At 40.4% G+C, this 117,632-nt stretch overlaps 1 protein-coding gene across 4 annotated transcripts; it reads right to left on the minus strand.

The window, feature by feature from the left end:
• Positions 1-11,971: 11,971 nt before the first annotated feature.
• LOC126272642 (adenosine deaminase-like protein) lies at positions 11,972-80,308 on the minus strand. Of its 4 annotated transcripts, none has more exons than XM_049975631.1 (7): positions 79,642-80,308; positions 79,411-79,562; positions 50,194-50,385; positions 33,779-34,019; positions 23,196-23,331; positions 19,702-19,802; positions 11,972-12,449 (listed from the first exon to the last, which is right to left on the minus strand). In XM_049975631.1, the coding sequence occupies exons 1-7, from the start codon at positions 79,678-79,680 to the stop codon at positions 12,255-12,257; spliced, it is 1,056 nt and encodes a 351-aa protein (XP_049831588.1). In that variant the 5' UTR covers positions 79,681-80,308; the 3' UTR covers positions 11,972-12,254. The 4 variants fall into 4 exon arrangements, with proteins under 4 accessions (XP_049831588.1, XP_049831587.1, XP_049831590.1 ...); XM_049975630.1 differs by having other exon boundaries at positions 80,151-80,224; XM_049975633.1 differs by lacking the exon at positions 79,411-79,562 and having other exon boundaries at positions 50,194-50,375; positions 80,151-80,307.
• Positions 80,309-117,632: the final 37,324 nt, after the last annotated feature.

Here is a 117,632-nt window from a genome sequence, read left to right on the forward strand (position 1 = left end):
CCGATACAGTCAAATAACTCTCTTACTGAATGGCCAATTTCTGTGAACTGGTTCTTACTTTCTTGTTTATGATTTTCAAGTAGGTCATTAATTTTTGGAAACTGGTCATTACTCATTTTTATTAACTGACCCTCATTATCACTGCTCATTTTTATTAACAATGCCAACTTGGTACTTATGTCATTATCATCATATTGTTCTACTAATTTACTTAATTTGTCAGCAACTTTTTTCTGATCTACTGCTTCATCAGTAGAGTTTTGCTGTTCTTGTTTCACAACACTACTTAAGTTTCCCATGTCTGTATTACCCCCATTACTTCAGATTCCTGTTCAGTGACTGTAATTATTGATGATTATTCAGCTAAACACTTCACCAAAAACAGAAAAAAATAAAGAAAATATTTCCAGTGCTTAACTTTATTGTTGGATGTCAGTGTCACTAATTGTTCCTCTCACTTTTTATTTTTGATCCTTTTCTTCTTCTTGGCTGAGAGCTACTCTTGCTGCTATTGTTACTGTTTCATAGCTGTGGTTCTTACTTGGGTGATTATTCGTATGAAATTTTCACAGTATATCTACTTTTAATCTGCAACAAGAAAAATAGTGCAACACAGTATTCACCTTTCACTTTCAGGCAATCCCGGTCGATGCCACAATATTCTGATCATTACCACCCTCTTTTAGCCCAAAGTTGATTTATTAATTTTGAAGTAAGTTGCTAAATTTGGCAGCTGGTCAAATTTCACAGCACTTGTCATGCTTAGACAGTAACATACTGCAATGAGAGATAGCAACAGTAGAGTTTGAATAACCAGTTTTCATAACACTCATCTTTTATTCCTCTTCTTTATTGTAAATTGAAGGCTCATAATCCATTTTTAAGTATGACTTTTTATAGTGGTCTAGAGGGTATTTGGATTCCTTCTACTAAACAATATGAACACTGTTGGACTGTCTGGTGATTAACACTCATATTTTCAGTCATTTCACTTCACAATACAAATCAATGTCATCCAAGATGCTAAAGCAACAAACATAATTTGTACTCTGTCCTCACACTTCCAACTTGTACTAATGACTACTCAAAGATGAAGATTTACCTCTAACAACATGTAGCAAAAGAATTACTATCTTATATCAATCTATTTGCGCAAAAATCATCTTCAGAACATACATTTCATAAGCAAAATACAAATAACTGTTTATCTTTTTAAGAAGTCCATAGTAAAAATGAAATGTTTATATTAGTTGATGTTTAAAGATTTTCATATAGCTGTGTGGTAGTCAATTTCTGGATTTTGAGTCTTCAATTTGGAATTGGTCATTTCATATGATCCAAGATTGGTTAGTACATTTATCTCAATGTAATCAGTTTTATTACAATAGGAAAACGCAGTGTAACAGGACACAAACATGACACACTGAAACACAACAGGGTATGCAACACCAAAACGTGCAAAACCTACATCAACCAGTGACAATGATCTCATACGGTTCACAAACACAAATAACACAGTACACAATATCACAACACATGATGATGAATAACTACAGAACTTGAGGAACAGACGATATTTTAAATCTGGAAGGAAATATATACCTTTTGAGTCTAGGAAGCAGAGACACCTTCCAAACAGCATTGCGACTTGTGACTAGAATTGGCAACTCAAAAGGTGACACAATCTGCTATCTGACAACTGAGCAGACACAAACAGACTTTTGCTGAAATCGCTAATATATCAGCAGACATTAAAGAGTTGACTGTACCACTACACAAAGCCTGCACTAGAAGGGGCAAAAGCTAATTGTAGAAAATGGATACAAAGAGTCTGCAAGGGCCCAAGGACTAGTGTAAATCGATTACAGTGAAGAGGGATCTAAATGTTTTGTGTATACCTGACATCCATGAGTCTCTTACAGCAGAATCCAAACAACCAGACACTAGTTAGTATGGGACTACCTAAGTTAATGGATGAAGTGCAAGTGGACGTGTTCTGCTTGCAGGAACCCTACACCAGAAACGGCCGACTAGTAGGTTTCGACCACAAACAAATCACTGTAACCAGTACATCCAATGCGAAGGCTGCAATCGTTGTCAGAAATCAAAATTTCACAGTTACACAGAGAGCTCATTTATGTACCGGACACTCTGCAACAATGGAAATAGTGCACAAATGCAAGAAGTGTATTATTGCAATGTTATACGTGCAGTATTCGCACGACATTGGACCGTATCTCAGTTACATCAGAGAAATTGTCGAATATGCCAATAACAGAAATTTACTAATAGCTGCAGACATAAATGCTAGGCTGACTATTAGCACACTGACAAAACGGATGACTGGGGCACCAAATCCATGAGGTACTAACTGAACACAACCTCTACATCGTCAACAGTCCAAGTCAGACATCCACCTACATGATGCCATCAGGAGCCAACAGTAGGATTTACATAACAACTGCAAATTCAAATGTGCTGCCACTTGTAACGGGATGGGAGGCCATGGATGCCACTATTCACAGTGACCAAAATGCTATCATCATTAACATAGACACACAGATACACCCACCCACACATAACAGATATTAGCAATTGTTATTTCATAAGGCAGACTGGGAGAAAAACTAAGACAGATGACTGAGGCTTTCCCCTTAGATACAGTTGAGGGTCAGTTGATTATAAAGCACACATTTTGACTGACTTACTACAAAGAGCACAAAGGGCTGCAATTCCAACTGCTGACACAGAGCAAAATCTAAACATACAGTGGACTAGAAGACTAACAGGGTTCCACAAAGAAGCAAGAATTAAACCTAAATGGTATCAAAGAGTGAAAGCAGCAATGGACAGGGATGTCAGACTCATACAGTTCAGGGAATCCAAACAATGCTACAAATAAGAGTTACAAAAACATGAGAACAACATTGCAACACACACATGCAGAAATAGCTCAAAACCAATTTTTGGGGGGAACCCTTTAAAATACAAATGGCATGTCTGAAGATGCCACCAGTCTTCACAACACTGAATGCCACCAGTCTTCACAACACTGAGATGAGATAAGATGAGATGACAGTACCATAACAGAAGGATGGAGAAGTTCTGCAGAATTTGTCCTAAACAAACTCCTTCCCTATGACGAGCAACAATTGAATGAACAGATTCATACTGGACAGTGAAAATGAACTCTTTCTATGAAAATGGTACTGTCATTATTCCCTTTGCATGTGGAGAGGTCATGCTTGTGACTGCCAAACTAAATAACAAAAAGCCCCCGGGCCACATGGTACCCATTCCGAGACATTGAAAATTGTCGTTCCACGGATTGTTCCACACCTGACAGATTTACTCACTGAAGCGCTATGGCTGGGATGGACACCTGCAGTCTGGAAAACAGCAAATGCCATCATAATTTAAAAATCAGTGGATAAGGATCCCTCAGATCCAAAAACTTATAGGCCTATATGCTTAATAGACAACTTGGCCATGGTCCAGGAATAACTTCTGTGCAATCACTTGCAACTGTACAGGGAGCTCCTTGGCCTTAGTCCACACCAATTTGGTTTCAGTGTGGGGCAATCTATAGATGATGCACTAAATAAGGTACTAACCACTGTGAATAACACAGAAAGCAAATATGCAGTTGCTATTCTTATAGATATTTCGGGTGCCTTTGATAATATCTGGTGGCTCACAATTTTTCCAAGCCTCAGACAGATGCAGGTACCTAAGGTTCTCTACAATAGCCTCTCAAGCTTCTGTAGAAACAGGGTAGTTGAATGGCACGCGGGAAGTCAGAAAGTGATTAAAAGAGTCACCAAAGGCTGCCCACAAGTTTGCGAATGGGACAATAGCATATGCAGATGACCACCTGGTGGTGGTCTCTGCGGACTCAAGAGCGCACCTCGAACACCGGTCAACACAGCTACTCAGAAGCATCAGCTACTGGTGCAAACGTAATGAACTTAAGATGCTGTACAGAAAACAGTTTCTATATTACTCAAAGGAACACTAAAAAATAATCCAAGCATAAAACAATAGACATCAGGATATGCAGACAACAGAAACACGATATATTGGTGTGCAACTCAACAAATGACTGTCCTTTGACGAAAACATCAGAACGACGACTGATAGGGCTGCCGAACTTATGCACAGGCTGGCCAGACTCAGTGTAACACACTGAGAACTCACCATTGTGCTCTCTTTCTGAGGTCTGATTTGCAGCCAGTGCACGAGCCCACAAAGTACGTCCAGTGATGAATTGGAACATCGTACGGCAAGAGCAGAGGAGTGCCCTCATAAGGCTGTCAGGAGCTTTCAACACCACGTCAGTGGAATTACTCTGTGTGGTGTTTGGAACCTTCCCTAACAACATAAACATTCAATTTCAAGCTGCAAAGTACTGGCTGAGGAGGAGGAACAGGATAAGGTGATCAAGATTACTGGCCATGACATCACCAGGAAGCGCCAACTCGTTAAATGGTGGGTGAATACCTGGCAAAGGGAATGGGAGTTAAGCAATAGGGGCTATTGGTTATGTCATTTCTTCCTTGGTATCGGGGAATGCCTGAGGCTGAGCCATATCAATCCCACCCAGGGTACGGTTCACTTTCTGACCGGTTACACCCATTACCCTGCGGACTGACACCACATAGGCCCCAGCCAGAGTGCTTCTTGTACATGTGGGTAAGATGGATCCTCAGAACACATACTTCTTCACTGTCACTGATACAGAGCAGCACACCAGACACTAATTCAGTATGACAATTACACAATACAGGCAATAAGAGACAAAGACAAGTGGGAGATAATAAATAAAATTGCTGATGATGTCTCAAGGAAATCACACAACGAATTCCGACAGACAGCCATATAACAGCATACTGCAACACACATGAAGCACAGCAGTTCCAATTTGTACACCAACACAGGCAGCTGTACCAAAATACACACTCACTCAATCAACAAAGACTTTCACCAACACGTACTGCAGACAACCTTACACAACATCTAGAATAATTAAACTGTATTAAAATAAACAATGTAAGGCAATCAACCTTGTAAACCTGTTCTAGCTTAAATGTAAACAGCAGACATATCCATCAAGCAATCATTATATCACTGTTGTGATATAACATTGTAACTCAATACTTAGTGTATAAGCAACATGATAGATAAAATTCAAGACACATAATATAGGAACTGAAGGTTAATTAATAACTCCAAGAAATAACATACTTTACACTCACACACCACTGCACTTTCCACAATGTAGATGATAATTATCGTGTTTTTGTAAATAGTGTTTAGAAATATTAATCCATAAATTAAACTGTAGAGGACTGGGACTGCAAGGCTTGAAGTAGTTCCTAAGCTTTCAGATCATGCTGGCTCAGATAGGATAATATATATATAAATAAAATAGAAAGAAACTTCCCCATGGGAAAAATATATTAAAAACAAAGATTCCAAGACTTACCAAGCGGGAAAGCGCCGGCAGACAGGCACATGAACAAAAGCAGTCTGCTTGTGTCTGTGTATGTGCGGATGGATATGTGTGTGTGTGCGAGTGTACACCTGTCATTTTTTTCCCCTAAGGGAAGTCTTTCCGCTCCCGGGATTGGGATGACTCCTTACCCTCTCCCTTAAAACCCACATCCTTTCATTTTTCCCTCTCCTTCCCTCTTTCCTGACGAAGCAACTGCCAGTTGCGAAAGCTCGTAATTCTGTGTGTGTGTTTGTGTGTTTTGTTCATGTGCCTGTCTGCCGGCTTTCCCGCCGGCTTTCCCGCTTGGTAAGTCTTGGAATCTTTGAATATATATATATATATATATATATATATATATATATATATATATATATATATATATATATATATATATATATATATATCCTATCATCTGTCATTATATCTTTTTAAAATTTTAATATTTTTGTGTGTGTGTTTTTTTTTCTTTCTTTCAATTTCTACAGTATTTTTGATTTATTATTGCTGAGAACAATAACTGCTGTTTGTAATATGGAATATGTTTTGTAACCTAAATGAAAAGCTGTAAAATGAACAATGTGTTATAAAATGTAAGACAACAGGTCTGTAAATAAGCAATAAATCAAATCAAATGAAATCCCTGTATCCTCCCTCCCCCGTAGCCCCCTGACGCTGTCTTGCAGTCCAGTCATGCCTTCGTGTAGCCCCCCCCTTGTATCCTGCTAGCCCTCCCCCTTGCCTGCCTCACTCCGGATTGCTGCTTTCATCCAATGTGACAACTGCAATCGGGCCACAGCAGCCAGAGATGGCGATCGTGTGTGTGTGTGTGTGTGTGTGTGAGAGAGAGAGAGAGAGAGAGAGAGAGAGAGAGGTGTGCCTACTTGTGTGAATATATATGTGTGTCTTTTCTTTTCTGAAGAAGACTTTGGCTGAAAACTCAATGTGTAACAGTCTTTCCATTGTGCCTGTCTGCTACTCAACAAGTCATTTTTACAGTGAGTAGCAATTTGTCCTTCTTATAATACTGTTGGTATTCCAATCTGGACTTTCCATTGTTTGACCTTACATAAATGATCTGATGGAGTGGGTGAGCATCAATCTGTGACTGTTTGCTGATGTTGCTATGTACACAGGAAAGTATTGTGTGACTGTAGGAGGATACAAGATGACTTAGACAGAATTTCTATTCAGCATGACGAATGGCAGCTTGCTGTAAATGTAGAAAAATGTAAGATAACGCATATGAGTAGGAAAAACAATCCTGTAATGTACGAATACAGCATTAGTAGTGTGTTGCTTGACAAAGTCAAGTGGATTAAATATCTAGATATAACATTGCAAAGCAAAATGAAATTGAAGAACAACATACGGTGCTTGGGAAGCCAAATGGTTTACAGCAATTTACTGGGATAGATTCAGGAAAATGTAGTTCATTTACATAAAAGACTGCATACACAACACTTGAACGACCCATTCTTGAATACTGCTCAAGTGTTTAGATCCCCACCAGACTGGATTAAATGAAGACCTCATAACAATTCAAAAGTGTGCAGCTAGATTCATTACTGGTGGATTCAGTCAACCCAAAAGTGTTACATAGATGCTTTGTGAAACCAATTGGGAATTCCTAGAGGGAGAATGATGATCTTTTCACAGAACACTGTTGAGAAAATTCATAGAAGAGACACTTGCAGCTGACTGCAGTACAATTCTACTGCCACCAATGTACATTTTCTGTAAGAATCGTGAAGATGAGATAAAATAAATAGGGACTTTTGCAGAGGTATATAGACAAGCCTTTCTCCCTTGCTCCGTTTGTGAATGGAGTAGGAATGGAAATAACTATTGGTGCTACATGGCACCGTCCATCATTCACCGGGATGCTCCACCATTAACTGTATGATGGTTGTGGACTATGTATGTAGACGTAGATGATGTGCCCAAAAACACTGATGTTTGTAATGTGGATACTTCAGTATTTCATTTATTAAGTCCTTAATAATCTCGTATCAGAAGCATTTCCTAAGTCCTTGTATGAGAATTTTGGAACCATATCATACTACTTTTTCCTTGTGGAGTACTAAAGCTGTATTTTTATCAAAAGAAATTTTGAAGTTTTCGTCCTTGGCTTTTTTGAGAAGTGTTCACTTATTACATATTGCCTGACTGGTCAATTTTGTCATTATGGGCTATTTTCAAGTGCAATAGGCGTCAAGGACCCAGGAGTAGACAACATTCCATTAGAAATACTGACGGCCTTGGGAGAGCCAGTCCTGACAAAACTCTACCATCTGGTGACCAAGATGTATGAGACAGGCGAAATACCCTCAGACTTCAAGAAGAATATAATAATTCCAATCCCAAAGAAAGCAGGTGTTGACAGATGTGAAAATTACCGGACTGTCAGTTTAATAAACCACAACTGCAAAATACTAATGTGAATTCTTTACAGATGAATGGAAAAACAAGTATAGCCAACCTCGGGGAAGATCAGTTTGGATTCCGTAGAAATATTGGAACACGTGAGGCAATACTTACCTTACGTCTTACCTTAGAAGAAAGATTAAGGAAAGGCAAACCTACGTTTCTAGCATTTGTAGACTTAGAGAAAGCTTTTGACAATGTTGACTGGAATATTCTCTTTCAAATTCTAAAGGTAGCAGGGGTAAAATACAGGGAGTGAAAGGCTATTTACAATTTATATAGAAACCAGATGGCAGTTATAAGAATCAAGGGGCATGAAAGGGAAGCAGTTGTTGGGAAGGGAGTGAGACAGGGTTGCAGCCGCTCCCCGATGTTATTCAATTTGTATATTGAGCAAACAGTAAAGGAAACAAAAGAAAAATTCAGAGTAGGTATTAAAATCCATGGAGAAGAAATCAAAACTTTGATGTTCGCCGATGTCAGTGACAGCAAAGGACTTGGAAGAGCAGTTGAACGGAATGGACAGTACCTTGAAAGGAGGATATAAGATGAACATCAACAAGAGCAAAACAAGGATAATGGAATGCAGTCGAATTAAGTCGGGTGGTGCTGAGGGAATTAGATTAGGGAATGAGACACTTAAAAGTAGTAAAGGAGTTTTGCTATTTGGGGAGCAAAATAACTGATGATGGTTGAAGTAGAGAGGATATAAAATGTAGACTGGCAATGGCAAGGAAAATGTTTCTGAAGAAGAGAAATTTATTAATATTGAGTATAGATTTAAGTAACAGGAAATCGTTTCTGAAAGTATTTGTATGGAGTGTAGCCATGTATGGAAGTGAAACGTGGACAATAAATAGTTTGGACAAGAGGAGAATAGAAGCTTTCGAAATGTGGTGCTACAGAAGAATGCTGAAGATTAGATGGGTAGATCACATAACTAATGAGGAGGTATTCAATATAATTGGGGAGAAGAGAAGTTTGTGGCACAACTTGACAAGAAGAAGGGACTGATCGGTAGGACATGATCTGAGGCATCAAGGGATCACAAATTTAGCATTGGAGGGCAGCGTGGAGGATAAAAATCGTAGAGGGAGACCCAGAGATGAATACACTAAGCAGATTCAGAAGGATGTAGGTTGCAGTAAGTACTGGGAGATGAAGAAGCTTGCACAGGACAGGGTAGCATGGAGTGCTGCATAAAACCAGTCTCAGGACTGAAGACCACAACAACAACAACAACAACAGGTGTCAATATATTGATGAGTTATCCAATTATAAAATGGTGGAATAGCCAACCAGAAAGTGAGCACATCATGTGCAGGCACCAGAATTAAAACAAGAAAGCTTACTGTGTGCTACAACAGTCATCTTCACCAACTGTTCAACAACAAAAGAGAGAATGTGTAGTGTCGTATAACGTGGCACCAGTTATGAAACTTACTATTACTGCATGGAGCAAGCTTTCTCATATTAATTCTGACGCATGCATTTTATGTGCTTCTGATCATCTATTCTGCCCTATTAAAATCAGACAATTGTGCAATTTATTGATACATACTGCACTTGAGAAGTGGTTTTTAAAGGATTAAACTAGCCAATTGTGCAAGATGCAGTAAGTGAATACTTCTCAAAAACAGCTGAGGTGGAAGACTTCAAAATGTGCTACTTTTGTCTAGACTGAATGGAGAGTTACTATGTCAAAGATGACAAGACTAAAATATCTCTAAATGCATTTCACACAAAGTAATCTATGTTGGTAGTCACTTATACAATGTCTTATACAATGTTTTAGAGTGTTTCTGGAGCTCTTATGTCTATTTCAGAAGTCAAAAAAGTTAATTCAGAAATTCATCACTCTCTCCTTCATATCTTTAATTTAGCTAAAAGCCAATATGCTGTGGTCAGTTCTAAAAAGTGCTACAGCACACAGGCTGAGGGCCTTCTCAAAAATCCAACAGGCAATCCAGATGATGGCATCCTATCAGTCATGCCAAAGCAACTAGTATCCCCCCTCTCCCTTTCACACAGACACTATCCCCCCCCCACACACACATATACTTCTAAAAATCCAATTCAATCAGCAAAATAAATATGTAAAAATAGGAAAAGTTTGGAATAAATGCCACGATTCTAAAAATAAATAGTATATCCACTCAGGATCCTGGGCCAATGGAAATAGAAAAAAAATATTTATCTTTACTTCAGCATGTACTTGAAAAGTATTAGGTGATTATCCCAGCCACAGATAGCATAGAGTGAGTGAAAATAGTAATGGGGTCACCATCCCTGAGTTCACAACACGAGCTTGCAAGATACAGTAAAAAAATACAGGAAAATAAATTGGGTTTGTACATGTCACTGTTGTACTGAAAATTCTGAAAAGAATGAGCAGAGGCTGTTCCTATATGTCTTAGGTTTCTACTGTTAATGTGGCTGCAGTTTACAGAAAACTATTTAATATGATTACTGTACTCAAAATTCTGAAAATACACTGCCGGAAAAAAAAGGTACACTTGAAAAGACGATGTTAATTTTGATCTGATGACAGCCTATGCCACCTGGGTGATAGAACATGTACTCATAAGGGTTTCAACATCGTCTGTCAGCAGACAGCATAGTGTCATAGCTACCCGAGTTCCATCTGTGCCAACCCTTTAATAGGTAATTCTCACAGCCAGAAGGCTCAGTGTGGTGCAAGCGTATCAAGCAAGCAGACAATCATGCCACGGAGACACACTAGTGCTTTCTACAGCCAACAGAGAGAGCTTGAAAGAGGTCAAATTGTGGCCTTCCAAGTGGCAGGATGGTCCTTTCAGAGAACTGCCACCGAAGTTGTGCTATGTGCTATGTCAGATGTGCAATGGTGCTAGTATCAGTAGTCACATGAACATTCTTACACTCGTAGATGAGGTTCTGGATGTCCACACTGCACAGATGCCCGCGACAATCATCGTATTGTAGGAGCAACAGTGGCAGATCATACAGCTACCAAAGCACAGGTATGAGGGCCTGTGAGCTCAGACGTGCCAACATAAACTGTTGTGAGTCAGTTATTGGAAGTGGGACTATAAGCAAGCACACCTCTAGCCGGTATTTCAGTCATGCCACAGCATCAACGTGCACAGCTTGACTGGTGCTGTCAGAGGATCACTCGGAAGATGGAATGACATGCCATGGTCTTCAGAAATGAAAGCAAATTATGCCTGCATGTAAGTGACGGTTGTTTGCACATATAACATAGATCTGGTGAGCAATGTCTCATAGAGTGCATTCGTCCGAGACACACTGGCCACACCCCAGGCCTTATGGTCTGGGGTGTGATAAGCTATAGCTCTTGTTCACCGTTCATGTTTCTGAGGGTACGCTAACCAGCAATTGACACAAGCAAAATGTCGTTAGATCCGTTCTTTTGCCATTCTTGCAACAGGAAGATGTTTCTTCGTGCAACACAATCTCTGGACTGGTCTCCAATCAAACACATGTGGGAGATGATGGGACAAGAAGTGACTCGTGCAACTTGACAACCACAACAACCAAGAACTAACAGGTCAGGTCGAGCAGGCACGGCATAGTGTATCCCAGGATAGTATTCACCCTTGTATGATCGGCTGGATGCCAGAGTCAGTGCCTGCAGTGCTGCCTGGGAAGGCTACACCGCATACTAATATGGGTGTTTCAGTATGGGTCACTACCTGGTACCTCAGAACTGCTTGCGCTATTGCTCTGCAAATATAATCATTTCATATACCCCATATGAATGTTGCAACAATGAATCTTGAGTGAATTGGAAACTTCTAAAAGGGTGTACTATTTTTTTTCCTGACAGTGTAATTATGCAGAGGCTATTCATAGGATCTAGGCTCTCAGGTTTCATTGGGTATATGGTTGCAACTTGCTGAAAGATGATTCATTACTTACAATGCAACAGTCGTGAAGCTTAGGGAAAATGTGGTCACAACAGCAGTTTTAAGCTGAAATTAATTACAAATGTTCACAAAAACATATAAGTAACAAATTTCAGTGTGTTATGTGATCAAAAAACACACAGGATAAAATTAATCACATTATTTTATAAAAAAAAAAAGGATAAAGATTTACTTCTAATTCACAGTTTTCAGAAGGAAAAAAGATAGAATTAAGTCCACATACAGACCGCCAGTAAAATCAGAGGATATGCAAATACATCTACATATAAAGAAGAATATGACTAATTTACAGCATCCTGCTTTTATTCTCTTATTCACTGTTGCCATGATTAGTTCTTAGAATGACAATGTTGCAGGGAACAGCTGCAAATGAAGATGACTAAAAATACATGAAGAACTAGACATGACTAACTGCATCCTGAACTATTCATAAATTTATGAATTGAATGCACTAATTTGTTTTTCTCATCTTCAGTAGTAAAAGTGTATGACACACTCTGGAGCATGGCCTCACACATCCACATTCTTGTCAGGGAGAAAGTTTCAGCTGCAATTCTACATTCTTCCGACAGAGTTGTTGCAAATACCCCTTTGTCATCAGTCTATAAAACAAAAGCAAAAGCATCGTACCAGTTATACAAAGTGCTAAAGAAACTGACTGTACATGGAGTGGTATTGTAGACCACAATATTAATTTATTAATCATGCCCTTCTTCTTTACACAACTAAAGCATGCATGACTGTTCAGTCATTTTACTTATGTACTTGTTTATCTTTGGTCATAATTTTAAGGATATAATATGCATATTATCAGTATCAAGGGCATTACAGAAAAGAATAATGCCAATACTAATGAAAATATTTCTCAGCTGTGCAGTATGCAAGGTGGTGAATTGTGTGTGTTTTTCTGGTTGGGGAGGGGGGGGGGGGGCATGGGTGTGTTCAGCGAGAGATCATGTTCTGCATATGGAGGATTAGATTAGATTAGATTAGATTAATACTTGTTCCATAGATCATGAATACGACACTTCGTAATGATGTGGAACGTGTCAGGTTAATGAAAGACGTCTGTACAAGATATTACATTACACAAAATATTGCATGACACTAATGCTTAAGTTAGTTTTTTTCCCTCCCTTAATTTATATCTAAAAATTCAGCCAATGAGTAGAAGGAGTTGTCATCTAGAAATTCTTTTAATTTATTTTTAAATGTTGGTTGACTATCTGTCAGGCTTTTGATGCTGTTTGGTAGGTGACCAAAGACTTTTGTGGAAGCATAATTTACCCCCTTCTGTGCCAAAGTCAGATTTAATCGTACATAGTGAAGATCATCCTTTCTCCTGGTGTTATAGCTATGCACACTGCTATTACTTTTGAACTGGGCTGGATTATTAACAACAAATTTCATAAGTGAATATATATACTGTGTGGTTACTGTGAGGATCCCTAGATCCTTAAATAGATGTCTGCAGGATGACCATGGGTGGGCTCCAGCAATTATTCTGATTACACGTTTTTGAGCAATGAATACTTTTCTACTCAACGATGAATTACCCCAGAATAGGATACCATACGAAAGCAGTGAATGAAAGTAGGCATAGTAAGCTAATTTACTGAGATTCTTATCACCAAAATTTGCAATAACCCTAATAGCATACGTAGCCGAACTCAGACGTTTCAGCAGACCATCAATGTGTTGCTTCCAGTGTAACCTCTCATCAATGGACACACCTAAAAATTTTGAAAATTCTACCTTAGCTACAGACTTCTGTTCAGTCTATATTTGTTACTGGAGTTGTGCCATTTACTGTACGGAACTGTATATACTGTGTTTTATCAAAATTTAAAGAGAGTCCGTTTGCTGAGAACCACTTAATAATTTTGTGAAAAACATCATTTACAATTACATCACTTAGTTCTTGGTTTTGGATGTTATTACTATACTTGTATCATCAGCAAAAAGAACTAACTTTGCATCCTCATCAGTATGGAATGGTAAGTCATTAATGTATATCAAGAACAGTAAAGGACCTAAGACCGAACCTTGTGGGACCCCGTGCTTGATCGCCCCCCAGTTTGAGGAATCAGCTGTTGTATTAACATTACATGAACCACTTATTTCAACTCTCTGCATTCTTCCAGTTAAGTATGAATTAAACCAATTGTGCACTGCCCCCCCTCAAACCATAATGATTTAGCTTATCTAAAAGAATTCCATGATTTACACAGTCAAAGGCCTTTGAGAGATCACAAAAAATACCAATGGGTGATGTCCGGTTATTCATAGCATTTAATATTTGATCAGTGAAAGCGTATATAGCATTTTCTGTTGAAAAGCCTTTCTGAAAACCAAACTGACGTTTTGTTAGTACTTTATTTTTACATATTTGGGAGGCTACTCTTGAATACATTACTTTCTCAAAAATTTTTGATAGAGCTGTCAGAAGAGAGATTGGGCGATAGTTGTTGACATCCGACGTATCCCCCTTTTATGCAATGGTTTTACAATGGCATATTTCAGTCTATCGGGAAAAACACCCTGCTCCAAAGAGGTATTACATACGTGGCTGAGAATCCTACTTATCTGTGGGGAACAAGCTTTAAGTATCTTGCTGGAAATGCCATCAATTCCGTAAGAGCTTTTACTTTTCAGTGAGTTTATTATTTTACTGACTTCAGAGGGAGAGGTTCGTGGAAATACAGTTGTTTCAAACTGCACAGGTATGGCCTCTTCTATTAGAAGCCTTGCCTCTTCTAGTGAAGATCTAGATCCTACTTTCTCCACAACATTTAAAAAATGATTATTGAAAATATTTCCAATTTCAGATTGTTTGTTAGTACACTTGTCATTCAGTTTTATGGCACTAAAGTCTTCCTGTGCTCTTGGTTGCTCTGTTTCCCTTTCAATAATATTCCAAATTGCTTTAATTTTATTATCAGAGTTACTGATCTCAGACATGATACACATGCTTCTGGACTTTTTAATAACTTTTCTTAGTACCGCACAATAGTTTTTATAATATTGAACAATTTCGGGGTCAGTACTCCCTCTTGCTGTTAGATACAGTTCTCTTTTACGGTTGCAAGATATTCTTATTCCTTTAGTTAGCCAAGGTTTTTTATATGTTTTCTTGGAATTATGTTTCACTGTTTTCTTGGGAAAACAATTTTCAAATACCCTTAAAAATGTATCGTGAAATAAGTTATATTTCAAGTTTGCATCAGGTTCCGTATACACTTCATCCCAGTCTAGCTCCTTTAGTCTTTCCCTAAAGTTTGCAGTATTTATATTGTTAATTGAACGCACTGCTTTGAAATTCTGATTTGATATACTGCATGGAGCTATGCCATGTACTGTAACTAGCTGTGCACCATGATCTGAAAGACCATTCTCAACAGGATAAGCATTTATGTCCTTAAACTTATCTTGGTCTATAAAAAAGTTATCTATCAATGTCCTGCTGTTCTTTGTTATCCGAGTAGGAAAATCAATGACGGAGCTCAAATTGATAGAACTGAGTAATACTACAAGGTCATTCTTCCTATCACACTCTTTCAGGGAATCAACATTGAAATCCCCACAAATGATAATTTGCTTCCCCATGTCTGACAGATAGCACAACAAAGCATTCAAGTTTTCTAGGAATAGCTGGAAATTCCCTGAGGGGGACCTATACACTGTTACAATTATGAAAGTGCCATCTTTTAGTTTTAGTTCAGTGGCACATGCTTCCATATGTTGCTCTACACAAATTTTTTTTAGTTTCTAAATGTTCTGCGCTGTGGAAGCTTTTGACATATATGGCAACTCCTCCTCTCATCATTTTATCTCTACTTACATGTGCAGCTAATTTGTACCCATTGATGCTAACCTTTTGCATATCAGTGACAATGTGATCCTTAAAGGACATGGAAGAGAGAGTTATTGTAGGGCACAGCATTTCTGTGCTGGTTATGTGGCAAAATGTGCACAGTTAAAGAGTTTTTTTGGTTCCTTAGATTTTGAGTTTTCACAGTCATTTATTTAAGTAAAATAATTATTAGCAAGTGGAAGTCATTGAAAGTCATCACTCTTTTGATATAACAATGACATATGTCAGCAATCTGTTTACAAGGGACAAGAGGGACGATAGACGGAAGGACATAAGAGGAAAAAGGAGTGCAATACCTGTGGGTAGAATTTAGACCAGATGAATTTTGCTGGGGGACGGTATTGAAATTGAAGAAATGGTAGTGGTTTATTAGAACAGCTGTTGAAGTAGGTCATTCATGTAGGATGTGGAAAGACAGTTGATTATTTGTCAAACCCATATACTGCAGAGTGATGTATCAATGTGGCTTTCACACACAGCCCTGTCTTTGACAGAACAAGAAATACTTATGAATCGCTTTCAGTAAGAGTTTGTCATTACGTATACAAGACAAGTCTTGCACCTTCATCATTCACATATGAGTAGGATTTGGAGCAGGGAAGGACTAAAATATTGCACGAGTTGGGCGAACAACAGCATACTAGAAACAAAGTACTACTTTCGATGATGAAGGAAGGATGTTGGGTGGCTAAACTAAGTGCATTTATGTGATGGAGGTGGGAGGGGCAGCAAAATATAGGTAAACTGAAAATGAAAGATACAGAAAACTAAATGCGAGTGAAGAAATGAATAATTACTGTGAAGAAACACTGAGACCGAAGAAATTAACTTAATTTAAGGCCAGGTGGGTGGCAAGGATCAAGGACATGTTATAGCAGCAGTTCCCATCTGTGGAGATCTGAGCAACTGGTGTCTGGTGAAAGAATACAGAGGGCACATATGGTAAAACAGGCACTGATTTACGCAACTGTCATGTTGTAGAGCATGAGTGTTGGCATTACACACCTTCTGCTATGTCCATTCTCCCTAACAGATAACTCGGTGGCAGTCATGACAATGTAAAAGGTTGAAAAGTGTTTACATAATAGCCGGTATATGACATGTGCCAATTCACAGGTGGTTCTCCCTTTGACAGTATATGTTTTGCCAGTTACAGGGCTGATATTGATGGAGGTAGGAGGGTGCATAGAGCAAGTCTTACAGCAGGGACAATCACGGGGGTAGGAGCCATAGTGTAGGGAGATGAGTGCAGAAGGAGCTTACGGTCTGACAAGGATACTGCGGAGATTGGAAGGGCGATGAGTAGCTAACCTGGAGCCATAGTGTAGGGAGACGAGTGCAGAAGTAGCTTCCGGTCTGACAAGGATATTGCGGAGATTGGAAGGGCGATGAGTAGCTAACCTAGACATGGTGGGCAAAATCTAAGACAGAATGGATTTTAGGAAGTCATAGCCATGTTGAAAGTAGCTGATTAATACATTCAAGACCAGTGTAATACTGAGTGACAAGTGTTACACTTCTAAGTTGTGTTTTGGAGGGATCAGTACTAGGATTGGATGTGATGGCCCAAGAAATCTGCTTTCTAACTAGGCTGGCAAAGTAATTATGTCCTGTGACTGGTGTACTGCTGTAAAAGAGTCTGCATCTGAACAAATATGCTTGCCTCAAATGACAAGGCTGTGTGCGAGGGATCGTCTGATGTGGAAAGAAGAGCAACTGTCAAAAAGTGACTATGTTGTTTGTTAGTCAATTTAATGTCAACAGCAGTGTGTAGCTGACCTTCAGTGAGGACGAGACCAATGTCAAGGAAAGTGGCATGGAATTCAGAACAGGACCATGTAAAATTTATTGGGAGAATGTATTTACAAATTCCAAGAATCTATTTGCAGATTCCAAGAATTTTAACTGGGCAGCCTCACCATGAGTCCACACAGGGCAAAGATGTCATCAGTGTATCTAAATCAAAGCAGGGGCTGCAGGCTCGTGGATGCCAGGAAAGCCTCCTCCAAGCAAACCATGAAGAGCTTGGCATGGGAAGGAGCCTTCCTTGTTCCCATGACCATGCACCTGATCTGTCTTTCTGTCTGCCCCTCAAAGGCAAAGTAGTAGTTAGTATATAAAAAGTTGATTAAGACAAGCAGGAAGGATGTCACAGATTTGGAATCAGGTGGGCACTGACTCATGAAATGTTCAGCAGCAGACTGACCATGTGCATGGGAAAAGTTGGTACAGAGGGAGGTGGCATCAATGGTGACAAGCAAGGTATGTGATGGGAGTGGGACAGACACAGGTCTCATATTATCGAGGAAATGGTTGGTGTCTTTAATATAGGAGGGAAGTTTTTGTACTATAGCTTGCAGGTGTTGATTAGCCAAGTAGATATACGTTCGGTGGGTGCTTTGAAGCCAGCAACTACTGAACAGCCAGGGTGATTGGATCTGTGGACCTTAGAAAGAAAGTAAAAGGTGCATAGTTTAGCTGAGGTAAGAAGTTCCATAGATTGAAACATTAGTCCTTTTGAGGGGCCTGATGTTTTAGAGAGGGACTGTATCTCAGTTCAAATCACAGGGATGGGACCTTATGGCAGGTGCCATACATAGAAGTGTCAGACAGCTGACATATGCCTTCACTTACATACTCTCGTTGGTCAAGTATGGCAGTGGTAGATCCCTTATCCGCTGGAAGGATGATGACGAAGTAATCGGCTTTTAGGGAACAAAGAGCATGGAGTTTTGCACAGGACAGGCTAGACTCATGTTGTAGGGTTCTGAGGAAGGGTTCTAAAGCAAGCTGGATGTGAGGCATTATTGAAAACCTGGTAAGGGATGATTATGGGGTAGTGGTGGTGAATCAAGTTGGGATCATGGTCAGAGCCATCCAAGGCAGGTTTCAATGTCATGTCTCCTGGAATGTTTTTGGGATTGGGCTGCAAGATGATATTTCCAGTTGACATGTGAATGAAAGTAGATCCTCCACCAGGGCAACATATTAAATACTGGTTTAAAGCTGAAAGTGAGACCAAAGGATAATACAGATAATTAGGGAGGAGAGGTGCTGCTACTGATCTGTGCACGATGTTTAGGCAGTAATCCCTGTCTTGCAGATTACCCTATCTTCCATCTCTAAGTTCTCAGGTTTTCAAATCTCATGCACTGCAATCCCCAACAATCAGTATTTTGTTCTTATCCTGTCTGTTAAGTTTCCCCTGACCTGAGGTTCTGGACAACTTTTCTGAATGCTACCCCTCTTCCTAAACCTTGCCAGTTCTATTCCTTTGCCCCTCTTCCTTTCTCTTCATCCCTTCTGCCAGAAGAAGGAGCCACTGGCTCCGAAAGTTTGCAAACTATAATACCATCATGTGTGTGTTGTCCTGCCTTCTGTAGAGTTTTTATCTCTCCAATTACACTACCTTTTCAAAAACTGATTACTTCTGTTGACGAAAAAAAATTCAAAAAACCATTGGTTTAATAACTAGTGAAATTGTACTAAATATGTGCCTATGTGAAAAGCTTTGATTAGCTGTACATGAGTGATTACCTTTCTTTTGCATTGACTTCAAAATCTTCTGAAATGATGGCATTATGACAATTAAACTCTGAATCTACCTACAAGCATAGGGGATTATGACAACAATGATAATGATAATAATACTTCAATCATTATAATTAATTTTTATATGTAAATTAAGGGAAAAGCAATTACTTGCCTACAGCAGATCAATGCATGGAGCACAAAAAAACATAATAGAAAACAACATTGACGCTAGCTTTCCAGCACTAGCTCTTCTTGTAACAAAAGCACACACATTAATGGGACCAACTGCTGGAAAGCTAGTGTGAATTATGTTTTCTGTTAAGTGTTTCTATGCTCCACACATCAATCTGCTGTACATGAGTGGTAGCCTTTCCCTCGTTTTACATATTGCTAGAGACACGAATTTCTCAATTGTAATAAATTTTGTTACGTTTCATTATACCTACCGACAGAATGACTGGAATATTCTGTTCCAACAAGGGTCCCAAATGACTTTTCTCGTAACCTTCAATGGTTTTAGTTTTCAGGTTTGAAGTAAGACAAACTTCTGTGAAATAAGTAAAAGAGCTCCTAAGATACAGATGATTGATAATGAATACCTTAAATTTATACATGCACAATACATTCACAGTAAGCAAATAAGCATATCTGTCTCATTCATGTTTGTCTGAAGTATTTTATGACTTTTATTAATCTGAACATTTTCTTTCATGATTTCATACAAATTTCTTTCTACATTATTTATAACATTGTCTAGATATGATAACTGTTCTGTTGGCTTATTATTTACACATTAGCTAATGTGTTGTGTGATGGACATTTAATAAGTATGTGCATGTTGTCGATGCAAGCTCAATCATGGAGGAATAATAAGGGGAGTTGTCACAATGTCATAAACTAGAAGCCGACATCCGCCACGTTAATTTTGATAAAAAGTGCCAGCTTGCATCATTTACTGGTGTACTAGGCGTTCTGATTACAGAGTAAAGTGTAACAGAATCACATTTCATTCATAAGTGGAGTCATTCAAGCAATATTTTCTTTTATACTTATGAATTTTAGTTTTGCTGGATACTTTAGATATAGTGGTTTTATTTCTGTGATTTGACTTTAGATTTCCTATCAATACAACTCAGAGAGCACTCTGACTGAAATACTGTTATACAACTGCTATTGCTAACTGATAAAAGGAGAAAAATTAAGCTTTTCTCAACATGAATGGATGTGTGCCTTAGGGGAAACTCAAATGGAAAGTGCTATTCTGATGCTAATTCAAACTTCAACCAGTGTAAAGTGCACAAAACAGAAGCTTTGGATGGTTTTATGACAATCATCATCTGTAAGTATATTTAAGACTTTTTACTATTGGTATAGGACCATGGGTCACTAAATCATACACCTGGAACCATTAACAAGAAAAACTGGAGTGTTAGTCTGAACATGATATACAAGAGTAATCCTCGCAACTGACAATCTATATGGCAGTTTATGACCTCTTGCTTGCATAAATTTAGTGAATTTCTTTCTGTTATTTTACTTAATAATGTATTTCTTATTTATTGGTTTTATTACTGTCAGCTGTGTCAGCAAATTTTCCTTTTGTACAATGATAAGTCCCAGCCACTTTATGAAGAACTAATAATCTTATCTTTTTTTAGTATAATCAGGGATTACATTTTCAAACAATAGTTTCAGCAACTGTGGATTCCCTCCACTAGAGAACAATTTTGGCAATACAGGTATAACATCAATAATTATCACTGTATGTAGTGGACTAGAGCACCTGTTGGTGTAACTATATGATATTGTAGAAGCATTTTAAAACTTAATTAATCATAGTAGAGTAAAATGTATGGATAATAATGATATACCATGATATTTATTTTGAAGACTAAATGGTGTTTATTTGTAAAATGATCATGTGTATCATACAAGTTGCTTAATACCCAAATTTAATTAAGTTCTGTATGGGCAAGACTGCTGCCTTCAGTGTATAATTGTAGACGAAAGGACGGGTATTCCTTGTTTAGTCATGAGAAAGTGTGAATGCAATGAGATCTTTAGATGGAAAAAAACTGCATTGGACAGTGATTTGATTATTTGTTGCCACATGTCTGCAGGTGGGAAATTATATTTAAGTGCAGTATTTACTTTTAGGACACAATGTCAGTTACGAACTTACAAACTATGATCACTAGAAGACAAAATTACGTTTGAAGCAAGATATTTTCAAACTATGCCAGTGCCAGCATCAAAGTACTGCAGGTTGTGTGATGATGCAACTAGGCAGAGCTAAATATTTCTATCCAATAATCTATTTTGTGTATTGTGTTTTTCTTGTGGTCTGCTCTCCCAAATACTGAAATATAAATAATTATTATAATATTTTAAGTGTCCCTAAATGAATGAACAATGATGTTTTTGCATGTTCTGCTCTTAACTGTCTGGTACTAGTTATGCAGATTTACCGTGTACTTTATTTATGTGTGTTTATTTACTGGGTAAATTTTCTTAGGGACTGTAATAATTTACTTGAAAACCTCAATGTGATGGAGATCTATGAAGAAACAATATATCAAAAAGTTGATTGTCCTGTCGTGACACAGCTGGATGAAGGTAACCCATGATCTTTTATTATTATGAACATGAGAACTCTCATGTTGGATCATTACTCCAATTACAGAAGAGAAGTTGGATAAGTGAGGATTTCAAGACAGATCAGATCTCCTGGACACAAGTGCTGAGGAAGTGAGTGCAGAAAAAAATGTTAAACTGTTTGAGATTATTATTAAATACAAAGTGCTACATTAATATAACAAATAATGGAGATGCTACATCACAGACAGGCATCAGTTTTTAACAAAGGCCTTGTTGGTCAAAAGCTTATTTGTGACAGTCTTTATGTTGTGCCTATCTATGACTCAGCATATCTGCTATATAGTGAGTAGCAACTTTCCTTCCATAATATTGTTACATTCCATCCTGGATTCTGCATTGTTTGATTAATATAAAAAGAAATTTCCAGTAACAAGTGTTTAAAATGTTAATGAATTGTTTTTTTCCCTGTACTATTTTATCATATGTGATGGTATGCTTGTTTAGGGAATAAATACTCTCTTATTATTTTGATAATGGTATAATGTGCACGGATATGTTGAAATTATTAGTCTTGAGGGAAGGTTTACAAACAGGTACACATTTGATTACTCATTCTCTATAAAGGAAACTAAATTTTATAAGACATTTCTGAATTTAGAGTTGTAATTCTAAGTATCTCAGTGGAATGGATTCAGACATAATTGTGATACCGAGTACCCTAATCCACCAATCCATGAAGTAGCAATGTCACAGGGGAAGGGAGGGAAGAAGGAAGGAACATTCTGTTGATGATGAGGTTATTACAGACAGAGCACAAATTCAGATTAAGGAAGGATGAGCAGGGAACTCAGCTTTGCCCAACTCAAAGAAACCGTCTCCTGGTATTTGCCTGAAGAAATTTAAGAGAACAATGGAAAAACTAAAACTGGATGGTGGATGAGATATGAACTGAAACCAATCTGAATGCAAGTCCAATGTCTTACAGCTGTGGTACTTCACTCAGTGAAGTAGCGGAGGAGTCACTCATAGTGTTTACCTAGCTTAATCAGTTAGTGAAGTACACAATAGTTCTAGTAGACACTGGTAAGTTTGGCTCCAAAGGCTTCAGTTAAATAGTTCCTTTATTTCTTCAGGAATTTTCCCCTATTGCGAGATTCTTCTGCTCATATCACAATCACATGATTATTACCAGAACCACTTTAATTCTTTTATTCCTTCTCCTCTTTGTTCTTGATTTGTTATACTCCTAAAATTATGAACATGTTTAAGTGGTGAAAGAGCAGCATAACAGAAATATATTGCTTGTGATACTAGCCAAACTGCTCAAAGCACTCATACTTACCAACAGCGAGACCAGATTTGCTTAACATATTCCATAACTTCTCAGATCCACCAAAATTTGGATGAATGCATGTTCCATGGCCAATGCGATGTGGTTCAAATTTTAGAATTTTTTCAACTTCATCCACATTAGGTACCTTGCATAATAAATAAATACGTAAATGAAACAAGTAAAAAGCAGCTAATTCAGCAACAGCAGTAAAACATTCATAGTTCACATAAAGAAACTGTAATCAAAAACATGAGCAATTTTAATGTAAGTCATCATAAAGCCCGAATAGCTATATATTACATTTTCAGTGTGGTATCACAAACACAGTTTTATACGAAAGAATACATTGCCTATCTTCAAGTCAAATATTTATATCTGTAAATGAACATTTCTTTAGGATATTTCATTGCATCAATGCCTTGACTTTCAAATCATTTCACTGTGGCAACCAAGACACTTTTGAAACTTCCTGGCAGATTAAAACTGTGTGCCGGATCATGACTTGAACCTGGGCAAGTGCTCTGCTGACTGTGATATCCAAGCACAACTCATGACCTGTCCTCACAGCCTCTCTTTCAACAGTACATCACCTCCTACCTTTGGAACTTCACAGAAGTTCAGCTGTATACCTACTGGGACTAGCACTCCTGGAAAAATGGACATAGTGGAAACATGGCTTAGCCACTGCCTGCAGATTGTTTCCAGAATGAATATTCCCTTTGTAGCGGAGTGTGCACTGATTTGAAACGTTGCAGTAGATTAAAACTGTGTGCTGGACCAGGACTCGAAACTGGCATCTTTGCCTCTTGTGGGCAAGTGCAGCTACACATGCCTCGTAATGTCACATTTCTGATACTAGGAAGTTGCAACAGCGTTTTCACAGTTCTTGTAGTGACTCTGAAGGTGTAAGTGTTCAAGAAAATTAGATTTCTTCTGCATACTACTGTTGTGAAAAATATCTGCGCGGACTTCATCCATTGGAGATATGGAATATGCCATAAATTACAACCTTTGACACTAATAGCATTTTTGTTCTGCATGGTGTGAGGGCAAGTGTATTCCCTCTGGAGTTAGATAGTGTGTTGCTGACTTCCATGTTGCGCGAATGTGTTTCCATTGTACTTGTGATATTAATGAAGTACTTATACCTGTATCCTGCAGCATTAGGGTAACATTCAGTACACTTCCTGCATGGAAGACCTACAATGGTGACGCCAAAAAGTGCAGCTAATTTTGTCTCCAATTTAGAAGTGTACTACGCAACACAGCACTAATACCAGCAATGGAACATCTACAAGAACATAATGTTTTCAGACAAATTCTTCAGAACAGTGACTCCCACAGTGAACTGCACACCATATTCGCATCCTATAATCAATATACAATGGAAGTGAAATGTGAAACTTGTGTTCCAACACGTCATGCGCCCAACACCAGTAATGGTGGAAATGGACAATACCTGCAACAACAGGACCTACTTGCAGACTTCACATTCAATGAACACAGAGCTACATATCATCAGGATCTCACTCAAACAACAAGTCTGTACAATGGCCACTTGTATGCGTTTGTGGTTCAACCATGCCAGTCAAATACATTCATTGTGCAATATACAGTCTAGCCGGCTGGGCTTTTCAAGGTGTGTTCTGGTTTTCCACCTACATTGTGATTGTACTTAGAGTGCTTGCCTGCCAAGCTCGGTCTGATTACACCATCATAGTACGAACAAGACTTAGGTGGAGCTCTGTTAAGACCAGACTCCATATCCAAGCTGTCGGTATTTTAACCAGAATATACAGCCACCTGGTTTCAGGTTGCTGAGCTCGAATTACAAAATCACGGCACTGTGGAAGATATACCTAATTTTCTGACTTTACTGTGTAATGCAGCTAACTGTGCTCACATAATGAGTGAATTCATCCATGTACCACAGACTACAGGAAAATTTGATACCACAAAGACAGCACTACTATAACACCCTGCCAAGACATCAGAACAGCAGTAGTGTCAGATCATTTATGAAAAACAGACTGTTAGCACAATACCTTTGCATCTATGGCAGTATCTAAGAGGCTGTTTGTTCTACCATTATGGCAGACAGTACACTTAGTTCCATCTGGTTGCTCAAACTACATCCTCTAATTCAGTCTGCTTTGATTTCGTAGGAGCACAATTCGATGGAGACTCAATTATTTGTTTGGGTGATAAGCTATCTGTAATGCCTCAGCTACAACAGGGATCAGAAGCATGGTACAACTATGCACCCCACTTCGAATCAACTGCCATATTCAGGCCACAGCAACTGTTCAAGGATGCTGAGTCCTGAGCGTTCAAGGACACACCCGACAGCACATGACCAGGGTGTGCTGACCTGCAGCCTGCTCCAGTAACCGTGCCTGAGGTAAACGACTGTCCGTGCACCGGCAAGGAGGCATGACCACAAACGTGCTGCTCCCACACTTGCTTTGGCAAGAAAGCACATAACTGCTTGCAACCACCTGAATTCCAGATGAAGGGACGTGCAGCCAAAACTAGTTTGGCCATACCTACAGGAGTGGATGCGAGACTGTTTGGACTATGCCCCTAACTGATGCTTTCTTGTAGTCACTGGCTCTGCAGTGGGCACTATACCTGGACAGTCATCTACGACAACAGGCAAGATGTCAGAGACACATCTGTTTGCTATCAATGACAGCCCCATCAGGCAATTGGTGACAGCTGAATAGACAGCGGACCTCAGGCTAGAAGCATATGCACTTGGCACTTTGTCACCACTGACTTGTATGAACCAATGATTTGGGCAGAGACGCCGACTGCACCTTCCACCTCTCACTACCTGTCAGACCTAGCAGCAGGGTTATCATGTCAGACTATTACAGGGGAGTCAGTACTCAGGCATCGACCCCTGCCCCATCTAGAATACAAACCGGGTGCTCCATTCAGGACAGTCACCCTCGAACACCCAAGGAACATGACATCCACACAATGACCTAGATATAAGAAGAGACTAAACAGGAAAGGGTAGGAATGCTGAAAGAAAACTCCGACCTCAAACTTTAATTACATCTGATAGAAACGGAGCTGGACAACATGCAAGCTTACCTCGCACCCCTATGACGAGCAACAATACGGGACAACAAGCTCCAACTGACCGACACGCACCACACCATATTCACAGGTCAGTATGGTGAACAACTTTCATACCCCCACATATGCTTCCAAGGCTCCACCCTCACTGCACACAAATTACACAATGGAGGGTGAAGCGCAACCAAATAAGTACCATGCCAGGACCATGGATCCAATTTAAAGTGCGGCACCTGGCACGCAACAGACTGCGTGCAACCAAAAATATCACAGAAGAATTGTTACAGGCAGAAATACTCAGAGAGAAATACAATTAGAGAGTTTTTGGCCACCAATCACTTGGTGCCCAAACAAGACTGATCATACAAATTGTGTGGCGATTACCATTCCTCGAATGCACATACAATAACTGATCGATACCCCAGTCCAAACATCGAGGATTTTATGTGTGGCTTAGCTGATGTTTCTATTTTTAGTCTCATAGACTGTAAAAAAGTGTATCTCCAGATCCCTACGGTGAATGACGATGTACCAAAAACTGCAGTAATAACACTGTTCTGGTTGTGTGAGTTTTTATTTGCACCATACAGCTTAAAAATGCTCTCATTTTACTGACAAAATAATGTTACAATTCTCTTTCTGTTTTTCACATTCAGATGACATTTTGGTTTTTTCACCTTCACAACAAAAACATGAGTAGCACCTCTGCATCATTTTTGAAACACTCAAACACTATGGTGTAGTGACAAATGATGAGTAATGTCAACTTGGCCAAGCATAATTACTTTCCTCAGACACTCCATCAGCCAACCCATGGTTCAACATATGTCAGAATGAACTGAACTCATACAATCACTTGCTTGACTGACCAACTATCAGAAATTACAGAGGTTTCTCAGACCAATAAATTTCTATAGAAGTCCTCTGCCACAAGCTGTGGCAATGCAGGTCCCACTCACAGACATGCTTGCGGGTAAAAACAAATGTGACAAGCAGTCTCTGACATGGACAAAGGAAATGCAACAGGCATTCAATAACATCAAACTGTCCCCGAACACCCCATCATGCTGGCTCACCGCATTTCAAACACCCTCTTGTCTGCCACTGTTGATGCCAGTGACATGGCAATTGGGGCACTCCCCAACAATTTGTCAATGGGGAACAGCAACTATTGTGTATCCTTTTACGAATTACTCTTTCATAATACAAATAGTCCACCTTCGACCGCAACCTGCTAGCCATGTATAAGGCAGTTGTGTAATTTCAAAGCAGATGTAGAAGACAGGGCATTCACAATTTATACTGACCGTCAACGTCTTGCAGAAGCTATACATAACCTGGGTAAAGACTGCCCTCCGAGACGTTTCCACCACCTCGGCTATGTCGGTCAGTTTACCGCCAATGTCCAACACATCGAGAGTACTGACAACATAGTGGTGGATTACCTGTCACACATTAATATGCTACCTATGAGCATTAACTACAAAGAGCTCACCTTGGCAGATCCACAAATCTGCAAGCTTCTGAGAGATGAATTGGCCGGCCTGAAATTTGAAAGCCCCACTCTTTCCGGTTCTGACAAATCTGGTTCAATGTGTTGTAAGGTAGAATCCACCCTTCAGTTCCACTTCTGATGCAGAAATGTGCCTTCAACAGCCTCCACGGCTTGTCACTCCTGGTGGTACAACCTTCTACCAAGCTAGTCACTGAATGTTTTGTCTGGGCAGATGTGAAATGAAATTGCAGACAGTGGACACAGGCTCGCAAAGCATGCCAATGCTGCAAAATGTGCCACCATGCCAATCCCTTGCTCGGACAGTACGACATTCCTGCAGGAAGGCTTCAACATGTGAAATACAGTCACAGTAGGTTTGCTACCGGTGGCCGGCGGCAACAGATACTAGTTTTATGCGACTGACCACATTATCAGGTAGGTCAAGGCCCCATCCCCACTGGATTTTACTCCAGAGATCACAGCAAGGATATTTGTGCAATACGGATTTCGCACTTCACAAGTCTGGCCGCTATCACCTTGGACCGGGGTTGCTAGTCGGCCTCATCCCTGAAGCTTCACAACCTTTGTGGTGTTAAACGTTACCACACCACTGCCTACCTCCCACAGAACAGCAGGCTAGTAGAGTGATGGCACCTCATTGAGTGACCAAAAAGGCACATCTTGCGCATTAGAATACAATTGCGACAGCCTCACGGACATGCTGAGATCTTCACATGTGAGACCCTAGCGAACTGTGAGTTCATCGTGCCACACAATGACACTGCACGGGCATCCCATCAGCCCCTTGAGGTCTTGCAGAGAGGTGAAAACACCTTTGACATACTTCCTTGCAAAAGAACCACAACAGTGCACATACACAAACCCGATCAGGTCCTACACGATGCTACTGATGCTCAGGACGCGCACACTTCATCATCTATTGCTGACACAGGGCAGCAAATTGACATCTGCACCAACCGAAGTTGCTGCAATGACACTTTTTTGCCCATTCTTCCCACATCCCTTTGGACGCCACTTCGCTATCCCACCGACCAGCACCTCACCTCAACGATTACATCCTTGACTATAAGAAAATGATATGCGTCCTCCCCCGACACTATGAATTAGGATGCTACATGGGGACTTAGCCTGTAGGAGATGTGGATTATGTCATAAACTACAATCTTCGACACTACCAACATGTTTGTTCTTCTACAAGGTCCAAGGGCAAGTGTACTCCCCATGGAGTTAGGTGTTATATTAATAAAGCAAAGCACATATAACTGTATCCTACAGTATTAAGAATTCATGCAGTACACTTCCCACATGGAAGACCTACACATCTACATATTCACATTACCTAAAATAAGGGAAAGACAACCTCTCACCTATAGCAGATTAACGCATGGAGCCCAGACATAAGACAGGAAACAACACACACACACACACACACACACACACACACACACACACACACACACACACACTCCCATGACCACAGCAATACTAATGGCTGATGCTTGACTATTGAAAGCATTTGCTTGAGCTGATGGAGGTAGGTAGGGAACAGGGAAAGACGGAAGGAGGGTGTAGCAGAAAAGAGGCAGGTCTTTGGACAGATGACTCCATAGCTGCACAACAAGATGGATAGAGTACAAAGGACAAAGCAAAAAGAGATGTAGGAAGTGGTAGGTAGACAGGGGGATATAGAGGGAGAAAAAGGAAGGGGAGAAAAAGGAAGCAGTGAAAAGGAAAGAAAGATGAAGATAATGAGGGAGAAAGTTGAAAGAGTAGGGGGACGGAAAGGGGGGGAGGGGGAGGAGGAGAGTGAGTAGGGGGATGGATTGAGAGAGGGGGGAGAAAGAGGGAGGGAGGGGAGATGGCCACTTGGGGGGGGGGGGGATTTTAACTTGTAATAACATTGAGACAAATGTCACTAACTAACTGAAAAAGTGCTGGATGTAATTGGCATGGTCTAGAGTTTCAGAAAAAATCCGCTAGATGTCGCTATGAGCGCTGACCTGGAGCGTGCAGCCAGTCTTGCCCAATATGGCGTCTGCGCAACACAAGGAGTATTGTGTTATTAAATTTAGTCATACTCAATCAGTGATTGCAGTTCAGCAGGCATTTCATATTCGATTTTGTACTAAACCACCATCACCAAAGAACATTCAACGACGGTATAAACAGTTTGAAGAAACAGGGTGCCTCTATAAAGGTAAAAGTCCTGGCCGGCCAAGCATTCCTGAACAAACAGTGGAACAAATCCAATGAGCCTTTGAGCGGAGCCCCCGCAAGTCTACACATCATGCTAGCCAAGAACTTGCGTTACTGCGCATGACAGTGTGGCGTGTGTTACGGCTTCGTTTAGCCCTCAAAACCATATTGATTACAACTGGTAAAAGCTCTTCCAGATACTGACAAAGTGAAACGAGTGGACTTTAGCAATGCTATTCTAGAGGACATGGAAGATTATACTTTTATGTCATGGTTGATATTCAGCGATGAGGCAACTTTCCATACTAGTGATAAGGTTCACTGTCATAATGCGCATATATGGGGGCTCAAAAATCCTCATGAAACAATTGAACACAAACGTGATTCACCAAAAGTGAATGTTTTTTGTGCTGTTTCGCAAAGCAAGATTTATTGACCCTACTTTTTTGAGGAAGAAGCTGTAACTGGAATCATATCTTGCAATGTTACGGAACCGGTTATTCCCAACTTGACTCTGACAATTTCATCTATCAGCAAGATGGGAGCACCACCGCACTGGCACAACATGTGCAGTTTCCTCAATGCCCATGTGCCTCAACGTTGGATAGGGCGTACAGGAATGCGTGACCAGGCTTTACAATCTTGGCCTCCTAGGTCCCCTGACTTAACACCATGTGGTTTCTTCCTGTGGGGATATGTTAAACAATGTGTTTACATTCCTCCCTTACCTTGTGACATTGATGAAATAAAAACCAGAATATCAGCTGCTGTAGCTTCAGTGACAGAAGACACCTTACGCTCAGTTTGGGATGAATTCGGCTATCGGCAAGGTGTCATTCGTGCAGCCAATGGAGGACATATTGAACATTTATGATGGAGTTTTATAAACTTCTGTCTTTTCTGAGTAATTTAGTATGCAATTTGTTGGTGTTAAGCCCTACTTCCTAATAAATAATTCTATTTAAAGTCGGGTCATTCTTTTTGGAACACGCTGTAATAGGACACGACAGCGCAGCACAATGTGCAGGGAGTGGAAGCGATGTGAACAAAAGAGAGAAAGGAAAAACTAAGGTGAGGTAATGAGAACAGGTTAGCACAAGTTTAGGCCAAAGGGAATGCGAGAGCACAGGACAAGTTGGAGACACAATGACCATCTGTGTAGTTTAAATAAGCATGTGCTGGAAGGGAGTATCTGAATGGCCCATGTGATGGAGCAGATATTGAAGATGATGATGTTTGGTTTGTGGGGTGCTCAACTGCGCGGTTATCAGCGCCCGTACAGATTTCCAACCTTTGCTCAGCCCAATCTCACCACTTTTTATGAATGATGATGAAATGATGACAACACAAACACCCAGTCATCTCGAGGCAGGTAAAAATCCCTGACCCCTTCAGGAATCGAACCCGGGACCCAGTGCTCAGGAAGCGAGAACGCGACCATGAGACCACGAGTTGCGGACCAGATGCTGCAGTCATATGTGTTCTGGTGTGCTGCATACTTGGCAAACTGGATGGTGAAGTTTCTGGTTTGCCACAGTCTGGTGGTGGCCACCCATGCAAGTACGTAATTGGCTTCTTGTCATGCACATACAGAACATTGCACAGTAATTACAGATTAGCTGACATATAACTTGGCTGCTTTCACATTTGGCCCTGCCATTTATTGGGTGGGAAATGCCTGTGACTGAACTGCAGCAGGAGGTAGTGGTGGGTGTGTGGAACACCGCTGGAATGTATAACCATGAACTCTTGAAGAGCTCAAGGATGCCTTCCACAATCTATACAACACTGAGTTGTGTATGCTTGTGGGTCCGAGTGTGCCAGCCACATTTCAGTGGTGTATCAACAACAAGGAAGACAGTTTGAATATGAAAAGAAGAGATGTATACTGTAATTTGTTGGTAGGCTTGTACCACATTCAGATTATTAAAAATTAATGTAAGTTAAGTAAGTGTGTAATGACTTTTGTACCACCCTTTGTAAGTGGGACTCAATATTTGTAGGTAATTCCTTTGAAAAACACTACTGAAATCAAGTGACTACCTATGCTAAACGATCATCCCAGAATCTGAAGCACAGCACCCAGACCAATTTGCAGGCTGCCATCTGACAGCTTCCAGGGGGGCAACAAAAATTTTATTTTCAATATTTTGCATAATTATTGATGGAATTTAAAATACTTGAAATTCTGTCATAGTACTCATTAAGAGGTATAATCTTATATTAAATGGTTAACACCACAAAGCGGGTTTTACAGTTAGAAACTGTGTGTGTGTGTGTGTGTGTGTGTGTGTGTGTGTGTGTGTGTGATGTTATTTGAGAATGAGAGCATTTAGCGACTTCCAACTGACCTCCTTTTTTTTTTACACACACCATTTCAAACCATTTTGAACCATTTGCTCACTGGCACCTCCCTCTAATGGTGAATGAAAAATAATTTATTGTTTATTACATATTCACTGTTTGTGGCAGCATCAGGTGTGGAATTTTCATTTATTACTTATTTACTGTTAATTGTATTTGCAACACCTATTGCAGACAGTATCCACATATACCATTAATGTACTTGCAAGATTATATCAGCATATGACACATAGTTCACAGGATATCAAGTGATAAACATTTTGTTGCATGAAAAACTAGCAATGGCATGCAGTAACGCTTCAACAACAGGCTTGACATTTTAATTTATTACGTCTTTACTACTTATTCAATTTTCAATACACTTTGCAGAGAGTATATACACATATCACTGAACGTACCTGCAACATTATATCATTGTCGACACGTATGTTAGAAGATATGTTGTCATAAACATTTATATGCGTGAAAAACTAGGTTTTGTTTAAAAGGGAGCACAAATTATACAGTTTATATTCATCCAGTGTTTCATAATGAGAGCACTTAGTGACTTACAACAAACTTTAAGCATAAATTCAAACCTTTCCTAAACTTTTTCTCTCTTACATGCTTAAAAGCAAACATTTAACACAGTAACTCATTTGTAAAGCAGTCAGACATTTGAAACTGTTTCTACATGGGAGGCTGATTCTTTAAACAATCAGGGGTTACCAGTTAACTATTAACAGCAGATAAGCAACAGCTCCACGGCAAAACTGAGGCGGCAGCATCTTTTCTCAGAATAGCAGTGTTCTTACTATGCTACTCAAAATTAAATTTAGAAGGCATAAGAGTGAACAGCACTAAGAAGTACAGTGACAGTTTATTGTTATTACAGTATACAGATGAAGTTTCTTTGAGGTCTTTGTCTTATGTTAATGAACTCTGTAATTCGTTCACCATCCATGAAATTTTTCCTTTTTATGGGATCTACAGAACGTAATGAATGAATGAATGAATGAATCTTCCCAGGCTAGTGGTTATGGAGGGAGGGGAAAGAACTGCAGGAACAGGGGGTGGGAAAGATATGTGGAGCAAGGGGCAGAATGATGAGGTAATGGGAGGTAGAACAACAGACAGTTGACAGTCAGTGGCAGTAGATGACAGGAACTTAATAACGTAAGATCCACAAAGCTGAGGTGTGAAGCTAGAAAGACAGAAAACTTTTAAAAATTTTACATATGTATACATGCTATGCATCAATCAGCTGCAGGTGACTGATTGCCTTTCCACATGTAAATTACATCATCATAATATTCATACAATTTTATTTTTTCTGCCATGTGTGTAATTCAAAATTGGTTGTAATCTGGAAAGAGTTTGCAACAAGTAACAATCACAAAATAACAGAACATAACAAAAGATACATACTGTCTAACTGTTGCATCATTACCTCTGCACAATGAAGGGACAACTTCAACCCAGAAGATCTAGCATTCTCTAACAGAGGCAAAAAGTCTTCAATATTTCCTTTGCATGGATGGCCACTGAGGTCAATTCCCACCACAATGTCTGGATACTTAGAGTGCATATCCACTGCTAACAGAACATTTTCTTCTGCTTCTGTTAATCCTCTCTGGCGATCTACTGACACTATAAGCTTTGTTAATATGTTTCTTGATATATTTGCCTTTCTGAAAATAATACAGTGAGCAGCACTAATTTACTGTTACTCACATAAAGGGCCACAGCAATAAACAACAGAGTATAATATTTGTAGGTAAAGAAAAACCAGAATTAGCAAGAAACTGAAAGAGAAGCAGAGAGGAAGAACAGATTGTTAACCATCACATCAAGTATTTATAAAAGGAAAAAATAGTCCAGAATGAACTTCAACAAGCTAAATATAGGGGAAATAAATATGACAATGACGATGGAAATGAAAGAGTGCAGGAAACCACTCATCTGCACATGAAATCGTGGCTGGCATAAAGACACACTTAAGAGATTAGAAAATCACATTAGCATTCAAGCTTTTGTTCTTTTTCTAGTACTAATATGAAGTTGGTCTCTCTCTCTCTCTCTCTCTCTCTCTCTCTCTCTCTCTCTCTCACACACACACACACACACACACACACACACAGACACAAGTGCAATTCACACACACATGACAACAGTGTATGGCAGCTGAAGAGTGGCTTCAGTTGCACAGACTTCGGTCATGTGTGTGAGTTGCACTTTTGTGTGTGTGTGTTGTCTACTTTAGACAATGTCCTTGTTGGCAGAAAGCTTATTTTGTGACAGTCTTTTTTGTTGAGCCTATCTGTGACTCAGTATCTCCGTCATGGGGTGAGTAGTAACAAACCTTTTCATAATATTGTTACAATCCATCCTGGATTTTCCATTGTTTGAAAATAAAGTTACACAACTATTTTTTGTTTTTGTTTGTTTGTTTGCAGGTACATGTCTGCAGTCATAGTACACATTGAAATCCCCACTAAGCAGTACCATAGCACATTGCTAGAGAAGCCAAAACAAAAACAAAATGGCACAGCCCATGGGTAAAATGGAGTACTGTGCAGTAATTCATTTCCAGCTGCAGTGGAAATGTTTGACAACTCGGCAGTTCAATCCAAATGAGTTCTGTCACTATCTGGTTTGGCCTGACGCAGCTGCAAACATTTCAATTGCAGCTGATAACGTAATTCAGCACAGGACTCCACTTTGCCCATAGGCTGTGCCACTGTTTTTGTTTTGGCTTCTCAAGCAACGGTTCTGCTGCATAGGGTTTTCAAAGTGTACTATGACTGCAGACAAACAAAAAATAGTTGCGTAATTTTTTTTATGTTGTTGTTGTTGTTGTTGTGGTGGTGGTGGTGGTCTTCAGTCCTGAGACTAGTTTGATGCAGCTCTCCATGCTACTCTATCCTGTGCAAGCTTCTTCATCTCACAGTACCTACTGCAGCCTACATCCTTCTGAATCTGCATAGTGCATTCATTTCTTGGTCTCCCTCTACAATTTTTACCCTCCACGCTGCCCTCCAATTCTAAACTGGTGATCCCTCGATGTCTCAGGACATGTCCTACCAACCGATCCCTTCTTCTAGTCAAGTTGTGCCACAAGCTCCTCTTCTCCTCAATTCTATTCAATACCTCCTCATTAGTTATGTGATCTACCCATCTAATCTTCAGCATTCATTTTGAAAGCTTCTATTCTCTTCTTGTCTAAACTATTTATCGTCCACATTTCACTTCCTTACATGGCTACACTCCATACAAATACTTTCAGGAACGACTTCCTGACTTCCTGACATTTAAATCTATACTCGATGTTAACAAATTACTCTTCTTCAGAAATGCTTTCCTTGCCATTGCCAGTCTACATTTTATATCCTCTCTACTTCGACCATCGTCAGTTATTTTGCTCCCCAAATAGCAAAACTCCTTTACTGCTTTAAGTGTCTCATTTCCTAATCTACTTCCCTCAGCATCACCTGACTTAATTCGACTACATTCCGTTATCCTCGTTTTGCTTTTGTTGATGTTAATCTTATATCCTCCTTTCAAGACACTGTCCATTCTGTTCAACTGCTCTTCCAAGTCCTTTGCTGTCTCTGACAGAATTACAATGTTATCTGCGAACCTCAACGTTTTCATTTCTTCTCCATGGATTTTAATACCTACTCCGAACTTTTCTTTTGTTTCCTTTATTTCTTGCTCAATATACAGATTGAATAACATTGGGGATAGGCTACAACCCTGTCTTACTCCCTTCCCAACCACTGCTTCGCTTTCATGCCCCTCGACTCTTATGACTGCCATCTGCTTTCTGTGCAAATTGTAAATAGCCTTTCGCTCCCTGTATTTTACCCCTGCCACCTTCAGAATTTGAAAGAGAGTAATTCAGTCAACATTGTCAAAAGCTTTCTCTAAGTCTACAAATCCTAGAAACGTAGGTTTGCCTTTCCTTAATCTATCTTCTAAGATAAGTCATAGGGTCAGTATTGCCTCAAGTGTTCCAACATTTCTACAGAATCCAAACTGATCTTCCCCGAGGTTGGTTTCTACCAGTTTTTCCATTCGTCTGTAAAGAATTCGCGTTATTATTTTGCAGCTGTGACTTATCAAACTGATACTTCAGTAATTTTCATGTCTGTCAACACCTGTTTTCTTTCGGATTGGAATTATTATATTCTTCTTGAAGTCTGAGGGTATTTCACCTGTTTCATACATCTTGCTCACCAGATGGTGTAGTTTGGTCAGGGCTGGCTCTCCCAAGGCTGTCAGTATTTCAAATGGAATGTTGTCTACTCCCAGGGCCTTGTTTCGACTCAGGTCTTTCAGTGCTCTGTCAAACTCTTCACGCAGTATCATATCTCCCTTTTCATCTTCATCCTCTTCCATTTCCATAATATTGTCCTCAAGTACATCGCCCTTGTATAGACCCTCTATATACTCCTTCCACTTTTCTGCTTTCCTTTCTTTGCTTAGAACTGGGTTTCCATCTGAGCTCTTGATATTCATACAAGTGGTTCTCTTTTCTCCAAAGGTCTCTTTAATTTTCCTGTAGGCAGTATCTATCTTACCCCTAGTGAGATAAGCCTCTACATCCTTACATTTGTTCTCTAGCCATCCCTGCTTAGCCATTTTGCACTTCCTGTCGATATTATTTTTGAGATGTCTGTATTCCTTTTTGTGGTCAGAGTCCACATCTACCCCTGGAAATGTCTTACAATTTAAAACCTGGTTCCTAAATCTCTGTCTTACCATTATATAATCTATCTGATACCTTTTAGTATCTCCAGGGTTCTTCCATGTGTACAACCTTCTTTCATGATTCTTGAACCAAGTGTTAGCTATGTTTAAGTTATGCTCTGCACAAAATTCTACCAGGCGGCTTCCTCTTTCATTTCTTAGCCCCAATCCATATCCACCTACTCCATTTCCTTGTCTCCCTTTTCCTACACTCGAATTCCAGTCACCCATGACAATTAAATTTTCATCTTCCTTCACTATCTGAATAATTTCTTTTATTTCATCATACATTTCTTCAATTTCTTCATCATCTGCAGAGCTAGTTGGCGTATAAACTTGTACTGCTGTAGTCGGTGTGGGATTCATGTCTACCTTGGCTACAATAATGCGTTCACTATGCTGTTTGTAGTAGCTTACCCGTACTCCTATTTGTTTATTCATTATTAAACCTACTCCTGCATTACCCCTATTTGATTTTGTATTTATAACCCTGTATTCACCTGACCAAAAGTCTTGTTCCTCCTGCCACCAAACTTTACTAATTCCCACTATATCTAACTTTAACCCACCCATTTCCCTTTTTAGATTTTCTAACCTACCTGCCCGATTAAGGGATCTGACATTCCACATTCTGATCCGTAGAACACCAGTTTTCTTTCTCCTGATAACGACGTCCCCTTGAGTAGTCCCCACCTGGAGATCCGAATGGGGGGACTATTTTACCTTCCGAACATTTTACCCAAGAGGACGCCATCATCATTTAATCATACAGTAAAGCTGCATGCCCTCAGGAAAAATTACGGCTGTAGTTTCCCCTTGCTTTCAGCCGTTCACAGTACCAGAACAGCAAGGCCATTTTGGTTAGTGTTACAAGGCCAGATTAGTCAAACACCCAGACTGTTGCCCCTGCAACTACTGAAAAGGCTGCTGCCCCTCTTCAGGAACCACATGTTGGTCTGGCCTCTCAACAGATACCCCTCCGCTGTGGTTGCACCTACGGTACGGCTATCTGTGTTGTTGAAGCACGCAAGCCTCCGCACCAACGACAAGATCCATGGTTCATGGATTTTTTATGTGATAATTAAAACTTTATGGCTGCCCCCCATGAGTAATGAGATTACTTTTGAAACAATGTTCGATATAATTAACATAACTGTAACAGAAACATGTTAGTGTATCATCTGTGAGATTGCTGAGCTGGTCAGCTTCATATAGCAGCAGCACATAATACACTGTGTTGAGTTCTGCTTATGAAGAAGATGAGTACATGATGAGTGCCATATTTGTTAAACTAGACCAAAACTCTCAAGGAAGAATGTTTCAACATCATTTATGGAAAAGATTAAGCACAATCTGAAGGACATTTAGTATTGTTAAGTGACTATAGATAAAACATGGATCTATCATTAAGTCCAAGAAGCAAAATTTCATACAACACAGGGAATTTACAAATGTAAAACATCAATTAAGAGAGTGAAGAAAACTGGCTTGCAAGCAGAAAAAAATCTGTTAATTTTTTTGGGGTTCACAGGCTCCCATCATGACTGATTATTTTGGAGACTTTCTTATTATTCATTGTCATCAAACCATTTACACAGTGAGCTGAAGTGGCCATGCAAAAAGTGATTTTGCGCCACAACACTGTGCTTGCCCACATATTACGCACTGCAACAGTACAGTTCTTTAGCTGTGCTTCAAAATAGTTTTCTACCTATCCTATTCTCTAGTTTTTATTTTCATAAAGCAGTAAACTTATCCATCCAAACTCCACTCTGTTCATCTGATGAAGTCTATAGAATAATCAGCAAATAAATGAATGAGTGAATCACTCTATTCAGTCTACATCTACATTACAAATTTACAATTCACACTTAAATTCCTGGCAGTGTGTTCACCATACCACTTTCACACTCTCTTTCCATCATTCCACTCACAAGCAATGCAAGGGAAAAGTGAAAAGTTAAATCTTCCTGTGCAAGCACTAATTTCTCTTATTTTATTGCAGTTATCATTTATCCCACTATAGGTGGCTGTTAACAGAATATTTTTGCATTCCAAGGAGAAAGCTGGGGACTGAAATTTCACAAAAAGCTCCTTGCCACAAACAAAAAGCCTTTGTTTCAATGACTGCCACCCAAAATCATTTATCATATGTGTGACACTCTGTCCCCATTTCGTGATAACACAAATTGAGCAATCTTCTTTGAACCTCTTCATGTCCTCTTGTGACGAAGCAAGCTGGAATAATTTTTACTTCCTATCTTGTTTTGCCTTCTGCCTCCTTAAATTTGTTTCCACTTTTAATTACCATTAACATACATGAGTGTAATTTGCATTTTCATAAAAGAGAAAGGCTGGCCCTCAGTTTTACCAACAGATCTAATTTTGTGCTTAGTTTCATGTATGTAAATAATTTTTGAATTTATTTCGACTATTTCTAGTTAGTATCTTCCATTATACATCGAAATGAGTAATTGTTTCATCACTTAAATTCTATTGTTGACGTATATACAAATATAAATTCTGTACTAATTATAATCATTTGGAAGATGAAATACTAGTAATCTTAAAGTGTTTATTTGGATCTATTCGGAAAAATGTTAGCAAAACTAGCCCATAATTAATTCCAAAGTAATTAACAGTTTTGTCCAACATATTGTTTGTGTACTTATATTTGTTAATTTCATGATTTAAACAAATAATTCAGCTTAACCCTCGTAGTAGAAGAAACTGTTAAAAAGAACCCGTTTTTCGATGTATTCAGTTAATTTAGTGAGTTAAGTTTTAATTGTAATTTCTGTACATTAAACATCGAACAATGTGTAGTTTCAGGGCCCATTATTGTGATGATATATAAGGGCCTTATTTTTGGTCACAAGACAGTCAGCCCACAGCCGAGTTTCAGACAAGGAGCCAGTGTTGGTTAGAACACCATAGAACACCAACAATGCATCAACTTAACAGCAAAATAAGTGTTACACCTGAAGAAACTGCAAAAAGGTGGGAATTTAAGGAGATGGGACCTGGATAAACTGACTAAACCAGAGGTTGTACAGAGTTTCAGGGAGAGCATAAGGGAACAATTGGCAGGTATGAGGGAAAGAAATACAGTAGAAGAGGAATGGGTAGCTTTGAGGGATGAAGTAGTGTAGGCAGCAGAGAATCAAGTAGGTAAAAAGACGAGGGCTAATAGAAATCCTTGGGTAACAGAAGAAATATTAAATTCAATTGATGAAAGGAGAAAATATAAAAATGCAGTAAATGAAGCAGGCAAAAAGGAATAAAAATGTCTCAAAAATGAGATTGACAGGAAGTGCAAAATGGCTTAGCAGGGATGGCTAGAGGACAAATGTAAGGATGTAGAGGCTTATCTCAGTAGGGGCAAGATAGATACTGCCTACAGGAAAATTAAAGAGACCTTTGGAGAAAAGAGAACCACTTGTATGAATATCAAGAGCTCAGATGGAAACCCAATTCTAAGCAGAGAAGGGAAAGCAGAAAGGTGGAAGGAGTATATAGAGGGTCTATACAAGGGCGATGTACTTGAGGACAATATTATGGGAATGGAAGAGGATGTAGATGAAGATGAAATGGGAGATCTGATACTGCGTAAGAGTTTGACAGAGCACTGAAAGACCTGAGTCGAAACAAGGCCCCCGGAGTAGACAACATTCCATTGGAACTACTGGCGGCCTTGGGAGAGCCAGTCCTGACAAAACTACACCATCTGGTGAGCAAGATGTATGAAACAGGTGAAATACCCTCAAACTTCAAGAAGAATATAATAATTCCAATCCCAAAGAAAGCAGGCGTTGACAGATGTGAAAATTACCAAACTATCAGTTTAATAAACCACAGCTGCAAAATACTAACACTAATTCTTTACAGACAAATGGAAAAACTGGTAGAAGCCGACCTCGGGGAAGATCAGTTTGGATTCCATAGAAATACTGGAACATGTGAGGCAATACTGACCTTACGACTTATCTTAGAAGAAAGATTAAGGAAAGGCAAACCTACATTTCTAGCATTTGTAGACTTAGAGAAAGCTTTTGACAATGTTGACTGGAATACTCTCTTTCAAATTCTAAAAGTGGCAGGGGTAAAATACCGGGAGCAAAAGGCTATCTACAATTTGCACAGAAACCAGATGACAGTTATAATAGTCGAGGGACATGAAAGGGAAGCAGTGGTTGGGAAGGGAGTAAGACAGGGTTGTAACCTCTCCCCGATGTTATTCAATCTGTATATTGAGCAAGCAATAAAGGAAACAAAAGAAAAATTCAGAGTAGGTATTAAAATCCATGAAGAAGAAATAAAAACTTTGAGGTTCGCCGATGACATTGTAATTCTGTCAGAGACAGCAAAGGACTTGGAAGAGCAGTTGAATGGAATGGACAGTGTCTTGAAAGGAGGATATAAGATGAATATCAACAAAAGCAAAACGAGGATAACGGAATGTAGTCGAATTAAGTCGGGTGATGCTGAGGGAATTAGATTAGGAAATGAGACACTTAAAGTAGCAAAGGAGTTTTGCTATTTGGGGAGCAAAATAACTGACGATGGTCGAAGTAGAGAGGATATAAAATGTAGACTGGCAATGGCAAGGAAAATGTTTATGAAGACGAGAAATTTATTAACATTGAGTATAGATTTAAGTAACAGGAAATCGTTTCTGAAAGTATTTGTATGGAGTGTAGCCATGTATGGAAGTGAAAGATGGACGATAAATAGTTTGGACAAGAAGAGAATAGAAGCTTTCGAAATGTGGTGCTACAGAAGAACGCTGAAGATTAGATGGGTAGATCACATAACTAATGAGGAAGTATTGAATAGGATTGGGGAGAAGAGAAGTTTGTGGCACAACTTGACCAGAAGAAAGGATCGGTTGGTAGGACATGTTCTGAGGCATCAAGGGATCACCAGTTTAGTATTGGAGGGCAGCGTGGAGGGTAAAAATCGTAGAGGGAGACCAAGAGATGAATACATTAAGCAGATTCAGAAGGATGTAGGTTGCAGTAGGTACTGGGAGATGAAGAAGCTTGCACAGGATAGAGTCGCATGGAGAGCTGCATCAAACCAGTCTCAGGACTGAAGACCACAACAACAACACCAGTAGGCTGTGTGTTAAATCAATGACAGCGTCTGTTCAGTTTATTTGAAAGACTGTGAACTGTGTGGTTAGGGTTTTATTGCTCATAGATGTTCAACAGTAAACTATTGCAGCAGTATGTGGATGTTTGCCTGCTAATTATTAATGAGGCTTATGGGAAGTTAGAACAATAGTGCACTGGCCATATTAAATGTGTATATGGGGGGGGGGGGGGGGGGGGGGTGAAAAGTGAAAGTAAACTGCTGTGAAACACTACTGTGCCTCTGTCAGCTATATCATGTACAGTAGACAGTAATTGCACTTACACCCCCTAATTTTTCAGCCAGTACGTTGACACCGTGGACAATCAACGAAGAAATAAAGCAGGCAAGCATCGTCACATTCTGTCAGTCCTATCTGGTAAGGATCCCACAGCACAGAGAAATATTCTGGCAAGGGATGGACAAGCGTACTACAGGCAGTCTCTTTAGTGAATTTATTGCATCTTATAAGTGATCTACCAAAGAAACACAGTCTTTGGTTCCCTTACTCAAAATATTATCTACCTGGTTATTCCAGTTTAAGCTGTCCATAATTGTAATACCTTGGTATTAAGCTGAATTGACAGCCTTTAAATTTGTGCAATTTATCATGCAACCAAAACTTAACAGATTCCTTTTAGTGCTCATGTGGATGACCTCACGGTTTACATTATTTAGGGTCAACTGGCACATTTTGCACCATATAGACATCTTATCTAAATCAGTCTTTAATTGTTTTTGGTCTTGAGATGACTTTATAGATGGTAAATAACATCATCATCATCTGCAAACAATGTAATTGGGCTGCTCAGATTGTCTCCTAAATCACTTATACAGTTTAGGAACAGCAGAGGGCCTGTAACACATCCTTGCCGAAAGCCAGATATCATTTCTGTTTTACTCAATGACTTTCTATCAATTACTATGAACTGTAACCTTTCTCATAGGAAATCAAGAATCCATTTGAACAACTGAGACAATACTCATAGGCATGCAACTTGATCAGAAGCTGATTGTGAGGAACAGATTTAAAGCCCTTCTGGAAATCTAGAAACATGGAATCAATTTGAGATCAGCTGTGAATAGCATTCATTAATCCATGAGAAATGCCAGTTTTGTTGCACAAAAGCAATATTTTCTGAACCTGTGCTGAGTATGTGGCAACAGATTGTTTTGTTCGAGGTAATTCACAATACTCGAAAACAGTATACATTGTAAAATCTTACTGCAAATTGACATCAGTGATATGGATCTGTAATTCATCAGATTACTTCTATTTCCTTTCTTGAACAATGGTGTGACCTGTGCCACTTTCCAGTCTTTAGGCATGGATCTTTCACTGAGTGAGCAGTTTTATATGATTGCTAAGTAAGAAGCTACAGATGTTTAGCTTGTGAACTTAACATTAATTATTAATACTTTTGCGTGAAAAATTGATGGTATTTATCAGCAAAAGTACAGCTTTAAGATAACATTGAAGCCGCCAACAAAACAGTTATCAAAAGAGCTAATTTTAAGCAGTCAGTTCTGGATGTGTGATTTAGGAGAAACAGAAACTACAACAAATTTATGTATGAGGTTTTATGATGAAAATTAAAGTTTCCAAGACCTTTGACAAATTAGTTTTAATGTTGGTGATGAGATCCAGATGGCAGACATTGTAAGTGAAGGTATTAATCCCTCCCTTTGCATTCATTTATCAATCAAGTACTGGTAGTAAACTAGTCTGATCTAAGCATGATGGAACAACCAGCTATGAGCAAATAAAAGACCTGTAGTCATCATTGGTCATGTTGAAAATACAGTGGAATCAACTGAAATCAGGTGGAAAAGGCAATGTCTATGCAAAATTATCATGTGGAACTGAGATTCTAGACACAAGTATTCCCTACTAGGTTGAATGAGATGTTTAGTATGAGGATGGCACTGTCAAGAAAAAAGTAAAATTTCTGTTTTAGACCACAAGAAAAACAAGAAGAAGACCCTTAATATGAAAGTAATAAATTTATGTGTAGTGTTAAGATATAGTTTTTGGTTAGTATGGATAATTAATTAGGAGAATGGACTGTGATGAGAATTTCCTGACACTGTAATGTTGGTGGCCTTCTGGTTCTGAATAGTTTAACATCTTAAGTGCATAGGTGTTGACAGAGGATGATGAAGAAAATTAAAGAGGTCAGATTTGCATGAGAGCAGATGGGATAATTAGAGAATGTGTGTTGTAGAACTGGAGAGGGGAAACAAAGGACACAGAAAGAAAAAAAAAATCAAATCACCATGAGAAGTGAAGGAGGCAATAGGTTGAACAAGTTAGATGAAAACAAAATACACAGCCAAGGAAGGACATTATCAAATGAAAACCAGGGGGAATCTTGAAACTACAGACCAAAGATGGTGTGACTGCCTACAAAGATTTTGCCTCTGTTTAAACATCCATAAGACTAAGAATCTCAAAATGATTCCACCTCCTGGAACTATACAAATTAATGGAACTCCTCTTACCAGTGTATTCTGATATCTATGTTCTCGACTACAGAGTGATGGCAACATAAATGAGGGAGGTTTGAGTAAGAATCAAAGACACCTAGATCCAATTTAGAGATGTCACTATTATTATTTGTGATAAGAAGCTGCACATCCACCTAAAATTAAAGATATACTGCACAATGGTTAGATCAGTTGCATTACATGGAGCCAAACGTTGGCACACACACAGAAGTGCTGAGCACTTCCTACAAGTCATGGAAATGCAGATACTGAGAAGATCATTAGGTATTTCCCTGCTTGACCATATCAAAATACAATGACCTGACAACTAGCTGGTGTAGTTCCAATCAATGAGAAGATGCAAGAACAGAGAGTTCAGTAGTACGGACACGTAATACGGCCATCACCTACTTCAGTCATCATTCAGCTTATTGTCTCACTTTCAAAGGCCAGAGGCAACATGGAAGACCTAAATTACGGTGGCTGGACACTACAAATGCAGAACTAAGATCAAGGAGACTACATCCACAGGAAGTATTAGACCATAGGAAATGGAGTTCCAAAAGGTGAACCCCACTCCAATGGCAAGGTGCTAAGAATATGTAGGAGAAGGAGATGGAAATTAAAAATGAAGATACACAGAAATAAAAATAGAAAAAAATGACTACTAAATAGAAAATTGAAAAGAGACGCAATATATATGAAAGTTGACAGGCACAATAATTTTTGGAACCTGTAATTCTTCATACAACAACATAAAGAGAAAATAGTAGGAAACAACAGGATTTTGTACAGGTTAGGCATAAAAATAACAGGAAATAAGATCAAGTGCACTTGGTGTGTATTACTTACAGAGATTCAAGAAAAAGCTTTCTCTCCAGTTTTTTTGTTTGTTCTGAAACAACACTGCTCCAGACACAATGCAGCCACACTGTGACTGTTGTCCTTGGGGGATCTTAAGCTACTGGGAATATTTATATCTGTTGCCAAGCAATTTGAAGCTGCTGCAAATAGGTGCAGGGCTTAGGAGGGCTAGGTTTGTACATGTACCAGAGATATCATAGGTACCTCAAGTTCTGTCCTTTCCTAAGGAAGCTGTCTTCTCTAAAGAAAGCACATGGTGTACCAACACTCCTCCTCTTTGCTGTGAGTGGCATGTTAGTGGTAGGTCTAAGAGGCCCTGCACAGGGGAGACACAGAACAGGGAGAGCTCTGGATCTGCCACAACTGACAAGTTCAATGTGCCATCTTTCACCCAAACAGAGTCAGTTGGACTCACTTCACTCATTGGCAAACACGCTTCATCCTATGTCAAGAGGATTCAAACATAAAATGATAGGGTTCTGTTAATTACTGGCAGTTCATACACACGAGAACTAATGGTACCCTTCGGAAAACAGCAGCAAGCGATGGGAAGGATCACCTTGTACGTTCAGCGTGTATACCCAGCAGCCTCATTCAGTGTGTCAAAGAACTGTTTTGGAAACCATTAAGGATACAGGATATAGCCAATTGCAGATTGTGTTTATATTCAAACAAGTGATAGATCATTCCAGTGACGGGCAGAGAAAGTTGAGAAAAACTGCCTTGCACATAGAATTTAAGTGAAGCTCACAACCACAGCATTCTTCCTAGAACTGATTGTGGCCTCCAGGTCTCAGTATAAGAGAACAACGGCTTTTATGTCTCACAGCAGAAGATATGATCGAAGATAACAAGAAACATTGAAGACATACATTTCAATAAAAAATATGTCTCCAATCACAAGATATCATTATTGGCATGTGCTAGAAAAGTATAAGGTTAGTCACATTATAATAATCATGTACACATAAAACACTACTATCCTTACACACTGTAAGTAATGTCTTATAAGAAATGTATGTCTTTTGTAATGCAAGTACCACTGACAACGGGCAACACCCAAAGCTAGTGTGGTAAAGTAAACTAATATCAATAAGCAGCTCACGTTAAAGAGTTGATTATTAATATCACAAATTTAAACAACAGACTGAAAAGCTATGCTGTGACCTCCTAGACTTGCACCATACAGTTGATTCAGTATCCAGTCCACATAGTGAAAGATGCAGGACACTCAATGATGTAGCATTGAAAGATCCACAGAAATGTCCCCCACACATGAAAATATTCAAAACCTAGTGACCAATAGCCAAATCATTTGCAATAAAGTGCCAGAGTTTGAAGCATTCTTAAAAAGTAGTGGAGATCACATAATCGTAGAACAGGAAGCTCTGCTAAAATTTGAAATTGACAGCAATGACACTTAGGGGGTAAGTCTCAGTGTATAGGCTAATGAGAAATGGATATAGTGTACTTGTCATAGCAGACAAGAAACTTAAACCCTTTGAGACAGAAATAATAGCTACAAGCAAGATTTTTGTTTGGGCGCGAGTGTTTGGTATTGTTCGGCAGACGTCTAAGATCTAACTACCCTCCCTACTGCTGCATGTTGCAAGTGGCTGCTCACTACACAGACCCAACGTACACATAAATGTGAGTGATTATGTTCTCCGTCTCCAGCAGTCACTGCGTTTCCCGGAGTCACGAGGCTCACCACATGGGGTGCTGCCAGCGCTGACACTTAACCGTGCCTCGCCAGTGCTGATTCTCATATTCTTCCGTGGCTTGGCTACATAGGTTGTCACTCAGTCAATCTACGCCAATTGCACACTGGTAGTCACACTGTAGCCAAGCACAGATCATCTGGTACCCACATACAGAACTCCCAGTGCCGAGTACAGCAGAATCTCATATGGAGTCGCTCTGTGGCTGAGTGCTGACCATCCTTAGACCCTGAAAATGGAGCTCCCTTTTTGAGCTTGCTTTCAGATTAATGTTCACCTGTATCCAAAGACCGAGGAGCACACCATCTGCTATACAACAGCCCAGTGGTCCATTAACAAGTGCTTCCTCTGCACCAGAGTGCGGAACATCACTTCTGACATCGTTTCTGAGCTACTGAAATGTTTCTACTCTTCCTATTTTCGTGAAAGTGTTGATAAGTAAAACAATTCATTAATGGATGTGTAGTATTTTTGTAGGTTAATTATTCAAAGTACTTGCAATATATTTACCAGTCACAGTGTTCTCTCTGGTGCCAAACTCTGTTATGTTGTTTTTAGCATGTACAATTATGCATAGACACACAGATTTATCACTGTCATTATTTTGGTCTTAGTGAATAAAGGATGACAACGTTCACTTGGACCGACTTTATACATTGGCAGTCCCTAACAATCAGTCTTTCCTTCTCAACCTGTCCGGTAAGTCTCCCCTGACCCGGGGTTCTGGGTAACTTTTCTGGACTTTACCCCATTTTCTAATCTCTACAGTCATTTTTTATCATCCCTCTGTCGTCGCCTTGAGTCCTTCTGCTGGAAGAAGGATCCACTGCATCCAAAAGCTTGAATATGAAAAACCTATTGTTTCGCATGTTCTCTTACTGCTGCTTGGTGAGTAGATTTTTTACCTATCCAATTACTTACATATTATTCATAGCATCTTTTCCTGAATCAGTAATACGTCACTGACATGACATAAGTGACCCATAACAACAACCTGTAAGATTTGAGAGACTGAAAAAGTCCAAAGTAAGCTCTTCTAAGATACTGATTTCTCACTAGATCAGATAATATCCATATGAAATAGGACATGGTTGATTCTTTCTGCAGACATGATTAATATGAAATTATCAATTTAGTTTGGAATCAAATGTACTCCAAGCAGTTTTACAGATTTTCTGTCTATGTCATTAGCTAGTCCCAGCAGCAGATGTTGAGTTTTCTCTGGATTGCATAGTGGTTTAAGAGATGAGAAACAGTTTAGCATTAATGATAGAGAGTCCTTTGATTTCTGGTGTAACCTTAACATATCTCAATCTGTAGCAATTAAAGGTGTGTCATCCACATAGCAGATAACTAACTTAGGGCCTATACAATATGGCAAATCATTTACTGCAGCAATGAAGAAGAAAGGTCCAAGGACAGAGCCCTGAGGCAAAACAGAAGTGACTTTCTGCAGGGAAGAATGCCTATTCTGAACTGACACAAATACTGTTTTCTGTTATTTAGATACGAATTAATTATTTCTAATGCCATATTATTTATTCCATAATACTGTAGTTTGGAGTTTGGCTAGTAAGAAGTCACAGCAGATGCAGTCGAAAGCCTTAATCAAAATGCAGAACCCAAGAGAGAGAGAGAGAGAGAGAGAGAGAGAGAGAGAGAGAGAGAGAGAGAGAGAGAGAGAGAGAGAGAGAGAGAGAAGTGTGGGGGGGGGGGGGAGTGGGAGGCAGGCTGAAGATATAAAACTAAAACAGAGAAGATCAGAACAAGAAAGGCAAAGAAAGAAGAAAAGGGGGAAAAGGGATAATAGTGGGAGAAATAAAGTACAAAATTGAGTAAGTAAGGAAGTACTACCAATGGAAATACATATTTATATAAATTATAAATATATAAATGACTGGAGTAGGAGGTTTGTTGACAACATTCAAGTTCAGGAGAGTAGGTGGGATGCACGCGTGAATAGGTTAGAAAGCAAGTTCCCAACTCTGGAGTTCAGGGTAACTAAGTGTGGGTGGAAGAATTCAAATGGCCCATGTGGTATAGCCAACCTTCAGGTCCCTTGAATTGTACTGTAGAGCATGCTCAGCAACTGGGTACTTAGTGTTCCCAAGACAGACTGTTCTGTGTCCACTCGTGCTCTCAGCTGCAGCAGGTGGTTCCTCTCAAGCTGTGGTGTGTGTGTCCTGCCCCTCTTCCCTAACTTATTAAATCTATACCTATTTCCTACCTGATACAAATCATAACCGTTCCAAAAGCTAATTTTTAATGTGTCTATCAGCAGTACTGGGAACTCATTCTCTGAAGGTCTCCTTGTAATTTTAGTGTTTTCTCAAGTGAATTTTCCTTCTGATACTATTAGTGTGCTAATGTAGATTTGTTATTTCAGTCTCCCTGTTTTTATACACTATAACTTACGCAGAACTGCTCATCCAGACACTCAAGTGTAGGTAACTGCATTTTGGCAGACTGCCTGCAAAACTGACTCAGAATGAACTGGGGTTGAATGGTGACAGTATTTGCCTCCACAATCTGTCAGTCTCAGTGTGTTGGAGTTTAAACACTTCAGCATGTGAAGCATTTTCTTATTGACTTGTTTCAGCAGTAGTTTTTTCTTGCTAAATGAACAGAGCTAATAAAAACAACCATGACGGTTAGTTTTAGTATCTTCACTAATGTTTATTACGTTTGTCAGATAACTGATCAAAAATCAAACTATATGGCAAATGTTGCCACTTAAATTAGTAAAATAAAATGTTATTAGACATAAACTTTTTATATTAAATGGAAATAAAATATGACAACAAATCACTGAATAGGGACCCCAAAGCACATCAGAACTTTTACTACTGCTGCTATCAGAATAAATAATATTATTACTACATCCCTCAAACTGCTTCATAAAGATTACCTTATCGATTTTACAATTGCTTCCACATACTGCTCTTTAGTCATGACACCATCAATACATCTGGGAGTACTCCTCAGCTCCAGATATATAACACCATCCTCTTCAAATTCTTCAATTACGTCATCTGTTGCTTTACTCACAGCAGTCGGAGTTGATGTGAGAGAATGGACAACAGAGAACAGCTGAAAACATCTCAAAACAGAAAACTTGATATTAGAATAAAGTGCACGTATTGCTGATAAGGATCTATTTCAGGTTTTTATAGGTGAGAAACACAATTAAAATATGTACACAATTGTGCAGGTGGTGTTACCATTATTTTTAATGTGGTACAGTTACAAAAATACCAGGCATAAAAAGATACTTCAGAAAATATCTGATGTAATTCTTTAATCCATTCCAGAAGAATTTTGACATTTATTCCAGATGGCAAGGACACCCAAACGATTGTTTATTGGATTGGGGGGGGGGGGGGGGGGGGGGGGGAAGAGGCACTAAACCTGTGGGTATGGAGTATTTTTTATATTCTGGAAGACGGATAGCAACTTGTAACCATTAAAAAGTTCCGATCCTGTTATAAACCTGTGTAATACCAACTTTAAAATCAATATAATAGTGGGAAACATTCCACATGGGAAAAATATATCTAAAAACAAAGATGCTGTAAGTTGCCAAACGGTAGCACTGGCCTGTTGATACACACACAAACACAAACATACACACAAAATTCAAGCTTTTGCAACCAACAGTTGCTTCATCAGGAAAGAGGGAAGGAGAGGGAAAGACGAAAGGATGTGGGTTTTAAGGGAGAGGGTAAGGATTCATTCCAATCCTGGGAGCGGAAAGACTTACCATAGGGGGAAAATGCACTCGCGCATACACACATATCCATCTGCACGTACACAGACACAAGCAGACATTTACAAATGTCCTTTTCCTTTTTTCCCCCTAAGGTAAGTCTTTCCGCTCCCGGGCTTGGAATTACTCCTTACCCTCTCCCTTAAAACCCACATCCTTTTGTCTTCTCCTCTCCTTCCCTCTTTCCTGATGAAGCAACCGTTGGTTGCAAAAGCTTGAATTTTGTGGATATGTTTGTGTGTCTATCAACATGCCAGTGCTACCGTTTGGTAAGTTACATCATCTTTGTTTTTAGATATACAGCTTTTAAATCATTTTATTGAAAGAAAAACACCCGACTATACTATATTTTCCCTTGTCTATGGGGTTGTGGGGGTGGGGTGGAAGGGGGGGAGGTGGTTTGACACTGGGTATAGCTGCCATTTCTAAATGTGTACCACAGTCTTGATCAATTCAGTTAAAAATATCATTTCCACTAGTCTGTCTGGTTAAATGAGTAGTTTACTCAGCACAACTGGCCAGTTTCAATAGTCAGCTCATCTTCAAGTGTGCCTACAACATAACAACACATCAAAATAGAGCAAAAGCAAAAAATATAAAAGTCTCTACCTTGAAACTGGATGTAGAATTTCAAGAATTATGGCCAACAGTGCTGAATAGAGAACTTATTTTAACCAGATAGGCAGGTGGAAACCATGGCATCTTCCTTTGAATTTATCAAGGCTGTAATGCTCAGCAAGAAGGAATTAATTAACTACAAATAGGCCCCCAAATTTTTATCTATTCATGCTTTTATATGGTGATTCTTTTATAGACATTATTGTTGCAGAGGATAATAGAAGACTGCGTGTAACTTGTCTAGTATGTATAATAGCTTACCAAGTAAAACAAAAATTGTCATGAAAATATAATCACATTCAGTTACTATTGTTCATCATTTTAACCAGGTATTCCATCACTGCCGCTGCTCTTATAGAGGAAGATGGAAAGCTGTGAATGGCACATCTTATATTTTGTTTATAGTATACCACATGGACATGTGTGAATCGAACAGGAAGGAACACTAATAACTGATACAATGGGACGTACCCTCTGCCATGATCTTCAGTGATCTGCAGAGCATAGATTAAAAGAAACTATTCACGTCGTTATCTAAGAACACATAAGCATGTCTTAATGTGTAAGTCGTATGAGTATTTCTCAAACTCCATTATCAAGTGGAGAATGGTAGGACCCCACTTAACAGATCAGGCATGCACCATATAGATGAAGGGGCTACTAGGGTAGCTGAGTATGTGTGCCTTGCACATTTGTGTATTTTAGTATAGAGAAATCCCACCACAGGCTAGATAAGATGGATTCGGATTCCAGAGAGGGACTCATTCATCAAAGCAGATCAGAGAAAGAAAATGTCAATACAGTATTAGTTAACCGCAGGAGCATCTGCAGAGATGTCCAGCATGCAGCCTCACTTTTAACGGTAACAATGCTCCCATAGTGCTAGGGACAAAATGCTAGTTGAAACCAGATGTTAACAGCAATGAAATTCTAAACTCTGACTAACATGTATATCGCAAACACAGGTTGAATGCTGGTGGTGGATGTGTCTTTATAGCTATAAAAAATACAACAATATCTACTGAAATTAGTACAGATTCCAAGTGCAAAACAATTTAGGTACAGATAAGTGTTGAAGGTGGAACAAACATTGTCATTAGATGTTTTTATAGACTCCCTGCCTCGGGAACGATAGTGCTGGAAAACATGAGGGGAAATTTGGACAATATTTCAAGCAAATTTCCTGGCTGTATTATAGTATTACAGGGAGAATTCAACTCAACAGCTATAGGCTGAAAGATTCAAATGACGGGGCAGATGGCAGTGATAGGAAATTGCTTTAAATGCCTTTTCTGAAAATTACTTTGAGCAGTGAATCGGAGAAACTAACTGTGAAGGTAAGATCTTCGATCTGCTTGTGACAAACAGACCTGAACTTTTTGACTCTGCACAGAATTCGTTTAGTTACCAAGTCAGTCAGATCCAGCTCTCGGGTAATACATATCTACAGAGTGGTAAGTGTTTATCTTTTCCTGTATTTTCCTCATAGTAAATTTCTAAAATTTCATGCATGTTTCGGTTTAAGAGGTGTAAGCACACATTTTGTAAGTGTAAATTTGGGCAGTCTGTAGCACAGTTTTCATTGCTTCTGAACAGACAGCTACATAACTCATTGAGGCAGCAGCATCCATTTGTGACACATAAGGAGGATAGCGAGTTGTGTATCTAGGAGTTGTCTGCTTTTATAGTTTATTTTCAGTTAGTCTTAGTTCAAATTTTCAGTCTAGCTAGGATGGGTGGGATGTGTGCATGCTGTACAGCAGGAGCTGGCCGCAGTTCACAAACAGCTGAATGCGGTTTTTACTACAGTCAGTCATCTTCAGGATGCTGCCTCAGGGTTAGTAGTGGCAGAGAATCTGGCACATCGCTTGGGACTCCTCAAGCTTTGCTACTTTCACCATGGGCTTTGCTACTGAGGCACCTCCTAAGTGTACCCGAGGTGGTGGATCCACCTTCACGGCGGAGTGAGTGGTAAGTGGTAGCGGCAGAGGGCCAATGTGGAAACTGATTGTCTGGCCTTACACATTCACCCTGTGAGTGGACTGGTGGCCGCTCCTTGAGTAGGGTCTGAAGAGGCACATGGAAGGAGAGGTTTACTAGTTACTGTTACTGGGAGCTCCAACATTAGGCAAGTTATTGAGCCCTTAGGCAGATAGCATTCAGAGCAGGAAAGAAGGCCAGTGGTCACTCTGTATTTCTGCTGGGGGGCCTCATTCGACATGTGGATGCAGCCTTGCCTGCAGCTGTCGAGTGTGCAGGATGCAACTTGTGGCTCACGTCGGCACCAACGATGTCTGTTACACAAGTTCTGAGGCCATCCTCAGTTCATACAGGTGGCTGGCAGAAGTGGTGAAGACTGCTGGCATGAGGTGCAAGCAGAGCTCGTAATTTGCAGCATTGTTCCCAGAGTTGATCGGGATCCTTTGGTTTGGAGTCAAGTGGAAGATCTCAACCAAAGGATTCGTTGACTCTGTGAAGGACCTGGCTGCAGATTTCTAGACCTGTTTTACAGGTTTGGGATTTATAGGACACCCCTTGATAGGTCAGAGGTGCATTACACAAAGAAGCAGCTACTCAGGTGGCACCGCAATAGTGGAGTGCACATGAAGGTTTTTTAGGCTAGGCCGTAGTTTGAGGTACCCTGATGAGCACTCGCCAGTTGATACATAGAAAGGGAAATCAATATGCAGAAAGGGTAGTCAGACCACATCCAGAGTAAAGACACTTTGACTATCAAAATTTTATCAGTAAATTGTTGAAGTGTTCATAACGAAATTCCCATATTTACTTCTTCTTCTTCTTCTTCTTCGGAACTACAGCCCTTGGTGGGCCTTGGCCTCCTCAACCATCTACATTCCATATCTCTCTGTTCTCAGCTTTTTTTTCCATCCATGGATCCCCATCTTGACAAGGTCAGCCAGCACATTGTCCATCCATCTAGCTCTTGGTCTGTCCTTCCTTCTGGTGGAATAAAGTCTGGCATTCATTATTTGTTTGGGCATCCTGTCTTCTGTCATCCTCTCCACATGTCCTAACCAATGTATTCATTGAGATTTGATAAATTTCACTATATCTTTTCCTTGTAATAGCTCCTATATTTCATGGTTGTATCTCACTGTCCAACATTCCACCTTTCTCACAGGCCCGTAGATTTTTCGCAAGATTTTCCTTTCAAATGCCCTTTGGCTGTTACTGTCTGCTTCTGACACTGTCCACATTTCTCATCCATATGTGGCAACAGGACGCACAAGGGTATAGTAAACTTTCAATTTAGTTGTTCTTGTAATTGGAGAGTTCTTGGGTATCTTTAGGTTTGCATAATAGGCTTTGCTTCCTGCTTGTATCCTTTCTTTAATACATTTTCTCATACTATTATCATTGGTTAGGGGGACACGTAAATAATGGAAGCGTCTAACAGCTTCGAAGCATTTAGCAGAGATCATCAGGTCCTGTGGTGTTCGTCTAGCTTCAGAATTGGACATAACCATATATTTTGTCTTGCTTTCATTTACAGTAAGTCCAATTCTTGTTCCTTCTGTTTCTTTAAGCGATGTTACATCCCTTCAAATATTATTTGAACTAGATTCTGAATGTAAGCTTTCCAAAATAGTTTACTATCTATCTGAGCACCTAGAAATTTGAACTGTTCAGTTTAACTAATGAAATTAAAACGTCAGGTTTTGTTGAATTGTGCATTAGAAACTGTAAAAATTGAGTCTTACTGTGATTTAGCATTAGTTTATTTTCTACAAGCCATGACCTTATGTCATGAAGTGCACTATTTGAAACAGGGCCAATGTTGTACACAACATCCTTTACTACCAAGCTCGTGTCATCAGCAAACAGAAATATTTTAGAGCTACCCATAATATTAGAGGGCATATCATTTACATAAACAAGGAACAGGAGTGGCCCCAACACTGATCCCTGGGGCACCCTCCACTTGCCTGTACCCCACTCAGACCCCACATCACAACCATTCCCAACATTGTGATTAATGACCTTTTGCTGTCTGTTGCTAAAGTAAGAGGTGAACCAACTACTACAGATCTAGAGAATTGTGTGCCCAGAACGTGGGTTAAGGACAGAAAAGACCCAACATGGTTTAGTAATGAGATTTCAAAACTGCTAATGAAGCAGAAGCTTTTGCACACTTGGTTTAAAAGAGAATGGACAAATGACGAAAAGAAAAGGTTAGTATAGATTCATGCATCTGTGAAAAGTTCTATGCATGAAGTATACAACTACTGCCACCATCATGTCTTAGGAGATGATCTGACGGGGAACCCGAGAAAATTCTGGTCATATATAAACTCGCTAAACGGGTCTAAGGCTTCCATCTAGTCACTTGTTGACCAATCTAGTGTGGTATTTGAAGATAGCAAGATGAAAGGCAAATTTTTAAATTTCACATTCAAGAAGTCATTCACGCAGGAGAATAGAAAAACACACGGTTTTTTGAGCATTGAACATACTCCCATATAGATTACACAATAATAAGCATCCCGAGCATAGAGAAACTGAGAAAGCTGAAAACAAGTAAGTTCCCATTCCATATGGATTCCAAATTTGGTTTTTCAAAGAGCATTCTATGGCTCTGGCCCCCTTGCTTACCTTGCATTTATCGTGAATATCTCCCTAGTGCCTGGAAAAAATCACAAGTGACTCCTGTGCATAAGAAGTGCAAAACAACGGACCTACAAAATTACAGACCAATATCCCCTACATCAGTTTATGGCAGAATCCTTGAACAAATTTTCAGTTCAAATATGATAAATTTTCTTGAGACCAAGAAGCTTATGTCCACAAATCAACATGGTCTTAGAAAGCATTATTCGTACAACACTCAACTTGCTCTTTCCTCTCATTATGTAATGCGAACTATGGATGAAGGGCAACAGGTAGATTCCATATTTCTAGATTTCCAGAGAGCATTTGATACGGTGTCCCACAGCAAGCTGTTACAGAAGATACGAGAGTATGGAATAGGTTCACATATACATACATTGTTCAAAGACTTTGTACGTTGTCCTCAATGGCGAACATTCATCAGAGATGAAGGTATCGTCAGGAGTGCTCCAGGGAATTATTAAAGGACCACTGTTATTCCATATATACATGAATGATTTGGTGGACAGGGTTGGCAGCAATCTGCAGTTGTTTGCTGATGATGCTGCAGTCTACAGTAAGGCATCATAGTTGAGTGACTGTAGGAGGATACAAGATGACTTAGACAAAATTTCTAGGTGGTGTGATGAACGGCAGCTAGCTCTAAATGTAGAAAAAGTCAGTTAATGTGAATGAGAAAGAACAACAAACCCATAATGCTTGGATACAGCACTAGTAGTGTCCTGCAGTATGTTGGTTAAACGTCAGGTCATGACATTGCAAAGCAATATGGAATGGAACAAGCATGTGAGGATTGTAGTAGGATAGATGAATGGTTGACTTTGCTTTACTGGGAAAACTTGAGGAAAGTGTGATTCATCTGTAAAGGGCATTGCATACAGGACAGCAATGTGACCTATTCTTGAGTATTGCTTGAGCGTTTGTAAAGCATACCAGATTGGATTAAAGGAAGGCATCGAAGCAATTCAGAGGTGGATTATTAGATTTTTTACTGGTAGGTCTGAACAACAAGAAAGTGTTACGGATATGCTTTGGGAACTCAAATGGGAATCCCTTGGAGACGTGGTGACATTCTTTTTGAGGAACACTTTTGAGAAAATTTAGAGAACTGGCATTTGAAGCTGACTGCTGAATTATTCTGTTGCCTCCACCATACACTGTGTGTAAGGATCAGGAAGGTAAGATACCAGAAATTAGGGCTCATATGGAGTCATAGAGGCAGCTGTTTTTTGCTCGTTCTATTTGCGAGTGGAACAGGAAAGGAAATGAGCAGTAGTGGTATGTGATTACCTAAGCCAAACCATAAGGTGGATTGTGGAGTATTGATGTAGATGTAGACGCAGACTCAGTGAGGGTAATGTCATTACAGCATTACTGAATATGGCTGTAAATAATTAATGGAAAATCTCATATAAAGATGTGAAACAATTACTAACAAAGAGATAGATGGGCTGGCCAGTACTTACCTCAGCTCAGTACAACCGATACAAACACAAAAAAAACCAAGCCACCTTCCTGGATGTTGACCTTCATCTTGTTGAAGCTCACATCCACACCTCTGTCCATATCAAACCCACCAACAAACAACAGTACCTTCACTTTGATAGCTGCCATCCATTCCACATCAAACGCTCCCTTCCCTACAGCCTAGGTATTTGTGGCAAACGTATCTGCTCCAGTGACAAATCCCTCAACAATTACACCAATGACCTGACCAGTGCTTTCCTCTCCCGCAGCTATCCTGCAGACCTTGTCCACAAACAGATTTCCCAAGCAATACATTCCTCCCCGTCCAACAACAATATTCCTACCCTCAGACCACACAGAAGCATTCCCCTTGTCACCCAATATTATCCTGGCCTCGAATACATCAATAAATTACTCCGCCAGGGATATGACTTTCTCAAGTCAACCGCTGAAATGAGATCATCCCTTGACAAAATTCTCCCCACACCACCCAGAGTTGTCTTTCGTCGTCCCCCTAACCTCCGTAACATCCTTGTTAAACCCTACAATATTCCCAGACTACCTTCTCTACCCAGCGGTTCCTACCCCTGTAACCGACCCCGCTGCAAAACCTGCCCCATGCATCCCCCCACAACTACCTACTCCAGCCCCGCTACTGGTAAAACATACACAATTCAAGGCAGGGCCACGTGTGAAACTACACATGTCATTTATCAGCTGACATGCCTGCACTGCACAGCCTTTTACATTGGTATGACAACAACTAAACTGGCTGAGCGCATGAACGGACACAGACAAACTGTCCGCCTAGGAGATGTCCAATACCCAGTACGGAGCATGCCCTCCACCATAATTCTAGGGACTTAGGAACCTGCTACACCATATGTGCCATTTGGCTTCTCCCACCCAACACCAGTCCCTCAGAACTGCGGAGATGGAAACTTGCACTCCAGCACATCCTTTCATCCCATCATCCCCCTGGACTGAACCTACGTTAAACAACCTCACTCCCATTTACTTTTCAGTCTTCTCCTCTTTCCCTTTCCTCTTTAGCCATTCATGCATCTTTTCATCCTACATCTTTATACTATACACCTCTTTACTTCTGTATGCATCCTCTTTGGTTTGAAGCTGGCACAGTACCTACAGTAGAATATCTTTGGCTTCCCTCTGACAACCATGCCTCCATCCTTGCTACCCTCCCTGTTTTCCTTTCCCTGTTGCTTCATAACCTGGGTTGTGAGTAACTAAATCCACTTTCCCTTCTTCCCTTTCTTTCCCCTCTCTCCTCCCTGATGAAGGAACATTTATTCCGAAAGCTAGGAACTTAAATTTTCGGTTGTTTTTTGTGTTTCTATCGGCTGTACTGAGCTGAGGTAAGTACTGGCCAGCCCCTCTATCTCTTTGTTAGTAATTATGGCTGTAAATAGTAATACACAGAAAGATAGTAAGATCTTTCTCCTCAGCAAGATTGACAAGCAACAGATTTTAGATTACCTCAGAAGTCAGCATGAAAATTTCATCTCCAGCATTAACAACGTTGACTAGCAATAGACAGAGTTCAAGAAAATTGTGCAATATGTTTAGATAGGTATATGTTGAGAAAAGCTGCAAGGGACTGAAAAGACCCATCATGGTTTGATAGCAGTGTTTGAAAGCTGCTGGCCAAAGCCTTACAAACTAAACTAAATGAAGCCATTTCTGAAGCAAAATTCTCTTCACTGATGTGACAGAAAATCCTAAGAAGTTTTAGTCTAACCTCGAGTCAGTAAATGGACTGAGGCGCTCTGCCCACACAGTCTGTGACCATAATGGCACTGAAAAGGACGATTACACAGAAAAGACTGAAATACTAAATGTCTTTTTCCAAAACTGTTTCACAGGGAAGACTGCACTGTAGTACCTCCTTAAACTGTCAGACAAACAACAAAGTGACATATCAGAATAAGTGACCATGCAATAGTAAATCAACTGAAGTCACTCGGCAGAGGAACAGCTACTGGACCTGTACCAATATGAGTATACATGAAGTATGTGAAACAACATACTGCCTTCTAGCAGCAGTGTACTGTGGGTCTTTGGAGGAGCAAAGAATTTCTAGTAATTGGAGAAAGCACAGGTAATTCTTGTTTACAATAAGGTTTGTCAAACAGACACACAAAACTATAGGCCTGTATCTTTGACAACGGGCTGTCAGAAAATGTTTTATGTGCACTAGGTCTAATGTCCAAACACACAAAACCAGAAACAGAGACGTGATAAATGTCCCCTGAACTAGACTATCCAAGATTAAAAATAATTTTGAACACATTGGCATTGTTTTTCTAAACAAGATACCACAAAGTGTTAAGGAACTGCCACACAATAAATTTTAAATGGTTATGGAATCATAGCTAACAGAAAAGCCTTCCAAATTGTGGAGAAATTCATAGACAGCAGTGTAAATGTTTTAACAATTTAGTTATAACATTAACTAAATGGCGTGTCTTACAAGCTGTGTAATATACACTCCTGGAAATTGAAATAAGAACACCGTGAATTCATTGTCCCAGGAAGGGGAAACTTTATTGACACATTCCTGGGGTCAGATACATCACATGATCACACTGACAGAACCACAGGCACATAGATACAGGCAACAGAGCATGCACAATGTCGGCACTAGTACAGTGTATATCCACCTTTCGCAGCAATGCAGGCTGCTATTCTCCCATGGAGACGATCGTAGAGATGCTGGATGTAGTCCTGTGGAACGGCTTGCCATGCCATTTCCACCTGGCGCCTCAGTTGGACCAGCGTTCGTGCTGGACTTGCAGACCGCGTGAGACGACGCTTCATCCAGTCCCAAACATGCTCAATGGGGGACAGATCCGGAGATCTTGCTGGCCAGGGTAGTTGACTTACACCTTCTAGAGCACGTTGGGTGGCACGGGATACATGCGGACGTGCATTGTCCTGTTGGAACAGCAAGTTCCCTTGCCGGTCTAGGAATGGTAGAACGATGGGTTCGATGACGGTTTGGATGTACCGTGCACTATTCAGTGTCCCCTCAACGATCACCAGAGGTGTACGGCCAGTGTAGGAGATCGCTCCCCACACCATGATGCCGGGTGTTGGCCCTGTGTGCCTCGGTCGTATGCAGTCCTGATTGTGGCGCTCATCTGCACGGCGCCAAACACGCATACGACCATCATTGGCACCAAGGCAGAAGCGACTCTCATCGCTGAAGATGACACGTCTCCATTCGTCCCTCCATTCACGCCTGTCGCGACACCACTGGAGGCGGGCTGCACGATGTTGGGGCGTGAGCGGAAGACGGCCTAACGGTGTGCGGGACCGTAGCCCAGCTTCATGGAGATGGTTGCGAATGGTCCTCGCCGATACCCCAGGAGCAACAGTGTCCCTAATTTGCTGGGAAGTGGCGGTGCGGTCCCCTATGGCACTGCGTAGGATCCTACGGTCTTGGCGTGCATCCGTGCGTCGCTGCGGTCCGGTCCCAGGTTGACGGGCACGTGCAACTTCCGCCGACCACTGGCGACAACATCGATGTACTGTGGAGATCTCATGCCCCACGTGTTGAGCAATTCGGTGGTACGTCCACCCCGCCGCCCGCATGCCCACTATATGCCCTCGCTCAAAGTCCGTCAACTGCACATACGGTTCACGTCTACGCTGTCGCGGCATGCTACCAGTGTTAAAGACTGCGATGGAGCTCCGTATGCCACGGCAAACAGGCTGACACCGACGGCGGCGGTGCACAAATGCTGCGCAGGTGCACAAATGCTGCGCAGGTGCACAAATGCTGCGCAGCTAGTGCCATTCGACGGCCAACACCGAGGTTCCTGGTGTGTCCGCTGTGCCGTGCGTGTGATCATTGCTTGTACAGCCCTCTCGCAGTGTCCGGAGCAAGTATGGTGGGTCTGACACACCGGTGTCAATGTGTTCTTTTTTCCATTTCCAGGAGTGTATAAGTGTAAATTGGCAGTTATGTAAATTAAATATGTAATACCATATTCTGCAGACAGGGGCAAGCCTCCTTCAGCAAGCTTGCTTGCATGAATATATATATGTGTGTGCTCTTTTTCTTTGCTGAAGAAGGCTTTGGCCAAAAGCTTTTAATGTGTAACAGTCTTTTCATTGAGCCAGTCTGCAACTCAATGGGTCATCTTTTCAGTGAGTAGCAATCTACTCTTCCCCTAAAACAGTTGACATTCCAACCTGGTGTTCCCATTGTTTAATCCCATATTCTGCAGTAAAATTATATTCTGTAAATAAATAACTTTTACCACACAATGTCTCACGCAAGAGCAATGTTGTCTTCAGACAAATAAAAGGATTTGATTTGATGTTTCTGGAGACTGCACATCTTCTTTGGAGGACTTAAAGTGAGTTCCAATCATGTGAAATGCAGCTCATTCAGCTTTTTCAATAAGACAAGGAAATTAATAGATACAGTCAAACAGGTGATGTCATGGTTCCTCGATTTCTGGATGGCACTCGATACAGTTCCCCACTGCCATCTAATGAGCAAAATGTGAGTGTACAGAATGTCTGGTCAACTGTGTGACTAGACTGAAGAACTTCTAGCCTACAGAACACAGCATGTTATTCTCAATGGGGAAAAGTCTTCAATCATAAAAGTAACTTGGGCGTTCTGCAAGGGAGTGTTATAGGACTCTCTCTCTCTCTCTCTCTCTCTCTCTCTCTCTCTCTCTCTCTCTCTCTCTCTCTCTCTCTCTCCTTCTCCCCCCCCCCCCCCTCCCTTTTCTTTCCACAATATATATAAACGACCTAGCTGACAACATTGGAAGATCAACGACATTTTTCATGGATGATGCCACAACACAGAGAAGTCGTAATGCTAGAAAATCTTAGTGATATGAGGAAGACCTGCAGAGAATCGACTTTTGGTGCTGGATGTTGCCACATTGACCAACATCATAAGAAAATGTAATGTACTGCATGTACATAGACAGAAAAACCCATTATTGTTTGATTTCATGACTGCAGGACAATCACTGGAAGCAGTTGCTTTCTTGAAATATGCAGGTGAATGAGTACAGAGTGATTTTAAGTGGAACCACCATATAGAACTAATCACAGGTTTGACATTCTTTGGAAGAATCCTCAAGAAAAGTAGCCCATCATCAAAGGAAGTAGCTTACAAAACCCTCATTTGACCAATACCTGAATATTGCTTATCAGTGTGGGTTCGGTACCAGATAGGGCTGATAGACTAAATAGAAAAGATCCAAAGAAAATTAGCATGTTTCATCACAAGCTCATTTCGTAGGCATGAAACATCATGGAAATGCTGCAAGAGAAGCATTCTGCATAACGATTTGGTTCACTGTTAAAAGTTCTTAGAGTGTGCGATCCTATAAGAGTCAACTAATATATCGCTTCCTCCAGGCTTGCCAGAAATTGTCCTTCCCGCAAACTATTACAGGAAAAGAAGGAAGTGATAGTGGTACACAAAGTATACTCCACCACTCACTGTAAGGTGGCTTGCAGAGAGTGGATGTAGAAAACAAAATTGTCACAAAAATGTTACCACATGTAAGGATTGGTCGTGAGTCGTTTTTGGGAAGCTCAGATGGTAGAGCAATTGCTCGCAAAAGACAAAGATCCTGAGTTCGAGTCTTGGTCCGGCACACAGTTTTAATCTGCCAGGAAGTTTCATAATTTTTTTTGCTTTAAAATTTTCGCATACTGGTGCTATATTTTCTGTACATGTAAAGTAAAGTGTGCTCTACTGGAGTTTGAAGCTCTTTGCATTGTATGTGAGTAATGTGTGTAAAATACTATGTAAATTGCTTATTACTTTAATTTTCTGACGACATTTTGTATTTAAAAATATTTGTGTGTATAAACTGTTCATAGTGATGTAAATCAGACAATTGCAAGAAATAGTCACACTTAGGAACAATGTAAGAAATAGGAGTTATGTAAAAGCCAGTGTACTTTTGTTTGAAACAGAAGTGGCTCTGGGGAGTGGAAAAGGTGGCAAGGGTGCATTGGCACGTTACCTAGAACAAGCACGGGGAAGTAAGTCATACAGTCTGTAGGCAGCAGTGATTGAGGCAACACCCTCGTAGAGCAGGAGAAGCTTTGCCATGAAGTTTGCACAAAAATACCTCAGATGAAGACTGCAAATGGCTTACAGCATAGCTGCGAGTTGTTGGGCTGCTGTATGTAAAATTGAACGATGCCAAGAAGAGAAATTGAGCCCACCCAGCAAGATACTTGCAGGCCGTATTGCAAGTAGTGTAGTCATCATAATTGTTTGCCACACCCAAGCCTACAGCCAAAACATATATATATATAACTTCCGCATGGGAAAAACATACTAAAAACAAAGATACCAAGACTCACCAAGCGGGAAAGCGCCGGCAGACAGGCACAATGAACAAAACACACAAACACACACACAGAACTACCAGCCCCCGCAACCGACGGCCGCCCCCACCAGGAAGGAGAGGGAAAGACGAAAGGATGTGGGCTTCAAGGGAGAGGGCAAGGAGCCACTCCAATCCCGGGAGCGGAAAGACTTCCCTTAGGGGAAAAAAAGACAGGTGTACACTCGCACAGTCGCGCACACACACACACACACACACACACACACACATCCATCCGCACACACACAGACACAGCTGCTTGTGTCTGTGTGTGTGCGGATGGATGTGTGTGTGTGTGTGTGTGTGTGTGTGTGTGTGTGTGTGTGTGTGTGTGTGTGCGCGAGTGTACACCTGTCTTTTTTTCCCCTAAGGGAAGTCTTTCCACTCCCGGGATTGGAGTGGCTCCTTGCCCTCTCCCTTGAAGCCCACATCCTTTCGTCTTTCCCTCTCCTTCCTGGGGGGGCGGCCGTCGGTTGCGGGGGGTGGTAGTTCTGTGTGTGTGTTTGTGTGTTTTGTTCATTGTGCCTGTCTGCCGGTGCTTTCCCGCTTGGTGAGTCTTGGAATCTTTGTTTTTAGTATATATATATATGAAAATGTCTGCTTGTGTCTGTGTATGTGCGGATGGATATGTGTGTGTGTGTGTGTGTGCGCGCGCGAGTGTACACTTGACCTTCTTTCCCCCTAAGGGAAGTCTTTCCGCTCCCGGGATTGGAATGACTCCTTACCCTCTCCCTTAAAACCCACATCCTTTCGTCTTTCCCTCTCCTTCCCTCTTTCCTGATGAAGCAACCGTTGGTTGCAAAAGCTTGAATTTTGTGTATATGTTTGTGTGTCTATCAACATGAAATTCTGTGTGTGTGTTTGTTTGTGTGTCTATCGACCTGCTAGCACCTTCGTTTAGTAAGTCACATCATCTTTGTTTTTAGATATATTTTTCCCACGTGGAGTGTTTCCCCCTATTATATTCATATATATATAAAAACAAAGATGATGTGACTTACCAAACAAAAGCTCTGGCAGGTCGATAGACTTTTTTTTAAATTCTGAACTTTAAAAAAAAATGGTTCACACTGTTATTTCATGCTAATCACACACCTAGATAGAGTTCCTTCCTGGTGTTTGATTAATCCGAGTATCCTGTTTTACAGACTTATGAAGTGCCAAGTTAATATAAAGGGGCACCATTTAAATTGTTTTTGTGTAAACAATGAGAAACTTTTATTAACTACTGCGAAGTGTTATAGTAAAAGTTTGCTTCCATAAAATTCAGTCAGAGTGAAGCAAAATTACTAAACTCTATTTAAATGTATATCTGTTTGTGCAAGTTAGTTCAAAGAGGCTGGGGCCTCCTCCTTACCCCCACCCAGTCGCCACTCCCATCATGCACTGGTGCTGCTGCTCACAGAGTAGTTTCAGCTCTCTGAGACTGCAGACGTGTGTGCAAATTGCATTTGTGTGTGTGTGTGTGTGTGTGTGTGTGTGCGTGTGCGTGTGCGCACGCGTATGTGTATGTGTGTCTACTGCTGACAAAGGCCTTGATGGCTGAAAGCTGTAATTGTGTGAATCTTTTTGTTGTGCCTATCACGACTCAGCTTCTCCGCTATATGGTGAGTAGCAACTTAAGCACTCCATCTTCAGGCCACGAGTGGCCTACCGGAACCATCCGACCACCATGTCATCTTCAGTGGAGGATGCGGATAGGAAGGGCGTGGGGTCAGCACACCGCACTCCTGGTCGTTATGATGGTATTCTTGGCCGAATACATATGTTCCATGAAATGTTAAATATCTCAGAGCTTTCTGCTTCAGGTTTCAGCCAGCTCTTGGTCCCAAGAATAATACGAGAAGAATAATATGAGAATGAGAACTTTTCTGGAGGACAGAAAATTCAGGAATTTCATTACGAATACTTCGACAGGTTACTAATAAAATTTTGACAGCCACAATACCTTTACTCTGAATGTGGTCTTACTTCCCTTTCTGCGTGTCAACTGACGAGCGTTCATCAGAGTACCTCAAACTATCATCTATCCTAATAAGACCTCATGTGCACTCTACAAGTACTCTGCTATCTGAGTAGCTGCACCACTGCCCCCCTCACCTTCCAAAGGGAGTCCTACAAATTCCTCTTCCTCTCCCCCAACCCCTACCCCCCGATAACACAGGTCTAGAAATCTGTAGCCAAGACTGTCACAGAGTAGATGAAGCCTTTGGTTGCAGCACTCCACTCAGCTCCAAATCAAAGGACTCTGATCAGCTCTGAGAACAATGCAGCAAATTTTGAGCTCTGCTTGCACCCCCTTGCACAAGGCCATTAGCCCCACCTCCGCCAGTTGACTGTATGAACTGAGGATGACCTCAGAACCCATGCAACAGATGTCGTTGGTGCCAATGTGAGCCACAACTTGCAGACAACTACACCCTACACACCTGATAGCCACAGGCAAGGCCAACCCCACATCTTGGACGATGCTGCCTGGCAGGCGTACCGAGTGTAAATTGGCTTTCTTTCGAGATGGGAGGGGGAGGGAGAGGGGTTGAGAGAGGGGAGAAAAGGAAGAAAGTTGGAGACAGAGGAAGAGAGGGTAATGAGAAGGGGAGAGAGGTGGAAAGGGGAGGAGGCAAGAGAGAGAGGGGGGAGGGGTGGGCAAGGGAGGGGGAGAGAGAGAGAGAGAGAGAGAGAGAGAGAGAGAGAGAGAGAGAGAGAGAGAGAGAGAGAGAGAGAGAGAGAGTAAATGTCCATAGGTAATACATGATCTGGCTGGGGAAGGAGTGGTGTGGATATTGGCAGAAGAGAAAGGTAACGTAAGGTAAGACAGTAGGAAACAGGATAGTAGAGATTTAGGCCCACGGGATTGAGAGACTGCAGGATATGTTGGAGAGACAATTTATAACTGTTAATTCAGAGAAACTTATGCTGGAAGGGAGTATCCAAGTGGAAAATGTACTGCACAAGCTGTTAAAGTCATTTGTGTTGTAGTGTGCAGCATGTTCAGCAACTGGATGGTCAAGTTTTCAGTTGGCTACAGTTTGGTGTTGGCCATTTGTGCAAGTACATAGTTGGTTACATGTCATTTGCACACAGAATACTGCATAGTAATTTTAGAAGAGCTGATATATTGGTTATGTGTCATCCGCACACAGAATGCTGCACAGTAATTGCAACGTAATTGATATATAACATGACTATTTTCATACATGGCCCTGCCTTTTGTAGGATAGGAAATGCTTGACTGGACTGCAGCATGAGGTAGTGAGTGGGTTATGAAATAAGTCTGGCACCTGGGTTGTACACAATGGAATGACCCATGGGTGCAGGATTGGAAAGGGAAGGGCAAGGATATTCTGTAGCCTGGGTGGATGGCGGAACACTGCTTTGGGTGATGTGAGTAGGACTTTGGATAGGATGCTACTCATCTCTGGGCATGGTGGGAGGTAGTCAGAGCCCTGTTGAAGAATGTGGTTGAGTTATTTTGCGATAACAGAAAATAAGCTGCCCTCCTTTGAACTTTTTCAATGTCTTCTGTCAGTCCCATCAGATGTGGAGCCCACACCACACAGCAATACTTCGGTGTGGTGTAAGCTGTCTGTTTAGTGGATCTGTTGCACTTTCTAAATGTTCTGTCAATAACTCACAGTTTTTAGTTGGCTTTCACCACACATTATCTATGTGATCATTCCAAGTTAAGTTATTCATAATTGTAATCCCTATATATTTAGTTGAATTTACAGCCTTTAGATTTACGTGACTCATTGTGTAACCAAAATTTAGCAGATTTTTCAGTACTCATTTGGATGACTTCACGCTTTTCATTATTTAAATTGACATTTTTCACATCATATAGACGTCTAGTAAAAATCATTTTACAATTGGTATTGATCATCTGATGACTTTACAAGATGGTAAATGACAGCATCGTCTGCAGAAATTCTAAAAGTGCTGCTCAGATTGTCCCCTATGTTGTTCACACAGATCAGGAATGGGAGAGGGCCTGTAACACTTCCTTCGGGAATGCCATATATTACCTCTGTTTTACTTGCTGACTTTCCATCAATTACTACAAACAGTGGCTTTCCTGAGAGTAACTCATGAATCAAGTTACACAACTGAGGCAATAATCCATTGGCATGCGATTTGATTAGAAGTTTCTTGTGAGGATTGGTGTCAAAAGCCTTCTGGAAATCTAAAAATATGGGATCAATCTGACATCCCCCACCTCAATCACTCTTTACATTGACTGTCATCAACATTGTTATTGCACATTGAAGTTATTGATTGCACCTTGCCACTGGTATACTTTACATATGACCAGAACCTCTTTGAGCTTATTGCCAGATTTCAAGACAGTTTTGTTGTGACAGCTATTAAAAGCATCTCACGCAGGAGTTCATGCTAGATTCTGAGCTTTGGTAAAACTTTACCAGTCTTGCATTTTGCATCCTTTTAAATTTGGAGCACTTTTTTCATTGCTTCTGCTACAGTTTTTTGACCCATTTTGTGTACTACGGAGGGATAAGTGTCATCTCCTATTAATTTATTTGGTACATATCTCTAAATTGTGGTCAATACTGAAACTTCCTGGCAGATTAAAACTGTGTGCCCGACCGAGACTCGAACATGGGCAAGTGCTCTACCAGCAAAGGCAAAGGTCCCGAGTTCAAGTCTCGGTCGGGCACACAGTTTTAATCTGCCAGGAAGTTTCATATCAGCACTCTCTGCTGCAGATTGAAAATCTCATTCTGGAGACATCCCCCAGGCTATGGCTAAGCGGCTAAGCCATGTCTCCGCAATATCCTTTCTTTCAGGACTGCTAGTTCTGCAAGGTTCGCAGGACAGCCTCTGTAAAGTTTGGAAGGTAGGAGACGAAGTACTGGCAGAATTAAAAGCTGTGAGTACCGGGCGTGAGTCATGCTTCGGTAGCTCAGTTGGTAGAGCACTTGCCCGCGAAAGGCAAAGATCCCGAGTTCGAGTCTCGGTTGGGCACACAGTTTTAATCTGCCAGGAAGTTTCATATCAGCACACACTTCACTGCAGAGTGAAAATCTCATTGTGGTTAATACTATTTCTTTGAGTTCAAACTACATCTGATATATGCTTAGATAGATCAGAAGGAGTGGAGATGGTCTCTTAGAAAGGCATTTGGTGATTTTTTCTCTGCTTTTTTAAGTAATGTACTTTGTGTTTATTTTTGGTGAGTTTGAATATTATGGTACTTTGTCTCAGTTCAACAGTTTTGTGATCACTGGTCTCATTTCCACTTCACGTGAACTTCTGAACTAATTGTTCAAAATAATTTTCTGAGAAACCATTTACCACTGCCTTTAAACATGTATTTTTGCCAACATATCGAGGGAACATTGTAAAGTCACCAACAAGTATAACTGTATGAGTGACTTGCCTATTTGAAAAAAAGACTCAAGTTTTCTTTGAATTGTTCAGCAACTGTATCACCTGAGCATGGGATCAGTAAAAGGAACCAATTATCAATTTATTCTGGTTGTCAAGTATCATCTCTAGCCATACTAACTCACAGGAACTATCTACTACAATCTCACTACAAGGTAAAATATTTCTAACAGCAATAAACACTCACCTCCAACTGTATTTAATCTATCCTTTCTGAAATTGGTTACATCCTTTATACAAATTGTGACTGAACATATTTCCACCTTTAACCAGCTTTCCATATCTATAACGATTTGAGCTTTAGTGATTTCTATTAGTGCTTGGAGCTCTCATTCTTGCCCAACGCAACTACAAATGGTTCAAATGGCTCTGAGCACTATGGGACTTAACATCTGAGGTCATCAGTTCCCCAGAACTTAGAACTACTTAAATCTAACTAACCTAAGGACATCACATACATCCATGCCCGAGGCAGGATTCGAATCTGCGACTGTAGCGGTTGCGTGGTTCCAGACTGAAGCTCCTAGAACCGCTCGGCCACTCCGGCACTTTGGCCGGCCAACACAGCTACAATTTACAATTACAATACCAATTGTTGTTAGGTCTACCATCCTCTGTTTGCCCAGCACTCTTTTAGACTGACACCTTTCCAGTAGTTTCGCAAGACCCCTTTCATCAGCTCATGCTTTCCACTGCAAATGCAGCATTCATGGTGAGACTGCAAGGAGAAGACTTTTTGACAAGGAACAGGTGATAGCTGTCAGAGTGGAGGTACTATTGGTGGTTGGTTCACTTCTGCATCTACATCTACACTCTGCAAAGCACCGTGAGGTGCATGGTGGAAGGTATGTCCCTTTGTACCAATTATTCCTTCTTGTTACGTTTACATACGGAGCTCGAGAAGACTGATTGTTTTAATGCCTCTGTGCATGCTGTAATTATTCTAACCTTATCCTCATAATCTCTATGTGAGCAATACTTAAGGGGTTGTAGTATATTCTTAGAGTAATCATCTAAAGCTGGTTCTTGTAACTTTGTTAATAGACTTTCTCAGGATAGTTTATGTCTATCTTCAAGAGTCTTTTACAACAGTTCCTTCAGTATCTCTGTGACACTCTCCCACAGATTAAACAAACCTGTGACCATTCGTGCGGCCCTTCTCTGTATATATTCAATACCCGCTGTTCGTCCTGTCTGGTATGTCTTCCACAAACTTGAGCAATGTTCTAGAACTGGTTGTATGAGTGATTTGTAAGCAATCTCCTTTGTAGATTGAATGCATTTCCCCAGTATTCCACCAATAAACCAAAACTTGCAATAAACAGACTTATTTATGGAGTCATCTGACAGGTGGAGATTAACATATACGTACATGGCACAATGAGTTTAGTATTATTGGATTTTGAGGTAGCTGTTGAGATTGTCGAGGAAAGAGCAAATGATGTTCTTGTCACGATTACAGATCATGAAAATGTCATCAATGAAGGTGAAACAGTCGAAAGGGTTTTATGTGTTAGCTGGTTGGCAAGGACTCCTCCAGATGGTCCATAAATATGTTGGTATAGGTTAGTGCCATGGCAGTCCCATGATCTGTTTATAGGTTTAGCCTTCAAAAGTGAAATAATTGTGGATCAGGAGGTGATTGATAATTAGGATTAGGAAAGAGGTGGTGGGTCTGTTATCAGGGCAACAATGGTAAAGGTAGTGTTCCATGGGGATGTCACGTCCACAATGACCAACAAAGAGTTGCTGGTAAAGAGACAGGAAATGTGAAAAGCTGGTGAAGAAAGTGAACAGTGTCTAGTATGTAGGGTGGGAGGTTATGGATAATAGTTTAAAGTGTGGGTCAACAAAAGCGGAGGTTGATTCTGTGGAAGTATTATAAGCAGCCATAAAGGAGAGACCAGGAGGGAGGTCAGTGAGGTTGGGTCGGGTTTGCGAAGTTTAGGAAGCAGAAAGGTAGGGGGGGGGGGGGGGAATTGCTGATGTGAGGAGGGAGGTGGATTCAAGTGTCAGGTTTTGGGATGGGCCTTAGATCTTGAGGAGCTGCTGGAGGCCATGATGACTTTGTCTGTGTCAATGAGGCACAAAAGACACCACCCTACCACGGCACAGACCATGGTTGATAGAGGATACATTGGCTTGTAAGTGTAGGAATCCCATGGTCCTCTTCATGAAGAGGCTTCTGCAAGTAGTTTAGTTGCCACCTTACACAATCTCTTACTTGACAATTCTGTAGAATATACACATCTTTAATTTCGGCTGCATTGCTCCAGAAGATTATGCTGGAGAGCAGTATTGACTGGAAATGAGCAAAGAACACTAGCAATCCTGCTGTACATTAATACAGTGAGAGGCATTTCTAAGCACAAGCATACAGATGTGAGTGTTTTGGTTAACTTATTCATATGTCCATGCCAAATCAAGGCCTAGGAATTTCATACAATAAGTTTCATTGTTTATGAAACAGTGAAGAATTCTCAGTACTGCTTGAAATGTACCTTTAAGTTTTCACTGGAGCTATTTCTCTTTATTATGTAACACCCGCTCTATATGAAATAAACTATTTTGATTCCAAATTTTAGCCAACATTCTCTTAGTTTCCACTGTATCTGTCCCAGATCTGTTCGAATGAAAAGTGGAGTCACAGAAAAGAATTAAAATTCCTATCTGGTAAATTTGTTGTCAATATTTGTCCTGTAAATTCTCTACGAATAGTGAGTCAGTGTCATTATTTATAATTCAGTGAAACTGTAATTTTCCTTCTTAACTAGACCTAAATTATGTATATAAAATAACAATATATAATAATTTACAAATAGTACCAATTTATGTAATACGCTTCATATATGTAAATATTATTTAATCAAGTAAAAGCAGTGATGCTATATATACGACATTTAAAGATTTTCCAAACGTTTTGACCTCACTATTTGCTTTTATGTGTTCAGGAAGTTTTTTATAAGTTTCACTTCTATATGGATATTACATTTCTGTGGGAGGAAACTGCAGATACGGGTCAAATGTACACTTCACTTGTGACTGGTTTAGTGATTATAAATAGCACCCCTTTTTTTAAAAAAAAAAAAATTACTATTCTCACCCATTACATTTACTTTAAGAAATTTTAAGTTTCCATAATGTAGACACATGTTAAAGGTCAGACACCACGGAGCTCAAACAATTGTTTATGTGAGTCTCTATGTTTGTGTCCAAACATTATTCTAATGGCACTTTTTTGCACTCCAAACATCCTAATAATTCATTCTGAGTTTCTCCGATATGTGGGCTCTTATTTACAGTGAGAAGGCAAGCACGCTTGATATGCACTCTTTTCTGTTTTCTAACTACAGGAGGATTTTAGTGAGCAAGGAAAATAGCAAGTTTTGCCCAAGTTTACATCAGTACTGAAATATCACATATAATGACTTGACAACCATTTTTATTACATTTTGTTAGTTCTCTCTCTCTCTCTCTCTCTCTCTCTCTCTCTTTTTCTAATTGCCTGATGAAGTTAAAAAAAATATTTCCCATTGGAGGCCGATAGCTGCTATATTGTTAGTTTTCAGGTCTGTTATTGAAACTAAAGTACATGAAGAGCTGTTTGATACAGCACTTGTTTAGATCTATGGCCGGATACTTTATTCAGTTTCTTGTGTGTATAATCACTACCCCTTATCCTTTTTTCTGCCTAGAGTAATCTGACTCTAGCTCGTATCTGTTTTCCACTCTGAAGTATTTCCCACTGTTCTGACTCCAAGGGCAGAATATTAGCTCACTGTACATTCCTCCTCTTCCTGTTGTCATAGAATTGTCTTCTGATAGCCAAATGACTAGTCGCTTTCAGCAAGAGTGAGCAATAAAAAGATTCCTTAAGGGGGGCAGGACGTCAAACGAGCTGACTTGGAGCACAAGTCAATACATTCATAAAACTTTGTCAGCAAGACCAGGAAGGATTCAGAATTCACACTCATAGCAGTGGAAGTTTGAGAACATAATGAAATAATTTTCTTCACATGTGAAATTTCATCATTTTTTTCACTTACTAATGGCAGCATTTGTTGCTATAGGTACACTTTCCTTCATAAGTAAGAGAGATTCTTCAATCAATTTTGCACAGCATACAAACCATACTTAAAGGTGTATGAAACACTAGAATTTTCCACATCTATTAAAAACTGTGGTAAAAATTGAGGTAATTAACTATAAAATGTGTGTTTTTTCTAAACATGAAGTTTAAAATATAACAGCTCATTTGTTTTTTCATACATTCTAGAATTTCATACACCTGTAGGTATGGTATGTATGCTGTCCAAAATTCATCAAAGAATCTCTCTAATTTATGAAAAAAAAGTGTACCTATAGCAGCAAATGCAGCCACAAGTAAAAAAAATGATGAAATTTCACATGTAAAAAAAAAATATTTTGCTATGTTTTCAAACTCCCACTGAAATAAGTGTCAATCCTGAATCCTTCCTGGTGATGCTGACAAAGTTTTATGACTTTGTTTGTAAAAGTATAAACACTGGAAATTAAAATGTCCTGTGATGCTTCTCCTGCTCCAAGTCGGCCCTTTTGCCTTTTGACGTCCACCCCCCCCCTCCCCCCCTTAATGCAAAAGAGACAGATGGACTGGCCAATATTTACTTCCAGGAGGTGCACATGCCAATGAGTTTATGAACACACAAAAAATAAAAGAAGACACCTATCATGTAGGAAAAGATAGATTATTACTCACTGTAAGAAGACCCATCAAGTTACAGACAGGCACGTGCATATACACCTCATGCACACATGACTGCAAACTCCAGCTTCTCGAACCGGAATGCAACATCACATGGGATGCAAGCAGCAATCTGGAGGGGGTGGGGAAGGGCAGGGATAGCAGTTTACGGGTAGGGAGGGAGACAAATGCTGTCTGGTTGTGCGTGCATGGACTAGACTGCCAACAGGTGCAGTGTCAGGAGGTTGTGGGGCAAGGATGTGGGGAAAGAAAAGGAGTACGAAAGGAGAGGAGTAGGAAAATATGAACAGGTGCACTGGCACAAGGCTGCAAATAAACAAGGTGTGTGACAAGAATGTGAAGGAGATGATAGGACAGAGGGGGTGGAAACTGGTGGGTGGAGGGTGTGGGGACAGTATGTTACCATAACATACCATAACATACCTCGTCGTCGCTCTCAAAATGACGTCCACAAATGCTATCCTTTAATGAGCCAAACAAGTAGAAGTGTGAGGGAACTAGATTAGGGCTATAAGGCCAATGGGGTACCAATCCTGTTTCATGATGTCTTCAGAAGTCCTTAAATTTATGTGAGGCTGAGCATTTGTGTGCTGAATTGCAACCACACTTTCTTTGCCGACTGGCAGCTGCACCATCGACTGCCAAGTTGTAACGTGTGATCCTTGCCAACAGAACATTGGCACCCTGCTATGTGTGAAATATGACAACTGTGGGTCTCATTACCGATAAAAATCGTGGAGCTCCACTGAACTGCCTTCTAATGACCTCATCCCCTCTGTGCCTTGACCAATTGTACTCCTGTTGACTGCACATGCTTCACAGATTCACACAAATATTTGTGCATGTTTCTCTCCCTGCATTGACAAATTTGATGACAACACTCTGCTTGTAAAATAAAACAAATTTTGAAACATATCTACAGCTACACTATCTATCAGAGGAAATGGAAATTTTTGCCTGTGCATTTGGGAAACTTCAAAGAATTCATACCTAATGTTTCACATTCACTACATTGTTGTCAGCCTAGGAAAAAATTGGGGCATTCCTTTCTTGGCAACCCTCATAGATGGCAGTATAAAAAGGGAGGTGGGGGGGGGGGGGGGGAGATATGTTAATGGGAATTAAGTTCGAGAGTGTGTTGGAATGTAAGTATGTGTTGGAGGGCAAGTTCCCATCTCTGGAGTTGAGGGAAACTAGTATGAAGTGGGAGAATCCAAACAGCCTGTGTGGTATATCAAGCACTCAGGAACCATTGGTTAAGCTATACAGATGTTTAGTAAGCGGGTGCTACATGTCCCCCAGGCGGACAATTATATGTGCAGTTGCACCCAGCCAGTTCAGTGATACTCATACCAACATAAAACACTGTACTCAAAGTTAGGGAGTTATCCTTGCAACACATTCTATGAGGGTGTCTTTTCGTTGTGCCTGTCTACAACCCAATGTGTCATCATTATGGTGAGTTGCACTCCGTCCTTTTCATAACATAGTTTATTATTCGTAGCTATTTCTCTTTTGAGTGCTACACCTATACACAAATCAGGAGAACTGCTATGGGAATTGGACTACCTCCGTCCTACGGCAATATTCTTGTGGATCACATGGAAGATCTGGCTTCCTCAAACATGGTACAGGCTTATAGATAACATCTTTGTAGTCTCGACTCACATAGAAAAAGAGCTCCTGGTCATTTTCCAAATCCAAGGCCACCTTCCCTCACATTGACCTGTTCGCTGAAGCCCACATCCAAACCAAGCAACCAATAATCAACAATACCTAAACTTTGATAGCCACCATCCCTCCCAAATCAAACTCTTCCTTCTCTACAGCTTAGACATCTGCAGAGAGCATATCTGCCCCACCACTGGGTTGCTTAACACTGACAAGCTCTTCCCAACTTTCCTCTCCCACAACTATCTACCAGATCTTGTTCACAAACGTGTCTCCTGGGCAGTAACCTCTCTCACCTTTTTGATTAATACAGTTCCCATTTCCAAAAAAATTAGAACCCCCCTTATCACCAAGTATCATTTAGGCCTTGAATGCCTCAGTATTTTACTACACTAAGGCTATGGCCTTCTGAAGGAAATTCCTAAGATAAGACCCTCTCTGATATCTTCCCCACACCACCCACTGTCACTCTCATACCCCAGCCAAATCTTACGTCATTTCTAAACCTTTATTCCTATCACAAGATTTCTGCTATGTCCCTGATGTAAAACCTATACCATGCGACCACTACCATCTATGACAGCCCACCACTGGTAAATCTTACAATATCAATGGAAGAGCAATTTGTGAAACAACACATGTTGTTTATCAACCAACTTGTCCCCACTGTGCAGCATTTTCTATAGGTATGACCCACACTAATGATGTACAACCCATGAATAATAAAAAACATTCTACTCACCACAGAGCGGCAGGAGAAAACACATACAAATGTTAAAAGACGTGTGAGCTTCTGGAGACAGTAGTTGCTTCTTCTGGTTGTAGGGGAAGGAAGAGGGATGAAGGAAAAGGAGTGGCGAGGTTTAGGAAATGGGAGAGTTTGGAAAAGTCAACCCTAGGTCAGGAGAGACTTACTGGACAGGATGAGAATCTTCCTTTCCCTGTTTACATGCCCTACTTTTTCAAAAGCATATCCTGTGAATGTGTTAAATTCATTGTAACATGTATCAATCCAGTAGTTGATATTGTGTGTCAATCACTGATACATACCATGTCAACTGACACGGGTCTAGTACTGTAACAGAAAGGCTGTTGCTACAGCAGCAAAAAGTTTCTCAGTACCTGGAATTACATTAATGTACCAAGCCAGAGCCAAGACGCCTAGAAACTGTCGGATGGGTTCAGACATAGTTTTACCAAACAAGAGGAGGGCATACCAGTACACGGGGGAATGTTGCAATGGCTAAGGTGAGATTCCCCACAACAAAACACTTACTGGAACTTTTTGTTTGTGTGCAGCACCTAATTAAATAGCTGAAATGGAAAAAATCTCTTTGTGCATATATTCTGTTCTTAAGTGCCACCTCAATATTGGCATTAGAATGGTCCAAAATCTTACATCAAGTCAGGCATGAGTAAAGGAGGCAGCTGTAAAGGGAAGGTATGCTGAGGTAGGTGAATATTTAACAGAAAAAGATTTAAGACAATTCTTGGCAGTCCTGAAAGAGTTTTTGTTTTGATTTAGGCGAAGCAGCCCTTTTTTTAACCTAAAAGGAAACAATGTGTTAGCACTAAGAGGAAAAAAAGGTCTACCAACAAGTAAATGGTTATGAAGAAGAATGTCTGTACAATTTATGAAAAGGTTGATTGTCACTCACCATAAAAATTACACATTGAGTTGCAGACAGGTACAACAAGACTGTTATACATTAAGCCACCCCCCAGCCCCCTCACACACACACACGCAACCAAACAATTTGCCAAAGCATTTAGGAATATGGAAATCTGAACAGGCTGGATGATGAGCATGTCATTCTTTAAATTTGTAACAAGTTGGTTCCTTCCTTACCTTCTAGAAAAGAAAATATCATTGCCAATAATTGTGTCTATTGACGGGCATGCATCACATGTCACCTCATATACTGGTAAGTTCTGTACAAGCAAGGTATGATAGTTGTGTTTTGCTTCCAAATCTCACGCATCTTAAGCCTACGGACACTGCTGTCTCCCACACGTTAAAGAAAAGTTCTAAAAATCAAGTGCAACAGTGGAGAGTGCAACACTTAGACCAACCAATTCTTAAGAACGGTTTTGCACCTTTGCTGGAACAAACTTATGATGAGTTCATTAAACCTTCCATCCCACAGGACAACTGGACTTGTTCCATGAACAGCAGAGGCTGTGCTGATGTTTCACTAGCCACATCTGAAGAATTAAGCTTAAAAGCCAGATTAGTGGTTCTTGAACAGTAGATTTGGAAAGATAAACTTTCTAGCTTAGATTCTTCTAATGAACTGTGGGAAGGAAACATCAATCACGAGTCTTTGTTTTGCATTGGAAGAAAATTAAAAGTGATTGTGATAACTCAATTTTTTTCCCAATCTGTTGGTCACATGAAACACAATGATGAAAATAGGTGATGAAGTGGAAGAAAGAACTGGCATTCCAGATGAAAAACATAGGAAATAAAGGAACTGAAAATAGAAAACTGGAAAATGTAATTTGAATAGTACACCAAAATTGAAATAAAGAAAGAGAAGGGAACCAACATTATTAACATGTCATTGTTTTACACTCAAGAATGCAATGAAAAAAAATCTGATATTCCCCAGTATGCATCAGGTGGAAATACCACCAGCAAGTCAGATAATAAGCTAATTGTTACCATTTAAAAGAGCATTATTTTGGGCACAGAATACAGAAAAGCCAAGGGAAATAAGATCAACAGAAAAAATTCTAAGTGTTCTGATTTCCAACCAATGGCAGGAATGTCATAAGGAGGATGAAATCAATTCACAAAGAGAATGACTACAAATTGAGTGAGTGCAAGCATGAAAACTACAGAAAGAACAGTCTGAGACTGCTAATAAACTCAAGCAGCAACCTAAATAGAGAATCACAGAATGCCAAAGGTGCACGAGAAAAGAACAATTTCAGAGTACGAAGGTGAGGAAGAATGGATTGAGTCACACAGTAGTGTGGGTGGCAAAAGTATGGTCCCCGATAGTAATTCACAGACATCTAACGTTGAAGAAGAAAGACAATCTTTCCTGAATCTAAAGACCTAGTGTCTGCATATGTATAGTTTTGACGAGATTTTATAATGCAAGAGCATGAATGATACGACACTGGGGCTCGCAATTTTTGCGTTGAACGAAGTACAATTTGTACTTAAATTTTACATTTAGGGTTAAGCGAAATAATAATCTGTTGTTACGGCCCTATAGTGCAATTTAAAAGTAAAGAACAAAATTGAATTTGAAATGTAAGCACTGATATCTTCAATTACTTCTACAGCTCTGAGAGAGCATTTGTTCGTCCTAGGAACTACCCAATATTTGATAATGTTTCATTGTATTGCTGCTTAGATATCAAACTTTTCTATCATGTAACGGAAAACAAAAATCCGCCGTCGTGAAATCTTACTCATCTAAAGTTCGTTCATTCCCATGGTTGATGATAGCTTCACATTTCTTCCATGAATCACCGCTAGCTTCTGAATCTGAACTGTTCTGTAGTTGACGAAGGGCATGCAGGGTTCTACTACTTAACGATCCATTTAAGTGAGCATGAAGTTCCTGTGAAATACATAATTGAGTATAATTTCAAAACATATAATTGTCATTTAAAATTGGCTGCTACAGATGAAAGAAATACCAATTTGGGAAGTTTCCTGCAAAACGTTGCTACATCCATTGCTTCGAGTTGCAACGATTCCCGCGCTCAGAAACACAAACGACTACAAAAACGTTAACATTAGTACAGGACGCAAGTAGTTATGCGAAATTTACGCGAAAGGCAGCATAGACGTATCATTAAACCAAGTTAAGACGGATATAATGAAATACCGGTGCTCATTGAGTTAGTTTAAATGAATTTTTAAAAATCGGAAAGAAAAGAACAGAACGCGAGGGAGATTACTATGAACTACATTGTGAAGGTAACCACAATGACTTTAAAATTTAATCTAGATTTTCCTGCTCAAAACCCAAAATATTCCATCAGCACAATGTTCTATTGATGTTTTGAATATGTTATGTAGTATTTTATGCTTCAATTTCCAGAAATTTTAGTTGTGAGACAGAACGTAACGAAGTAATGGTAACAATAAAAGTTTTGTACATCGCTAAACATTAACTGACGAGGCAGATTTTTAAATAATTTACAGCCATTTCCATTTTTTCGGTACTCCGTGAGGGCAGGAAACAACATATCGCTTTGCTTTCATTCATTCACTGAATTCTATATAATGAAAACGGCACTCTTCTTCCTCAATAGAGGTGGCAAAAAATAACGTAACTGGTAGAAATAACCGGTTACTGAGAAGTAACGGTTACTGCGATAACCGTTCCTCTGATACAGGCAGTAATTTCAGTAACTGTCTAATGTCAACAGTGCCTCGCGCCATCTGTTGACCAAAGATCGTACTACGCTTTCCCGTCAACTCATCAGAGATCTGGCTAGGAACTAGGGAGAGGGTAGACCATTTGGTAGGCGTTCTATAGGCCATGGGAATAACTGTGAGACTGCGCGCCATCTGTTGATAAGAACTATGTACTATATCGTGCGCCTTCGTTACTTTTAGCACAAACAATTAAATAAAGTTAATGTCCGAGGGGTAGTTGATAGGAGCTGCAGTACAGGCATTAACAAGTACGGTCGTTCCCTTAAGTCACCGCCTCATATGTCAATTTAGCTTGGGCGGGTGGTATAGAGGTACCATAAGGAATTCGAGCGAATATGGAAATAACTGTCAGAGATCCGTATTTTCCTCTGGCAGTTATCTTTATTGGCTCACAGTTCACGCTCTCTGGCAGTTATTGGGCTACCATACAGGTAACCTGGAAGTTGGTAACGGAATAACTGTGAGTCTGTGTTCCTGACACAGTGACTCCAGTCTTAGACCCCGGTGATTTTCAAAGGCGATAGTTACTGGAGCGAACAAATATTTACGTACTTCTTCGGAAATAGCCGCTGGCCATCGCCAATGACAAATAACAAGTCAGGAAGAATAACATAATACAGTTGAATATAATAATTATTATCCTCGTCATTTGTCAGGAGATTGTCAAAATATGTGAATATATTACAGTAACTGCCAATATTTACAGAATTGATACACTGTCAGAATAAAACACAGTTACGCACTTTTAATAAATTTATCATACACAGAATACCCGATCTTGACTGTTGCAACCAAGTGCTGTCAAAATTGAAATATAGCAGAATTTTTACCTAAGCTGGTCTTTCAATCTTTGTTACGATATTAATTTACAGAGTAGAAGGAGGGGTCAATGGAAGCGTCCGATTCCACTCATCTGCTTCGACGTAAAAAGGTGTTGTGTGTCAATGTCATTACGGCAAGGTGTTTATGAGTTGGTTTGTGTGTATGTGTGTGTGTGTGTGGGGGGGGGGGGGGGGCGGAAAAAGTCTTTCAAACACGCTGTAAACCGTGCTTTATCTGAAACCAAGTTTTTATTGGTTGCTGACTTGCTGGCAGTTTATTGAAAATGCATGTTCCTGAATATTGGACCCCTTTGGACCAAGGTAAGTGATTTTAGGTCTTTATGTAGATTGCAGTTCCTATTTCTAGTATGGTACTGATATTATGTATTGAGCTATTGGTTGGAAATACTTCTTGGTTGGAAATACTTCTAACAAATTTCATTAAGGAATAAATATATTAGGAAGCAGTGGTTACAATACAAAGTTCCTTGAACAAGTTCCTACATGATGTTCTTGAATTTATACCACAAACGATTTTTATTACACGCTTGTATATGCAAAAAAACTTTTGCTACGTTTAATCAGTTACCACAGAATATGCTCCCTTATGAAATAATAGAGTGAAAAAATGTGGTATGCCCCTCCCAACTGAATTTATTATCGAGTTGTAGTCCCAGAAATTTAACAATGACAACCTTTTCGATCTGCATGTCTTCATATGTTATAAACATGCTGTAGCTGGAGAAATCGAGCAGTTTCCAAATCTCACATAAAACTTGGATTAGCGTACTCACACTTTCCCCACTAGGAATTACAGCACAGGAGTAAACGAATCTGTCACATTACGTACACTTTATTCTATTATGTGAGCAGCACAAGAAATTAAGCTTCGAATTTAACCTACAGTACTCAGTTTACATATTACTTCACACTTTAAAAAACGCACGTTGTTAACATTTTACTTAAACAGTGCTGTGGCGAAGTTCCACGTACTTTCTGATGCAGCTGCGAAGATAATATTTCTAATAGCGACCGATAACCTACAAACATATAATATGAAACACTAATAATCGTTCTAACATCAACTAAAATGTACTCGGAGTTAATAAGCTATGGTTATGACACGATTCATACGACATTCCTGCCATTTCACACTACTCGCAGTTATACTGATAACTAAACTGATGAATTCCAACTATGTCGTTATTTAATATCGGAGTATTCGGTATTCGCTAGCGAAAAATAACTTGGCAGTTATTAATAACCGTTAACAATAACGGTTATCAGAGAATAACTGGAACTGTGATAACGGTTACTCCAGAATAACCGTTTGGCACACCTCTATTCCTCAAATATGTTTAATGTTAGTCTTTCAACTTGTTAGTTGTTACGCTGGTAATACAGCCAGTGTTGCCGAATCTGAAGCACAATTTCCCCCTAATTCCATTTGAAATTCCCTTTGCTGCACATTCCCTTTGCTGTACATTCTTGCCACTGAAGAAGTCCTCCGAATTGGAGAAAATGAAGAAGATGTGTATGTATATGCATACGCTGACGACATAGCCGTAGGTTCGACAGATATACAGAAGCTGCAGAAAATCATTGAGAAAATAGACAGATGGTGCAGTGAACACAAACTACACATAAACATAACAAAGACAGAAATGGTAATTTTCGGAAATCAGTAATCAGAGGACAAAAAATAAAAAAAACTCATCAGACTTTAAATACCTAGGAGTGACATTGCAACCAACAGCCAAATGCTTCACAAAACATACAACAGAACGTGCAGCCCAAGCAATAATAGCAATACAGGACATCAAAAACATCCGCCTACTCAGTCTAGAAACAACCATGAAATTATTCAACACAAAAATCTTGCCAATCCTGGCCTATGGGATGGAGGTTATATGGGACCACCTGACAGAAAAAAGTCTAGAAACACTAGAAAAGGTAAAATCGACCTATCTAAAAAGAGCACTAGGTCTCTCAAAGACAACAAGATCATGACTAGTGTACCTGCTAGCGAGAGAGACATTCCTAATTGAAGACACCAGACTTCGATATATGATGCCACACACCAGGTCTTCCAGAAAGCAACTGAAGATCATGTAGGACAAACGAGAAAAATATGGTCGGAGTTTTATGGCATCGAAGCAATGACGAGCCGCTCATGGACAGTACCAAACTTCGAACAGCGAAATGTTGTAACTAGACTTTCTATTCACAGTTTTCATCATCTAATCTGCAAAAACAAAACTTATCACGACCCAACCACAACATGTGCATGTAAACTGTGTAATGAAGCCTGTGAACGATATCACATAGAACTGTGCAGTAAAAGAGTGAAATCGATAAATGAATATGCAAAAATGTAAATGTAAAATGTTAAGCACAGTAACTGTATATGGCTATTTGGCTGCAATTTTATTAAATAAAATTCCCCTAAATCGGGCCAAAATCCCCTAAACAATCTATCGAACAATGACTATATTACAACATTTCTATTTTTTGGGGAGGAGGAGAGGTGGTCGGTACCCTTTAAATAACTTGTAACGTCTTAGACGGCGCAATTGTGAATTGCAATTATTTTAGTAACTGCCATGTTCTGCCACAATGCTTAAATCATTACAAATATTTGCAAAAGTAATTTTAGAAGAAGAAAGGAGAAAAAGTAACAGGCATTTTCCTAGATCTCAGTAAAGAATTTGATATAGTTTATCATGAAATGCTACAAGTTAAACTTGAAGCACTAGAAAAAGGAGGTGTTTCCAAATAAATAGTTTAGATCTTATCTAGCAGGCACAGGGCAGAGATATCCGAAATTTCAAGTGTGTCAAATTGGTGATCCCTTCTTCTAGTCAAGTTGTGCCACAAACTTCTCTTCTCCCCAATCCTACTCAACGCCTCCTATGTTAGAAGTAAAAACTGAAAATGAGTTATAGTGGACCACAAATGGTGAAATAGCAACAATGTAATGTATTAATGTGACCAAGATACACACAAAGACCACACCTACCACAGAAGCACAAATTTATATGTCAACTAGCGCCACAGATTATGAAGAGATTGAAGAAATGAATGTGTGATAAAAGAAATTATTGAAACAGGTAAGGGAGACTGGGGACAGGATTTTGATAGTAACAAAAAAGAGGACAAAAAGTAGTAGATGAATATGGATTGGGGGAAAAGTAATGAAAGAGGAAGCCGGCTGGTAGAATATTGCACAGAACATAATTTAATCATCGCTAACACTTGGTTTAAGGATCATGAAAGAAGGTAGTATATGTGGAAGAGACCTAGAGACACTGGAAGGTTTCAGATTGATTATATACAGAGATTTTGGAACAAGATTTTAAATTGTAAAACATTTCCAAGGGCAGATGCGGACTTTAACCACAATTTATTGGTTATGAACTATAGATTAAAGCTGAAGAAAGTGCAAAAGGGCAGGAATTTAAGGAGATGGGACATAGATAAACTGAAATAAACAGAGGTTGTTAAGAGTTTCAGAGGGAGCATTAGGGAATGATTGACAAGAACAGGAGATAGGAATACAGTAAAAGAAGAAAGGGTAGTTTTGGGAGAAGAAATATTGAACGCAGCAGAGGATCAGGTAGTTAAAAAGATGAGGGCTAGTAGACATCTGTAGGCAAAGCAGGAAATATTGAATTTAACTGATGAAAGGAGAAAACATAAAAATACAGTAAAAAGGCTGAAAAAAGGGAATACAAACATCTAAAAAGTGAGAGTGACAAAAACTGCATAATGACTAAGCAGGAATAGCTAGAGGACAAATGAAAGTATTTAGAAGCATATATCACTAGGCGATACTGCTGGCAGGAAAGTTAAAGAGACCTTTGGAGAAAGTAGAACCATCTGCATGAATATCAAGATATCACATGGAAAACCAGTCCTAAGCAAAGAAGCGGAAGCTGAAAGGTGGAAGGAGTATATATAGGTTCTGTACAAAGGAGATGCACTTGAGAGCAATATCATAGAAATGGAGGAGTACGTAGGAGATAAGATGGGAGATTTGATACTGCGAGAAGAATTTGACAAACCATTGAAAGACCTAATCCAAAACAAGGTCCCAGGAGTAGACAACATTCTGTTAGAACTATTGCTAGTCACAGGAGAGCCAGCAATGACTTAACTCCTCCATCCGTCGATCAAGATGTATGAGACAGTCGAAAATCCCTAAGATTTTAAGAGTAATATAATAATTCCAATGCCAAAGAAAGCAGGTGCTGGAAGATGTGAAAATTACCAAACTATCAGTTTAATAAGTCATGATTCCAAAATACTGACACGAATTCTTAACAGAAGAATGAAGAAACTGGTAGAAGCCAACCTCGGTTTGGATTCTGAAGAAATGTGGGCACATGTGAGGCAATACTGACACTAGTACTTTACATAGAAGACAGATCAGGGAATGGCAGAACTATGTTTATAGCATTTGTAGACTTACAGAAGGCTTTTGAGAGTATTGACTGGAATACTATCTTTAAAATTTTGAGTGTAGCAGGTGTAAAATACAGGGAGCTAGAGGCTATTTACAACTTGTACAGTAACCAGATGGCAATAATTAGAGTGGAAGGACATGAAAGAGAAGCAGTGGTTGAAACAGAGGTGGGACAGGCTTGTAGTCTATCCATGATAATATTGAATCTGTACATTACACAAGCAGTGAAGGAAACAAAAGAAATACTTCGAGTAGGAATTAAAGTCCAGGGAAGAGAAATAAAAAAAATTGAGGTTTGCCAATGACTTTGTAATTCTGTTAGAGACAGAAAAGGGTCTGGAAGAGCAGTCAAATGGTATGGACAATGTCTTGAAAGAAAGATATAAGATGAACATCAACAAGAGCAAAATGACGATAATGGAATGTAGTCGAATTAAATTACGTGATGCTGAGGAAATTAGATTAGGAAATGAGACTTTGAAAGTAGTAGATGAGTTTTGTTATTTGGTCAGCAAAACAAATAATGATGGACGAAGTAGAGGGCATATAAAATGTCAGCAAGGTCAAGAACGCTTTTCTGGAGAAGAGAAATTTGTTAACATCGAGTACAGATTGAAGTGTCAGGAAGCCTTTTCTGAAAATAATTGTAGGGAGTGTGGTCATGTGTGGAAATAAAAAACATCGATGATAAACAGTTTATACAAGAAGAGAACAGAAGCTTTTGAAATGTGGTGCTACAGAAGAATGCTGAAGATTAGACCAGGGGTCAATCATGTAACTAATGAGGAGGAACTGAATAGAATCGCAGGGAAAAGAAATTTGTGACAGAAACTGACTATAAGAAGGTATCAGTTGGTAGGACACGTTATGAGACGTCAAGGTGTCAGAAATTTAGTACCAGAGGGAAGTATGGGGGATAAAAATCGTAGAGGGAGACAAAGAGATGAATACAGTAAGCAAAATCAGAGGGATGTAAGTTGCGGTAGTTACTTGGAGATGAAGGGGCTTGCACAGGATAGAATGGCATGGAGAGCTTCATCAAAGCAGTCATTGAACCGAAGAGTGCAACATCAACAACTCTTGATGAAAAAAAGAATAATAACATGAAATTCTACACAAATAAAAAAAACATAATATAGCAAAACTTAAAGTACATAATGAGGCCCTAGAGTGTGTAGCTGACAAAAAAGTTTTAGCTCTGTATGTTGAACAGCATTAAAATGGGGTGTGGTTTACAAACATCTACCATGATGTTTGTCTTACATTTTACACAAACTCCATATCAATTAAGTAAGATTGCATTCACAAATTTTAAAGTTTCACTATTCAGTCAAGGTGCTTTTTCCGTGGGGGGTATGGAATTTAACACTTTTGAGTAAGATGTACACTTGTTCTGTTAAGATGGAATAATACCTGCAATAATACCCAAGGTATGCATATATGAAATTCTAACTCACTGCTCTCTCTAAGAGTATGATCGTGTTAGAGTAACAAGAAACTATCCTATGGTAACTATGACAGCAGTAACACATAAATTTCCTTGAATAATTAAAATATAGTAGTGGAACTGACATTACTTTGCAATTGGCAAATATGTATTAGAAATTTATATCATCCTAATCTCCTCCTTCTCCCTCTCTCTGCCCATCATCTCTTCCTCCTTTCTCTGCCCATGTCCTCCTCCTCACTCTCTCTCTATCTCGTCCTCTCCCCTCCCTGCCCATCATCTCCTTCCCCCTCTCCTTCCCCCTCTCTATGTCCATTCCTTGCTCCCCCTCTCTTCTCTTCCTCCTCCTTCTCTGACCTTTATTTAGACTTGTTTATTATTATTGAAAACAAAATCTTCATTGGGAACTGAAGTCGTTTAAAAGGAGCTGGGGTGAATTGGTGGGCTCATTGGTATGTTGAGTATGAGGGAGATAGACCTTTCTATCTTCAGTGACAGTATTTTGGAAAGTTTTAATCTACGAATGGGGAGGGTTACAAAGTTTTGAACGATTCAGGTTCAATAGTAGTATTCTAGTCATAAACCTATAAACAATAAGGTAACTTACTGTTTTCTACTAACAAATTCTGTGAGAAAGAAAATAAAACAAAATCTTGGTGTGTATGAAAGTTTTGTTTAAAATTATGTATAAGGATGAATAATGTTTATGGGAAGACAACTTTGTGTAATGGTTTAAATATCATACTATCACAATTAAAACTGTCTACGAGAAAGAACACTAAATCGCACATTTTCTACATCTACATCTACATCTACATCCATACTCCGCAAGCCACCTGACGGTGTGTGGCGGAGGGTACCCTGAGTACCTCTATCGGTTCTCCCTTCTATTCCAGTCTCTTATTGTACGTGGAAAGAAGGATTGGCGGTATGCTTCTGTGTGGGCCTTAATCTCTCTGATTTTATCCTCATGGTCTCGCAAGATATACGTAGGAGGGAGCAATATACTGCTTGACTCTTCGGTGAAAGTATGTTCTCGAAACTTTAACAAAAGCCCATACCGAGCTATTGAGCGTCTCTCCTGCAGAGTCTTCCACTGGAGTTTATCTATCATCTCCGTAACGCTTTCGCAATTACTAAATGATCCTGTAACGAAGCGCACTGCTCTCCGTTGGATCTTCTCTATCTCTTCTATCAACCCTACCTGGTGCGGATCCCACACTGCTGAGCAGTATTCAAGCATTGGGCGAACAAACGTACTGTAACCTACTTCCTTTGTTGTCGGATTGCATTTCCTTAGGATTCTTCCAATGAATCTCAGTCTGGCATCTGCTTTATCGACGATCAACTTTATATGATCATTCCATTTTAAATCACTCCTAATGCGTACTCCCAGATAATTTATGGAATTAACTGCTTCCAGTTGCTGACCTGCTATTTTGTAGCTAAATGATAAGGGACCTATCTTTCTATGTATTCGCATCACATTACACTTGTCTACATTGAGGTTCAATTGCCATTCTGTGCACCATGCGTCAATTCGCTGCAGATCCTCCTGCATTTCAGTACAATTTTCCATTGTTGCAACCTCTCGATACACCACAGCATCATCTGCAAAAAGCCTCAGTGAACTTCCGATGTCATCCACCAGGTCATTTATGTATATTGTGAATAGCAACGGTCCTATGACACTCCCCTGCGGCACACCTGAAATCACTCTTACTTCGGAAGACTTCTCTCCATTGAGAATGACATGATGCGTTCTGTTATCTAGGAACTCCTCAATCCAATCACACAATTGATCTGATAGTCCGTATGCTCTTACTTTGTTCATTAAACGACCGTGGGGAACTGTGTCAAACGCCTTGCGGAAGTCAAGAAACACGACATCTACCTGTGAACCCGTGTCTAAGGCCCTCTGAGTCTCGTGGACGAATAGCGCGAGCTGGGTTTCACACGACCGTCTTTTTCGAAACCCATGCTGATTCCTACAGACTAGATTTCTAGTCTCCAGAAAAGACATTATACTCGAACATAATACGTGTTCCAAAATTCTACAACTGATCGACCTTAGAGATATAGGTCTATAGTTCTGCACATCTGTTCGACGTCCCTTCTTGAAAACGGGGATGACCTGTGCCCTTTTCCAATTCTTTGGAACGCTTCGCTCTTCTAGAGACCTACGGTACACCGCTGCAAGAAGGGGGGCAAGTTCCTTCGCATACCCTGTGTACAATCGAACTGGTATCCCATCAGGACCAGCGGCCTTTCCTCTTTTGAGCGATTTTAATTGTTTCTCTATCCCTCTGTCGTCTACTTCGATATCTACCATTTTGTCAACTGTGCGACAATCTAGAGAAGGAAGCACAGTGCAGTCTTCCTCTGTGAAACAGCTTTGGAAGAAGACATTTATTATTTCGGCCTTTATTCTGTCATCCTCTGTTTCAGTACCATTTTGGTCACAGAGTGTCTGGACATTTTGTTTTGATCCACCTACCGCTTTGACATAGGACCAAAATTTCTTAGGATTTTCTGCCAAGTCAGTACATAGAACTTTACTTTCGAATTCATTGAAAGCCTCTCGCATAGCCCTCCTCACACTACATTTCGCTTCGCGTAATTTTTGTTTGTCTGCAAGGCTTTGGCTATGTTTATGTTTACTGTGAAGTTCCCTTTGCTTCCGCAGCAGTTTTCTAACTCGGTTGTTGTACCACGGTGGCTCTTTCCCATCTCTTACGATCTTGCTTGGCACATACTCATCTAACGCGTATTGTACCATGGTTTTGAACTTTGTCCACTGATCCTCAACACTATCTGCACTTGAGACAAAACTTTTGTGTTGAGCCGTCAGGTACTCTGTAATCTGCTTTTTGTCACTTTTGCTAAACAGAAAAATCTTCCTACCTTTTTTAATATTTCTATTTACGGCTGAAATCATCGATGCAGTAACCGCTTTATGATCGCTGATTCCCTGTTCTGCATAAACTGATTCAAATAGTTCGGGTCTGTTTGTCACCAGAAGGTCTAATATGTTATCGCCACGAGTCGGTTTTCTGTTTAACTGCTCAAGGTAGTTTTCAGATAAAGCACTTCACAGCATTTTCACAGCATTTCAAAGCATTCCCTTTGTCACAGTTGGTTTTAACAGAATGCCTGTGCATTGTTGTTTAAAAAATATGTAGCCTATGTCTATCTGAATGTTTATTGATGTGCTGTGTAGAAAATTTGAAGTAAATCAGTGAAGAACTTTTCGAAATATTTGCAAACAATATGACCCTTTTATACCAGTATGTTATATATACCAGTATATTTATGTCATAAATATTAAAAATATGTACCCTATGACTGTTCAAATGTTTGTTAGAGTATTGTGTATAAATTTGAAGTAAATCAGTCAAGAACCTTTCTAAATTTTTGGTAACAATATTTCACTTACTTCTCCATTTCACTGTTTATTAGAATATTGTTAAAATTTGAAGTAAATCAGCCAATAACTTTTGGAAATTTTTGTCAACAACATTAAACGGTGTCTTGTCTTTATATAGTAGTATGGATTATACTGTGGTGGACATCTCAAGAGATATTTATGGTTGCAGTCCTTCTGCGAGACCTGGGGTGTTTTTGAGAGTTGTTTGCCACTATTCCAAGTGTGCAAATCAAATTACAGTCATGTAAAAACGATTTTAATAATATTTTAAACTACTTACAAAGCATGTTCTCATTACATATGGCACAAAGGAAGTTGCTAGTCTCTAGAAGTCTCCAAGGTTTTCCAGAACTTCTTCTTCTTCTTTGCTTAATTCTGTTTGTTTGTGGTCTGTGTGGGTACATTGAACTACTTCAGCATTTTGGAAGATGGTTATAAACGAGGACAGAATATGTTTTCACTTTTTAAATAGTATCTGATGGTTAACAAAGCATTTATTAACTCTAAAGAGTGTATTATTCAGTTTATTTTTTATGCAAGAAAATACTCGAAATGCACATTCAACTGTAGCATTTTCTATGGGCAACGTTTATAAGTCAGTAGTCAGTAGCAAAATTGCCAATGTTCGAAATACGTGCGTTAACAGCTGCATCTGTAACTTCAAAACCTTTTTCCACAAACCTACAGTGTCTGAAACGTTTTTTCATTGTTTATTTGACATGGTGCTCCATTCTGAGATGATGCCATCTATTTTAGCAGTTATATTTGTACTTCCAAAGCTGGAGACAAGTGGAAGAATATCTGGTCTCTGCTGGAAAGTTGTAGTGGAAGGGTGAAGTATAGTCATCCAGTGTGAAGCTGCTATATTTTCCAGCAATCGCTTTTGAAATTCCCTACAATGTCCTGCTATAAACATCTTGGACATCAGAACGCTTTTCTGCTTTAAGAACTTGAATCATAGATTGAAAGTCATAATCCTAGGAACAAGGCTGAAGTATGTATTAAGTGACAGTCAAAGTCAAAGTTCTGAGTAGAGTTCTGGAGAAGAGAGAGACATTGTCCAAGACTTTCTCAACCTCAATGATCTCACTTTGAAAAAGCAAATGAATTCTACATATGGATTTTAATTCATTTCTGAGAAGCATCAGTAGGACATAGTATACTGGTCAACCCATTATGTTCTAAAGTTGTCCAGCCATGTAGCACTGATCGTCACTTTTAACAAGAGAAAATAACAACCTCAGTTCTTCACATTGCTTCAAAATTATATTTATAGTAGAATACCTAGCTAGCCAATGTATGCCAGAGAGTCCTTGAATTTATTGTAATACTGTTTGTGTTGATTCAACTACTTAGGACTGTAATAAGACCAATTGTTTGTTTCTCTAATAAGGAATTCCAGTTGGCATGGAAAGACTAATGCAGCTTTTTCTGCAGCAAGATGAAGAGAATGACAAACACACTTAACAACAAATAAGTCAGGGTCTATTTCTTTCAGAAGAGCAGTTACACATCTGTGGATTCCTACCATTACACTTGCACCATCCACTCTAAAATCTACCAAATTTTCCATTTTAAAACCGCCTCTTTCCAATAAGGAATTTAGGACAGTGTAAATGCTGTGAGCAGTTAATTGCAGAATGCAATAAAATGTAGTTACCATGCATTTCTTCGAAACAGAAAGATACCTAAGCAAATCATTTGTTATATCTGTGCTTTCAACAATGATTAAAGAATACAGACAATTTCATATTTCTAGGATTAAATCCTCTTGCACACTAGCACTGATTACGTTTTTAATTTTCATGGTACATTTTGTGCAATGTATTTTTAGACCCTGCAAAGAAGTTGAAGGTCCTAACATTGGCAACAGTTCTCATAGATGATTTATGCTATTAATGGAGGAATGTTGGGCAATGTTAAAGGCAACTTATAATTCTCCCCTGGGTGTTGATTTCTAGAGGCTTTATTTTTTGGAGTGCTTGTGCTGGTTTTTTTTTCACTTTACGTGTACCTTCATGCTTTTTACTTTTTGCATTATCTAGCAGCTCTAGTTTATGAACTTTAAGAGTAGAATCACAATATTTGCAAAAGGCCTTACATCCATATATGGTTCAGGAACCAACCAATCTAAAAAGCAAGATGTGCAATGTAAAAATCAAGCCTTTAACCAAGTGATCTAACTCCCACATCTTTGTGTACATCTGAAATTACTTTTTGTATGGGTACCATATTCACTGCACACACTTTCATAGCTATCAAACTTCAGTTCAAACCTATACTGTACTGTTCCATTTTACTGATCATCTGCTACAAACTCATCTGATCTATACTCTCTCTCCCTCTGGAAACGTCAACTACTTACATTCACAGTAGTCCCTTTCAAGAAAAGTTTAAGTTGCAAAAGTGATCATGAAGGAGGACTCACAGTGAAAAATTAGGAATGAAATATTTGACTATTAGCTGTGTCTAAATAATTTTAACTGATTTTTAACTGAATTACACACATTTGAGAATCCCCTAAAATTCGTCACAAAGTGCTCTTCCTCCTACATGTGCCCCCTGAAGCACTTATCCCTCTTACCTCCCTCCTAAGACAACTGATTTCTCCTAAATTTAGGAGGAAAACCCCCAACTTGGCAATACCGAACACAGTGGAATTCAGTGTCAAGACCAGAGATGCAAACTTGTTTCAGCAGTCATCAACGTGTATTCAGAAGTGACATCAACGCAATGTGTCCTATACCTTGTGGACCAATGAGTGTAAATTTCATAGAGTGGCTATATGTCCGCCATGTTTGAATCAAATTTTATGCCCATACGCCATTGTATCTGTAGTCAATTGCATTGTCTGCTGTATCAATCTCCCAACAAGGAAAGTTGTAGTCGAAATATGAATAAACATATCGATGTAGATAAAATTGCAACATTACTCAAAACATTTTCGTCCACTTGTGATAAGCTCTTGTTGTCTGCGAACTGAACATAAATGAGTAGGCACCAGGTGAAGATTATGCAGTAAACTTCGAAATGTGATGCGGTTAGCTAATATAAATGGCAATTTTGTTTGTGTAAAAATACACTCCTGGAAATTGAAATAAGAACACTGTGAATTCATTGTCCCAGGAATGCACAATGTCGGCACTTGTACAGTGTAAATCCACCTTTCGCAGCAATGCAGGCTGCTATTCTCCCATGGAGACGATCGTAGAGATGCTGGATGTAGTCCTGTGGAACGGCTTGCCATGCCATTTCCACCTGGCGCCTCAGTTGGACCAGCGTTCGTGCTGGACGTGCAGACCGCGTGAGGCGACGCTTCATCCAGTCCCAAACATGCTCAATGGGGGACAGATCCGGAGATCTTGCTGGCCAGGGTAGTTGACTTACACCTTCTAGAGCACGTTGGGTGGCACAGGATACATGCGGACGTGCATTGTCCTGTTGGAACAGCAAGTTCCCTTGCCGGTCTAGGAATGGTAGAACGATGGGTTCGATGACGGTTTGGATGTACCGTGCACTATTCAGTGTCCCCTCGACGATCACCAGAGGTGTCCGGCCAGTGTAAGAGATCGCTCTCCACACCATGATGCCGGGTGTTGGCCCTGTGTGCCTCAGTCGTATGCAGTCGTGATTGTGGCGCTCACCTGCACGGCGCCAAACACGCATACGACCATCATTGGCACCAAGGCAGAAACGACTCTCATCGCTGAAGACGACACGTCTCCATTCGTCCCTCCATTCACGCCTGTCGCGACACCACTGGAGGCGGGCTGCACGATGTTGGGGCGTGAGCGGAAGACGGCCTAACGGTGTGCGGGACCGTAGCCCAGCTTCATGGAGACGGTTGCGAATGGTCCTCGCCGATACTCCAGGAGCAACAGTGTCCCTAATTTGCTGGGAAGTGGCGGTGCGGTCCCCTATGGCACTGCGTAGGATCCTACGGTCTTGGCGTGCATCTGTGCGTCGCTGCGGTCCGGTCCCAGGTCGACGGGCACGTGCACCTCCCGCCGACCACTGGCGACAATATCGATGTACTGTGGAGACCTCACGCCCCACGTTTTGAGCAATTCGGCGGTACATCCACCCGGCCTCCCGCATGCCCACTATACGCCCTCGCTCAAAGTCCGTCAACTGCACATATGGTTCACGTCCACGCTGTCGCAGCATGCTACCAGTGTTAAAGACTGCGATGGAGCTCCGTATGCCACGGCAAATTGGCTGACACTGACGGCGGCGGTGCACAAATGCTGCGCAGCTAGCGCCATTCGACGGCCAACACCGCGGTTCCTGGTGTGTCCGCTGTGCCGTGCGTGTGATCATTGCTTGTACAGCCCTCTCGCAGTGTCCGGAGCAAGTATGGTGGGTCTGACACACCGGTGTCAATGTGTTCTTTTTCCATTTCCAGGAGTGTATGTAAAAGCAATATAGTTATTAAATTACAGATTTACTATGTGCTACTGATGATTCATTAAGAGTGTTACTGATCAAAATGTCGCACCTTCGCTGCTACTGATGACTCATTAAGAGTATAATTGGCCAAATTGTCGAAAGTTCACTTTTTGGATCCCAGTTGTGTGATTTCATCTTTTGTCTAAATATTGTAGAAAATTAAAGACATTTGGGATTCCCTTGGACAAAGGCACCTCTGATCATTTGTGTCATATGTATGTTGTTGTTGTCTTCAGTCCCAAGACTGGTTTGATGCAGCTCTCCACGCTACTCTATCCTGTGCAAGCTTCTTCATTCCCCAGTACTTACTGCAACCTACATCCTTCAGAATCTGCTTAGTGTATTCATCTCTTGGTCTCCCTCTACGATTTTTACCCTCCACACTGCCTCCAACGCTAAATTTGTGATCTCTTGATGCCTCAGAACATGTCCTACGACCCGGTCCCTTCTTCTTGTCAAGCTGTGCCACAAACTTTTCTTTTCCCCAATTCTATTAATTTAACCACACAGTAAAGCTGCATGCCCTCGGGAAAAATTACGGCTGTAGTTTCCCCTTGCTTTCAGCCATTCGCAGTACCAGCACAGCAAGGCCGTTTTGGTTAGTGTTGCAAGGCCAGATCAATCAATCATCCAGACTGTTGCCCTTGCAACTATTGAAAAGGCTGCTGCCCCTCTTCAGGAACCACTCATTTGTCTGGCCTCTCAACAGATACCCCTCCATTGTGGTTGCACCTACGGTACGGCCATCTGCATCACTGAGGCATGCAAGCCTCCCCACCAATGGCTAGGTCCATGGTTCATGGAGGTAGGTCATATGTATATTTTTCTTCAAAGTGATCTGAGCAGATGTAGCTCGTTAGAGTTCGAAAAAATTTGCCCATTTTCATATTTGCTGCCTATTTCTACACAGCTCCTGCCACTTTAGTTCTTGCAATTGAATGTTAACATACTTTAGGTATGTTTAGTTCATATTTCTCTAAATAAATTGCAAAGAAAAATTAAACAATTCACCAAATAAAGCAGTTCACTTTTCACACAGAAAAACAATAGACTGGCTCCTCTCACTGTTCTGACCAACATCACTACGATGTTCCAGTTTACTTTGGTTGTTGGAAGGAGTGCTGTAGCTTGTTGTGTTAACCACTATGAAATTTAAGCTTGTTGCTGTGGAGCCACTGGTTACTTATCTGAATAGTGTCGTTATGGTGCACTTCCACAGGCAACAAAAACTTGCACATGCATCCCCTACCACTACACTAAGAGAGGCTGTGTACATTGCCTCTACCTGTAGCAGCTTGGCAACTAATCTATAGAAACACCTTAAGGCCAATTAATAGTTGCTATCATCTCACATCGCATCAAAACATTCCACAACGTGTTTCAAATGGTGGAATTCAAACTGTTCAACGTGTCACATCACAGCGTCATCAAGGTTTCTCAGGAACAAAGTTTTGACTGTGGAAGTATAATAAGGGGAGTAGTCATAAAATAACAAACTTGAAGCCACCATCAGCCATGTTAGTGGCACCAACCATCTGTTCCTGGTGGAAGTGTTTTGATAAAAAATGCCAGCTTGCTTCATTTACATGTGTAAAAATCATTCTAATTATAGTATAAAGTATAATGGAATCCTAATTCATTCATAAGTGAATTTCTTAAAGCAATAAATTCTTCTGTATAAATGAATTTTGATTATGCTGTTTACTTTCACTGTAGTAGTTTTATTTCTATCATTTTACCTTAGATTTACAATAAGTTCAACTGAAAAAGCTCTCTTGGTGAACTGCGTGAGAACGAAAAATCGACTAGACATAGCAAAATTCATTCCCAGTGTTTTCAGGATGTGGATGTAGACTGAATAACAGTTTTGTCAGCCCATATCACAGAATATACTGGATTACAAAATCAGCTTCTTTACATCACGTACTTCTTTCTTTGGTTATTCGAAACGTACAATATTACTGAGGCTAAATGCGTCGTATTGCTCGATAGAACATGTCTTTAAGACCAGAAAGATATCTGAGAATGACTTCCTGAGACTATGTTAATCACAAAAGCACTGCTGTATTTAGTAATTAAAACACTGTTGTGTGGATAAGACAGAAATCAAGAACAAGCAGCAACTGTAACAAGTAGTCTGCTGATATTTTGGGGCTACTAACATAACAGTACCAGCTTCAAAGCAACATACAGTGTGAGTGAGTAGCAACACTTTCCCTTATTATACCTCCATAGTTTTGATGGCTGATGTCATCGTCTGTTGTTGATCATGTGACCCCCAAACTCATTTCTTCCCAATACAAAACCATGGTGTCATCCTCCATGCTTCATTTCGTCATGTTTCCGTTATGTCATTGTTTCCATGGTGGATATCCCAGGAGGTAAAAAAAAGAAGGGACTAATCATACATAACAAACTTGAAGCTGCCACCCGCCATCTTACATACACCAAAACATTAGGTTCTCCACTTTTCTACCCTCATGTATCAGTGATACTTGCCCATGATGCTACTCTGGTGTGCCCCTGCCCATTTTCAATCGTTGGGAATATCTGCCTTTGTTTTTGGTCGTATCCCATGCACCCTCTGGTGCTTCGTGTGGCGATGTAGTTGTTGCATCAAAAATGCCAGCATACTATTCGAAGAAATCGTAATCTAAAGCTTAAAAGCGTCACGTTTCATTCACAAGTGGATATGTTCAAGCAATATTTTCTTTTCTGTGGGTGAAATATGGTTGCTCTGTTTATTTTTATTTTTATTTTTTCATGTGTTTTGCCTTCCAAACTGCAAACGCTCCAATATCCGAGCTGTATCAACGGCCTCATCCCTGCACAACATAGCTATGTGAATTCTCTGCTTGTTGGTGCAGCATCTCATGCACTAAATTCCTCCCACTGATAATTAGTCATCGTTCACCTTTCCTTCCTCTTTAAAAAAGATTCTGGCAAGAACAGCCAGAGACAATGGCTATGTGTATATGTGAGTTATGTGTGTACAATTGTATGTATGTCTGTGTGCATGTGTGTGTGTGTGTGTGTGTGTGTGTGTGTGTGTGTGTGTGTGTGTATGCTTTGCTTCCTTTCTGAAGGAGACTTTAGCCAAAAACTTATTTGAATGCTGTTTTCGTCATGCCTGCCTACTGCTCGGCATTTGAATAACAGTCTAACTGCTTCTCAGTATTGCTCATGAAATCTCTTGTAAATAATTCACTGCACTTCAACAGGAACAACGATGTACATAATTACAGTACCAGAAGAAAAAATGACAGTCATAACTCCACATGAAGGTGCTGATACAGATCAACACAGAGTTAATGATGCTGCAACCGAAAGTTTTGATCACTTACCCAGTGACTTAAAATGCCTGACAGATAGCAAAGTAAAATAGAAACTAAACTGAAAACATTTATCTGTGACAGTTTCTTCTGTTCTGCAGGAGACTATCTATTATTGAATTGTGCAAATGGTGATGGCAAGGAATTATTAATGTCTGTCTGCCTTTAATTTAAAAAAAAAACTAATAAATGATCAACATGGAGGCATATTTACAAAAAAACGATATTAATATAAAATGACTCGATCCACTTCATGATTTATCTTGCAACTAATACAGAGAACATGAAGCTAACTAACTAACTTTTGGTACAGCTCAAAGTATGGTATAGACTTCAATACTTTGAAAATTTGCTAATGAAATTCAAAGGTGAAGTGAAGCAGATAATCAAAGTTGAAGTACATTCCAGCTGTGATACGTTTGGTTATTCCTGAAAAATTGGCTGAGTTAGGAGACAAATATTCTGGGAAAAGAAGCAAACAGGCCATTGTTGTAAAGATAGACCTGCATGTTACACAATGACTTAATATGTATTAAAGCAATATATCCATATTTCTGGGTCTAAACGTTTGAGACTATTCCCTTAATCATATTTATAGTATCGCAGAATGCTAGAACATGTTTGAAAAATACATCGCTTTTTTACCCTGTAAATTGCTACTGTTGGTCACACTGAATGACGTATCTTAGGTAAGGCTGGTATTACGACATCAAATGTCTTTGTGAAATATCTGTGTCCAGTATCTTTGTCAAAGATATTTGATGGTGTAATAGGGAACTTTGTCAAATGTCGTCCAATATTTGATCAATCTAGGGCATTGCTGTAGATTTGATCAAAGAAGTCGCTTGTCTTCTATTCACTGCAATGTGTTATTTTACCACACGGAGCGCTAGCATCGCTGCATTCTGTCGTCAGTAGTGTTTTTATAAACATTGCGGGTAAATGCAATTGATGTGTGCCGGCAACTACAAAATTAATAGAGATGTATGAAACTGATGAGGCGCTATACAAAGTGATGCACACTGAATACAAAAATAGATTACAAAGGTTGGAGACCTGACCTAACCTAACCTAACCTCTCTTGTAGCAAGGAATCGGAGTGTTACTGTGAGCCTGTCTTCTGCAGAGGTAGCAGTTCTTAAGTGAATATTGTGCTTTGTGATATGAGGATACACTTCATTGAGCACATACAGAAACGTATGCTCATCCATTCTTAAGTAATTGATGTACAACTTGACGTCCTCCACTGTAAGCTCACGTAACAAGTTTTTTTGAATGCTTTTATCGTGTCGTCGTAAAACCCACGGTTTGTTTCCTTTTTTCCCCCGATTCTCTTCCGCATATGCACACAGTGCAATTGTGGTACATGCAACAGCTGGGGTTAATAACAAGTTGTTGTTGTCAACCATCTTGAACTTTGACGAAAAATATGACAGTGTAATACCCCTTCTAGCGCTACGTCAAAGATCTTTGTCAAATATATTTGATGGAATATTTTATCACATCTTTGATCAAATCTTTGACGAAGAAATTTGACAGTGTAATACCGGTCTATGATTTCAAAGTCAGAATAAATGTACACTCCAGTAAAACTAATGCATTGACAATCTAACAAAGCAAGAAGTCTATTCTATAAGAAAGTATGCAGGTCTGTCTGACGTTTCAATAATCGTTCACTTTGTTGGCATGCACAAGGTACTATAGAAACCCTACGTCTTCCCTACGATAGCAGTAAGCAAATAACCATTGGTTTCGAATTTCCATTGTGGCGGTGTTAATCTTTGTAAATTATATCTCTGAACTTTGTTTACGTTCTTATTATTGAAAAACTGTTATCATCTCGGATCTTGTTCACCTCTACAATGTTTTGAGTCTACATTAAACGCATAACTACATCATTTCTTGTGTTTCACGGCCCTTCTACCATAAACCCGTACCAGCTTCATTTGCTATTGATACAAACACAGTAATAGTGGAATTAAATGAATTACGAAAGAATGCTTTTCGTTCACTTCATTCTCTCCTTGTTTGTTCGAAATACACCAACAAAAACAAGTTACATTAACGAGGACAAATGTGTCGTATTACTAGAACAAATGTGCATTTAAGAACAGAAAAACGTTGGGATTGCCTTCCTGATTATAGGTTACTCATGTAAGAACTGCAATTTTTAGTATTTAAAACAGTTGTTGCGTGCACACGGCGGGAATAATGAACAATAAGCAATCGTAATCAATGGTCTGCTAATGTTTTGGTTTACTTAAGATGACGGCAGGTCCAGCCCACTCTGGCTTAAAAACAAAACGCTGCCTAAGTCTACAGTGCCGTCTATTTTCTTCTTTTACCTCCATGTTGATATCAGTTGTTACTCTACATTTTTGGTGTTCGTTCTTTGTTATTTGTTCTTATTATTTTTTGTTATTTGCTATGGATTGAAAATATTTGAGGACGTCCATGCAAACTAAGATCATATGACCTGAATTGACTTGACACTCAGACCCTTTACTCGGGACTCCCACAACGGACTTCGTAACCCAGTTTTCTAATACCGCTCCTCAGCTGTCAAGTGAACATTTCCAAATTGGTTCTGGAAATTCGCTTCTGGTTACCGGTTTTCCAATTATGCAATCGATTTTCACTCCCATGTACACGCAGCTTAATTTGGAACGTGCTTGGCCTGTCAGGTTTCGTCTTGCTTTTAAACATTTTCGGCTAATACGGTCGGAGCGATTTTTGTACAGTGAAGGATAAGTAGAAATATTAGACTGAAACTGATTACATCTCGTCTAACTAAAGGGAAATAGTGAATGTGTTGATTAAATCATAGAGTATAAAGGCTGTTTTCCAGGCGCCATATTTAACTGGACCAGCAAATCCGCTTCAGACTTGTACATGTAAATACGACAGCGAAACAGGGTTTCAGAAACTCGGTTTTTCGTCTTTCGGAAGATGTGTCGCATGTAAACGTAGTGGACGTGAGAGTGGCTGTGCCGTGCCGTGACGGCCTGTGGGAATCGGACTTTACTTGCTGTTAAGCTAGCTGGCCTGACAGAAAAGGTAAAAGCGACGGATAACTGCATTTAGCAGCAGTGGCAGTTAACCTTCGTTTGTGTTGTCTATATCTTTCATATCCGCATTTCGCAAATGCTTTCTAAAGTCGTCAATTCCTCTTTCGTTTATTAATCTTTGAGTTGAGCTGCAACTATTTACACAGTGGTCCTGAAATCTCGACATGTCTGTAGAAATGTTATCAAATGCAGCACTGCTTGTTTCTATGACTCTTGTTGTAGAGTCTGTGAGAGGAAGTTAGATTATGTGAAATGACAAGGACTTAGATACAGCAGTGTAATAAGTATGCTGTAAACATTTAAATTAAAATGCCTCTCAATATTATCTCATTCTGATTAGTATTTAAAACTTTAATGATGTATTTAATTTCATAAATAACCCCTATATCACGACTATTATTACGAACCTCATAAATTCCTTCTTCTAGAGCACAAGGTTCAAAATGCTTAAACACTTCAACTTTTCAGATTTATTTGTGCTTCCTTAGTAACTATAAATTTTAATACGGAAATGGTACTCTATATGGCCATAGCGAAACGAAAACAACTACATAAGCCTGCTTAATATCTAGACATACTATCAAATGTCTCATGTGATTCATCCGATTGTGCAGAAATTCGATGTGATCAGCCATCGATTGCTATTATCTGCGTATACATGTGCTATCTGAAGATAGAGTGCACGACCTATCGATGGAATGCTGCAATCCAGCGCTCGTGTGTAGGGGCACAAATTTACATAGCTCACAATCATCGAAGAGCTTCAGCTAGTGTCGTCAGGTGGCTCTGCTTTCGTTCGTTCGACAGCACAGCATCTCAATAGTTAGCGTCATGGCAAGAAAATAGACACTGTCTTCAACTAAGTAAATGTACAGGCTACTTTGTAAAGTGGCAAAAATGTTGGTAAACCTTGTGTTACAAATCTCATTCTAGCTTTCAGCAATTCCTTATAATAGCGTATTTGTAATAAAGCTGTATTGTAGACACAGGTAGAGATATTTCATATGGAATGGAGGATACTGTAAATACCAAATATCTACACTTTATTAACTGATGGCGACACATTAAAACGCTTCCTTACACAAGTCTAGAGAGGACTAAGACAGGGATTGCTACAGTGAAGGTAGCGAAATAATTTCCTAGTTGTAACACTCGATCGCTGCCCCCTGGGATTGGAGAACACAGAGAGGGTGGAGGATGCCTCTGCTCAGCTTCACACAGGTGTGTGTATGACCACCCATGCAACGGCTGGCTGCATATGTGGGAGCATGAGTAGACTGTTTCTTGCTTCAATAAGAAGGAGAGGCGGGCATGGATGGTAGCACTTAAAAGAGATGGTACTGTACGAGAAGAGGTGGTAGCCAATGAGCTCATCCATAACGAGAATGAAGATTGGGGTTGCCGAGTGATGTAGGCTGAAGTGAGGAGAGCGGTGTGGCCGATGCAGTGGATGTGTCCTGGGATGTGTTTTACACTGATAACACAAGTTGGAGATACCTTTTAGTATGTGTGACTGAGAGAAAACAATCCGCTGAAAATGTGGAAGTGATGGAATCCAGATCGGCCTCCAATGAGAGTCAGTCTTGTTGGGAGAATGTTTCTGGTGGTGTGCCATCATGGACATGTTGCTTATCTTGTTACCCTTCCGTGACGACAAGGTTGTCGATTAGTTTGACTGAGATCTCCTCAGTTCGAAACCAGTAAATGTCCACTCACGCTATAGTTGCGTTGTCGTCTATGTTAACATACATAATATCGTGTGTGTGATTGCTAACACTGTCAGGTCTGTCAGTATGTCATGCCGAGTCCAGGCTGGTTTAAGTCAGTTGACCTTAAGAGTGATCAGTTTACCATGCAGCAAAATGTCAAAGGTATTGCCGCACCATCTAATCACTCTGTAAGGTCCTGAGTAGGGTGGTTGTAATGTCAGTCCAACAGTATCATCGTGCTGCATAATGTGGTTGCAGTCCTCCAGAGTTTTATTGAAGAGGATTTTCTGGGGTCCAGCTGTGCAATGTGTTGCTTGATTCTGAAGAGAAACTGCAGCAGTTCTTTGTCTGTAGGTAATTTAAACAGTTCCACGAAATCCGCCACAAGGGTGAAGGTTCTCCACAAAAGAGTACCACAAGACACACACCTAGAAGAACCATGGAAAGGTGTTTGTCCATTCTCCTCCATGGCACATGAGAGGTGTTTTTGGGGTACAGTGCCAGCATTTTTTTTAAATCACCAGTATTCTGACTGTTTTGATGTATCCCGCCAGTGTGCTCCCTGCCGCCGTTGGATAAGCAGCTGCAGCAGCACGTCGTATACTCCTAGCTCACTAATTTGTTACATAGTTTAATTCTTAATTTCTTTGGGTGTTTTTGGTACTTGCATTGTTTAATTCATAAATTTCGGGCGTATTATAGTACTTGAGAGTTGTAGCATCGCGTTTTAGTACCTGAATAGTTTAAATTCGCGTAGTCGTCTGTCTTCTGTTTTGTTTTGAACGGCCAGTGTCGGTTGGTCAGTCAATGTGCTCCCTGCCACCGTTGGATAAGCAGCTGCAACAGCAAGTCGTATACTCCTAGCTCACTCATTTGTTACATAGTTTAATTCTTAATTTCTTTGCGTGTTTTTGGTACTTGCATTGTTTAATTCATAAATTTCGGGCGTATTATAGTACTTGAGAGTTGTAGCATCGCGTTTTTAGTACCTGAATAGTGTAAAATCGCGTAGTCTCCTTCCGCCGCCAAGCAGTGTGTCAGCAGTGCGCAAGTAGCAGCATTACTGCATTTACTAGGCACTCTTGTATTTTAATAACCGTTTAAATTTTGTGTCGAATTGTTTGTGCTCTCTGTAGATTAATTCAGACGTTCTTTGCACAACAGTTTTTAGCATGGATAGGGACTGCAACTGCTGTGTTCGGATGCAGGCTGAGTTGGCATCCCTTCGTTCCCAGCTTCAGGCAGTGTTGGCTTCGGTCACACAGCTTGAGGCTGTTGCCAATGGGCATCACTGTGGGGGTCCGGATGGGGGTTTGTCGGGGATGGCCAGCTCGTCCCACGCATCCCCCGATCGGACTACAACTGTGGCTACCCGGGATACTGCCCACATTGAGGCTGTCACCTGTGGTAGAGTGGGAGGTCGTCTCGAGGTGTGGCAGGGGGCGAAAGACATTCCGAAGGGCTCGGAAGACCTCTCCAGTTTGTCTGACGAACCGGTTTCAGGCTCTGTCTCCAGCTGATGCTGATGTTCGGCTGGAGATGTCTGCTTGTCCTGTTCCAGAGGTTGCCCCTCAGTCTGCAAGATCCGGGCAGTCGCAGAGGGTGGGCTTACTGGTAGTTGGGAGCTCCAATGTCAGGCGCGTAATGGGGCCCCTTAGGGATATGGCAGCAAGAGAGGGGAAGAAAACCAATGTGCACTCCGTGTGCATACCGGGGGGAGTCATTCCAGATGTGGAAAGGGTCCTTCCGGTTTCCATGAAGGGTACAGGGTGCACCCATCTGCAGGTGGTCGCTCATGTCGGCACCAATGATGTGTGTCGCTATGGATCGGAGGAAATCCTCTCTGGCTTCCGGCGGCTATCTGATTTGGTGAAGACTGCCAGTCTCGCTAGCGGGATGAAAGCAGAGCTCATCATCTGAAGCATCGTCGACAGGACTGACTGCGGACCTTTGGTACAGAGCCGAGTGGAGGGTCTGAATCAGAGGCTGAGACGGTTCTGAGACCGTGCGGGCTGCAGATTCCTCGACTTGCGCCATAGGGTGGTGGGGTTTCGGGTTCCGCTGGATAGGTCAGGAGTCCACTACACGCAGCAAGCGGCTACACGGGTAGCAGGGGCTGTGTGGCATGGACTGGGCGGTTTAGGTTATATGGCCTCTGGCAAGTACAGAAAGGGCAACAGCTTCAAAGGGTGCGGGGCAAAGTCAGGACATGCAGGGACCAAGCAGCAATCGGTACTGTAATTGTAAACTGTCGAAGCTGCATTGGTAAAGTACCGGAACTTCAAGCGCTGATAGCATGGAAGCTGAAATCGTTATAGGTACAGAAAGCTGGCTGAAGCCAGAGGTAAATTCAGCCGAAATGTATACAAAGGTACAGACGGTGTTTAGAAAGGATAGATTGCATGCAACCGGTGGTGGCGTGTTTGTCGCTGTTAGTAGTAGATTATCCTGTAGTGAAGTAGAAGTGGATAGTTCCTGCGAAATATTATGGGTGGAGGTTAAACTCAACAACCGAGCTAGGTTAATAATTGGCTTCTTTTACCGACCTCCCGACTCAGCAGCATTAGTGGCAGAACAGCTGCGAGAAAATTTGGAATACATTTTCTCAGCATATTATAGTCTTAGGTGGAGATTTCAATTTACCAGATATAGACTGGGATACTCACATGTTTAGGACGGGTGGTAGGGACAGAGCATCGAGTGACATTATACTGAGTGTACTATCCGAAAACTACCTCGAGCAATTAAACAGAGAACCGACTCGTGGAGATAACATCTTGGACCTACTGATAACAAACAGACCCGAACTTTTCGACTCTGTAAGTGCAGAACAGGGAATCAGTGATCATAAGGCCGTTGCAGCATCCCTGAATATGGAAGTTAATAGGAATATAAAAAAAGGGAGTAAGGTTTATCTGTTTAGCAAGAGTAATAGAAGGCAGATTTCAGACTACCTAACAGATCAAAACGAAAATTTCTGTTCCGACACTGACAATGTTGAGTCTTTACGGAAAAAGTTTAAGGTAATTGTAAAATGCGTTTTAGACAGGTACGTGCCGAGTAAAACTGTGAGGGACGGGAAAAACCCACCGTGGTTCAACAACAAAGTTAGGAAACTACTGCGGAAGCAAAGAGAGCTTCACTCCAAGTTTAAACGCAGCCAAAACCTCTCAGACAAACAGAACCTAAACGATGTGAAAAGTTAACGTAAGGAGGGCTATGCGTGAAGCGTTCAGTGAATTAGAAAGTAAAATTCTATGTACCGATTTGACAGAAAATCCTAGGAAGTTCTGGTCTTACGTTAAATCAGTAAGTGGCTCGAAACAGCATATCCAGACACTCCGGAATGATGATGGCAGTGAAACAGAGTAAATCCTCGCACAAATGAAAAAATGGCTGACATCGAAATAAGTGTCCAGGGAATAGAAAAGCAACTGAAATCACTCAACAGAGGAAAGTCCATTGGACCTGACGGAATACCAATTCGATTCTACACAGAGTACGCGAAAGAACTTGCCGCCCTTCTAACAGCCGTGTACCGCAAGTCTCTAGAGGAACGGAAGGTTTCAAATGATTGGAAAAGAGCACAGGTAGTCCCAGTCTTCAAAAAGGGTCGTCGAGCAGATGCGCAAAACTATAGACCTATATCTCTGACGTCGATCTGTTGTAGAATTTTAGAACATGTTTTTTGCTCGAGTATATGTCGTTTTTGGAAACCCAGAATCTCTACTATAGGAAGCAACATGGATTCCGGAAACAGCGATCGTGTGAGACCCAACTCGCTTTATTTGTTCATGAGACCCAGAAATTATTAGATACAGGCTCCGAGGTAGATGCTATTTTCCTAGACGTCCGGAAGGCGTTCGATACATTTTCTCACTGTCGCCTGATAAACAAAGTAAGAACCTGCGGAATATCAGACCAGCTGTGTGGCTGGATTGAAGAGCTTTTAGCAAACAGAACACAGCATGTTGTTATCAATGGAGACCATTGCTTTTCACAATATATATAAATGACCTAGTAGATACTGTCGGAAGTTCCATGCGGCTTTTCGCGGATGATGCTGTAGTATACAGAGAAGTTGCAGCGTTAGAAAATTGTAGCGAAATGCAGGAAGATCTGCAGCGGATAGGCACTTGGTGTAGGGAGTGGCAACTGACCCTTAACATAGAGAAATGTAATGTATTGCGAATACATAGAAAGAAGAATCCTTTATTGTATGATTATATGATAGCGGAACAAACACTGGTAGCAGTTACTTCTGTTAAATATCTGGGAGAATGTGTGCGGAACGATTTGAAATGGAATGATCATATAAAATTAATTGTTGGTAAGGCGGGTACCAGGTTGAGATTCATTGGGAGAGTCCTTAGAAAATGTAGTCCATCAACAAAGGAGGTGGCTTACAAAACACTCGTTCGACCTATACTTGAGTATTGCTCATCAGTGTGGGATCCGTACCAGATCGGGTTGACGGACGATATACAGAAGATGCAAAGAAGAGCGGCGCGTTTCGTCACAGGATTATTTGGTAACCGTGATAGCGTTACGGAGATGTTTAGCAAACTCAAGTGGCAGACTCTGCAAGAGAGGCGCTCTGCATCGCGGTGTAGCTTTCTCACCAGGTTTTGAGAGGGTACGTTTCTGGATGAGGTATCGAATATACTGCTTCCCACTACTTATACCTCCCGTGGAGATCACGAACGTAAAATTAGAGAGATTCGAGCGGGCACGGAGGCTTTCAGACAGTCGTTCTTCCCGCGAACCATACGCGACTGGAACAGAAAAGGGAGATAATGACAGTGGCACGTAAAGTGCCCTGCGCCACACACCGTTGGGTGGCTTGCGGAGTATGAATGTAGATGTAGATGTAGATGAATTCCTCTCCTGTGCCAACTTTTTCATCTCATAGTAGCACTTGCAACCTATGCCATCAGTTATTTGCTCGATATATTCCAATGTATGTCTGACTCTACTGGTTTTACTCTCTACAGCTACCATGGAAGTTATTCTGTAATGTCTTAATAGATGTCCTACCATCCCTTCCATTCTTCTTATCTGTATTTTGCATACATTCCTTTCATCGCCGATTCTGCTGAGAACCTGTTCATTCGTTGCCTTATTAGGCTACTTAATTTTCAACATTCTTCTATAGCATCACATCTCAAATGCTTTGATTCTCTTCTGTTCTGGTTTTTGCACAATCCATGTTTCACTACCATAGAATGCTGTGCTCCAAACTTACATTTTCAGAAATTTCTTCCTCAAATTAAGGCCCATGTTTGATAATAGTCTTCTCTTGGCCAGGAATGTCCTTTTTTCCAGTGATAATCTGCTTTTCACGTCGTCCTTGCTCTGTCCGTCATGGATTGTTTTGGTGTTCAGGAAGAAGATTTCCTTAACTTCGTTTGCTTCATGATCGCCAGTTCTGATGTTAATTTTCTCGCTGTTCTCCTTTCTGCTACTTCTTATTACTTTCGACTTTCATCGATTTACTCTCAATCCATATTCTTTACACATTAGAATGTTCACCCCATTCAGCAGATTCCGTAACTCTTCTTCACTTTCACTGAAGACAGCAATGTCATCAGCGAATCTTATCACTGACATCCTTTCACCTTGAATTTTAATTCCACTCTTGAAAATTTCTTTTATTGGCGTCATTGCTTCTTTGATGTATAGATTGAAAATTGGAGACGAAAGATTACATCACTGTCTTACAGCTTTTTCAATCCTCGTATTTTGTTCTTGGTCGTCCACTCTTATAGTTCATTCTCGCTTCTTTTACATTTTGTATATTAACCATGTTTCCCTGCAGCTTACCCTTATTTTTCTCAGAATTTCAAAGATCTTACACCATTTAACATTGTCGAATCCTTTTTCCAGATCGACAAATCCTATGATTTCTCTTTAGTCTTGCCTCCATTATCCGCCACAACTTCAGAACTGTCTCTCTGGTTCCTTTACCTTCCCTAAAGCCGAACTGATGGTCATATAACACATCCTCAATTTTTTTCCGTTCTTATATATATTATTCTTGTCAGCATCTTGGATGCATGAGCTGTTAAGCTGATTGTACAATAATTCTAGCACTTCTACATCTACATCTACATGGATACTCTGCAAATCACATTTAATTGCCCGGCAAAGAGTTCATCGAACCACCTTCACAATTCTCTATTACTCCAACCTCGTATAACGCGTGGAAAGAATGAACACCTATATCTTTCCGTACGAGCTCTTGTCGGCTCTCGCAGTCTTTGGAATTGTATGGATGATGTTTTACCAAAACTCAGATGGTATATCGCCAGCCTCATACATTCTACACACCGACGTGAAGAGTAATTTTGTTGCGACTTCCCACAATGATTTTAGAAATTCTGATGGAATGTTATCTATCACTTCTGCCTTATTTGATTTTAAGTCTTCCAAAGCTCTTTTAAATTCAGATTCTAATAATGGTTCCTACATCTATTTCCTATCAACTCCTGTGTCTTCTTCTATCATGTCATCAGATATGTCTTCCCCATCATAGAGGCCCTCAATATAGTCTTTACACCTATCCACTCTCTCCCCTGCATTCTCGTAACAGTGGAATTCCAATTGCGCTCTTGATGTTACCGCTCTTGCTTTTAGTTTCACCGAAAGTTGTTTTCACTTTTCTAAATGCTGAGACAGCCCTTTTGATTATCATTTCCTTTTCGATTTCTTCACATTTCACATTCACTATCAGGACACTGCAGTAAAAAGGCAACGAATATCGAAGTAGCTGAAAAGTATTGGTGGCCAAGTCGTAAGGCTGACGTATTTGAGTTTGTTTCACAATGTGATTCCTGCAAACAGACGGAATAATTCGGGAAGAACTAAGGTACCATTACAAGAACTGGTGGAGACTAGTGAACCTTTTGAAAGAATTGGGTTAGACGTCGTCGGTCCGCTGCTGAAGACTAAGAATGGAAACAAGTACATATTGACGATATTAGATCATTTCTCCAGATATCTTATGATGGTAGCAATACCTGATCAAAGTGCTGAAACCATAGCTAAAGTTTTTGTGAAGGAATGGATTCTAAAGTTTGGCTCTCCTTTATCAGTGACCAAGGGACGAATTTTATGAGTGATTTACTTAAACAAACATGTAAGCTTATGCAAATAACGCAGCTGAGAACCACACCAGCACACCCTGAAGGCAATGGTCGTGTCGAGAGAGTACACAGAACCATCATTAAAATGCTTAGCCACTATGTAAGCAGCAAACACGATAATTGGGACGTCTGTCTTCCATGTGTTGTAAATGCCTACAACGCAAAATGCACTCATCAACGGGCCTCAGTCCCTATGAAATTGATCATCGGTTTGTTGCAGGATTCTCGACATATTCTCAGTTCGAATATAATGAATTTCCTTGAGACAGAGAAGTTGCTGTCCATGCATCAGCACGGCTTTAGAAAGCATCGCTCCTGCGAAAGCAACTCGCCCTTTTTTCACATGATATCTTGCGAACCATGGATGAAGGGTGTCAGACGGATGCCATATTCCTTGACTTCCGGAAAGCGTTTGACTCGGTGCCCCACTGCAGACTCCTAACTAAGGTACCAGCATATGGGATTGGTTCCCAAATATGTGAGCGGCTCGAAGACTTCTTAAGTAATAGAACCCAGTACGTTGTCCTCGTTGGTGATTGTTCATCGGAGGTGAGGGTATCATCTGGAGTGCCCCAGGGAAGTGGGGTAGGTCCGCTGTTGTTTTCTATCTACATAAATGATCTTTTGGATAGGGTGGATAGCAATGTGCGGCTGTTTGCTGATGATGCTGTGGTGTACGGGAAGGTATCGCCGTTGAGTGACTGTAGGAGGATACAAGATGACTTGGACAGGATTTGTGATTGGTGTAAAGAATGGCAGCTAACTCTAAATATAGATAAATGTAAATTATTGCAGATGAATAGGAAAAAGAATCCCATAATGTTTGAATCCTCCATTAGTAGTCTAACACTTGACACAGTCATGTCGATTAAATATTTGGGCGTAACATTGCAGAGTGATATGAAGTGGGACAAGCATGTAATGGCAGTTGTGGGGCTCTCTGAGTACTATGGGACTTAATACAGTTGTGGGGAAGGCGGATAGTCGTCTTTGGTTCATTGGTAGAATTTTGGGAAGATGTGGTTCATCTGTAAAGGAGACTGCTTATAAAACACTAATACGACCTATTCTTGAGTACTGCTCGAGCGTTTGGGATCCCTATCAGGACGGATTGAGGGGGGACATAGAAGCAATTCAGAGGTGGGCTGCTAGATTTGTTACTGGTAGGTTTGATCATCACGGGAGTGCTACGGAAATGCTTCAGGAACTCCGGTGGGAGTGTCTGGAGGAAAGGAGGCGTTCTTTTCGTGAATCGCTACCGAGGAAATTTAGAGAACCAGCATTTGAGGCTGACTGCAGTACAATTTTACTGCCGCCAACTTATATTTCGCGGAAAGACGACAAAGATAAGATAAGAGAGATTAGGGCTCGTACAGAGGCATATAGGCAGTCATTTTTCCCTCGTTCTGTTTGGGAGTGCAACAGGGAGAGAAGATGCTAGTTGTGGTACGAGGTACCCTCCGCCACGCAACGTATGGTGGATTGCGGAGTATGTATATAGATGTAGATGTATATGGACGGAAGATGCACTCACCCTTGGACTTTGCACGATCGACAGCTGGAATCAGCAATGAACACGTAAGGGAGTTAGCTCGCAAACTGAAGGACGCATGGAGGGGAGTGAAACAGCGGAATCATCAGTCCTTCCTTCAGCTAGGCAAGCAACGTGATTGCCAAGCGGTCGCGCCGCAGTGTCGAGTGGGAGACTTTGTCTACCTGAGCAACGTACCGCTAAAGAATTCGCAGGTCAAAAAGTTTAAGAAGTTTTGGAAGGGACGATACCCGATATTGGAGGTGGTGTCCCTAAAGCTCCAACTGCCCTTTCGTTCGGTCGTCGTCCATGTCAACCGTGTAAAGCCCCACCTGGGTAGATTCCCTGCAGCAACGCAGGACGACGACGAGGACCGACCGAGGGGCAGACCAGCTGCTCCAAAATCCAGGAGCCGAGCGCCGAGAGCTCACAGTCCAGACTTCCAGCCCGAGGCGTCGCCGCCGCCAACCCAGCGATCCAGCCCAAGGCGCACTTGCAACCTACGTAAGCGTGTGTAGTGTGAGTGAATGCAAGGTGTGTTGCGTTTAGCTGAGTGCATACGTGAATGTGCTGTGCAACATAAGATCGCAGCTGTTGCGCAAGATGCTCGAGTGTAAATAATATCTGTTCCACAGGTCGCCGAAGACGCATATTTCTTCATATTCATTGTTTAATTGTAGTGTGTAGAACTTATGAACCATGTTTACTGTAATTCCATTCTTTGATATGTTAGTATGTTCCATTAATGCTGTAAACATAGTATCCCAGAATGCAGGTGTGTTGTTTGAACCACAATCAGACATGGCAGTCTCAATGCACAGTGCTATAATTGTGCCTAAATATAATTTATCTGAGAGTCACCAACCATTTGATTCTGTTAAAAAACAAATTGATTTGATCCGTTCAATTAAGAATAATGATACAGTCTTGGAAACTGGAACCTCTTGGTATAACAACTGGATTACTGCAAAAATGCAAGTAGAATCCTTTTTCGCTAGCTATGAGCAAGAGATTAACTGTTTCTTAAAACTCTTGCCACATAAAAGCTTGATTAGGTGCAAACATGCCTGCTTTGATTTTGGAGGTAAAGTTCTTCGTGCTGTATTTGGTACCTTAACTACCCAAGATCTATTGGACATAAAGGATAAAATACCAGCTCTAGAACAGCAGTCAAACACAAATTCAGTTAAGCTTTCTAATGAAATAATTGTGTTAAGAAATATGCAAAAGACCGTTAATAACTGCGCATTGTTTATTGAACAAATTGTGAAAGAGTTCATTACACATTTTAACACAATTCGTGGTGAAATGAATGCAACCATCCTTGAAGTATACGCAGTTCTTCAAGGTGTGAGTGCACATTTAGATTTAAACACGCTACTGTTAGGATTTACTGACAGTTTATCAAACGCTAAATTTGATGCTCTCAAATTAAGAATAACCTTAGAAAGTAGCTCAAATGTTTGCTTGAATAGTGTTTTATTGCATCCAGACCAATTTTTACAAATGTTGCTGTTGATTGAACGTAAGCTAGATGCATCATCTACCACGATTTACCCTGTCAATTCCTACAATTTTTATTATTATTACAGATTAACTATTACGTATTCTTTAATGATTGAAGTTAACTGTAATTGTTTCTATACCAATTGCCAGATCCAAGCATTATTTTGAATGTATAAAATTCATACTTACCCTGTGAAATGGAACCAAGTAGGTAGGTATTCACGCAATCTATCAGCTAAAGGATTATTTATTAACCAGTAAAGATAGAAGATACTTTTTATCCCTGAATGAACATGCTGTTCGTACGTGTAAACGTAGTCATAAACTAATTTGCCCAGAGACGGCAGTATTCTCAGATGCTAGAGTGTACGCTCGTGAGAAAGATTTGTTTATGAACAATCCGCCTCGCGGTGATTGCACTAGGAATTTAATTCATCTTTATCAACCATTCCTTAAAAGATAATCTGAAGGTATAATATATTCGTTTAACTCAACTCCCGAAATCAGATTTACCTGTAAAACGTTTGACACACCTGAACTACCTTACACATTCAAATTAACTGGTAGTGGATTAATTGTGAATGTTACGCACTGTGATTTATCATGTGATTTATTTGAAATGCCTTTTGTATTACCAACCACCTTTCATGCAGATGCAAAATTCCCTTTAACAAGGATGTTACCTGTTTATTACAAGGAATCATACTTACTGACCAATGAAAATCAGCCGGCCCTAGTGGCCGAGCGGTTCTAGGCGCTACTGTCTGGAACCGCGCGACCGCAACGGTCGCAGGTTCGAATCCTGCCTCGGGCATGGGTCTGTGTGATGTCCTTAGTTTAGTTAGGTTTAAGTAGTTCTAAGTCTAGGGGACTGATGGCCTCAGAAGTTAAGTCCCATAGTGCTCAGTGCCATTTGAACCATTTATGCAAATGATTCTCTGTACAGCTTACCCGAGGATGACAATTTAATTGTGGATATCCATGAAAGTGTAATAAATACTAATAATGAGTTAAATTTCTTAGAAGTAGCAACTAAAATTAAGTCTATTGAATCTTCCAATAATGCTAATCCATATTTGATCGTCAGTGTTGTGTTCTTTGTGCTTTTATTGGTGTCTCCTGTATGTACATCCTATGTAATGTATGATATTGTTGTCCTGGAAATCCGCTCGTCAGTGCCCATCGTCACTGTGTCCGCAAACAGAATAAATGATGAAGTGCCCCGCAACGCCGCCATTGGCGAGACAAACGCCTGTTTCATTTGCCACGATACCAAGACAGAGCATCCACTAACATAATCAGTGAAAGCTTCTCCTACAGTAAATCCTCTAATGTTTCGAAAGTCACTTCTAGCCACTCTTGTATTAAAGTTTATATTAACAGTTTTCCTGAGTTTGAAACAACATAAAACGTATTTTATCTTTCGAGGAACGCATCTTGGTGCATATTTGAAGGCAAGACCCACTTATTATTAATAAGTTGCAACTTCTGGATTAACAGCTTTTCGTGTAATGAATGTTAGAAAACGTGATTCAGTAGCATACGTGCTATTCTTGTGCCTCGTGAGTGTCTACAATTTAAAATAGGATTTTGTTGTTCACATAAATGTTATCTCTTGAGGAAAGTTTCATCGTGTCAGTCGACAGCCTGATTGCTTCGTCTCCTTTAAGTACTTACTGTAACTAAACATTATCACCACATGTCTTGGGATGGTGTAAAACAGCTTATATTGAACCAGCTTTCCGCAATTAAGTTATTGAATGACGTCACTCTCATTTTTTATTACATTATGCACTACAGATCTCAGACATCACCTACAAATGCAAGTAAGATCATAAAGAAATGAAAACCTTTGTTGTTGTTGTTGTTGTTGTTGTTGTGATCTTCAGTCCTGAGACTGGTTTGATGGAGCTCTCCATGCTACTCTGTCCTGTGCAAGCTTCTTCATCTCCCAGTACCTACTGCAGCCTACTTGCTTCTGAATCTGCTTAGTGTATTCATCTCTTGGTCTCCCTCTATGATTTTTACCCTCCACACTGCCCTCCAGTACCAAATTGGTGATCCCTTGATGCCTCAGAACATGTCCTAGCAACCGAACCACCGATCCCTTCTTCTAGTCAAGTTACGCCACAAACTACTCCTGTCCCCAATTCTATTCAATACCTCCTCATTAGTTATGTGATCTACCCACCTAATCTTCAGCATTCTTCTGTAGCACCACATTTCGAAAGCTTCTCTTCTCTTCTTGTCTAAACTACACTCCTGGAAATGGAAAAAAGAACACATTGACACCGGTGTGTCAGACCCACCATACTTGCTCCGGACACTGCGAGAGGGCTGTACAAGCAATGATCACACGCACGGCACAGCGGACACACCAGGAACCGCGGTGTTGGCCGTCGAATGGCGCTAGCTGCACAGCATTTGTGTACCGCCGCCGTCAGTGTCAGACAGTTTGCCGTGGCATACGGAGCTCCATCGCAGTCTTTAACACTGGTAGCATGCCGCGACAGCGTGGACGTGAACCGTATGTGCAGTTGACGGACTTTGAGCGAGAGCGTGTAGTGGTCATACGGGAGGCCGGGTGGACGTACCGCCGAATTGCTCAACACGTGAGGCGTGAGGTCTCCACAGTACATCGATGTTGTCGCCAGTGGTCGGCGGAAGATGCACGTGCCCGTCGACCTGGGACCGGACCGCAGCGACGCACGGATGCACACCAAGACCGTAGGATCCTACGCAGTGCCGTAGGGGACCCCACCGCCACTTCCCAGCAAATTAGGAACACTGTTGCTCCTGCAGCCCGCCTCCAGTGGTGTCGCGACAGGCGTGAATGGAGGGACGAATGCAGACGTGTCGTCTTCAGCGATGAGAGTCGCTTCTGCCTTGGTGCTAATGAAGGTCGTATGCGTGTTTGGCGCCGTGCAGGTGAGCGCCACAATCAGGACTGCATACGACCGAGGCACACAGGGCCAACACCCGGCATCATGGTGTGGGGAGCGATCTCCTACACTGGCCGTACACCTCTGGTGATCGTCGAGGGGACACTGAATAGTGCACGATACATCCAAAACGTCATCGAACCCATCGTTCTACCATTCCTAGACCGGCAAGGGAACTTGCTGTTCCAACAAGACAATGCACGTCCGCATGTATCCCGTGCCACCCAACGTGCTCTAGAAGGTGTAAGTCAACTACCCTGGCCAGCACGATCTCCGGATCTGTCCCCCATTGAGAATGTTTGGGACTGGATGAAGCGTCGTCTCACGCGGTCTGCACGTCCAGCACGAACGCTGGTCCAACTGAGGCGCCAAGTGGAAATGGCATGGCAAGCCGTTTCACAGGACTACATCCAGCATCTCTACGATCGTCTCCATGGGAGAATAGCAGCCTGCATTGCTGCGAAAGGTGGATATACACTGTACTAGTGCCGACATTGTGCATGCTCTGTTGCCTGTGTCTATGTGCCTGTGGTTCTGTCAGTGTGATCATGTGATGTATCTGACTCCAGGAATGTGTCATAAAGTTTCCCCTTCCTGGGACAATGAATTCACGGTGTTCTTATTTCAATTTCCAGGAGTGTATTTATTGTTCATGTTTCACTTCCATACATGGCTACACTCCATACAAATACTTTCAGAAACGACTTCCTGACACTTAAATCAATATTCGATGTTAACAAATTTCTTCAGAAACGCTTTCCTTGCCAATGCCTGTCTACATTTTATATCCTCTCTACTTCGACCATCATCAGTTATTTTGCTCAACAAATAGCATACTCCTTTACTACTTTAAGTGTCTCATTTCCTAATCTAATTCCCTCAGCATCACCCGATTTAATTCGACTACATTCCATTATCCTCGTTTTGCTTTTGTTGATGTTTATCTTATACCCTCCTTTCAAGACACTGTCCATTCCGTTCAACTGCTCTTCCATATCCTTTGTTGTCTCTGACAGAATTACAATGGCATCGGCAAACCTCAAAGTTTTTATTTCTTCTCCATGGATTTTAATACCTACTCCGAATTTTTCTTTTGTTTCCTTTACTGCTTGCTCAACATACAGATTGAATAGCATTGGGGATAGGCTACAACCCTGTCTCACTCCCTTCCCAACCACTGCTTCCCTTTCATGGCACAGTTGATAACTCTTCTTCCTTGTCTTTCTCATGGAGCTATGATACCAGCAGTGCAGTAACTGCAGTGAAATTATGTCATCGATGTTGGACTATGACTTAGAAACTGTGTTTATGGATACCTGCAGTGCAGTAACTGCAGTGAAATTATGTCATCGGTGTTGGACTATGACTTAGAAACTGTGTTTATGGCATAAAGGAAAAATT

Source organism: Schistocerca gregaria, chromosome 5, assembly GCF_023897955.1.
Source record: "Schistocerca gregaria isolate iqSchGreg1 chromosome 5, iqSchGreg1.2, whole genome shotgun sequence".
NCBI lineage: Eukaryota > Metazoa > Arthropoda > Insecta > Orthoptera > Acrididae > Schistocerca > Schistocerca gregaria.

Bases quoted from the DNA above. Each gene is read 5' to 3' on its own strand.
- LOC126272642 (XM_049975630.1), bottom strand. From the start codon at position 80,216: ATGAATGAAAGCAAAGCGATATGTTGTTTCCTGCCCTCACGGAGTACC. The intron at 79,563-80,150 runs GTAAATTATTTA...TGTATTTCACAG, and splicing joins CCGAAAAAATGGAAATGGCT to GAACTTCATGCTCACTTAAA. The intron at 12,450-19,701 runs GTAGGTATAATG...TTTGTTTTATAG, and splicing joins ATATTCCAGTCATTCTGTCG to ACTGATGACAAAGGGGTATT.